This window comes from Carica papaya, chromosome 7 (genome assembly GCF_054855325.1).
Source record: "Carica papaya isolate Zhongbai chromosome 7, ASM5485532v1, whole genome shotgun sequence".
Lineage (NCBI taxonomy): Eukaryota > Viridiplantae > Streptophyta > Magnoliopsida > Brassicales > Caricaceae > Carica > Carica papaya.
In genome coordinates, this window is record NC_142315.1 from 22313487 (window position 1) to 22440177 (window position 126691).

General features: G+C 35.8%; 5 protein-coding genes and 1 long non-coding RNA gene across 19 annotated transcripts; all 6 read left to right on the top strand.

Moving 5' to 3' along the window:
- Positions 1-10908: 10908 nt before the first annotated feature.
- LOC110818514 (uncharacterized) lies at positions 10909-17275 on the top strand. 9 transcript variants are annotated; one of them, XR_015813464.1, is made up of 6 exons: positions 10909-11854; positions 13019-13219; positions 13597-13656; positions 13740-14509; positions 14739-15719; positions 16984-17275. XR_015813464.1 is itself a non-coding variant. In XM_088208039.1 (6 exons), exons 4-5 carry the CDS (start codon positions 14218-14220, stop codon positions 14777-14779), a joined length of 333 nt encoding a protein of 110 aa, XP_088064165.1. In that variant the 5' UTR covers positions 10909-11854; positions 13019-13219; positions 13597-13656; positions 13740-14217; the 3' UTR covers positions 14780-14823; positions 14949-16631. The 9 variants fall into 9 exon arrangements, 3 of the variants coding, with proteins under 3 accessions (XP_088064165.1, XP_088064166.1, XP_088064163.1); XR_015813463.1 differs by lacking the exon at positions 16984-17275 and adding an exon at positions 16313-16631; XR_015813465.1 differs by lacking the exon at positions 16984-17275 and having other exon boundaries at positions 10909-11234; positions 11358-11854; positions 14739-16631.
- Positions 17276-31041: 13766 nt separating this feature from the next.
- Positions 31042-32840, top strand: LOC110818626 (Heavy metal transport/detoxification superfamily protein). The gene is made up of 3 exons (XM_022047561.2): positions 31042-31889; positions 32060-32135; positions 32316-32840. The coding sequence occupies exons 1-3, from the start codon at positions 31683-31685 to the stop codon at positions 32444-32446; spliced, it is 414 nt and encodes a 137-aa protein (XP_021903253.1). The 5' UTR covers positions 31042-31682; the 3' UTR covers positions 32447-32840.
- A 17103-nt stretch (positions 32841-49943) lies between these two features.
- Positions 49944-52797, top strand: LOC110818648 (DUF538 family protein (Protein of unknown function, DUF538)). The gene is made up of 2 exons (XM_088208086.1): positions 49944-50553; positions 52537-52797. Exon 1 carries the CDS (start codon positions 50078-50080, stop codon positions 50543-50545), a length of 468 nt encoding a protein of 155 aa, XP_088064212.1. The 5' UTR covers positions 49944-50077; the 3' UTR covers positions 50546-50553; positions 52537-52797.
- A 6199-nt stretch (positions 52798-58996) lies between these two features.
- On the top strand, positions 58997-80930 carry VRN5 (Fibronectin type III domain-containing protein). 5 transcript variants are annotated; one of them, XM_088208361.1, is made up of 6 exons: positions 58998-59266; positions 60094-60179; positions 67409-67471; positions 71937-72573; positions 78833-79143; positions 79292-80930. In XM_088208361.1, exons 2-6 carry the CDS (start codon positions 60164-60166, stop codon positions 80503-80505), a joined length of 2241 nt encoding a protein of 746 aa, XP_088064487.1. In that variant the 5' UTR covers positions 58998-59266; positions 60094-60163; the 3' UTR covers positions 80506-80930. The 5 variants fall into 5 exon arrangements, with proteins under 5 accessions (XP_088064489.1, XP_088064487.1, XP_088064490.1 ...); XM_088208364.1 differs by lacking the exon at positions 58998-59266 and adding an exon at positions 68469-68539 and having other exon boundaries at positions 59273-60179; XM_088208363.1 differs by lacking the exon at positions 60094-60179 and having other exon boundaries at positions 58997-59266.
- A 1335-nt stretch (positions 80931-82265) lies between these two features.
- HCF101 (ATP binding protein) lies at positions 82266-94845 on the top strand. Of its 2 annotated transcripts, none has more exons than XM_088207171.1 (15): positions 82266-82450; positions 82552-82692; positions 84137-84279; positions 84361-84411; positions 84702-84857; positions 85359-85502; positions 85581-85723; positions 85874-85943; positions 86115-86210; positions 86382-86471; positions 86623-86676; positions 87009-87132; positions 87457-87581; positions 93615-93737; positions 94557-94845. In XM_088207171.1, the coding sequence occupies exons 1-15, from the start codon at positions 82381-82383 to the stop codon at positions 94629-94631; spliced, it is 1605 nt and encodes a 534-aa protein (XP_088063297.1). In that variant the 5' UTR covers positions 82266-82380; the 3' UTR covers positions 94632-94845. The 2 variants fall into 2 exon arrangements, with proteins under 2 accessions (XP_088063297.1, XP_088063298.1); XM_088207172.1 differs by having other exon boundaries at positions 84152-84279.
- A 598-nt stretch (positions 94846-95443) lies between these two features.
- LOC148253062 (uncharacterized) lies at positions 95444-103793 on the top strand. Its single transcript, XR_015813529.1, has 2 exons — positions 95444-95684; positions 103624-103793. It is a non-coding gene; the product is annotated as an uncharacterized LOC148253062 (long non-coding RNA).
- The last annotated feature ends 22898 nt before the right edge of the window (positions 103794-126691 follow it).

Consider the following 126691-nt stretch of genomic DNA (forward strand, 5'->3'; position numbering starts at 1 on the left):
AGAACCTTAAAAATAGTTACAAGTTACTAGTGAAGCCGGAACCGTTTAGTTCACAATCATTTCGATTTCCTGTTTATTTTTCTGTATTGCTTATATTTGTTTACTATTATATTATGTGTAACTCAATTGATAGTCTTTAGGTCTTTTTGGTTATTGTGTTATTTATTTGTCCTGCATTACGTGCTGATATTCTGGTCATTGGTTATTTAGTTGTGTTAAATTATATTGTTATTAAGTGAATAGTGAGTATAAAATGAGATTTGGTTATTGCATAGTTGATTGTTATACTTATGGAAATCTGTATAGGAAAGACTTACTGGGTACCAAGAAAAGGGTAGACAGACCCGGTATATAGGGAACCCTACTATGAGCGTTATCTCAGTCGGGACGGGGCTGAAAAATCCCTTAACAATAAGGTTTGAAAGATATGGTTCACCTTCATACCGGACATGGTATTGAAGTGGTGGAATGTTTTACACCCATTACCGGAAGGGGTATGGGTGTAAAACATTCCAAGGGGTATGGGGACGGCCGGTTAATTGTTTAATTGAATACTAGGTTCACGAGTACAAGGACATACCTATGGACCCCAAGAGGTACCGGTAAGTAGGTAAAAATGTAAAATGATCGTTCTTGTTATCTCAGTCGGGACGGGACTGAAAAGTCCCTTAGCAGTAAGGTTTGAAAGATATGGTTCACATTTATACCGGACAATATATTGAAGTGGTGGAATGTTTTATGCCCATTACCGGAAGGGGTATAGGGACTACCAGTTAATTGTTTAATTGAATATTAGATTCACGAGTAGGAGGACATACCTATGGACCCCAAGGGGTACCGGTAAGCGGGTAAAAATATAAAATGATCGTTCTTGTTATCTTCTATGTAATAAATAATAGTGCATGAATACGAGTTTTCATAAGTTATTGTTGGGGAAGACTTATTACACAAAATGGAATAAATGATCTTCTTTATAGTAAATGAATTTACATTAAATTCATCGGTTGTTTTTCTGATTTTTCTCAATCTTTAGTTTTTCGTATCTGTGATTAGTTTGATATTCTTACTAAGTTAGTGTAATTCACCCATTCATTAACTATTTCAGATCAAGAGAACAAAGATCCATATCTCAATCAACAAGAAGGTTGTGAATAATTCATGTAATATCCTAAATTAGATTTTAATGTAATTTAATATTTATTTATAAATATAATTTCTTAAATTTTAAAATTTTAATTTTAATTTAGAGTAAAAAAGAAAGTAAAATTGATGGAGAATAAAATTGAAAGCAATTTAAGGAAAAAATGGCTAAAAATTTAAGTTTTTGGGGTATTTTTAAAAGAAAAATTAGAAATCAGGGATCAAAATGAAATTTTAAAAAAATTACCATGTAGGATGCCCGGTCAGCAGACCCGACGAACCAGGATGCGCCATGTGGCAATGGGCGATGATGCGGTGCCACGCGGGAAGCCATGCTGGCGATCCGTGCACCCGCGATGGAACGACCCAGGTCCGTTCCCGCGCGTAAGGATGGCCTGGATGCGCTCCCTCCCAAACGCGATCGAACAACCAGATTCAAATGCGATTGGACGGTCGAGATTAAAACGTGATGGACGGTCCAGATTCACTCCCTATTTAATCGCGATCGGACAGTTCAAATTAAACGCGATGGGCGGCCCATATCAAAAGCGGATGGATATAAGTAACTCCCATTCACACCAAACCCTAACTCTAGCCGCCAGAACCCCTCGCCGGAGAAGAAGACCTGGTCGCCGGGAAGGAGACCGCCGCCACCCGCTGCCGCACCAGAACCCTTTCCGACCGCCAAAAAATGTAAAAACTTCCCCTTTTACTCGAAATTAAATTTTAAGCTCACCAATGGCTAAATCGGAGCAAAAAGACCAGTTAATTATCCAAAAAATACCGACGAAGCTCGGTGATGCCGCCGTAGGGAATTTCACAAAATACCTCCGATGATACCCTTCCCGATTCCCGTTTTGTGTAATTTTTCTACCGTTGTGATCATCGTGACCTTCTCTATAGGTTGACTGGAGCAAAACACCCAACCACAACATGAGTCAGAGGAGCTACCGCACCGGAGAGCCCCGCCGCCGGTGAGTTTCAATTTTTTATATTTTTTCGGCAAATCAAGACCCTTTAACGTGTTTTCTCGTAGGGATTGATATAAAATTGATAGAAAACGATCGAAAATAGCCGACCCGAAGCGGACCGCTGCCGTGGGTGGCAGCATTGTCGCTAGAGCATGGCGAAGCCGTCGTGCCGAAATTTCAAAATTGGCCAAGTGGACCTCAAAACTGATTTTCGGTTTATTTGGGACATCTGTAGGTACTATTAATATGTTTTAATTCCCGAAAAAAAATTTAGAGAACCCGAGAATCGCCCGTAAGCTCAGTCGTACAACTTAACTTTTCAGACATCAAATCAAGTAAGGATCCCTCACCCCATTCCCCATCATAGAATTGAAGTTTAAATAAATAATAATATAGTATTTTATGTGAATTTAATAAATGTGCATAATTAATTACGGATTGTTAATGGAGCTAAAATCGAAAATTATTCCCTGTTGATTTCTGTTGATTTATTTTATAGTTTAAAGGAATGATAGTATCTGATTTATCAATTTTATGATTTGAATGCATGTATTATTGCCTTACGTGATCACCGTTTAGTTGGAAAAATGAGATATGATTGTATTCCCTAATATATGTTTGCTTGTTTGTGTGATTATGGTTGATTTAGAAAATGGAGACTAACAAAAAACGGAAAAGTTATGTTGGAAGATGAATAGATGAAAACGACAGCCTTACTGAATATCCTATGAGATAGTGAACGGACCGGGTACATAGGAAACCTTATTGTGAACGTCATCTCATACCGGATAGGGTATGGAGACATGATAATTTGGCGCTCATATCGAACGAGGTATAGGGACAGACTGAACATGAGATTGTTAAAGGAAAAGGTTCTCGTGTAGCGGGGACATCCCTTTGAACCCTCATTGATGCTAGTAGGTTGGTAAAAAAGTGAAAGTTATTGTTTGGTTTATTGACGATGTATATAAACTTGTGATATGTGCTATGTTGCTGATTTTACATGAAACTATGATCTGTATGATATTAATTGTCTGCATAGATTATTTTTATGAATCCCACTACAGTAAGTGAATGGTAAATAGTTTTATTTATGATAAACGAATTTATCTAAATTAAGTACTCCATTAGTGTGTTGATTTTATACCAACTTTTACTTTTATGTCGGTGATATAGTGTAATATCTTTACTGGGCTAGTGTAGCTCATCCCTTATTTAACCATTTCTGATCAAGAAAACCAGGTTCTAGAGCCCGATCCGCAGGAGGATTGCGAGTAGATGCTAGATTTCTTTATTTTCCGTTTATTTCCTTATTCTCATGTTTCTTTCAAAAGAGTGAATTCCGTAAAGCTATTTGGTAGTTAAGTTATTTGTGTAAGGAATGTAAACCCTGAACATTTATTGCGCTTCCACACTTTAATTATCTTTTATTTCTTTTGGATATTTTTGGGGTCGTTACAGTTGGTATTAGAGTCGTGTTCCTCAGACCTATTCCTTACACAAAATTCTTAGGGAACACTAAAAAAATGGATTATCACTCAACCGTTCCTTATGAAATGCAGGTACAGATAGATAAGGAGAGGAAGACCCCCACTAAATCGAGCAGCCCGGGATGACTCGATTAGAGAAGATGTTGACCAGATATTTGAGATGCTGGAGAGACTCATTGTTGTCCAGCAGGGCAGAGAGGAAAAGAATGAGCTACCTGACCCTCATCCGCTAACACAGGTTGAGCCACCCCTGTAACGAGAAGATCTTGAGCTATCCCTGTACGACCCTACTCCTCTATAGTACCACCCGACACCACCACAGTTTGATCCGGTACCCCAGCCATAGTACCACCTGGCACCATCACAGTACAATCTGGTACCCCCACCGTATCAGTAAGTACCACGCAGGGTCACCCAGTCTATCCTCAGTATGGCCCAGTCCCTCTTCTACGGGAACCAGCTCCTCCCATGATGGACATAAGCTACATAGAGATATATAAAAGATTAAATTCATTTACTTTTGTAGGAGAATTCTCTTTTAAAGATGTCGAGTACTAGTTAGCAGAGACAGAGAAGGCCCTCAAGACCTTAGGAGTGACTCCCGAATAGAAAATTACCCTTGCTACCTACATGCTAGTAGGAGAAGCAGACCGCTGGTGGGAACTCAAATAGACCACCTTGCCTATTCCAGTTACTTGGGAACAGTTCCTGACGGCTTTTCGTGCATAATACCTTCTAGAGCATATCCGACATTTGAAGGATATGAAGTTTGTACAATTGGTCCACGGAAACATAACAATGTCAGAATATGCTCGCAAGTTTCTAGAGTTGGACCGATATTTCCCTGAGACATTGTTAGATGAAGGTAGGAAGGCTAGAAGGTTCGAGTGGGGTCTCCGCCCAAAGATCATACAGTAGTTGTTTATGTTGGAGTTCAAGACTTATTTGGCTATTCTGGCCAAGGCACAGCTAGTGGAGAGGAGCTTTCGCACTTTCTCTCAAGCAGCAGGGAACCTTAGACCCTCAACTCCACCCCACAGACCAGCACCTACTGCGCTTTTTCAATAGAACAAGAGGCCCAGGTCAATGATCCAAGCTCCCCCTCGGACTCTAGTGGTAGGACTCGGTAAGATCTGTCAGCATTGTGGTAGGGATCATGGGTACCGACCTTGTTATCGTCTCAACAACACCTGTCGTATATGTGGTAGTGCCTAACATTATGCGAGGGAGTGCCTAAGGAACCAGAATCAAGGAAGACCTCCTATCTAAGGCAGAGCTTACAATCTCACCTAGCAGGATTCAGAAGCCAACCCGGATGTGGTATAGGGTATGTATACTATCTGTAACTATCTTACTCATGTTTTGATTGATACTGGTCATCACATTCATTTGTTTCACCTATTTTTGCATCAAAATTTAATGTATTACCTGATAAACTTGATTCTATGTTGTTTGCGTCTACTACTGAGAGTATGACACTATTGAAATAAGTTGTATACAGAGCCTGTGTCATAGATATAGCAGATTAGAAATTAAGTGTGGACCTAATAGAATTAGACACGATGAATTTTGATGTAATTTTAGGAATGAACTGGTTAGCAGCGTATCACGCCACCGTAGATTGTTTTAGCAAGAAGGTTGTATTTAATCATCCTAATGAGGAGCCGTTTACAAATTAATAAAATCGTTTAGTATTTTTTCCCTCACGGTTATTATCAAGTACTTTAACTCTGCTGTTTTCTCTAACTAGACAAACTTAAGAAAGAGAGTTGTATTCAATGGATTCTAATAGTCTGAGACTTTGTAGATGTGTTTTCGGATGAATTACTCAGACTGCCAGTGGACGAAGAACTCGAATTCACCATAGACCTTCAGCTAGTCACCCAGTCCATTTCGGTCGCTCCTTACCACATAAGCCGTGTTGAAATGGAGGAACTGAGGAAACAGATCACTGAATTACAGGATAGTAGGTTTATCCGACATAGTGTGTCCCCTTGCGGTGCCGGAGTCACCTTTTTCAGAAAGGGAGATGGAACGTTGAAGTTATGTATTGATTACAAAGGATTGAACAGAGTCACAATCAAGAACAAGTATCCCCTTCCCAAAATTGATGATCTCTTCGATCAGTTGTAGGGTGCGCAAGTCTTCTCCAAAATAGACCTATGTTCAGGTTACCATTAGGTAAGAATCAGGGCAGAAGACATCCTCAAGACAGCCTTTCGAACTAGGTACGGACACTATGAGTTCCTGATCATGTCTTTTGGACTAACCAACGCTCCAGCCATCTTTATAGACTTGATGAACAGGGTTTTCAGACAATTCATGGATTAGTTTGTTATTGTATTCATTGATAACATCTTGTTTTATTCAAAAAGCAAAGAGCAACACGCCCCCCATCTGACTCAAGTTTTGCAGGTTCTTAGAGAAAAGAAGTTGTATGCAAAGTTGAGTAAGTGCGGGTTCTGGCTTGAACAGACCATCTTCTAAGGACACATCATATCAAAGGATGGAGTGTCAGTGAACCCTGAAAAGGTTGAACCAGTGCTGGATTGAAAAAAATTGACATCAGTTAAGGAGATCTGTAGTTTCTGGGAATGACAGGTTATTACCGCAAGTTTGTGGAAGGCTTTTCTAGTCTAGCTGCTCCTTTGAATTGGCTCACGAAGAAGAATGTCAAGTTTGAGTGGAACGAGGACTGTGAAACAAGTTTTTCAAAACTAAAGAAACAACAGACTACTGCACCTGTGTTGGCCTTGCCAAGCGGATTGAATGGATATACAGTTTACAGTGATGCCTCCTACCTAGGTCTGGGTTGTGTGTTGATGCAGCATAAGAAAGTTATAGCCTATGGGTCCAGATAGTTGAAAAGTCATGAGAAAAACTATCTCACCCACGACTTAGAGCTTGCCACAATCATACATGTCTTGAAAACTTGGTGCCATTATTTGTATGGTAGAGGAGACTACATCCAAAATAATTAAGATCAGGAAGAACATTCAGATGGCTCAGAGCAGACAGAAGAGCTATGCGGACACTCGGATGAGGGATTTGGAATTTGAGAAAGACGATCGGGTGTTCCTCAAGGTCACTCATTTCAAAGAAATTAGTAGGTTCGGCAAGATAGGGAAACTCAATTTCCGATTTATTGGACCATTTGAAATATTAGACAGAATTAGTACCGCCGCCTATAGAGTCGCACTGCCTCCAGAACTTTCCAAGGTCCATAATGTGTTTCATGTGTCTATAATACGAAAGTGCAATTCGGACTCCTCTCACGTCTTGGCCCACGAGTCTCTTTCACTTCAGGAGGATCTGTCCTACGAAGAAGTATCGATCGGCATTGTGGACCGAAAGAGCATATTACTCCGCAATCAGAAAATTTCCTTTGTTAAGGTCTTATGGAAGAATCACATACTGAGAGAGACCACATGGGAGCTAGAATCAGACTTCAGACCCAAATATCCTCAGCTATTTGATTAAGAGTGAGAGAGACAAATTTGAGGGATCAAATTCTTTTAAGGGATGGAGAGTTGTAATACCCTAAATTAAATTTTAATGTAATTTAATATTTATTTATAAATATAATTTCATAATTTTTTAATTTTTAATTTTAATTTAGAGTAAAAAAGGAAGTAAAATTGATGAATGATGAAATTGAAAGCAATTTTGGGGGAAATAGGTAAAATTTTGGGTTTTGAGTGTATTTTTGAAAGAAAAATCAAAAAATAGGGATCAAAACGCAATTTTAAAAAAATTATCATGTAGGATGCTCGATCAGCAGCCCTGACGAACTAGGACGTGCCACGTGGCAACGGGCGCTGATGCGGTGCCACACTGGCGATCTACATGCCCGTGATCGAACGGTCCTGGTCCGTTCCCGCGTGCACGGACGGCCTAAATGCACTCCCTCCCAAATGCGATCAAACGACCAGATTCAAACGCGATTAGTCGATCCAGATTAGATCACGATGGACGACCTAGATCAAAAGCAATGAATGACCCAGATTCACTCCCTATTTAATCGTAATCAGACGGTCCAGATTAAACGCGATGGACGACCCAGATCAAAAGCAGACGGATATAAATAACTCTCATTCGCACCAAACTCTAACCCTAGCCACCAGAACCCCTCGTCAGAGAAGAAGACTTGGCCGCCGGGAAGGAGACATCCGCCACCCGCCGTTGTACCGAAACCCTTTCCAACTGCCAAAATAGGTAAAAGCTTTTTCTTTTGCTCGAAATTCAATTTTAAGCTCACCCATGACCAAATAGGAGTAAAAATATCGGCCAATTGACCGAAAAACACCGGCGAAGCCCGGTGGTACTGCCGTAGGGAATTTCACAAAATGCCTCCGATGAGGCCCTTCCCGATTCCCGTTTTGTGAAATTTTTTCACCTTTGTGATCATCATGTCCTTCTCTATAGGTTGACCAGAGCAAAACACCCAACCGCAACGTAAGCCGGAGGAGCCGCCGCACTAGAGAGCCCCGCTGCTGGTGAGTTTTAATTTTTTGTTTTTTTAGGCCAATTGAAGCTCTTTAACGTGTTTTTTTCGTAGGGATTGATACAAAATCGGCCAAATTCAGTCGAAAACAACCGATCCAAGGCGGATCGCCCCCACAGGCAGCGATGCTGTCGCCGGAGCACGGAGAAGCCGCCGTGCTGGAATTTCAAAATTGGCCAAGTGGGCGTCGAGACTGATTTTGGATTTTTTGGGGATATTTATAGGTACTATTAGCGAGTTCTAATTTTCGAAGAAAAATTTAGGGAACCCGGGAATCACCCGTAAGTGCAGTCGAATAGCTTAACTTTTCGGACATCAAATTGAGTAAGGATCCCTCACCCCATTCCTTATCATAGAATTGAAGTTTAAATAAATAATAATATAGTATTTTGTGTAAATTTAATAAATGTGCATAATTAATTACGGATTACTAATGGAGCCAAAATAAAAAATTGTTCTTTATTGATTTATTTTACAGTTTAAAGGCAATATAGTATCTGATTTATCAATTTTATGTTTTGAATGCATGTATTGCTGTCTTACGTGATCATCGTTTAATTGAAAAATTGAGATATGATTGTATTCCCTGATGCATGTTTGTTTATTTGTGTGATTATGGTTGATTTAGAAAATGGAGACTAACGGAAAACGAAAAAGTTGTGTGGGAAGATGAAGACGACAATCTTACTGGATATCCTGAGAGATGGTGGACGAACCGTGTACATAGGGAACCCTACCGTGAATATTGTCTCATACCGGACGGGGTATGGAGACATGATAATTTGGTGCTCATACCGGACAGAGTATGGGGACAACCCGCTTCACCCTCATACCGGATAGGGTATTGAGATTTAATAATTTGGTGCTCATACCGGACGGGGTATGGGGACAGCCCGGAATTGAGATTGTTAAAAGAAATGATTCGCGTGTAACGGGGACATGACTATGAATCTCCATGGATACTAGTAGGTTGGTGAAAAAATGATAGTTATTGTTTGGTTTATTAACGATGTATATAGATTTGTGATATGTGTTATGTTGTTGATTTTATATGAAACTATGATCTATATGATATTAATTGTCTGCATAGATTATTTTTATGAATCTCACTACAGTAAGTGAATAGTAAATGATTTTATTTATGATAAATGAATTTATCTAAATTAAGTGCTCCATTAGTGTATTGATGTTATACCAACCTTTACTTTTGTGTCGGTGATATAATATAATATCCTTACTGGGGTAGTATAGTTCATCCCTTATTTAACCATTCATATCAAGATGACCAGGTTTTAGAGCTCGATCTGCATGAGAATTACGAGTAGATGCTAGATTTCTTTATTTTCCGTTTATTTCCTTATTCTTATGTTTCTTTCAATAGAGTGAATTTCGTAATATTGTTTGGCACTTTAAGTTATTTGTGTAAGGAATGTAAACTCTGAACATTTATTACGCTTCCGTATTTCAATTATCTTTTATTTCCTTTAGATATTTTCGGAGTCGTTACAATTCACCACCTGGATTCCTTTCAAGAGCTAGTGAAAGTCATTTTAGGATTGTTTAGTTATTTACCTTTCGTTATTTTTTTTTGTTTTCGTTTATTTTTAAGAAGAGACATTCTCGTAACTCTAACTTTATTATTTCGCTTCCGTATTTAATTTATGACTTTATTTTCATTTAAGTTTCGGAATTTTACATTTAGTTTAATTATTAAAAGAATGAATTTGATAATTAAAAAATTTTATTGATAGAGAAAACACAAATTTTATAACACTCATAAAAAAATTTCACATGCTAAATCTGATATACAGTAGATTGTTGAAGATAACAAATCTCACTCAATTTTTTTTCACTTCACACTCCAATATATGTTTTTGCTCTTGTCAAACCTATATAAGAAGCAAAGTTACCTCCTTTTCTTTTCCCTCTTGATTGTTGATTAATTCCAGTTTAATTTTCTAATAATATAACTTAAATGTTATATATAACATATATTTCAAATGTCATTTTTAAAGATATTTTATTGAATTTGAGCTCTATTTTTCTATTACAGCTAATATCAATGTATATATAAATATATATTTGTACATCAAGAAACTAGATATAATTAATCATGAGTCTAATAGTTGGTGATTTTTTTGGAAAGAAAAAAAAAATTATTCACTCATTTGAGCCCTCTATTTAAGCCATATGTCTATATTGAATTCATTTTTCCTTTTTGATTTTATAAATTTTCTGTCACAATTTATCAAGATAGCTAACCAAAAAGGATTCATTGTCTCCCACAATGGCATCACAAGTAATTTTTTGAGAATCAATCTTACCATTCTCGTTATTTAATAATTAGTAAATCTAAAATAGAACGTATTAATCGTGAGAATGTATAAACATTAAATATAATTCAAATTTACTTATTTATTCTTAATATATAGTATAAACTTCTTTTATCGTTAAAATTACCCTCTAAAAAAGGTGTCACACACAATTTGTAGGATCACGACATATCAAAATCTTTATTTTTATTTTTTTCACTCAGAAGTGGCAGCACATGCATTGGTTGTTTTCATCATTGAGCTTGAATGGAATAAAAAAAACAAAGAATTGAATGTTATCTGAGATTACAATTTGACACATGCAAAGATCAAATTCAAATTTAGATTATAAAAAAAAAATTAATTGAAATTATTTCAAAATATTAATTTTACAAACTTTAAAATTTTGAAACTGAAATTGATCCAAAATTAGACTTCAAAAATAAATAGATAAAAATCCAATTACTCAGAACAAAAATTGTGCGCGTCATAAGTCTCGAGCACCAGTTCAGTCTTCCAAATTCTCTACTTAGAAATGGCTGCGTGAGACGTGGGTCCCACACACAAATCTGTAGTGAGACAGGGTTCTGCTGAGCTGGCAAGAACGTAACAGAGCGGACAAGCGTACGGATGATAAGGACTGTAGAGGAGAGGAAGACTCCGGTGGCTGAACTTCCTAGAGCGCCGAGTTCGGGAGGTGAGAAAAAGGACAAAAAACCAAATGAACATTTCGCGCTCTCTCTGTTCAAACGGATTAATTCAGTACCGGGTAAACACGGAAAAAGAGAAAAATCAAAACCCTTACCGCTTACATATGGTAACTTTTAGATGTATCTCTTCACTGTTTTTTTTTTCTCTCTGTAACTAGTCCTGAAACTGCTACTGAAAAATTCAAATTTAGTTTATTGGTGTTTTACCATATATTGATTTTCTTTTTGAGCTTTTGTGAGGAAACTGAGTATCAATTGTGAGTTTCGAAGTCGGGAAGGTGGAAAGAGCATAGAGCGAAAGTAAATCGACGGATTCTATGCCCCCACGGACAATGCGGATAAGAAGAGAAGCGCGCGACAAAGGAGAAAGCAGCGGCATACGGGATGAAAGGGGTAGGGGCGAAGGGATTAGTCCGAGGGTTGGGGTTGCTTGGGGAGATGAGTCGGATTGTTTAAGTGGAGCTCCAGATTTCCATGACGATGTCGGGGAGGGGGAGGTTGACATCATGGAGAATCTTGAAGCGGTTGAAGAAGTAGTTGGATGAGAAGGTGCGTTTTGAGGAGTACGAAGAAGAAGAACAAGAAGGGAGCAAGGAAGGTGATGGTGAAAAGAGACAGAGAAAGGAGAAGAGGAGAGAGACGCGCTTTCATTTCCCCACAGTCGGAGCCTTCTATATTCACGATGATTGGTTTGGTCCCATCGTTGGCGTCCTGGTCCTGCGGGCAGGTATTCACATACTATTGTCTTATATTTTTCCACTATTATATCCGAACATTATTGCATATTCATGTTTTTGTCTCGAATAATTCAAAATTTGAGTCGGGTACTTGCATGTGTTCATTCATTTATGAAGGGTCAAGGATGTATTTACGGTGTACCGATCGTCTTGGATTTGAGAGATTTGTGAAAGAGTAGCTGATAGTTGTAGAAGAGCGTCTTGTTGCTTTGGGTTTTGTAAATTAGTAATTTGTGATGTTTTTCTGATATTCATGTTCTACTTGTTTTGGCTACTACATGTTACCGGTTTTTGGTCGTGTTTCATGCTGAATACGACTCTGTGTATTTAGTACATGAGGCGCAATATCTAGAGTTGAAATAACTTTGAAAATGAATTTAAAATTATGCTTATGTTTAATGAAATAAGCACACTTTTTTTTCATGTGACGTAAGAATTGAGATTTTTGCCACCAAAGTTTTATAAGGATCCAAATATCAATAAGTAATTTTTTCCTTGTCATGAAACATGGAACTGTTTCAACATAATTTTCATGGATTACATCTGGTTGATCTTCAGTGCACTGGGTTATTTTTGTGTCTCCCTGCCTACCCTTGGTCACTTCTGAAAATTTTCAGAATTTGATTGCTAAATCTGAAAAATACGTATCGCTTCTTGTGTGAAACCTTTCATGTTTCTTCTGAAGATTTTCTAAAATTGATTGCCGAATCTTAAAAACACATATAGCTTCTTGTGTGAAACCTTTCATGTTTTTCTTTTACTAGTAATTATATGTATCCATGACTAGAAAATCAATCTTTATATCTTGAACTACTTTTCTGCTTCTTTATTTTCTTATATATACTACTATATTCTCGATTATCGTTAACTGTGCCAATTGAGAATGTAGTAGTATATAATTAAGAAAATAAAGAAGCAGATAAATAAAAGTGGAAGCATGACAAGTTCAAAGAGATGGCACTGAAGGAAAAACACAAGGAATCTAATGCCTAGTTGAAGTTCTGCCTGCATGCTAAATACTGTTTTTCTCTTTAAACAGATATAATATTTTACATGGTGGTGGGAAGATATACAGGATTGATCTATATCGTTTCTTTTAAGGTTAATGTCAATGGTGAATGCAACTTCTAACACGTTTATAACCATGTCATTAGGGAAGCAAGAGTCATAAAGATTATCATCAATGTTGCAGAAGGAATCAAGGCAGAGCTCATGGTCATCTGAAAGCAGAGCAATGCTAGGATATTTGTGACCCTCAAAATCCTTCATTGAATGTTGTAAAAGGAAGAGGGCCTGTAAAGTACGTAACCCAATCAAGAAGCAGCAGGTTGATCCATCAAGAGAAAACCAGTAAGGTTGTGTGGATATTGAAATTCTTTTAGATCTCTCTTTTGTTCTATATATTTTGGATTTCTATTTACTGCTCTGATATCTGGACCTGGAAAATCCCAAGAAAATGGCTTCTAATACTGGTAAGGAAGGAGATCGATTCCAATAAACGAGAAGTAAATTAACCCTATCTTTTTAGAAAAAAGAAAAAAACTCAATTCAAATATATATTTAGAGTTATTTATCTTTTGCTGGAAGACTTCAAAAATTGACCCAGCCGAAATGTTTTCAGGAAAGAAACAAAAGTTTGTTATCTTTCTCCAGACCAAATTTTTTTAAAAATCCATTCCTATTGAGCATTGGCATAAAAGTTATTTATTACTTTCTGGCCTTTCATATTTAGGAAGCCTCTAAGAACTTCAACTGCTGATTCAGCAAAATCATCGTCACCTAAAAGCAAGCAGTAAGTTTATTGCTACATGAGTTCCTTTTAATGTTCTCTTGCCATGGAGTATCATTTTGTGCTCGTATTTTCTTTCTTCTCAGATGCAGGGAGCCCCTAGAGATTTCTTCAAATATTTACTTATTGAGCCGAAGTACCTCGCAAACCTCAAATCAAATATTAAACCCCTGGAGATTTGATCCTACATTGATTCAGTGCAAATATATTCAGATAGGGAAAACGTGGTTTCAGATTCGTGTGCATCTAGAAAGTGTTTTTCAGCATCAAACTCTTTTTCTGGATTCAACATGCTCTATCATGCTCAGGAAATGACACCAGATAGAAATGTATGACCCACAAGAACAGATGGACATTTCCAACTTCTTTAACACTGAATGATAATTGTACACTTAAATTGAATCCATTTATACAAGGAATGACCAATGCTGGTCCTGTTGGACAGGAGATGCTTTACATTTTAAATAATCCACTTACTGGAACCATTTCAGCAAACTGCCTTTTCAGTGCTCAATGTCCTGACCAGCATACATTGCTCAATTTCCCCAGTTAATAGATCAAACAATGGGTTTATCTTTTCCTAGACGGCTTACTCATCAGCAGTTCCCATCGGCTAACCTAATCAGTCAAATTTCTCCACTGCCAGAGAACCTTGCTGTTCAACTAATGTCTCTAGAGAATTCTATTTATCCTTCACTGCAAGATCTTACTCAGCTCTTTAGTCTATGCTCTGCAAGTGGATCTCAAGCTTCACTAAGTTCACTTGGACCTGGATCGTTGGAATTTCCATGTGTATCAAGTGAATCAAAAGTAGTGTTGGTTGGTGGAAGCAACATTCTTGATGAAAGTACTAAAGGTTTCTTTCTGGCTCCTGGGACTAATGATGATCAGAAATTAACTTTGATTCCTGTGCCTTTGCATTGTGTGCTCCCTCTTTTTTCTTATGTCTTTTGCCAATTTAGAGTAGATGCAATAGAAATAATTTATATCGTGCATAGAGCTTCTACTCTTGAGTCTTAATTGTAACTTCCACAACGGCAATTACTTTTTTATATTGTTGCTGTTTGTGTATTCGTGTTGTCCAGGTTCTCCATTTGGACTTTCGAACATGGTTACCGGAACATGAATGCAAGGGGACATAGAGCATGCTATAGAGTGGATAACCGGAAGGTTGTTGAAACTTTCGATATTAGTATAGTTGCTATTGATCTTTGTTTAAACATTTCTCAATCTCAACCTGGTTTTGTCACTTCCAGAATGGCATCGTATGCTGACAACCTCTCTATTTCTTTCAGGTCTCTGACTTAATCTTGTTTTTCTCAGATTCAATGTCTAGCCAGCATTATGGATGGATCTCTGAGTTACAAAGGCCCATATAATTTTCAATTTATAATGTCTTTGACAAGGCATTCTGTTCTTGTTCCTGTTCCATCGTTATTTTACTGGTGTAGGAGGATAAGTATCAGTTTTACTTGTTAATTTGAATTCATAGCTTTCATCCAAAACCTGCATTGGCGGAAGAAGTGGAAAAAACATATTCGATTTAGTTAGGATGTGAATTTAGGTTGCTAAAACTTCAAGTGTATAGAGCTGACACAAATTAGTTTAATACTAAGGCCATTGAGTTGATCTGTTGAGATCATTTGACTTTGTGGTATGCAATCATCATATTCTTAGCATTTGGAGAAGTCCTGTATATCCATTTCTTCTCATACACCGGTACAATATATTGGTATTTTGGATGTTGCTTTAAACCAAACCAATATTGCAAACAATTTAAATTTTTTTGAATTCCTTTTTTTGTGATTGATATTAAATGATTTGTATGTATCCTACATGATTTAAAGTTGCCTAGTTGAAGAAATAAGTGATACTAAGCTTATATATAGTATATATATCCATATCTGTTATTGGATCCTGTAAGAGGAGTTGGTGCCTCCAGGTTACAAAGTTGTGCAATCTGATGCTGGAGCTGCAAATGCTGTGTATCATTCTCTAAATGCTAGTGCTGTTAGTGGTTTCTATGATCATTCAACAGGACAGGTTTCTTCTGCTGGTGTTCCCAGGTTAGAAATATCAAAGCATATTCCTTTTTCTTTGTTCTATCTTATTTCTTAAATTAGTAATACTCTGATAGGGTCTAGATGGTTAATTTTATACCATTTATAAACGGAAGGTTCAATTTTGTTTCGCTACTTATTTGGTTTGGCTTGTTCTTAGACATGGATAATGGGTTTTAGAGTAAAGTTGTCCTCATGGTTAATTAATGAATTAAAGCTTCATTTCATGCCTGGCAACTGACAAAACTCATGTTCTATTCCGACATTGCTTATTGTTGTTCTTTGAAAGTGGCTAAGGATTTATAAAGAATTAACTTAGTAAAACTGCCATGAGTGCACTGTTTTCTCTTTTTCTGTAAAACAGGGTTTATGGTATCAGAAACTAGAAACATAGTCCTCCATTGGTTGCAGATATCAAATCCAGAATCTTTGAACTCATCTTCTGACTGTGTTGACTTCTCTTTATACCAGCTGCTTCCTTTTCATTGGCGCTGGATGCTTTTATCTTTTTCTTTTCTTGTTTTTTGAATTCAAGTTAGGAGTGAGGTGTTATTTATATCCAGAGAATGTCTTAAGTTATTGAATTTTTCTGATGGCAGATTGTGTACTGCAAAACCTTCTGATGGTGTTGAGCATTCAGAGAGAACTGTTGAGTTCCATTATGTTGTTCCCTTTGCAGTTTATAGTTCATATTTGTGGTGCTTCAATTTCTTAGTATCTCATAATCAATAACACTGAAATTTAATTCCAGAGTTTGTAAATGATTTGCCCCAGAAACAGCTAACTAAACCTCAAAAGTGTTTCTCTTTTTCTCATTTGTTTGCATTAACTCGTGTGCCTGTTTCTAACGGAATCTGTTGTACGTATATTCAAGGATGAACATAAGGCAATGAACCAAGTAGAGAAATTTGTGTTTCACTTACTGCTAGCAGGTAGAATGATGATCCTCATAATTCAACTGGTGGATTATTTAACTGCTATTCCTTGACATTTTGACATGTTTGAAGAAATATCCTCCATTCTTCCCTTCCTTTTTTCTCAGTCATTCACTACTCTATTACTGCCATTTATTTACGGCGTGATGTGTCTAAAACATGCTTAGTTGAGAGTACTTTTCAAAGCTCTGTTAACTAATTCTTACACCATAAAATATCTCCACCGAACCAATAATTTTTTTAATTTGTAAAATTATTATTTTTAGAAATGCTGTAAAGAAGTTTTAACGACTTTTTGCTTTTGGCCCATGGTTTTTTTTGTTGAATTGCCTCAGAATTCGTTGGAACATGATGAATATGAGCGAGACAATTAGGCCTTGGTGAAGGTGCAGTTTCTGCCCCCCTCTTTTCTGGTGAAACAAAACACCTTGGCTTGAGGATTTTTTTTTTTTTTTTCCCCTCTGCAAGAAAAGATGGGAGGATAGCTATAGAAATACGTGGATTGTTGAGGAATAGAATCCCATGAAACCAAGTTTTGCTAAGAAGTTGAATCCAGTTTTCTATTGATACAAACTATTTAAACACATTTTCCCTCTTTCATTGAGCGTCATGCCGCTTTTTTTAAAAAAATTCTTGAAAACACATTGGAGACAGCAAAAATAATGGCCCTTGTAAATTTGAAGGTCTTGAAATTAAAGCATTTGTGACTGCCTTTGGCATTGAATTCCAATTCAAACTTTCATAGTTATTTTGAAAATATTAGATCCTTTTATAATGTGGCCAGTAGCGAAGCTTTTACTGGTTAGATAATTGCTTTTAGATGTGGCCCTTTGGGTGCATAAACTAACTACTCCATATTTATATGTACTCCGGTTCATGCAACCATAGAAGATTTCCTTGTTGTCTGTACAATCCTGAGCTGAGAAGTGTATACGTAGCTTTGGAAGTGGCAACTCTAGCCTGTGGTTGGAAGAAATTAGAAATTTTACAGAATTTGTTTGTAAACTGATGAAAACCTTCTTTAGTGAAGAATATAAAAATTGATGTTATACAAAATTTTTTGGGATATTAGAACAATGCATTTTAAAGTTCGTTAAAAATAATAAATTTTTTATATTTTATTTCAGTTTCATATAAAATTTTATAAAAGATCAGTTTTTATTGTAATCTAATAAAATTTTTACTTTATAAAAAAAATAAAATTTTATCCGCATCTAACTAAACTTTGCATGAGTTTGAAAATAAATTTAAGAAATTTTGGATTGGAAATTGCTGAGGGCAATGGTCTTTTCGTTTGGATTGAGAATTATGAAAAGTTGAGATATTCTGCATATCGTGGTGGAGGTGATCCCCAATTGATCATTTCTTCTCTGCTCTTCCACATTTTATAGAGTTTGAATTATTGAATAACAATGCTATAAGTATAAATCTTTCTTTTTTAATTTTTTTACAGTCTAAGTATTTGAAAGTTATAATCAAGTTATACATATCTTAATCAGGTCGCAAACTTTATCCTTAATATTATGTTGTTTTTGCAAATGTATTAACACTTTTCTTAGTACATATTTATATTAAAGTGCATGTATACATTAAATAACTACATGAATTTTAATGTGTATGTGGTTACATGAATTTTAATGTGTATGTAACTATATTTATGTGTGGTTTACTATATGCATGTATCTTCTTTTCGATATAAACATGTTTCGTATTTTCAATACAAAATAATAAGGAAAAGTTAAGTTCTTATATATACTTTCTCATTCCTAAATATATATATATATATATATATATATATCAAATGGTATTAAAATTCTCATTCTTGAAAGATATGTGAGAATACAATATGGAGTATTATAAGAAAAAGAAATTAAATATCTTGAGAGCAACAGAAGTATATCCAAAAATAATTTTTTAGGGATTGAACGTTCATTGTTAATTGAAGAAAACTATCAGGTATAAGTGATTAAAATAAAAGCCTACTTGAAGGCCTTGAATTTGTGGGAAGTTGTTGAAAGTGGTGGAGAACCAACTCCACTTGGAGATGATCCAACTATTGTGCAACTTAAAAATTATGAAGAGCAAAAGGCCAAGAAGTCAAGAGCTTTAATATGTCTGCGCTCAGCCTCGTCAGAAACTATTTTCTTGAGTGTAATGACTTGTAAAACTCCTAAAGAAATTTAGAAAAAGTTGGAGGAGTATGAAGGCAGTGATAGGATGAAAAATGTCAAACTTCTTGTACTGAAAAGGGAGTTTGAGAAACATAAAATGAAGGAAAGTGAGATTGTCAAAGAGCATGCTGGAAAGCGTTGAAGATTGTGAACAAAATAAAGTTATTTGGAGAATCATTTCCAGACAACAAACTAGTTGAAAAACTGTTGATAAGATTCCAACAATTGAGGAGTATTGGATCTAACAAAGCTCACTATTGCAGAACTTATCAGCAAGCTATATGTACGAGAGAAAGAACAAGTCTGAGAGATTAGGAGACTATTGAAGGTGCATTCCAGGCTAGACAAAAAATGAAGCATCATGGGAAGAGATACAAGAAGAATGAGTTAAAAAAGGGTAAAGCTGTAGACACCCCAAAAAATTTTGGAAGAAGAAATAGATTTCCTCCTTGTAACATATGAAAGAATGAATCACTTGGAAAAATATTGTAGGTTTAAAGATAAAACTAAGATAGAATATAAGAATAGCAAAAGTTGGGACACTGGGTCAAGAAAAATCAAACAAGGGGAAAAGAAGAGCAAACACAAATGCTAATTATACAGATAAAAGGGAGGAGCAGCAAACTAATTTGTTTATGACTTCTCATGTTTTTCACAACTTAAGCAAATATATCTAGTATGTTGACAATGGTTGTACTAGTCACATATGTGTATGATGAAGGCTTGTTCAGCAACCTAGACAAGTTTGTCAACACTAAAGTAGGCTTTGAAATGATCAAGTGGTAGAAACACAAGGAGAGGGCTCAGATATTGTTCACTCCAAGCAAGGTACCAAGTATATTCATAATGTGCTTTATATACCTTGTCTGACTCAAAACTTGCTTAGTGTACTCAAATGATTTCAAAGGACTATTCTTTAACATTTAAATATCAAAGATCAAAGCTGCAGCATAACTCAAACCAACATCTAGTTGCACATGTTTCTATGATTGATAAATCTTTCAATTTAAATTGGAATTCAGCAAATGATAGTGCTTTTTATGGCAAATATGAGAATTCATTATTGTGGCATAGAAGATATGATCACTTTAATCTTGTTTCTTTGAAGCAAATGCAGTCTCAAGGCTTGACAAGAGATCTGCAAATCTCAATAGAAGGAAATCTTGCATATGGCAACTGTGAATTGGGAAGGTCTCACAGGCAACCATTCCCATTAAAGTCAACTTGGAGACCAAAAGAAAAGTTGGAGCTGGTTCACACAGATGTATGTGGTGTCATGAGCAACAAATCTTTCAACAAAAACAAATACTTTGTCCTCTTTCAACGTCAAATCTTTTTATGGCAAATATGAGGATTCATAATTGTGATGTGGAAGATATGAAAACTTTAATCTTGTTTCTTTGAAGCAAATGCAGTCTTAAAGCTTGACAAGAGATCTGCAAATCTCAATGTAAGAAAATCCTGTATGTGGTAACTATGAATTGGGAAAGTCTCATAGGCAACCAGTCTCATCAAAGTCAACTTGGAGAGCAAAAGAAAAGTTGGAGCTACTTCGCACAGATGTATGTGGCCTCATGAACATCGAATCTTTCAACAAAAGCTAGTACTTTGTGCTCTTCATTGATAACTATACAAGAATGACCTGAGTTTATTTCTTGAGGAGCAAATCAGAAGTTCTTGATGTGTCTAAAAGATTCAAGAATATGGTTGAAATGCAAAGTGGATGTAGATTAAAGGCTATAAGGTCAGACAATGGCAAGGAATACACTTCTTGAGAATGTCAGAAGTTCTGTGCAGATCAAGACATTGTACACCAACTGATTATAAGCTATTCATCTCAACAAAGTGGTATTTCAGAGATAAAGAACATACCAGTGGTTGAGATGGGCAGGTGTTTAATGAGTGACAAAGGCTTGCCTAAAGAATTCTGGGCAGAAGCTGTGCATACTTCAGTATACTTGTTTAGCAGATTGCCAACTAAAGTAGTTGAGAGTAAAACTCCAATGTGTTATGTACATGTGTCTGTAACAAAGAGGACCAAACTTAATCAAAAGGCAAAACTAGGACTCTTTCTAGGCTATGCAACAACCTCAAAAAGTTATAGGATATATAACCTGAAATCAAATCAGGTTCAAGTCAGTAAAGATGTCAAAGTTGATGAATATACTCTTTGGAATTGAGAGCAGAAAAGATGAAGAAGGAGATTTAAAGCAGCTACAAAACTCGGTTGAACTTAACACTCCACCAGAAGAGAATATTAATGCACTTTCAGACACCTCAACTGAGTCACTTGTATTCAAGACAAAATCCTTGTTTGAAATCTATGAAAATTGCACTTTGTGAACCTTGAATTTCATCCTGTAAAGAGGCATCCAAATATAAGAAATGGAAAAGCAAGCTATGCAAGAGGAGATTTCTGTGATAAAAAAGAATGACACCTGGAGTTTGATAAACAAACCAGATTAAAAAAATATCATAGGTGTAAAGTTTATTTTCAGGATCAAATTAAATCTTGATGGAACCATTCACAAATATGAAGCAAGTCTGGTAATCAAAGGGTATTCTCAGCAACCTGGTGTGGATTTTGGAGATACATTTGTACTTGTGGTAAGGCATAAAACTATAAGACTATTATGGGCACTTGTAGCTTGAGAAGGATGATAAATATTTGTTCTTAATCTAAAGCCTACATTTCTGAATGGAGAATTATAGGAAGAATTTTTTGAATTTTAATTTAATGTAAAAATGAAGAAAAATAGAAGGAGGATAAAATTGAAAATAATTTTAGAAAAAATTGGTGAAATTTTGAGTTCTGGGAATATTTTTAAAAGAAAAATCAGAAACTGAGGGTTAAAACGTAATTTAAGAAAGTTGTGTCACGTAGGATACCCAGTCAGCAGCCCCAACGAATCAGAATGCGCTGCATGACAACGAACACTGATGCGGTACCACGCGGGCGATCCGCGTGCCTGTGATCGGACGACCCAGATTCATTCCTGCGTGCACGGACGACCCGGATGCGTTTCCTCCTCCAAACGCGATCGGACAGTCAGATTTAAACGCGATCAACAATTCAGATCTACTTCCTACTTAAATGCGATCGGATGGCCTATATCAGATTGCAATAAACCGCCCAGATTCAATCTCTATTTAATCGTGATCGGACGGTTTAGATCAAATACGATGTACAGTCCATATTAAAAAGAAATAGATATAAATAATTTTCTTCACACTAAACCCTAACCCTACCCGTCAAATACCCTTATCGGAGAAGAAGACCCAACTGCCGGGAAGGAGAGCCGCCGCCACCTGCCGCCACTTCCGACCGCCAAAAGAGGTAAAAATTTCTCCCTTTGCTCAGAATTTAATTTAAACACTACCATAGCAGAATAGGAGCAAAAAGACTGGCGTATTGACCAAAAATTACAGGTAAAGTCTGGCGGCGCCACCGTAAAAAATTTTAAAAAATGCCTCCGATGAGGCCCTTCCCGATTCCTATTCTGCGTTATTCTTTCACCATTATAACCATCGTTTTCTTCTCTATAGGCTGATCGAAGCAAAACACCCAACTGCAAAGGTAAACCGGCGGAGCCGCCGCACCGGAGAACCCCGCCGCTAGTGAGTTCTGATTTTTCATTTTTTTTTGTTAACTGAAGCCCCTTAACGTGTTTTCTCGCAGGAATTGATGCAAAATCAGCCGAATTTGGCCAAAAACGGTCGAAAACAGCTGACCCGAGACAAACTACAGCCACAAGCGACGGCACCGTTGTTGGAGCACGGCGGAGCCGCGGTGCCAGAATTTCGAAATTGGCCAAAAAGAGGTCCTGACACTGATTTTGGATTTTTGTGATATTTGTAGGTACTTATAACGCGTTTTAATCCCCGAAAAAAAATTTAGGGAACCCGAGTATCGCCAGTAGTTGTAGTCAACAAGTTTACCTTTTCGAACATCAATTTGAGTAAGAATCCCTCACCCTATTCTCTGTTATGGAATTGAAATCAAATTAACAATAATACGGTGTTTTATGCAATTTAAAAAATATTCATAATTAATTACAGGTTACTAATGAAGTTAGAAACGGAAATTATTCACTGTTGATTCTGTTGATTAATTTTACAATTTAAATACATGATAGTATCTGATTGATCGATTTTATAGTTTTAAATGGACGTATTGTTTATTTTATGTGATTATGGTTGAATTGGAAAACTGAAGATTAAAGGTAAACGGGGAACTATGTGATTAAATGAATGAATGAAACGACAGCCTTACTGGATATCTTGGGAGATGGTAGATGAACCGAGTGCATAGAAAATCCTACCGTGAGACCGCTGTCTCATAGCGGATGGGATATGGGGATGGCCTGTTTCACCCTCATACAGGACGAGGTATTGAGGTTTTCTAATTTGGTACTTATACCGGACGGGGTAAGGGGACGGTCTGTTAATTGAAAATATTAAAAAAAATGGTTCACGCATTATGGGGACATCCTTATGAACCCCTATGGATACTAGTAAGCTGATAAAAGAGAAAATTGTTGTTCCAACCAATTGCATATGAAATCTTGATATGTGTTATGTTATTATCTCTATAAGTTATTTTGTAAATCTTATTACAATAAGTAGACGGTAAATGATTTTGTTTATGATAAATGAATTTGCTTAATTAAAAGCTCCATTAGTTGTTTTGATTTTTCTACCGATATTTATTTCTATATCGGTGAGTAGCGTGATATTTTTACTGAGCTAGTATAGCTCATTCCTTTATTAACAATTTCAGATCAAAAGTATTAGGATCCAGAGCCCAATCCACAAGAGAGTTGCAAGTATGATGCCAGTTTTATTATTTTCCATTTATTTCCTTAATTTTTTTGTATTTCCTTCAAAAGGGTAATTTCTGTAGCACTATTTGGTACTTTAAGTTATTGTGTAAAGAATGTAAATCCTAACTAATTATTTCACTTCTGAACTTAATTTATGATTTATTTCCTTTAAAATTCTGGGATCGTCACAGTTGGTATCAAAGTTGCATTTCTCGGACCCATTCCTCACACAAAATCCTTAGAAAACACCAAAAATAATGAATTATCACTCAACCGTTCCTTGTGAAATGCAGGCACAGATAGATGAGGAGAGGAAGGTTCCCACTAAACCGAGTAGCCCGGGAGGGTTCACTACGAAATGATGTTGATCGGTTATTTGAGATACTGGAGAGACTCATTGCTACCCAGCAGGCTCGGGAGGAAAGGAGGGAGCTACCTGACCCTCCCCCACTGCCACATGTTGAGCCACCTCTGTAGTGAGAGGATCCCGAGCCACCCCAGTACGACCCTGCTCCTCCACAGTACCACCTGGCACCACCATAGTATGGCCCGGTGCCCCAACCGCATCACCCTACACCACCACAATATAATCTGGTGTCCCTACCGTATCATCTAGTACCACCGCAAAACTATCTAGTACATCCTCAACACAGTTCAGTCCCTCTTCCACAGGACCCAGCTCCTCTCATGATGGATCCAAACTACATCGAGAGGTATAAAAGACTAAATCCATATACTTTTACAGGGAGATCCTCCTTTGAAGAGGCCGAGTGCTAGTTAGCTGAGATAGAAAAGGCCTTCATGACGCTTGGGTTGATTCCTGAACAGAAAGTCATCCTTGCTACCTACATGCTGGTGGGAGAAGCAGGCCGCTGGTGACAACTCAAACAGGCCACCCTACCCGTTCCAGTCACTTGGGAACAGTTCCTAACGGCCTTTCATGCAGAGTACCTTCTAGAGTATCTCCGACATATGAAGAAGATGGAGTTTGCACACTTGGTACATGGAGACATGACTGTATCAGAATATGCTCACAAGTTCCTTAAGTTGGGCCGGTATTCCCCTGAAAGCATGACAGATAAAGGCAGGAAGGCTAGAAGGTTCGACTGGGGCCTCCGTTATAATATCAGACAACAGTTGTATGTGCTTAAGCTTAAAACCTATTCGGCTGTTCTTGCTAAGGCACAGTTAGTGGAGAGAAACCTTCGCACCTTCCCTCCAACAGTAAGGAACCTCAAGCCCTCGCCTCCACACCGCAAACCAGCACCTACTACACCTGTTTAATAGAACAAGAGACCCAGACCAATGACTCAGGCTACTCCTCAGGTTCTAGCAGCAGGGCGCGGTAAGACCTGTCAGCACTGTGATAAGGATCATAGGGACTGACCATGTTATCGCCTCAACAACACATGCCGTATATGTGGTAGATCCAACATTATGCAAGGGAGTGCCCGAAAAATTAGAACCAAGTAAGACGTTCTATTCATGGCAGAGCTTACAACCTCACTCAGCAGAATGCAGAAGCCAACTCGGACGTGGTACATGGTACGTACGCTATCTGTGACCATTATGCTCATGTTTTGATTGATATTGGGGCATTACATTCATTTATTTCACATATTTTTGCATCAAAATTAAATATATTACTTAAAAAACTTGATTATGTATTGTTTGTGTCTACTCTTGGGAATATGACACTATTGGAGGAAGTTGTATACAGAGCATGTGTCATAGATATAACAGATAGGAAATTGAATGTGGACCTAATAGAAATTAACACATGTGACTTTGATGTAATTTTAGGAATGAATTGGCGTGCGGCGTATCACATCACCATAGATTATTTTCACAAGAATGTTATATTCAACCCTCCTAATAAGGAGTCATTTACAAGTTAATAAAATTCTTTAATATTTGCTTCCCTTATGGCAAATTCTCTTATTATCAAGTATTTTAACCCGACTATTTTCTCTAACTAGGCAAACCCAAGAAAAAAATTTATATTCAAGAGATTCTGATTGTTCGAGACTTTTCATATGTGTTCCTGAATGAACTACCAGGACTGTTAGTGGACAGAGAAGTCGAATTCACCATATACTTTCAGCCAGACACCCAGCCTATTTTGATTGCTCTTTACCGCATGAGTCATGTTGAGATGGAGTAACTAAGAAAACAGATCACTGAATTGTAGGACAGTGGATTCATCTGACATAGTGTGTCCCCTTGGGGTGCCAGAGTCACATTTGCAAAAAAAAGAGATGAGACGTTGAGGTTATGTATTAACTACAGAGGCCTGAATAGGATCATGATCAAGAATATGTATCCCATCCGTAGAATCGATGACCTTTTTGATCAGTTGCAGGGTGCCTAGATCTTCTCCAAGATAGACCTGCGTTCATGTTACCATCAGATAAAGATCAGGACCGAAGACATTTTCAAATAGTTTTTCGAATCAGGTACGGACACTATGAGTTCCTGGTCATGCCATTTGGACTAACCAACACTCCAGCCATCTTCATGGACTTGATGAACAGGATTTTCAAACAATTCTTATATCAGTTCGTAATTTTATTCATCGATAATATCTTAATTTATTCAAAAAGCAGAGAGGAACACGTTCAACATCTAACTTAGATTTTGTAGGTTCTCAGAAAGAAGAAATTGTATGCAAAGTTGAGTCAGTATGGGTTCTGACTTGAGTAGACTACTTTCTTAGGGCACATCATATCAAAAGATGGAGTATCAGTGAACCCCAAAAAAGTTGAAGCAGTACTCGGGTGGAAAAAATTGACCTCGATTAAGGATATCCGAAGCTTTCTGAGGATGACAGGTTATTACCGCAGATTTGTGGAATGACTTTCTAGCCTAGCTACTCCTTTGACTCGGCTCACAAAGAAGAACGTCAAGTTTAAGTAGAATGAGAACTGTGAAAGAAGTTTTTCAAAACTAAAGAGACAGTTGACTACCGCACCTGTGTTAGCTTTGCCGAGCGAATCGGGTGGATATACAGTTTATAGTGATGGCTCCTACCTAGGGTTGGGTTGTGTTTTAATGCAGCATGAGAATGTCATAATCTAAGGGTCTAGGCAGTTGAAGAGTCATGAGAAAAACTATCTCACCCATGATTTAGAACTGGCCACAATTATCCACGCTTTGAATACTTGGCGCCATTACTTGTATGGGGAGACCTTTCAGATCTATACCGATAATAAGAGCTTGAAACACATATTCACTCAAAATGATCTCAACATGCGTCAGAGAATGTAGATAGAACTCCTTAAGTACTATGATTGCGACATCTTATATCACTCAAGTAAGGGCAACGTGGTAGCCGACGCACTCAGCAAAAAAAATGCAGGTATATTAGCTCATTTGATGGTTTTAGAATGCAGAGTAATATGGGTCGCACAACAGGTATGACTTCAAGACCTGAAGAAAGTCACATATTTGGTCCACCTGACCGTTCAACTTGAGTTAATCCAGAGAATAAAAGAAGTTCAGTCCGCCGATTCCACCTTAGTAGCCCTGAAGAAAGATGTAGAACATATAGTTAATTCAGAATTTCAAGTATCTGCCGACGGGTTGCTCAGATTTTAGGATATGGTGTGTGTTTCAGGTGACAGTGAGTTAAAATGGATATCATGACAAAGGCCCATAGCTCAAAGTTTTTCATGCATCCCAGAAGCACTAAGATGTATCAAAGCATGCGACTCCGATTTTGGTAGAACGGGATGAAAAGATATGTGGTTGATTTTATTTTGAAGTGTTTGGTATGTCAGCAAGTCAAGACAGAACATCAACGCTCAGGTGGGTTACTTCAGCCATTACTAATTCTAGAGTAGAAGTGGGAGCATATCACCATGGATTTCGTGACATGATTGCCTAGAACACACTCAGGACATGATACCATTTGGGTAATTGTTGACCGACTTACCAAGTCTTTTTATTTTTTAGCCATCAAGATGATCGATTCATTGGACAAGTTAACAAGAATGTATATCCGGGAGATAGTTAGATTATATGAAGTACCAGTGATAATAGTGTCCGACAAGGACCCCAGGTTTACTTCTCAGTTTTGGTCTAGCCTTCAGCAAGTCATGGGAACGAAATTGTCCCTTATTACTATATTCCACTCTCAGACCAATGAACAGTCAGAAAGGACGATCCGCACTTAATTTATGATTTATTTTCTTTGAAATTTCAGGATCATTACAAAGAAAACTCTTAAGGTACATAATTTTAAGGTGCATGTAGCTACATAAATTTTAAGGTGCATGTATTTTCTTTCTTATATAATTTTCTTTTTGTATCTTGAACACGATATAATAAGAAAAAATTAATATTCTATCTATACTTTCTCTTTTCTAATTATATCTATTAATTTTTTCAGTAGCATATTGAGTTCGATCTTAAGTCTAATTGTATGGTATGATGTCATCTCCCTAATGCGTTTACTCCTCTTCTCCCTCATCATGAGCTGTGATTATTTGCTACCCTTAGGGTGGTTCAGTATTTGATTGGTTTTTAGTTACTTTATGAGAATTTTTTCTTGAATTCCTTAATTTTGGCCTGAGTTACTTGTTTTTAAGTTTTTGGCAAAACTCAAGAAAATTAGTTTCGTTTAAGAATATCCCAAGCGCTTAAAAAATTCTCAGGCAAACTTTGACCTACATGTTACCTTTTGGTTTATAAGTAACCTTTTTTTTTTTTTTTTTTTTTTTTTTTTGTGCTGCTTGGTTCTTGTAATAGTTCTTAATAGTTATTATTCTTCCTGATAAAAGAATTCTGCAAGTATCTAGTAGCTTACAAAGATGTAGTAGTGGAAGCCAATTGGTGTTGGATCTTGCAACTATTTGAATAGTACTTCTAAAAGATGCTCAGTTTTTGTCATTTAAGAATGCCGTATGGATATAAGTATAGTATATTAATATTATATAGTTTAGATCATATATTACATTTGTAAAAAATTAATTAACTCAAATTTGAATCTTATCCTTCTTGAACTGTGATGGAAGCGTGGTCATTACAAATAATTAATTGATTAATTAAGGATGAAGTAATGTGGGCGGCAGTGATGTTGGAGATGGGTATTATAGTTATAAACCCTAAAAGATTATGTCAACCATGTGTGATGCTTCATCTTGCTTCTTGCTTCTTGTTAATGATGTTAGTTTTCTTCTTGCAGATTGTCGGTGGTCTTACCTAATTATGCCTTTGGGTTTCCAGCCATTTCGAATATTACAAACCACATCTGTTCTATATTTCTTTCAAATCATAAATTGTCTCGTAGGTCTATACACGTATATGTACATACGAATGCTCGCCTATCATGCCTTGTGGGTGCTTGCTAATTCCCTATGATACTACTGAAATCTTGTATTGATACAAGCATATTTTTATGGTTCATAGAATATTTAACTTGTTATATATATATATATATATATATATGTATATATAAATGTTATAAAGAATAGTTAATGTTTTGCCTCCTGTAAGAGGGTCAAACCTAAAAAATTGAAAATATAATAATAATATTATTATAGAAGAAGAAGAAGTTATTAATTGGAATTAGATTCAGATCAGTGCAGAGGGTTCACGAGGAGGCGGCTGGGAATAAAGCAAGCACTTGATTTGAACAACTGTAAATAGTAAGTACAGATGTGATTTAACATTAAAATAGGAGGAGGTCACATGGAAATTAGGTTAACTAACCCCTCCCAAAAACTTTCTTCAACTTCAATCTTTACTTTTTTTGTATTACCTACCAAAGAGTGGAATTATATATGTTTGGTACTTTTATCTATACGTGTATGTTAATCATTATGCATGTTTAAAATTATATCAATTAGTATTTTTACAGTTTTAATCATGTAAAGAAAAAGAGAGAGAGATAGATCCAAAACGTTTAATTTGATTGGTGGTTGTTATTTTATTTGCTAAATTAAATTCATTACTCCTCTGTCATTACCAATATAGTAATAAATTTATCGTTAGCTTTTTACTTAATATAATAATAAAATTAAGTTAATTTTTATTTTTTTATTATAAAAATTTAAATTTAAATTTAAATTAAACTGTACCTTCTTAATAGAAGATAATATATATTATATAATTAATAGAAATAATAATATAACGAGAGTTTTCAAATCCTAAAGTTTGAAGAGATGAAGCAAATGGGAGGTTGTAGTAATCCAATAAGCAAGTCTCTCTCTCATTGCCTTTGCCTCTCAATTATTATTTTGAGTGTCTCTACAGGGAAAAGAAGAACAATTTATCATTTTTAATTCATATATTATTTAAAATAATCTGAATTGGAATAAAATAAAACAAAACAATAACATAAAATTTGAAAACAATTATAAAAAATAAAAATAAATAAATAAATTCTGGAAAATGCCTCCACGGCTACAACTATATAATCCACATGAAGCGTTTGGTTAAAGCCAGCTTTGCCTGCTTTCAACACCCAAAGTCACGTGACCAACACGTGCCTTGCATGACATTTCTTCTTCTTTTTTTTTTTTTTTTTTTGGCTCAAAATTCCCACGAAATTAAAGAGAATAATTATCATCACATGGACCAACCTGTACATATAGAGGAAAACAGATCCATTAACGATCAATACATAATGCATAATGTATGCACACACATATATATATATATTATATATATGTTTGTATTACTTGTATACATATATATATATATATATATATACATACATGCACACACATTCAAAGATCCAATAATTAATTCACGCATACATTTCTGAGCTCACCCATCCAATAATTCAAGGCCGCTTATCCCATTACCTATAATAATACAATACTTCTGTCTATCTTTTATCAGAAGAAGCCAAGGGACACATATGGTTCAAAGCTATTAAAAGTTATATAAGCTTCTAAATCCTTATCAGAGTTGTAATTTCTGAAAAATAATTACTGGTTGTAAAAAAACATTTCGTAGGATTAAATAGGCTAATGGGGCAGATGAAATGAGAGGGCAGTCATGGAATTTTGTCTTGATATGACACAACATATATCATGAATTCTTCCCGTGCATCACTTCAGATTTTGAAATATTATGTAGTAGCAGTGAGTCAAATCTATCTTGCTCCTATCAAATAGTGAGAACTAATTGTATGAATCATCCTTTTATACAGTTTCAGCTATATATACATACTTACGTATAGAAAGAGAAAAGAGGGGATGTAAATATTAATACATTTGTTTGAAAAATACAAAGCAATACATATATATAAACATAATTTCATTCAAATACATAATTTTTTAATATTAATTAGTAGTGGGAGATGGTAGCTTATCCAAATGTAATCTAATAATAAACATAAATATTTCTTTCTTTAATTTTTTAGCTATAACTCACATGTTCTAACTCAATTCCCTTCCTTCCTCCTCACTTCCTCACTTATAACCCACTTCGTTACACCACTCACTTCTCATATATAAGTACTTCCTATCAACACTTGTATACATACGTATACATATACATATACACGTATGTATTTCCTGGTTATAATTGGATGAGTAGCAGGCTTTTAGTTTTTTGTCACTTAATTAAGCTACGGCATTTCTTTTCTGTGTCTTTATTAGTTTCTGCTTCTAATTTCTCAAATTTCTTGATCATGGCTGGCTAAAATGGGTCTTGGCCTTTGCTGATCATTTTTTTTGTTTAATTTCCTGGGTCTTTTTTTTTTCCTTCTCCCAATAAAATTTGACCCATTGCTACTACCCTCTGTCTGTCTCTTCTGCCATCCCATATTCTTCTTCTTTTTTTTAATTATTTTTCCTTTCTGATCTCTGGTACTGTAATATTATATATATATATATATATATTCATATAAAATATGCATACTAAAGTACAAAGAATTGTTCTGTTGCCCTTCTATATATATGTAAGGGATAGTCTTTTCCAGTTGAGGAAGGAGGACCAGATCTTTTAAGTTAGCTAGATTTGTACAGTGTAGGAAGATTATATATCTAGCCAGTTAGGGTGATAGATACATATATCTATATATATGGTATGGGGAAGCTGAGTTTTGGGAGGGTGTTGGATTGTTTTAGTGTTTCTACAGGATGCTCTTGTTTCTGCATGAATACTCTCGAAAGGGATGAATTTGATGAAAAGAAACCATTGATTAATGATTCTGATCACAAAAAATCCCAGCTGCTCAAATTGAAAGATGTTGTTGGAGGAAGCCAGACTCTGGCCTTTCAGTTGAAGCCCAAGGTATCTACTTGATTCAATCTCTCTCTCCCTCTGTGTGTGTGTGTATATATATGTATATATATATGCATATTTATATTGATGGGTTGTATAATATACACATATATATATATATATTTGATGGGTTATACAGTAAATTTTAATTTGTTGATTTGAATGATATGGTGGTGCAGATGGTTGTGCTACGGGTTTCTATGCACTGCCATGGCTGTGCAAGAAAAGTTGAGAAGCACGTCTCCAGATTAGAAGGTACCTACTTTTATTGTTTTTTGTTTTCATTTTCTAAAACTAATTTATTTATATTTTAGAGGAATTAATTTATTTATCTCATTGTGTCTTTAAAGAAATCCTTTTTTCTTAAAAAGAAAAATATATTAATCTACATTTTATGTTTTTAATTAATGTAATTAAATTGTGAAAAATTAACAGGAGTGACGTCATACACAGTAGACCTGGAAAGCAATAGGGTGGTAGTTATTGGAGACATACTCCCATTTGAAGTGCTGGAGAGTGTCTCCAAGGTCAAAAATGCTCGGTTATGGGCTTCTTCTCCTTGTTGACTGATCCTCATTACAAAATCTCAAACTAAGAAATTCATATCATATATATATTTTTTTTAATGATATATATATATATATATATAAAATCAATATACATTATATATGTGTGTACGATCAAATATACATATTCTATTCTTGATCGCTTCTCCTTTTTTTTTTTTTTTTTTGGGGGGGTGTAGAAATTTTAGGTGTTATACATGTAAGGTCTATATGTATGTGTCCAATGCTGCCCTCAGGTTTTGTTTTATTGCTACCAAAGCTGCAGCATTGTAATTAATTATATAAGTAATTGTAATTTCTTGTTTGGTAATTTATAATTTGCCAAAAATAAATGCACGAACAATATGATGTAGAAAAGTCAGCAGCCTTATATGAAATGTGATGTTGTCCCAAACTTGGTAGACCATGCCATGTGCTGTGATTTGAACCATCTTATTGTGCAATTTTGTAATTCTCTTATTTCTTCTCTCTTTCTTTGAGAATTACATATATATATATATATATATATATTTATGTACCAGTGTTTCATAGGGTATCATATCCCACACACACACGCACACAATGCGAAGATATTCTACTCCTGCATATTGATTTTATCTAATTATGTAAAGTTTATATGGGCAAATAGGTTGGTTTTTTTTTTTTTTTTTTTTATGAACTGAGAATGTGATATTATTGATTACATTTGAAGAATTTCATGTGAAAAAGATATGAAGTTAATCAAATAGGTAAATTGGTAAGTCTTGATATAACAAATGTCAATAGTATTAAGTTTAGGAACTCGAGTACTTCATTAATTAAAATATGCACAATTTATTTATAATTTTTAAAAATTCAAGTAGACATAAAAAATCATTTTTAAAAATTAACAAACACTCTCACAAAATATAAAATTTGAATATCGTTATACAACAGGTGATAGGCAATTCTAAAATCCCCTGCTAGAATAATTTATAATTAGATAAAACTAAAGCTTAAAAATTTATGAAGTATCGATAACAAAAATATGTTTCATATGTGTAATTTTTTTGAATATATCAATTTCAAATAAATAATAGATATTTAACAAAACATTGCTTATGAAAATATACTAGATAAGCGTATTTTTATTTAATTATTTACGAAATAAAAATAGTAACACTGTTGTAATTTTTTTAAGGAAAAATCTAATCTAACATTGACCAAAAAATTTATTTTTAAAACGATGTACAATCTTTTTTCAAATTAAATCAACACATATTAACCAAAACCAACCATTTAAAAAACAAATATATGTACATATACAGGCATTTTATAAAATTACAAATTCTGAAAAAGGAAAAAAAAAGGTGGACCACAAGTACGGAAAACCCCGTTCAATTAGTCCATTAGGCCATGTGTATTGTCAAATCGACCAAAAAATCTCCCAGCATAAATCGAAAGGCTCCAACACACGTCTCAGCCTTTCACAGATGGTGAAGTCTGTTATCTCATGATGAAGTTTGTTAAACCAATCACGAGCCTGCGATTTCTGCATATTACGGCCCGGAGACTTTCCAAGGCACTATTAAATCTAATTAAACTATTATCCAACCACACCAACTTGGTGTCTGCTCCGAGCTCATCCTCATGATGCATATATAAACAGTTGAAAAAGTATCACCTCTTTGCGATGCGGGACGTTAATGTGGTAAAACGCCAGATGGTACGCATCAAAATTGATATTCCATACAAGGAATGTGGCAGACATTCTCTTCTTTCGATGTGGGACAAGATATGTGGTTAAAAAAAAAGACTAAGATGCAGGGTGTAGTTCTTGAAAATATATTTACAATTATAGCTAATTGAAGTATATTTTCGATGGTGTAGAAGATGAACAACTCAAACCATTCTCCTACCACACCATCTTGAGGTTCGTTAAAACAACTGCCTGGAGGATGAAATATTGCATCTTCCTTCACTGTCCGACAAGGAATATGGTAAAAAGACTATCGTCATGTTTGGATAGTAGTAAATAGTAATAAATTAATGTATGGTACTTCACGGGCGTAATAAAATTCTATTTATTTTAACTTACAACCTGATGAGATGGTAATAAACAGTATTTAATTGGTATATTTTGAATGAATTTTAAAAATCACTAAATCGCTGGTATGTGACAAACAAATAATTGTATTTTTCATTATACCCTCATAAAATATACTTAATTTTCGTTATACTCTCGTATATAAATAATTATTTCAAACATATTTTAATTTTTTATTTCTTAAAATAATTTTAGGTTTAATATAATAATATATAATTACAATCATTTGTTTTTAATATATAAATAATTTTATTTTTATTAAAATTAAATTAATATGATAATATAAATAATAATTATTTATTTTATCAAATACAAAAATTTAATTTGATTATGTATAATAACTATTTATTTAAATATAAATTTAAGTATATTCTTATATAATTTTTTTTCTCATTACATACTTTTTATATATTATTTACTATTACATATAATAAGATAGAGGTAAGTTAGTAATTTGACTAAAATACAAACATATCATTCTATTATCCAAACAAAATAGTTATCATTAACATACATTAATACATAATTATCTAAATATAAAAAAATTTTGTCATTCACATCATGTGTCATTGTTATCCAATCATTCCTATTACCATACATTAATTACTTATTACTAAAATTTATCCAATCAGTCTAAGGGTATGTGGTGCCCGTAGGTCATGCTTTTTGATAGACTACTTCAAGTGGCTAATAGGAAATCAAAGATGTGATCAATTATGAGCGCATTCTTCGCTGTGTAAGGCCCAGTAACTTTCCAAGATGTGGTCCAGTTAAAATAAATAATTATATGAATTAACAAAAATGTTGCTTAGACGATAACAATGCTCTTTATACGATGTGGGATAGGGAATATGGTAAGATGGCTTGGTATAAGTTGTAGTTCCCTCTGTCTGCTCTTTGATAACTTCAAATATTTTTTTCCTTGTTGTGGACTTTCCAGAAGTGATCCAACTTGCTTAAACCATGGTCCAAAGGTACAGTCCTCAGTTAGAGTTGAAGATATTGCTCTTCTTTCTATATGGAACAACGAAGGTAGTAAAAGGTCAAGATATGCAATATGGTTCATCCCATAGTCTAAGAGTTTTTAGTTTTAGTTAATCTTCTTCTTCTTCATTGAAAAAGATGTAAATGACTGACTTTGCCTCTCCAAGACTAACAAATTTTTCTTCATCTCTCTCTATCAAATCCTCTTAGACATAGAACATAGCTTAAATTATTAAAATTAATTAAGATTAGTTAAAATTAATTGATTAATTAATTTACTCATTTACTAATATTATTACCTAAAAAATGCTAGTATAGACAATGATGCAACACCCATGTGTTGTGTAACAGCCCCGGAAATATTAAAAAGAAATTAGTATTTAAATATATCGAATGCGGAAGCGAGATCAAAATTTCAGTTAACATCCCTTACACGAAAAACCAAAAACGTACTTAAAATATAAAAGATTAAACTAACTAAGAAAGAAACTCGAAAATAAACTATGCGTATGACTACAGAGTCTCTAGGCATCCCCTTCGTCGTCCTCCTGCGGAACGGGCTCGGGAACCATGTCTTCCTGATCTGAAATGGTTAATTAAGGAGTGAGCTACACTAGCCCAGTAAGAACATCACGATATCTCACCGTCACGGAGATAAAGGTGGGTAGAAAAACACAAAAAGACCAATGGAGCATAATTTACAACAAACTCGTTTATTAACATGAAAACCTTTACCATCCACTTACCTTGGTGGAATTTATGAAAACAATATAAGAAAAACAATAACATTATCATAATCATTGAATAATCTAAGCTGTAAAACATAACACTTATCACGCCTCTTGTAATTCAATCATTGTACAACATATCTTTTTCTCATTTACCAGCCTACTAGTATCCGTGGGGGTCCATAGGGGTTCCGCTACCCGTTAACCTTTAACATTCATAATCAGTTTCCAGGGCCATTCCCATACCCCGTCCGGTATGGGCGCCAAAACCATGAACCTCAATACCCCGTCCGGTATGAGGGTGAAACGGGCCGTCCCCATACCCCGTCCGGTACGAGCGCCAAAACCATAAACCTCAATACCCCGTCCGGTATGAGGGTGAAACGGGCCGTCTCCATACCCCGTCCGGTATGGGCGCCAAAACCGTAAGATCTCCATACCCCGTCCGGCATGTGAGACCACAATCCCGGTAGGGTTCCCTACGGACCCGGTCCGTCCACCATCTCCCAGGATATCTAGTCAGGCTGACCCCCATAATACAATTATCAGTCTACACAATCTTTCATTTTCCTTTTCCTCAATCAGCATCATCAATTAACATACAAACAAGCAAACAGTAATTCATGCCAAACAGACAACATACAGTATCAGTTTTTCAGTCATTCAACCCATGATTAATAAAAACGTAGTATATGCACACAAATCTGTAAAATGAACACATCAAACCTCATTTTGCATTTAAAGCTGTAAACATGCCAAATAACAGTAAATCACCAATCACACTAGACTCGGGCTCCATTAGCTACCTTAAGCAATTTCACACTTTCGTTAATTCAAGAAATACCGTTTTATCATTTTGAACTTTAATACCGTGATAGAAAATAGGGTGAGGGGTCCTTACTTGTTTTCGAGATCCGAATACGATTCACAGTGCGCCTGCAGGCCGTCCCTAATTTTCCCTGAATTTTTCCCGGGAAACTGAAACACACTAAGAGTACCTGCACGTGTTCCAAAAAAAATCCAAATTAGGCCCAGGGCCTCTTTCGGCCCAAATCGCAACTCCGGCACGGCGGCTCCGCCGTGCTCCGGCGACAGCGCCGCCGCTGGCGGCGGCGAGTCGCCTCGGGTTGGCTGTTTTCGGCCGTTTTTGGCCGAATTCGGCCACACTCGCATTGGTCCTTGTCAGAAAACAACCCTAGGGCCCTCGGGGGGCCAAAAAATCACGGAAAAACGGAGCTTACCGGCGGCGGCGCTCTCGGGTGCGGCGGCTCTCCGGCGAGGTTCGTGTTTTGGTGATTCGGCTCCGGTCAACCTGTAGAGAAAAGAATGGTGATCACGGTGATATAAAAATTGCATCGAACGGAGGCCAGGAAGGGCCTCGTCGGAGGCAAAAATCGAGAGGGGGCGCGGGGGCGCGGCGGCGCCGCTGGACTTCGGCCGCGTATTCCGGCCGTTTGGCCGGGATTTCGGCCTCGATTTGGCCATAGGAGGAATCAGCGGGGAAAAACGAGTCGGGGGTATGAAATTTACCTCGATCGGCGGTCGGAAATTTCCCCGGTGCGGCAGCGAGTGGCGGCGGGTGGCGGCGGTCGGCCTCTGGTTCGTCTTCTCCGGCGAGCGGCTGGCGGCTAGGGTTTGTGGTCTGGTGTGGGGGTTCTATTTATAACCCCTTGCCTTTTGATCACAGCCGTTCATTTCGTTTTAATCTGGGCCGTTCGTTTTTGATTGAATCTGGGCCGTCCGTGCGTTTGAATCTGGGCCGTCCGATCGCGCGATTGATCTGGGCCGTCGGATCGCACCCACGCGGATCGCCAACGTGGCTCCTTTCGGAGTGACGCGATCTTGCCACGTGGCAGGCCCCGGTTGGCCGGGACTGCTGACCGGGCCTGCTGACGTGGCTGCTGACGTGGCCCCTTTTTTTTTTTTTTTTTTTCCTCCTTTCCGGGTGCTACATGTTGTCCATATTAGCAAATTTAAAACAAATATATATGTGACTTGATACGTTACATACTACATCAACATGCAAAAAAATGGCGATGAAAATTTAATATATATAAAAAAAAATTTATTTCTTTTTTGAAAGTACATGCAAAAGTTTGAACAAAAGAACGTGTATAAGAGAATTCTTTAATATTTTTGTCCGTAACAAGCAAAATTTTGATATTTAACCTCATTGGCTAAAATATCAAAACATTTCTTGTACCCATAACTTGACACATCACACGTTATGTCAACGTGCACAAATAACACGATTAAAAATTAATAAAGATTGATAATTTTATCTCCTTTTTTAAAGTATGTATGAAATTTTGAACATTTTTGTATTATATAGAAAGAAATTTACTCATTTTTTTCTATATTCATATTTCGTTCAGATATATACATACATATATACGAATATATACTTAGATAACACCTCTATATTTTAAAAAGTTTAATTTGACTCTTATAATATGTTTTAGTTGAAATATAATTTACGTACTTACTTTAATTTAGTTAAATTAGCTCGTACCCATTAACAGTGCTTTAGAATGGTTTAGTGATTGTCAACTTGTCTGTCCCGTGGGAAACACGCTGGTAATTTTTGGACAGTGTGGCTACTATGTGAGTAAAAACACCAACCACCTCTTTTTCCATTATTTAGGTTTATCCCTTTATAGAATAAAAATTATGCATATTACCTCACTAAAGAAAAAAAAAAAAAAAAAAAAATTATTGAAAAAAAAAAAGCCCTTATGAGCCTTATAATACACTGAAAAAATTAAGGGGTTCGTAAAAAACTCAAGTGTTTTTCATCATTGACCATTTTGGTTATCGAGTAATCAAGAGATTTACATGTTAATTAAATATTAAATTATTTTTACAAATAAAATGTTATGTGATATTTAACATAAAAATTTACTTAATATTAAATTCACTAATAATGTTAATAACATCTATCAAATGGAGACTAATATATTTATTTTTTAAAAGTAGAAGAACTAAAACAAAAAAAAAATATAGATAAATTCAAATATTTAAAAATAATATAAGTATTTAGGGCTATAATGTATACATAATATATATATATATATATATATATGTTTCAACAACAAATGTTGACTATTAAAGAAGCCAATACATGGCCACGCAATAATTTAAAAAATTTAGCAATATATGTGTGTGTCTGTGTGTGTATATACCAATAAGCCACTATAAGTTCAATTTAATTTCCATACTTCTGCATACAAAATTATTATATATATTATATACACAGAACCTAAATAATTCATGGTGGTCCAACATATTCGTGACACTTTAATTTAATATTTATGATTGTAAAGGCCCAATACTTTAAAAAAAATAAATTTATGATTTAAATACAGAAGCAAATAATAATGTTATGGTTTACATTTCTTACACAGTAAATTAGAATGCTTAATAGGATTACGGAAATGTCCCTACTACAATCACTCGTAAAAAGAAACAAATAAATGATTTAAAATAAATAGATAAATGTCCTAAGGATTAACCTTCACTACCTCTTGAAGAGCCTCGAGATCACAGCCTTCTTGCTGATCGGGATCTAGATCCTGCTCCTCTTAATTTAAAATGATTAATAGAATGGTAAGTTACACTAGTCTAATAAGAATATCATGTTAATTACTGACATAGAAAACAAAAGTTGGTAAAAATCATAAAACAACTAATGAAACCCTTAATTTAAGTAAATTTATTTATCATGAAGAAAATTGTTTATTCTATACTTTCATTACGAGTTTTCTAAAAATAAACTTATGAAAACTAATATTCATACAACTTTTCAATTTAATGCACAAGTGAACAAAAAATAACAATTTTCCTTTCTTACCTGCTTATTTGTATTCTTGGGCTGTCTCCATACTCTATCCAGTAATGGGCGTCAAATATTCTATCGCTTCGATACCCCGTCTGGTATGAGGGTGAACCATATCTCCCAAACTCTTCCGGTATAGGACTTCTCAGTCCCGTCCAACTAAGGTAACGTTCACGGTAGGGTTTTCTATGTATTGGATCCGTCTGCTCTTTCTCATGATACACAGTAAATCTTTCACATAAAGATCTCCATCAACAAAATAAACACCAAACACATACCAACCTCTCATGTCATATTCACGTATTAATTAAATGACATTTGTGCAAACAACACAACTTCATACTTTAATAACTGAGAAACATACTCAAAACCTTTATTTTCAACTCAATCAATCATATAAGAATTACAATAAGACAATCAATAACGAGAAAGTAATTAAATGTGATAATTTAAATCATACGGTGAAACAACAAATTATTTAGGCAGTACATGAAAATAAATAGACAACACAGATGAGATTAGGACGAACATACACTGAGCAATTTTTCAACTCCACTAATGACCTGTAATTATTATTAAGATTTTTTTAGTTTTTATAAAAATACACAATTATAAATTATTAAGCCTCCATTTATCGTAACAAGAAATAGGGTGAGGGATCTTTACCCAAATCAGTATTTTGAAATGCCGAACTATCTCCTACACCTCTCAATAAGTCTTGAGTTTCCTGAATTTTTCCTGCGAGAATCCAAGATACTCGTCACCTACTTAAAAATACCAAAAAAAATCCCTAAAATCAGCGTTGAAAATCTTTTTCGGCCAAATTTAGGGTTCCAACATGGCATCGCAGCCGTGCTCCGGCGGTGGTTCACCTCAGCCTAGCCGATTTTGGTCGATTCTAGCTGTTTTACATGTATTCCTACGAAAAAACATATTAAGGGGCATTGGTTGGTCAAAAATTACATAAAAATCGAACCTACCAGTGTAGAGGGGATTTTTCAAGTGCAGCGGCTCCGCCAGTTCTCATAGGCTTCTTCTTATGCTAACCTGTACAGAAAAGAACAGTGAACACAATGATTAGAAAATCATATGAAATGAAAAATGGAAAGGAGCTCATCGGAGGGGGTTTTGAGTTTCAACCACGGCGGCTACATTTGATTTTTCCCACAGTTTTATGTTCACCCGCTGTCCCTTTTGCTCCGATATGGCCACGGGGAGGCTCAAAATTGAATTCCGAGTGGGTAGGGAGAAATTTTACCTTTTTTGATGGTTGGTGATGGCTCCGGTGCAGCGGCGGTCGACCTTCTTCTCCGGTGGCCGGTCCTACTTCTCTAACGAGGGTAGGGCAGCTAGGGTTAGGATTGTCATAGGACACGATATTTTTATACTCATCCCGTGTTGATCTGGGCTGTCCATTTGCGTCAACATGGAGCGAGGAGAACTGTTTGATTAAGCCGATTACATGGGCGAATCTGGACCGTTCATCGTGATTGGTCTCATATGTCCGATCACTCTTAAGGAAAAAATGAATCTAAGCCATTCACGTGCCTGGGATCAAACCTGGACCGTCGGATCGCTGGGCACGTAGAATACCGCGTGGTCTCCCATGTAGCGCTGACGTTAGTGTGTTTTTCTAAGCGGTGTGCTCCGGTTTGTCAGAACTGTTGACTGAATCGTTTCACATGGACGAATTTTTTTTTATTATGGCCCATTATTTCTAATTTTTCTCTCAAAAATACCCTCTGAACTCAAAGTTTTACCCATTTTCTCCAAAATTGCTTTCAATCACGCTCATAACCTATTTTTCTCAAATAATTTAATAAAATTAAATTAAAAATAAATTTTTTATTATTTTTATAATTACCAAAATTGATCCCGAGCTAAATTTTGAGCCCGAGTATTACAACTCTCCCCCCTTAAGAAAAAAAATTTGGTCACTCAAATTTGTTACCCTCTCACTTAGTCAAATAGTTAGAGATACTGGGCTCTGAAGTCCGATTTTAGCTCTTATGTGATTTCTTTTTGTGTATGATTTTGTCATAGGACCTTGATGAAGAGAATTTTTCTATTGCAGAGTACTCTATTTTTTCAGTCTACAATGACCACTAGTGTCTCCTCATAAAATAGATCATCCTAAAGTGAAGGGGGCTCGTGGGATAAGAAGTGTAAAGGGTCCGAGTTGTACTTGTGTAGCATGAAAATATGAAACACATTATTAACCCTAGACAGCTCTAGAGGTAGTTGAAGTTTGTAGGTGGTCGTACCGATCCTGTCTAAGATCTCAAATGGCCTAATGAACCGGAAATTTAATTTTTTTCTTTTGCTAAACCTACTGATTCCCTTAAAAGGGGTCACCTTTCTCAAATTCTAAATCCCTCTTCCAAGTATCCTTATAATTCTTTTGTCTGCTCTGAGATATCTAAATGTTATTTCTGATCTTAACTATCTTGACTTTAGTCTCCTCTACAAGATTGGGTCGAATAATTTTCTATCACTCATCTCTTCATAACAGATCGGTAACCTGCAAGGGTGACCATACAATTCCTCGTACAAGGCCATGTCGATATTTTCTTGGTAGCTGTTATTGTAAGCAAACTCTATTAAATGTAGGTGATCATCCATATGACCTTGAAGTCTATAACACAAACTCGGAGTATATCCTCCAGTGTGCGGATCGTCCTCTTTGATTGTCCATCAATTTGAGGGTGGAATGCGATACTAAGGGATAACTTTGTTCCCATTACTTGCTAAAAACTAGACCGTAATTGAGAAGTGAATCTGGGATCTCTATCGGATACCACTGTCACTAGAATTTCATGTAACATAACTATCTCCCAGATATACATTCTTATTATCTTATCCAAAAAGTCGGTTATCTTGATAGCCAAGAAGTGAGAGGACTTGGTGAAGTGATTGACAATTATCCAGATAGCATCATGTCCTGAGCGTGCCTTAGGCAACCCTATCACGAAGTCCATTGTAATATATTCCTACTTTTATTTCGGGATCAATAATGACTGAAGTGACCCATCTAGGCATTGATGCTCTACGTTAACCTGTTGACATACCAGACACTTAGAGACAAAGTCAGATATCTCTCTTTTCATCCCGTTTCACCAAAACTGGGGTCACATACTTTGATATATTTTAGTACTTTTGGCATGTGTGGCGAACTTTGAGTTATGAGTATCTGTCATAATGTCCCTTTTCAGTTCACTGTCACCTGGAATATACACCTTATCCTGAAATATGAGCCATCCATTGGCAAAGACTCGAAATTCTAGGTTTACTTTGCATCATTCCTAAGAGTTACTATGGTAGAATCGGTGGATTGGGCTTCCTTTATTTTTTGGATCAATTCGGGTTAGACAGTTAGGTGGTCCAAGCATGCAACTCTCTTCAAGTCTTAAAGTCGTATCTGTTGTAAAACCCCTTTTGTTATGCATTCAGAAACTACTAAGTGAGCCAATATACCTGTACTTTTTCTGCTAAGCGCATCAGCTATAACATTACTCTTACCCGGGTGATACAAGATATTGTAATCGTAGTCCTTGAGGAGCTCTATCGAATGCCTCTGAAGCATGTTGAGATCCTTCTGAGTGAATATATAGTTTGAGTTCATATGATTAGCATAAATCTCAAAAGTCTCTCTATATAAGTAGTAACGTCAGGTCTTCAAGGCGTGGATAACTGTGGCAAGTTCTAAGTTGTGAGTGGGGTATTTCTTCTCATGACTCTTCAACTGTCTACACTCATAGGTTATGAAATTCCCATGCTGTATCAGAACACAACACAATCCTAAGTAGGAGACATCACTATACACTGTATATCTACATGTCCCACTCGGTAAAGCCAACACTAGTGTAGTAGTCAACCGCCTCTTGAGTTTCATAAAACTCTTTTCGCAATTCTTGTTCCATTTAAACTTAACGTTCTTCTTTGTAAGTCAAGTCAAATTAGCGGTTGGACTAGAAAATCCTTCTACAAACTTGTGGTAATAACCTATCATCCCCAGAAAGTTACGAATCTCCTTAACCAATGTAATTTCTCCCAACCAAGCACTACCTCATGTTTTTTTAGGTTCACTGATACTTCATCCCTTGATATGATATGCTCTAAGAAGGTAGCCTGCTCGAGACAGAACCCACACTTACTCATTTTTGTATACTACTTTTCCTCCCTAAAAACCTACAAAACTTGAGTCAGGTTATGAGCGTGTTCCTCTCTGCTCTTTGAATAGATCATGATATCATCGATAAATACAATGACGAATTGATTTAGGAATTATCTGAAAATTCTGTTCATCAAGTCCATAAAAATGGCTAATGTGTTGGTTAGTTCAAATGATATGATCAAGAATTCATAGTGCTTGTATCTAGTTCTTAAGGCTGTATTGAAAATGTTCTCTGCCCTAATCTTTACCTGATTGTAATCCGAACACAAGTCTATTTTGGAGAAGACTTGAGCACATTGCAGTATGTCAAAAAAGTCATCAATCCTAGGGATGGGGTACTTGTTCTTGATTGTGACCATGTTCAATCCTCTATAATCAATACATAATCTTAACATCTTATCTCATTTCCTTGTAAATATGACTCTAGCACCTCAAGGAGACACACTATGTGGGATGAACCAATTATCCTGCAATTCATTGATCTATTTCCTCAGCTCTTCCCTCTCAACATAACTCATACGATAAGGTGTAACCGAGATAGACTGTGTGTCAGGCTGAAGATCTATGGTGAACTCAACTTCTTTGTCCACTATCAGTTTAGGTAGTTCATCAAAAAATACATCCTGAAAGTCTCAAACTACCAGAATATCTTGAATGCAAATTTCTTTCTTAGGTTTGTCTAATGTAGATAAAATAACCTAGTTAAAATACTATGTATTAAAAAAATTATCATGAGAGAATAATGTTTAAAATTTTTATTAACTTATAAATAACTCTTTATTAGGAGGGTTGAATACAAGTTTCTTATAAAAACAATCTACGGTGGTGTGATATGCCACTTACCAGTTCATGTTTAGAATTACATCAAAGTCTCACATATCAATCTCTATTAGGTCAATACTCAATTTCCTAACTACTATGTCTATGATACAAGCTTTTTATATAACCTCCCTCAATAGTGTTCAACTCCTAGGATGAGACACAAACAACATAGAATCAAGTCTTTCAGGTAATACATTCAAGTTTGGTGTAAAAAAATGTGAGGCAAACGAATGTAAAACACCAGTATTAATCAAAATATGCACAAGATAATTACAGATAGTGTATGTACCATGTATCACGTTTGGGTTAGCTTCAGTATCCTACTGAGTGAGATTGTAAACTCTACCCTAGATGGGAGGTCTGACTTGGTCTTAATTTTGCGGGCACTCTCTCGCGTAGTGTTGGGCACTCTCACATATGTGGCATGTATTATTGAGATGATAGCAGGGTTGGTCCTTATGATCCTTGCCACAATGCTGATAAGTCCTATCGCGTCTTGTTATCGGATCCTAAGGAGGAGCCTGAGTCACTGGCCTAAGCCTCTTGCTCTGCTGAACCGGTGCAGTGGGTGCTGGTCTACAGTGTGAGATCGGGGGTCTAAGATTCTCCACTACTGGAGGAAAGAAGTAAAAGTTCTTCTCCACTAGTTGTGCCTCGACCAGAACGGCTGTGTAGGCTGAGCTCAAATATGCACAATTGTTGTCTGATATTAGGAAAGAGGCCCCACTCGAACTTTTTTATCTTCATGCCTTCATCCATCATACTCTCAGGGGAATACAAGCCCAACTCTAGGAACCTTCGGGCATACTCCGACACAGTCATATTACCCTGAACCAACTGTACAAACTCCATTTTCTTCAAATATCAGAGGTACTCTGCATTAAATAAATTGTTCCCAAGTGATTTGAACGGATAGGGTGACCGCTTGAGCTACCACCAGCAACCTGCCTTATCCACGAGCATATAACTGGAAAGTACGACCTTTTATTCAGAAACTACCTCAAGAGTCGCGAAGGCCTTCTTTGTCTCAGTTAACCAATACCTGGTCTCTTCAAAAGAGGATACTCCTGTAAAAGTAGATGAGTTTAGTCTTTTGTACCTTTCAATGTAGTCTAGGTCCATCATGGTTAGAATTGGGTCCCGTGAAAAAGGGACTGGATTGTGCTGTGGAGGGACTGGGTAACCTTATAGTTTGTTGGATAATACGATGGAGGCACCGAATTGTATTGTGGCAGTACCGGATGACACTGTGAAGGAGCAGGGTTGTACCGGGGTAACTCTCGATCTTTCTATTGTAAGGGTGGCTCAAATTGTGGCAGCAGAGAGGGTCAGGTAGCTCCTTCATTTCCTCTCAGGCCTACTAGACAAAGATGAGTCTTTTCAGCATCTTAAAGAGTCGATCAATATCTTCTCAAAGCGAACCATTCCTGGCTGCTCAGTTTAATGGGGGTCTTCCTCTCCTCATTTCCTTGTACCTACATTTTACAAGAGAAGGTTAAACGATAGTTTGTATTTGGTATTTTTTAAGTTTTTATGTATGAAATAGTTCCGAGAAATATGGCTCTGATACCAATTATAAAGGGCTGAGACCTTAAAAAAATGAATTTATGATTTAAATGCAGAAGCAAATAATAATGTTAAAGACTTACATTCTTTACACAGTAAATTATAAAGCCCAATAGAGTTATGAGAATGTCCCTACTACAGTGGCTCATAAAAAGAGGCAAATAAATAAATATCTTAGGGTTTAACCTCTACTAGCTCTTGGAGGGGTCCAGGAGGCAAACTACTCACAACCTTCTTATTGATCAAGATCTGGATCCTATTCTTCTTGATCTGAAATTGTTAATAGCAGGGTGAGTTATACTAACCTAATAAGAACATCACACTAATCACTTATACAAAAAATAAATGTTGGTAAAAATCACAAAATAACTAATGAAGCCCTTAATTTAAGTAAATTCATTTATCATGAAAAAAATTATTTATTCCATATTTACTGTTATGACTTTTCCAAAAATAAATCTATAAAGACCAATATCCATACAACTTTTCAATTTCATGCACAAGTGAACAAAAAATGACAATTTTTCTTTCTTATCTGCTTATTGGTACCTCTGGGGTCTATATGGATGTCCCCCTACGCATGAACCAAATATCCAAATTTATCAATTAATCGGTCGTCCGTATATCCCGTCTGGTAATAGGTGCTAAATATTTCATCGTCTCGATATCCCGTCTGATATGAGAGTGAATCATATCTCTCAGAATCTTTCGGTATGAGATTTTCCAGCTCCGTCCGACTAAGTTAATGTTCACGGTAGAGCTTCACATGTACCAGGTCGTCTGCTCTTTCCCAAGATACCTAGTAAGTTTTTCACATAAAGATCTCTATCAACAAAACAAACATCACGCGCATACCAACCTCTCATATCATATTCACATATTAATTAAACGGCATTTATACAAACAACACAACTTCATGCCTTAATAATCGAGAAACTTATTCAGGGCCTTTATTTTCAACTCAGACAATCAGATAAGAATTACAATAAAGCAATCAATAACGAAAAAGTAATTAAATGTAATAATTTAAATTATACAGCGGAACAACAAGTAATTTAGGCAGTACATAAAAATAAATAGGCAACACATATGAGCTTAGGGCAAACATACACTAATCAATTTTTCGCATTCACTAGTAACCTGTTATTATTGCTAGGGTTTTTCTAGTTTTTACAAAAATACACAATTATTAATTATTAAACCTTAATTTACTGTAACATGGAATAGGGTGAGAAATCCTTATCCGGATCAGTATTTTAAAATGCCAAACTATCCACTACACCTCCTAACAGGTCCCGAATTTCCTAAATTTTCCCTGCGGGAATCCAAAATAGTATCTTAAAATACCCAAAAAATCTAAAATTCCGTGTTGAAAATTCTTTCTAACCAATTTTAGGGTTCTGACACGGTGGCGGTTCGCCTCAACCTGACCAATTTTGGTCGGTTTTAGCTGGTTTTACAGGTACCCATGGGATAAAATATGTTAGGGGGCTTTGGTTGTTCAGAAATCATAGAAAAATCGAACCTACCGGTGGGGGAGGGGCGGGGTCCTACGGGTGCGACGGCTCCACCGATTCTCCTTCGGAGGTGGGTTTTCTTCTTCGACTAACCTGCACCGAAAAGGACAGTGAGCACAATAGTCAGAAAATCGCGTGAAACAGGAAATGGGAAGGGGCTCATCGGAAGAGATTTTGAGTTTTGGTTGTAACAGCTCTGCCGAACTTTGCCCTCAGTTTTTGACTCACCCGTTGTTCATTTTGCTTTGATATGGCCACAAAGAGGCTTGGAATTGAATTTCGAGCGAGTAGGGAGAAATTTTACCTTTTTAATGGTCGGTGGTGGCTCCGGTGCAACGACGGTCAGCGGTCGACCTTCTTCTCCGGCAACTGGTCCTTCTTCTCCGGCTAGGGTTAAGGTTCCCCTGCGACGTGATATTTTTATATTCTTCCTGTATCGATCTGGGCTGTCCATTCGCGTTGATATGGAGTGAGGAGAGTCGTTCGATCATTGCCTGTTTAGGCCAATTGCATAGACGAATCTAAACCGTTCATCATGATTGATCTCGTCTGTCCGATCACGCCTAAGGAGGGAACGAATCTGAGTCGTTCACGTGCGCAGTATCGAACTTGGGCTGTTGGATCACTGGGCACGCAGATCGCCTGTGTGGCCTCTCGCGTGGCACCGACGTCAGTGTGTTTTACCACGCAGCGTGCTCTGGTTCATCGGGGCTGCTGACTGGGTTGTCCCACGTTACTGAATTTTTTCTTTTTGTATTTTAGTCCCTTGTTTTCAATTTTTTTTTTCAAAAATACTATCCGAACTCAAATTTTCACTTATTTTTTTTTAAATTGTTTTCAATTACACCCTAATCTAATTTTCTCAAATAATTTAATAAAATTAAATAAAAAATAACTTTTTATTATTTTTATAATTACCAAAATTGATCCCGGGCCAAATTCCGGGTCCGGTATTACAATGATAGTTTTTCTGTGAGAGATACATTATAAATTTTTTAACTTTGAATCTCTAATTTTTTCAAAATAAACAAACAATGTCATCTTCTTTTACATTCAAATTTCTTTTTTTATATATTTTTATACATATATGTCTTTTTATATGAAACAGAAATTAAATACTAATCATCTACCTTATCTTCTTTTTTTTTTTTTCATAGCTCAATTGGAACAACATTACCGCAAGGCTAACAATAAAAATATATAATTAATTAGACAATAAAAAATATTTAATAAAAACGATAAATCAATCTATTTCATTCAGAAATAAGTTGAAAATCACTCAAAATCGTCAACGCATCATGGAGTCAATTTCTTCATGAAACCTCACAATTTTTTTAATGTACTCTTAAACTCAAGGTATTTTTTTTTTTTTTGGTGAAATTAATAATGAGAGAAAAGATAGATAACACATTTGCCACGTAGATATCATACTAATCAAAATTTAAAAAATTGCTAGCATGTCTAGATAGGGGTTAATTTGAATAAATTTAACAGAAAATGGTTGTATTTGAATAAAAAAAATATGATAAGAGCTAATATGAATTTTTCCAAAAAATAAAAAAATACAAGTGCTATTTTAAGTACAAAACTTGAAGCTTTAATATGCATAAATATATTAGATATTTAAATTTGTAATAATATGAAGATCAAAAACAGAAAATCTTGGTGCTTCATGGATGGGGTAGACATTGGAAAACCTGAAGTTAAAAGCCCAAATGAGCCCAAGGCATATCTTCCGAGCAAATAGCATATTCCCCAAAACCGGCGTCGTTTACGACGCTCACTTGGTCAATTGACTTCAACTCCCACCATCTTCGTCCTCCTTAAACCATCTTCTACCCGATAGACTTTTAACTAACTTTCTCCGGGGGCTCCCAAATTAATTGATCATTCTAAACAATTTCTTTACTATTTCAAAAAGAAAAATCTCAACCCTCAACATGGGAAAATCTCTCTTCCTCTTTTCTCTCCATTTTATCCTCCTTATATCTCTGTCCTCTCAGGACCCGAACCCGAACCCGAACCCGAAGCCACCGACAGAAGCCCACACGGAGCTCACAAACTACGGATTCCCAATCGGGCTACTGCCGTCCTCGGTGAGCGGGTACTCCCTGAACCAGACCTCAGGATCGTTCTCGGTGGACCTCGGCGGCGCGTGCAGGATCACGCTCCCTCCAGACAACTACTTGGCCACCTACTCGAAGAAGATTACCGGAAAGATCGTGAAGGGTCGGATCGTGGAGCTTGAAGGAATCCGGGTCCGAGCCTTCTTCAAGTGGTGGTCAATCACGGGAATCAAGTCCAGTGGGGATAATTTAGTGTTCGAGGTGGGCATGGTCTCTGCTAAGTACCCATCTAAGAATTTCGATACAAGCCCCGACTGTGAAGGGAAGCGCTCTGCTTCTTAATTTGAAAGGTAAAATTCAACTATTTTTTTTTCTTTTCTGTAAATTATGTCATTTGAGGATTTCTTGTTTGAGTTATGGATTTTGGGTTTCTTATCTATTGGAAAGCGATGTTAAAAAGGGCAAGAAAATGTTAATTTGAAGATTGATGCTTTTTTCTTCCAAATAAAATGAGGAAGTCAGACGATTGAATATCTGAAATATCAAATATTCTTTATTATTTGTTCTCTGGGTTTCAATTAAGAAGACAAATAAGGAGATTTAGCTTCAGATTTTATAATTATTAATGGGTTTTAAGATATTTACCATTAAGTTTCCAATTGATTTTTATTATTAATTTTCTAATTCTGGTTCTAATATGTTACTGTTGTTAGTAGGATAATGTATAATAAGTTATTAAACAATGCACAGCTTCTTGGATTTATGTGTTGATGCTGCAATTCTTCTGTTCCCCTTTAGTTACAGAACTTTTTAAAATTGCGTTTTTAGTTGGATCTTCTTACTATCTTAATTGTCAAGTCTCTGTCCCTTTGTGTTGATAAGAGTAGAGGTGTATAGTTTGAGGACTCTTCAAGTACTCTTATTCTGTTCTTACTTTGTTTATTTTGGAAATTTTTATTCTCGAATAAAATGGGTTGGATTGATATTAGTCTGGATACAGCAAAATAATTCTATTAGATATAATATACCTATTGGATCTAATAAAAATTAAGTACTTTTTGTTAGAATTGTGAAATTTTGTAGCTCAAATCTTTGATATTCTTTTATTTATTACTTGTACCTATTATTTAGACCGAGTACCATCATCCAAGAGGTATCCACCGAAGAAGATTTTTTTTCCTTCTATTTTTTCCTTTCCAGTCACTTTGATCTCTTCCGTTTCGTCGATTTTGTCTGGATCCTGCCTTTCCTCCAAAGTACATGTTCATTTCACTTGTTGTTACCTAGTTTATTCATATGCTCAAACTGTGATTTTTGGCTTCTTAAGCTTTCGCGGTTATGAATTTTGAAGATGATATTAAGTTATACATAGATATGCAGGCATGCCTTCTTATACATATTTTACCTATTTTAGCTTCTGAGTAGTGAACACGTACCATTTTCTTTAATGAAGAAATTATTGTAGTATAATGGATATACAATGACATGATATCTCCTTTTATTTTTGTTGGAAGAAAGACATTAGAGTGACTGGTAAGATTTTTGAAGTTAATTATAATTACCAACAATAATAAAAGTTGATGCTACATTTGTGGATTAACCTGATTTGATTAGTTTGGTTTATATATTAGTGGATTCTGTTATGTTAATCCCTTTGTAAATTTAATTATAGGAATTAAGTTTTTTATCAGAGGCAAGGTTTAGTTACTTAATGTTCAAGTTAGGATCTGATATTTTGGAAGCTGTTGTCAATGAGAATCCATTTGGTTAACGTAAAAAAAGAACTTGGGGGAACTGGGTTACATATACCCAATCTAGATGTACTTGGTTAACTCATAAGTGGATAACCAAATCAGATTTTGTCGACTGTATAGCCATCTGAATCGATCAGTCTGGATAGACTTTAATCGATAGAGGTTCAGTTTTCTGGGGTTGATAGATTTTCTACTTTGGTGCAATATAAATTATTGATTGACAAACTTAGCTGCTATTTTGAAAATGTCAGGAGGATCCTGAAAAATTGTTTGGTAGAGGCAAGGGGGTCTTTTCCAGTCGATGAACAAATTAATTCCCTTTGCTAAGAGGGATAGATTTGAGTTACTCCTCCCTGGTTCATTAACCAACTGCAGATTATGTAAGAGCTTAGTGTTAAATAATAAAATTGTGACTAATCATTCTAAAAATTTAAGCTGATGAGAAATGGTGTAGTATATTATTTGTAAATTAATATAATCTTCCTATGCTGAGGTGCGCTAGGAATCAAGTACAAATTCTCTTTATCTTGTGCTAAAAATAATTTAATATAAATTAGAGGTTTTTGTCAATCGTTGCAGGACTTGGCATGGCTGAACGTATTGCATTACGATGTGGTCCTCAATAAGGTATATGGTAGTAGCGTATAAGATAACTGTCAGTAATTAAATGTAAGGTGGAAGACATATTTATGCATTTATAAGCTAGCAGCTTTTTTGTCTTCACCTTCTCTAGCTTTGTATGGATGTAAATGGTTTGGGACCCTGTATTTCAACTAAGGTTTATGATCTTCTGCAATTATTTTTATTTTTTTTCTAAAATGAAAATATTAGGTTTGATTATTCATCTTTTTTTAATAAATTTTATATTTATTATTATTTTTTTAAATATGTAGATTTTATTTTGATTTATTCTCTTTTTCTACTTTTTTTTAAGTATTTTTAACATTAACAGTCTTAATTTTTGTTTTTTTTTTATAATTATTTTTATAAACACAGTCTAAAATCTGTCGAACGTTGTGAAAAAAAAAAGTCAAAACACAGTATTGCAGCATTAATTGAGTCAGTGAAGTGGAGGGATGACGCCAAATTACGTTTTACACATTGATGGTCATAATAATGCATGTGTAAAATGTACATTTATATTCTATACGCAGATGTGAGAGAATTATTTAAAAGAAAAGAGTTAAACAAAGTGGTTCTTAAATTTTATAATTAAATTGATTTTTTCATTATAATAATTAATATGTAACATTCCGGAATTTGAAACATTGAAATTTGGAATATTTAAAAATTTAAAAGTAGGAAATTAGAGATTTAATTTTTAAAAGAAAGGGTGTTAATTAAATAAAATATTACACATTAAATTTAAAAACAGTTTAAAAATAATTTTGAACCCAAAAGTTTATTTAATAGGAGTTTAGGGACTTAAAAGGAGAAAATTGGAAATTTTTGGGCATTAAAAATAGTGCCTAAGGGCTTAATTGAATTAAAATATGGAAATTAGGGACTTCATGCAATTTTAGAAAGTCTTGCTACGTCAGTGTGTGATGTGGTCACGCGGCCAACAACCTCATGTCGTGTGGCAAACATACAGACGTGCATATGCATGCGCGGCTATCTGTATAGCAATCTGCGTAATGCAAGATCGATCGTTATGCATTCACAGGGGGTTGATCGTGTGGTCGAGGTTCAATTCCACTTGGATCACGATCCGACTGTTGGGAAGGGTTCTCGCTTAGGCACGATCCACAACTAAAGATTCTTCTCGCCATGTTTTCGAACGAATGACCAAGATCACGTATGGGCGAATTGATCCAATGGTTTGCATGCATTCTTGCCTCACACGTGATGGGACGGCTCTGTAGGCTTTGTGCCAAAGCTAATCCAATGGTTGGGAGTCTATTTCAAGTGGATCATGATCCAACGATCTATATGTGTCAACCGTAATGATGCGCGATCAAATGGTTCACATGTGAGATGTCAATCGCACGGTCATGATCATTTCCTGCCTGATTTGATCAAACGATTCAAATTTTATCTCATTTAAATTTTGAATGGACGGTTAGATTTTCATCGTGCTTTCACCAATCGAACGATCCAAATCGCGAATTGGGTAAATGACCCAGATCGCGCATAGATATGATCTAACGATTGAGATTTGATGCAGGTAAATAACAAAAATACCATTAATGAAATCTTAAATCATGTAGCCACGATCTAAGGAATTTTGATCCAACAGTTGAAATTTAAATCTTGGTGGTAAATGGACGGTTTTGCCTCAAAGCCAACGACCCAATTCTCAAGATGGAGATCTAACAGCCAACAACCGACTTATTTAAAGGGAACCCAACTAGATCTTCCCTTCATTTGGCCAATTCACCCATCGAGAGAGAGAACGAGCTGGAGATCACGTAGTTGCGATCTTCGCCTAGGAAAAAAAAAAGAGATCAACTCACCGATGATCTCCGTTAAGGATGAAAGATCACCCAACAATGATCTCGATGGGAAGAAGAAGATAAAAAAAAAAGAAGAGGGAGGGAAAGGGGCCGAGAAAGGAGAAAAGAGGGAAAAACTCACGGTGGGCAACTGCAAGCGGGGAAAAAAGAAGGAATAAGAAGAGGGAAGAGGAGGAAAAGAAAAAAAGAAGAATATGAGAGGAAAGGAAGAGAGGGAGGCGCACTAATACCCATTGTAGCTTGTGTGGGAAGAGAGAGGTATATGTGCGAGTGGCGTGGGCTGCGAACACGAAAAGAAGAGGGAGTATGTGTGAGCAGTGCAGGCCACAAGCGTAGGAAAAGTATGCCCACGAGCAGAGGAAAAGGAAGGATTTGCATGCAGTTCTACTTGCACATGCGAGAAGAGTAGTGGTGATCCACGAGTGAGGGAGGCAAAGTGTGCGTGTAGCTGTAGTCATGTACGCGAGGGAAAGGCTTGTGCATGATGCCTGCACAGACGAGGGAGGGGGAGTGTTGTGCATGATACCTCAAGCGGGAGGGGCGAGCGTGCACAACTGCGCTCACAAGCTCCATGCTTGAACCCGCAAGATTTGTGGGATCTGGGTGTGGGGAAAGCCTTGTGTGCGGTTGTCATTATGAGTGAATAAGGGAGAAGAGGGGCATATGTGGTTGTGCCTACATGCGCGGTCGTGGTCGCAAGAATGAACAGGGAAGATGGAGAGAATGCAAGTGCCCGCGGTGGTACCCACAGGCACCCGGGGCCAAAATCGCGAGATCTGCAAGCTCTTGACAGGTGTGGCGTTCCATTGTCGCATGGGGGTGACTGTGTGGGTGGTTTAGGTGACCGGTCGCATTGGGGGTGCACGACTTGGCAGTGAGTTGGTGCACGATAGTGGGGAGGAAACCTAGAGGCTGCAACTCATGCCCCTTTTTATCGTCATTGAGGTAAGTTTTCATTTTTTTTCATTTTCAGTTTGATTGGTTTGACCAGCCCCTGACCGGTTTGGTTTATGTTTGTAGGTTTCATCTTATCCAACTACTTCGTACGACGAATCCGGAAGCATTTCTTTTGAAAATTCTGAACTGGTTCAAGATAAATCCGAAAACTCGAGACCTTTGTGTCAATTCAATTAAGTTAGATTTAGAATTAATTTTGGATAAAAAAAATTAAGTAATTAGACTTAGAAAATTAAATAGATAGTTTAGTAAATTTAGATTTAAGTTATGGTTTTAAAATTTATCTAATAATAGGGTATAGTTTCATGTAGGCAAAATGGATTGGAAATGACATAAATTAATGTAAAGTGAACCTTAGTCATCCGAAAAAGTGGTAAGTATATATAATAGCTAATCCGAAGCCACAAATGCTTTTAAAATCAAAAGTTTAAAGGAGTTTTGAATAAAATTGAGAAATCATGAAACGGTAATTAATAATTAAATTAAGATAAGTGAAAATTTGTAAAATGTGGACATGATGTGTGATGCGTGATGGAATTATGCATGTGCTGTATTGATTGATCGTGAAAATGATGATGAATGTGATGACGAAAGTAATGAGAGTGAATTATGTGATGATTTAAGTGACGAGAATGAGTTTAAATGATTTAGAGTGGTTTATAGGTTGCATACAAAATTTTTTATGTTTGAATAAATGCGTGATTAATAAGATAAGATCGGTAAAAAAAAGAAACATAAAATAATTAGGAAATGATTTGAATATAAATAAAGAAATAAAATTCTAAAACTAAACTAATTAAAACATTAACTAAAAAATTTAAAAAATAAAATTTGTGAATTGAAAGTATTGAATTGATCAAAATAAGTAGGAATCAATGAGTGAGAATTAACATTTTAAGGTGATAAGAATGAGATAAAATAGAAGGAATGAACAGGGGAATGATGAAGAAAATTATGTTACGATGTAAATAGGTTTAAGAGTTGGAAATAAAATATCAAAATATAATCACTAAATAAATGCAAATAACAAATGAAGTAAAATTACGTTCCAAATAAATAAGACTTAAAACCAACTTAAATAATCAAATAATAAAACAACAAACGATAAATTAAATAAAACAAATTTAAAATAAAAATTTTCAATTTATCAATCATAACATTGATGAGCCAATGAGGAAATCTATTTGGAAATAAAAATGAGGTAAAATGTTAGAATAAAGTACGAATTGGATAAGAGGTATAAAGAAGTATTACAAAATTTTTGAGAATATAAATGACCTAGTAATAATTGAAAAACGTAAATAAATATACAAAATAAATCATCTAACGACAAACTACTGTGACAAATTATTGCATGATTTGTTGTATGCTTACCCAATGAAGTAGTAGAAATACAGATCCCAAAATAGTATTTGTTATATTAGACATTGTGTTTGTGATTATGAACGACAATTGATAGCTAGATAAGAATAATATGGATTATAGAATTACAACAATTGTCAAATAAAACTCTCACAAAACTTACAACTAGAATGATAGATTACAGTTAGGAATTAAATTTATGATCTTCTTAAAAGAATAAGAAAAAATTTTACGTATGTGATTGATTGTATGTTGTATATTGTATGCCTAGAGTATAATCTATTAGATGTACTTACACATTATTTTGCTCACTTCGTTCAAATTCTTATATTTTCTATATAAAGTTATGGAGGATAGTTTTTTAATGCCTAAATCAAGATTTTCATATTTTATTTTATTTCAAGTAAATCAAATTTAGTTTTTTTTTTAACTCTGTAAATTTTTGTTGCTTAATGTATTGTAATTTAATATTACAATAATACAAGAGATAAATAATTATTTAATTTTATATTTTCATATATTGTGAATGACTAATTTTTTGAATTAAATGGTACCCAACGACCGTGGTTCTTTTTAAATATTAAAAAAAGGATTGCGGGTAGTCACATAATAATCATATATAAACATATATGTACTAAAAATATATTAATACTATATATTTTAATATTTTATATATTATGTTATATTAAATTTTAATTTATTTTTTGTTTTTCCGTTTAGGTTTAGAAACTTTTAGGTTCATTTGGATATATATATATATATTTTTTTTAAACTTTAAAATCCAACCTATCATATTGATCTAACATTTACCCATGTTGATATTCACGTATTATTGTAAGTAAATATTTTATCATGTTTTTGTTTTATATTCGCATGAAACATTTCTCAATTAACAACAAAACTTTGTAGAAAAAGAAGTGTGATATGTTGATGCAATGAAACTTCGAGGAAGAAGACATAATGTGGTGATATTTCAGTACATTTTAATTAATAATTTTTTTTAATTTATTTAATATTTTTATTAATCTATATAATTACATGACTGACGTATGAATTAAAATTAAAAAGATTAAATAAAAATTAAACAAAGCATATTTATATAGTGTACAAGTAGAAAAATATAAAAAATAACTAAATTTTTTTATATCTAAACATGTAAATAATATTCTATAACCCCATCATGACCAACGGCTAGTAGACGGTTAGGTATATTTACTTCGTGTAAAAGGCGCCCGATAAATCTTTTTTGTTTTTAATTACTGTTTGGGTTGAATGGAAATACCAAAGTACGCAAAGTTCATGTTTGACATGGCAACTTTGGTTGACTGCTTCCTTTTTATTTTGAAGATTCCGCTGACACGTTTATAGTGCATTATATTATATATATATATATATTTTAATGAATCTTAGGTCCTAAATTCTTTATTATTTCATTTTCAGATTGTATTGTATAATAAATTAATTAAATTATAAACCTAGTCAATGGTCATTTTTTAAAAATATATTCCAAGGACTTCAATTAGATAATTTAATTCATTAACAATATTTATTGTCACCACTGTTTGTTCAGGCTCGACATAATATTAAAAATTAAAATTTTATTCTATATAATTGTGCTTAAAATAATTATGGTTGTTATATCAAGTATAAAAAAAGGATAAATTTATAGAAATTATTAAAATAATTAATTTAAAAATATCATTTTATTTTTGATATCAAATATATTTTTATAGAAATATCTGTAGAGTTAAAAAGATGTAATTAACGTGCAGTCATCTTAATCTCACACTTTATAAATTAAAATTATTTTTATCGGACTCAAAAATGAAAATAATAAAAATTACTCTCGATTGAACTGGAAATTTTTTTGATTAAATTATAGTAAATTGGCAGCATACATACAAAAAAAAAAAAAAACTAATATAAAAATAAAATATCTTGGAGCAGTAAAAGAAATAAAATAAAAAGCTCAAATCGGACGGTTCAAAATCCATCATCTCCCCACTATGACCCGAAAAAGGTTCGTAAAACGTATACACCCCAACATACGCTATCTAATGCTCGATGACATGGATTTTAATTTAATTATGAATATTTTTATAAATCACTGACCAAAAATATATATGAAAAAAAGAAAGTACAAATAAATTAATCGGCGAGATACGACGAACTGTTCGCACGCGGCAAAACATGGTAGTTACTACCACGCGCCAATAGTAAGCTAGTTACAGCGAGGCCGGGCTCGGCGACCTTGTACTTTTTCCTGCTGCTCAGAACCAACTCATCTTTTTCTCGTCAACCCAAACGCGTCTCTAGAGTTCGTGAGCCTCCCTCCCCGAGGTCTCGTCATCGTTCAGCTGTAAAACGTGAACCAAAAACCAAAGACCAAGAAGCAACAAGTTACAGCAACGAACTTTCTCTTTCTTTTCTTCCCTTCTTCTCCTTCCCCCTTCCCTTGGGATTCTCGGTTCCTTTTCTGTTTCGGCCTATTTTCTCCCCGTTAAAACCCTAGATTCCTCCCTCATTATTTGCAGGTACTTTGCTTCTCTCTCGATTTTGCTTTCTGTCCCTCGTCCTTATTCTTTTCGGAAATAAGAAAATTCTCGTGAATTTTGTGTCCTCAGATCCGTTATTGCTTCTGTTTCCTTTGTTTTTTCGTTTTCCATCACTGCTTTCGATTTCTAACGTTGCGTCTAGTTTCTTTTTTCTGTTCAAACGCTTGCACGTTTGTCTGCTTTTCTACATTTTCGTTTTCATGTACTACTTGATTTTGTTTATTTTCCTTGTTTATGCTAATCTTAATGCAATGTGCGAACTTTCACCTGCTAATGCACTTTAAAAGACGTTATACACTTCTATCATGTTGGTCGGTGTCATGTTCCAGATAAGTTCGTCCCGCAATGTGTTCGTTTGCTTATCGTTTTCCGTTCTTTTTCTTACTGTAGAACGTGCTGTAAGATAATTATGATTATTCGCCAGCATTTTTTCTGCACGAGATTTAAATTGTTGATTAGATATCATAAGTCTTCTGTTGTTTTAGAAGTTGTCTTTTTATGTTATTTCTCACTTTAAAAACTGTCAATTAGTAATTGTCCATTACTGCATTCTGATTCGGTGCCTGTTCTTGCTCAAATTGGTTTCCTTGATTACCCATTAGGACATATTGCAGCCTGGTTAAAGAATGTAAGGAAGACCAGACATAGGTGATGCATGTATGTAGATTCTTAACTAAAATAAGAAAAGAAATATGAAATGGAATAATCCCATATCGGGAAGAAATTGGAAGATTGATGGTATGAACCTGTGTTGGAAGGGTAAATAGTGTTCATTCTCACTGCCCCCCATATCACATATGTTCTAGGTCTTGGCTGGCAACTTGTTCCAGAATCAAAAGATGATGATACCAATGCTCTCAAGGCAGAACAAAAGAAATGCAAAGAAGACGAGGTATTGTGCTGGCCTCTGTGTTCTCAGCGCATTGTTATATTGATTATATGATCTTTTTATGGTAATGAATTATTTGAGTATGAATATAACACAGCAAATATTGTTTGACAATTTTCTACCATGGATCAAGTTTATGATTTAAAAGTCGGGAATTTATGGTCATGAATTATTTTAGTACTGGCTACATGCGGATGAGGGTTATGTTTGGGGAGGGGGTTCAAGTTTGGAAGACACAACTAATTTGGTGATAGAGGCCTTGGACTAGCATTTTCCTTTGGTGTCCTCTTTGGCCAGAAGCAAGAAGGCACTGGTAAGTGATCTCTAGTTTGTTTCAATCAGTCATGTTGTATTGGAGGTGGACTCTGTTAGAAATCTGTTACGACCCTAAAAGAATTGGGTCAAAATGGTAAAAGGACTGTGAGGAAGGTGGCAAGGCACTCCAGGTTTATTATCGAAAAAAGAACAAAAATATCTGCTAGCTGAGTGGGCGTACCAGAATTTGAGTACTTAGAAATGGAATAATTTATGTTATTACAGCTGACACATTTAAAGCTGCTGGTTATACTATTAGGATTTCTTTTTTGTTATGGTTGGTTGGATTTTCTTGTGTTCCCATACTAAGGTAGAATTTAAGAGACTGCAGCCATGTAACAGGTATACAAGAAAATGTGCCTATTACTTTTCTGAATTAACAAGCAGTCTTAGAATCCTTTCTAAATTCTCTCCTCTCATCTTCTTCTCTCCCTTCTTTTCTCTCATCCTAAACTAGAATCCTACTCACTTCTAAAACTCCTTATTGCTCTCTCTCACTCACTAACAAGTTCTTAGTGGGTTTCATAATCTAAAGCTCATAACAATCTGGTATTAGAGCCCTCCGATTCTGATGACTCCTTGACATCTAAAGCTTTGATCATCAATGCATCTAAATATTGGCAAACTCGGTTTGGAGACTTTACCTAGTCAGCCTCACAAGGGTAGTTTACCTATTCCAAGGACAAAGGAGCAGGAAGGACCAACTAATGGTCCGGAGTCCCATCGGAATAATTTAAACAGTGCATTCCGAGGGTAGAAATACCCTTCTTTTGAGGGTTTAAACCGACGGTCATGGACTAGGAGGTGCCTGAAATACTTCCAGGTGCATGGGGTTCCTGAAGAGTAGAGTGTTGAGCTAGCCACTCTGGGAAAGGGCTGATGTCTTGTATCAAGGATGGCAAGGCAGAATCAATTTCAGTGTTGGGAATAGTTTGTTGAAGAGCTTTGCAGAAGGCTTGGGGAAATAGCCCATATTGATGTCATTGAAGAGCTTAATCAACTCACTTAAGAAGGGACTGTTTTAGAATACCAGGAGCACTTTACAGAGCTATGTCACTGATGTTGAGGGAGACACTCACCCTTAGCGAGAAATATTTCATTTTCAGCTTTATCAGTGGACTGGATGATGAATTCAAACTCGTTCAAACTCCTTAAACTCAGAAATTTAAACCAAGCTTTTGAACCGACCTTACTTCAAGCACAATCTGTGGAAATAAGGTCTCGACACCAGAAAAATTACCTAGAATTTTCCACCAACAACCCTTCAAAAACAACAACAACCCTCAACCCACTGCCCCTTATCTCAACCAAAACAAGCTCATCATAACCTACCCTGCAGCAGAAGCAACCACCAAAAAGCCAAACATACTACTGAATGCTACTATCACCAAAACGCCAATATAAATGACTACAAAAAAGCCTTTCAACTCTTGCTTCAGATGTAGAGAAAGATTCTTCCCAGGTTTGCTACTCAAAAAAGAAAGATTCTTCCCAGGTCACCAATGCATGTATAGGGCTATTTTAGCCTTGGAAGGATGTGAAGAGGAACCATAGGAAAAGGAAGAAGAAACGGAAGCAGAGGAGGCGGAAGATACAGGGACTGCAGAACTAAAGGCAGTATATAAGGTGGTCAATGCCTTATGTCGCAAGGATTGGGTAGAGCAGAAACTGGAAAAAAACAGACATCAGCCAAGAGACTGCAGAACTGAAGGCAGTAGCCACACAGGTTACTCCTGTTTGTTAACTGAAGTGACGACTAGTTTCAAGGGAGACAAAGGAGCCTCTCGGTTACCAGAGGAGTTGATGATAGCACCAGAATCCCATCTCCCTACCAACGTAAACAGAGAATTTTAAGATATAAATGAAGAATCTATGCTGGAGATCAAGCTGATCTTAGGCATAGAATACTTCAAGAATGCTAGAGCTCAGTAGTGGGTGGCCACGCTGTGGTTAGATGCACCTATGAGAGAGTTAAGTAACATTTTTACTGGCCTAATGTCAAACAAGGGGTAGCCAAGCTAATTAAAGAATGTGATGTGTTTCTGCAGCCTCTACCTGTGCTGCACTAATCCTGGACTCATGCTTCCATGGACTTCATAGAGCAGTTACCTAGATCAGAAAATAAAGATGTCATGTTGGCGATAATGATTCAAAAAGTATGGGCATTTCATTGCCCTTAAACATCCTTTCTCAGCTTGTATGGTAGCTAAAGCATTCATTGATAACATTGACAAGCTACATGGGACACCCAAAATTCTTGCCACTGACAGAGAAGATATTCACAAGCTTGATTTGACAGGAGTTTATGTGGATTGTGCACTACACTCTATTTGAATTTTGCTTATCATCTCCAATTAATTGCTTATCATCTCTGAATCAATGTCTAGAATTCCACCTATCATTCCAGTTTGGGAATAAACCCCTTTCAAGCTCTCTATAGTTTTCCACCTCCCTGTTTCATGGACACCATAAAAATTGACACTCCCTCATCCCAACTGAAAGAATTTTTGGTAAAAATACTAGAGATGACCTGCTCTTTAGTCAGCAGCTACTGGATGCCCAAGCAAGAATGAAGCAAATTGCAGATTAGGGAAGAACATGGAGAGAATTTGAAGAGTAGGAGATGGTTCTCCTCAAACTTCAAGCCTAACAACAATTGTCTTTGGCGAATCAGAAGAAGAAACTCACGGCAAAGTTTTTGGGGCCCTTTGAAATTATACAGAATATAGGACCAGCTCATACAAACGAAAATTACCTGATCTTGCTTGTAATACCCGAGTCCGAAAATCAAAGAATACATTCTGTGTTTCATGTTCCCCTTTGAAGAAATTTTTTCCTCGAAGCAATGTTCAATATGATGAAATTACCAGTGTTGGACATGGGGACTCCAAAAATTGAACCACCTAGAATTTTGCAGAAGAGAACAATCCAGAATGATGGACAGGCAATTGAGCAAGTTATGGTGCAATGGGCTAACTTGGAACCTGAGGAAACTACCTGGGAACATTTGAGTTTTCTGAAAAAGCGGTTTCCAGAATTTTTCCTTGGGGCAAGGAAATCTCTGAAGGGGAAAGAGTTATTAAGACCCTAAAAGACTCAGGTCAAAATGGTCAAAAGACTGCTGAGGAAGGTGGCAAGGCACTTTGGGTTTATTATCGAAAAGAGAAGAAAAATATTTGTTGAGCTGAGTGGGCATAGCAGAATTGTTATGTAGAAATGGAATAATTTCTGTTATTACAGCTGACACTTTCACCGCTGCTGGTAGCACTATTAGAATTTCCTCTGTTATAGTTTGTTGGATTTTCTGTGTTGCTGTACTAAGGTAGAATTTAAGGGAATGCAGCCATGTATTGGGCATACAAGAAAATTTGCCTTCGACTTTTCTGAATTAACAAATAGTCTTGGAATCCTTTCTAAATTCTCTCCTCTCATCTTCTTCTCTCCCTTCTTTTCTCTCATCCTAACCCTAAAATCTTTCTTTTCCTCCCGTTCCTACTCGCTTCTAAAACTCCTTATCTCTCTCTCTGTCTCTCTCTCTCGCTGTGACTTACAAGTTCTCAGCGGGGTTCATATCTGAAGCTCCTAACAAAATCTTAATGATTGGGAGGAAAGCTAATAGGTTAGACTTCTCCATCTAATGTCCCGCTGCAATGATTGGCCTAATGGAATCGATGTTCCCATGTGCACATTAGGTGTCAGTAGTTCGTTTTTAGTGAAATCTTTTTACATGCATGTTTCCCACCCCATCTATTCAAAATGCTTTTCCTTAGAAGCTAATGTGGAAGTTGAATGCGACCTCTAGAGGTTAGAGTTCCTTTCTTTGTTTGGGAGGCTGGGAAAGGGAGAATTGATTGTTGACAATTTTAGGTAGAGGAGAAATATTTTGGTTACTGGTTGCTCTTTTTGTAAGAGTTGTGGTGACCTTTTTCTTTTCATCTTTGGACTAGGACACTTGAGTTTCTTGGCTCGAGTTGGGTGGCTGATGGGTTGGTTGCTGATGAGATCTAGCCATGTAGGGATTTGGGTGATAACAGAAGAAAAAGCTTATCTCTCTCATCCCTTAGCTACTTTGTGATTATTTGGAAATAGGGGAAAAGAAAAGTTTTCAAAATATAGTTTTTTCCTTTGATAGGCTTAGGGAGCTTTGGTATTGGGCCCTTCGTTTTTAACTCATTGGTTTCTCATTAATTATGATTAAGGACTTTTTAACTTTTGACAAGCTATAAGTTCCTATTCTGTATCTAGGGTGCTCTTAGTTTCTTGTTTATATCATTTAATCTTTTCCTTAAGAGAGAAAACTCATTTCCAGTCGGAGGAATAATTCAAAAAATTAACTCTTGGTTGGTATGTTTATTGAAGGATTACTTACATTACAGAACCATTCACCTAAGAACAAAGAAACATCTGCAAATTGAAGAGTTTAGTTGAAGTTTGCAGGACACCATGATGATCAACTGCTAAAGTAGATTTCTAGAGTGTGGGAATTTCTCAAAAGGTTTGTATGGAGAGAAGATGAAAAAGGAAACTTCGAACACTAGAAATATGGATGAAAAGGATATAGCAGAAATTGTTGCTGTGGTATCTGATTTGCATGTGGAGTGATTTATGATTTAAACATTGCTGCTGCTATGCAATACAGATATAGTTTAGGAATATGAAAGTTCATTAATTTGCTTTAGAAGCATTGTATAATTGTGTTGCGAAATAAAGTTTCTTAACATTTCGATAAGGTATTAAATATATCTTTTCAAACTACAGACAACATTTGACTTCCTCATCAAACAATTATATAGAGAATCTACTTTTAGATCGATTCTCAGTGATTCTTAGAATATCACATACTTCCCCTTCTAAAACAATGTCAAAGGATTTTCTCCCCACCACTAAGAACCTCCTCACTAGGGAAAGAGGCATGATGGTATGGCCCTGAGGGGCGGGCCAGACACCTAAAGATGTTCACAGGCTCTTTCTTGGCCAAGTGTTTATAGAAAGACCCCCAACTGTGAATATCCCTGTTGAGCTAAGGGTCCATACCGGCTTATGATTTAGCATTTCACTGGAAGATGCTTAGTAGGAATACTTGTATGAACTTCTGCTGAGTTGTGGCTCATACTAGAGGGTTTACTCTTCACAATTAGATCCCAGTAAAGAATAGGGGATTCACTGAAGCCCCCTGTAATATGGTACAATATTTTGGGCTAAGGTGGTTTTTCGTTATATATAGGGGAATATTAGTTAAAAATTTTGCTGGTGGCTCCAAGAGTAGGCATACTTCTTTGTGTTCTTTTTCTCTCTATGGCTTTTACTTCAACCTGTGTGCATTGCATGGGTGAAACAGAAAACCTGCTGCAGAATGAAACACAAACCTGCTGCACACTGCAGAGGTATCCAAGCGTACTAACAGTTGAGGACAAGGTTACTCCAGTAGCAGGATTTGATATATGGAGAAATTAGGGAGATTGCCTAAGAATCTACCATAACAACCAGCTGGAATTATTGTAACAGATAACATAAAACCAGTCACGGGCCCTGCTGCATATTTCCCGCACAAAGCCATTTGGAAAGCTAATGCTTCCCCCAGGATTGCTTTCTTTGCTTGGGAAGCTGTTAAGGAGAAGATCGTGACATTGGATAATTTGATAAAAAAGGGAAAAATTTGGTCAACAGATGTTTTCTTTGAAAAATGATGCTAAGAGTTGCAATCATATTCTTCTTTGGTGCCCTTTTACTGCTAGTTTGTGGCACATGGTCTATAATCTGATTGGCATTAATTGGGTTATATTTAGCTCCGTTTATAATGTGGTTATGGCCTAGGAGGGTTTAGTTTCTAACAATTATGTTACTCGGCTAATTCCTTTAATTATCTTTTGGGTTATTTGGAAAAAAAGAAACAATAGGGTTTTTGAAGGCATTGAAAATACTTTTATGAATATAAAAAATAAACGGATACACTATTTTGGATCCATACTTTTGGGTCACAGTCCCTTATCTTTTGATGTCATGGGAGCTGTGGTCGAGATGCTCATTGATATGTAAATCTTTTATAAATAGGCAGTACCCCTTGATACCACTTTTTAATGTATTTTTTTACTTTTATCTAAAAAAAAAAAAAAAAAAAAAAAAAACCAGTTATATGCAGTTAAGTTGTTGCAATTAACTGTACAATTTTTTAAAAAAAAATAAAAAGTATGCAATCAACTATACAATAGGGAAGGGTGTAATTGAAAAATCACCTAAATCACTAAACTAAATAGACATGTTACTCGTCTTTACTTCTACTTGATCTTTTTTTTTTCCCCATTTCTCTCTTACCTCTTACTTTGCTTGTCTTCTAATGATACATATTGCAATTGTTGTGCGTGGGTACAACGCCTTTTATATTATATTCTTGCCTTATTATTTTCCCAATTTAACATGTTACATTGTTAATTGTTGTTATCTCTGTTTGAGTGCGGAAGAGTCTTGTAATCACTTACTTCTTTGGTGTCCCATGACATGCGGACTTTGGAATATGATTTATGGACTATATTGGGAATTAATTGAGTGATCTTCAGGACTGTTTGTGGGGAATTATGGGCTTGGGAAGGGATAGGTGTCAAAAGGAAAGTAGTAAATTTGATTCATTAGACCATTTTTTGGATTATTTGGAAAGAAAGGAATGCTAGTCTTTGAGGGCAAAACCTTATATTTGTATAAATTAAGAGATATGTGAATTTATTATTTTGAGACTAATATGTTAGGTAATGATATCATTATTGATGAGGATTTTGTGAATGTCATTATAACTCTAATCACATTGTAAATTTGTACATGGGCGGTACCCATTTTTTGGTACCTTGTTAATATAGATCTTACACTTTTTATTTTTTTAAAAAAAATATGTATTCTGGATATTTAATACTAATTCGTTGTCACAGGGAGGTCTATTAAAATTGCCAGCTTTTACAAAATGGATTTAGAAGATGAATTTCTCACAAAAGGTATGATTTCCTTCTATGCTATTTATTATATTTGAAGGGCAACATGTTTTGGTTTCTCCTTTTTCTTTTCTTTTGATTTATTTTTTGGATGCTTGTATTAATACAGCTGGAAAGGAAGAAAAAAGGAAAGCAGACCTTGAAAATAAATTAAATTTGCTGTCAATATCCAGTGATAGCTGCTTAGTATGCCATAATGCCATTTTTTCATAATCAATGTCAATTTATCTCATGCTCTTAAGGAATTCCTGTCTGAGACCAAGTGAAATGGGTGAGCTTGATCCCGTGTCCAAGTGGATGAAAAGTTATTTATTCAGATTATCTTGTTTTCTTCCTATTGAATGTCTCACATTCATACTTACTGTTCACTTTTATATGATCGATTTACATTGTGTAGATACAATTAAAAAAAAAAACGAAACTATTATGGAAGTCTTTAGTACTTTGGGAACCTTAAAACTTGTATTGCAAAATCAGTGACCGGAAAGTGCTCATGGTTGATTAGAAAATTGATTTTTCAGGCGCTTAAGTCACTGACTATATACATTGCCTAAAGATTGTATTTCTGCTGATATATTTCCACATGTTTTTATGAAGAAACAAGGTACAGTTCTGCATTACTTTGCTTATCTTTTATGGTGAAGTGATGAAGTGATTGATTCCTTGAAGGTTCTTAACCAATTTTTGATATCAAGTAAATTTTTCTTCCCTTCCATGGAAGGAGAAAAAATAATGAAAACATATTGTCTTAACTCTCTTTCTTTTTTTCTCTCTTTAAAAAAACAAATTAGTTTCATGCTATATTAACTAGTCAATACATTAATTGAGTATTTAAATGCCGAAGAAAGTCTCGATAATAGGATGCTATGGAATGTTGATTTTGTGAAATCTGTTATTTTTGTGTGATTTCTTACCATACAGGAATGCCGTTATAGGAAAAAATATATATATTTGCTCAGTTTGTTGCTGCAGTTATTTGAAGCTTGGACGTATAGTGCAGGTTATCGTCATAGTAGAATAAAAAGACCATTCACACTGGAATAAATGGAAGAATATTGTCATAGCTTTAAGGTGAAGATTCGACATGATTGGATTACCATGCAATCTGGTCAATGGTGGAGTTTTTTACTTAATGCACCTTACAAATTGCATAAAATGGTCCCTGGGTTCTGATTTTCATGTTGTACCACCAGTCAGATGTTTGATTCCTTTTAAAGTATAGATTAAATTAATTTACGATGGAATTTATTGGATCTGATTCGGTTCAATGTACACTACGTTTATTAGGATTTAAGGGTTCTTTCAGAACCCTAAGTCAGTCTGTAAAGTATAGATTAAATTAATTTAGCATGGAATTTATTGCATCCGATTCTGTTCAATGTACCCTAGGTTTATTAGGATTTAAGGGCTCTTTCAGAACTCTAAGTCAGTCTGTAACGCTTGTCACCTTCACTAAGAATACCAGTCATTCTCTATACCCTTACAATGTTAGATTTTCTCAGTTTTCTTTTTCGTTTTTCTCATTTGCCTTAGTCCAGGAATATTTTTTTTTTCATCAGGTATGTCTTATAGCTCGTTGACCTTTCTTTGGAGGAGGGATACTCTGCTTTTTCTTTCTGTTGGTCTATTTAGCTGAAGGATGTAATTCTGATCTTTCTTTATTTAAAGTCATGTTAAATCCACCACATAAGCACTAAAGCAGGTTTTTTACCACCATAGTCACACAAAAGACAATTTCAATTTAAAACTGAATGCACTTTAAAATATAATGACATTCCGATGGTGTTTTTTGGTCAGGATCTGGTTCTGCTGCTAGCGCATTTTCCAAATAAAATTGTTTTTTTTTCTGAGAAAAAAACATCTTTTTATTCCTTAATTTTATTGGTAGCAATTGGATATGTCTATTCTTTGCTGGGCAATGTCTATCCTCAGAAAAAAAAAAGTCTACTCTTTGCTGGGTAATGTGTGGCTGCACGAGAAATGATCTTTGGGCTTGTTTTGGTGTCACAATGGTTAAGTTGAAAAGGAAGCTTGTCTCCCTTCTCGTCCTCTCCATTTTTTGAGTTATTTAGAAGTAGAAACGCAGGAGATTTTTTGAGAATTATGCCTGGTTTTTGCTTCAATAGAGATACTTGGTTTAGAACCTTCTGTATTTTGTTTAAGGGCATCCCACTCAAGATGGGACTAGTCTTTCTGTTTTCATTGACTCAATGTCCTTGGGTCATGTATATTTGTGCAGTTGTACTTGCACAGCACCATATGTTGCTTTTCAATGACTCATCCTTTTTTTTTTCCTCAAAAAGAAAAAAAAGAGGAAGTTGGAACCTCTGCTTCAGTGTGGAGAGTTTTTATGACAAATACATATGGTCAAGATGGGATCTGTATCTTGCTAGAGGCTTGATTTTTTTTTTCTTTGAAAGTAGAGGCTGATTATTTTTCACTGGCATGCCGTTTCAGTCAGCAGGTTTGAGGATCCAAAGTGGAAATTTAAACTTAATCTATGTATTAATTGACACATGATTTTTTGCTTTTCTATAGAAAAGGGTGGCTATTTCTTTTTTTTTTTTGAATTTTTTAAAGCCTTAGAATTTCTTTTTTCCTCTTTATCTAGTTATTTTCCTTGATAATCCATCATAAGTAGAAGTTCTGTAATTTTAATCATAAGCATCTTGTTTGGAGAATGATTTTTGTAATGACTTGGCTAGATGTCAATTAGTTGGTCTAGTACCATGACTTAATCTTGCATTAGCCATTGGTCACCATAGCAAGTTTCCTAGGATTCAAATATATGATTGTACATTCTTTGTTTTTTTTGAAAGAAAAAGTACAATATTTTGTATTAGCAAGGTACCAAAGAAGAGTGAGTACTGCCCCTTTACAATATTTGTATGATTGTACATTCTTTTTCATTCCTGTTCTTAATCTTTTGGAGATAGGAGATGGTCAAGAAGATGCTAGCACCGATAATGCACTAGTCTTTTTTCTAGGAAGCACTATGTGATAGAATTCTCACTCTGGAGAAATTAAAGAATACAGGGAAGGGTCATTGTCAAACAATGCCCGATGTGTCTTTGTGATTGTGAATCCTCCAACCATCTTCTTTGGTTTCTGGAGGTTCAAAGGTTGTGCTATTCTGCTTTAGGTGTGCTCACTTAGCAATTGGTGGCTTCATGTTCAGTCGCAGATGAAATTTAGGCTTGGTGGGGTACTGGAGCATATAAATCTAGGAAAAACTCCGTTCTCTTTTTGTCTATCTATTTAGTTATTTGGAGGTCAAGGAACAAGAGAGTTTTTGAGTGCATTTCCTTTCTTTTAGACAGAATTAGAGACCACTGGCTCTATATTTGAGTTTCTTTTTTCCTTCTCTTTTTGAAATAATCTATACCTGAGTATTTTGTTTTCAGGATATCCTCTATTGATTGATGAGAACTTAGGGAGCCTTTACACTTTCTGGTATTTTGTAATACTCTGAATATAGGTGCACCCCTATAGTGCGTGTTGATTTACGTTCTTTCTCTCCCCAAAAGTAAATGTTGAAGCAGTTTTAACTGATTAGCAGTTTCAGTTATTTAGAGACTCTTTTACGCTCTAATTCTAAGCTTGCATATCCTTCTTTAAATATTGAAATCATCTGTATTGGCATGTATATCTATATGCATATTGGATTTGGAAGGGATGCTTCTTGCTAATCTACTAGATCTTGAATGTCCATTTTGAATCTCATGGTTGATGGCATAAGAACTCACGATGATTTAAGCAAAATAAAATTTAAGATTATGACTACTAAATCTTGCACAATAATCTAGACTTTAAGTTGCATAAAGTTTCCCAGAACCACATAATTGCTAATATTGTTATTATCTTGTGGCACCTGAACAGCTTCAATTTCTCACGAAGAAAACCTTATTTGAAAACTGTTTTGAAATTATCTTGAAATCCATACAAGCTCATGTTCATGGATGCATGAGGGTCCAGTATGACTGGGACCTTATATTGCTCAAATCATATTTATATATAAACATGTAGAGTATAGACTTCTTTTTCCCTTTTTGTTATTGTTCAAACTTTAGCTTTCAAAGATGTGAGGAAAATTTACAAGGTAAAATGGGAGAATAAAGTGGCTGAAGTAAGGTGAGGTTGAGAAATTAGTTATGAAGATATATCAGATTGACAAATATGTGGCTGTCTGTGCAATGGGTTGGCTTAGATGAAAGCATATGAAGGGTGGATGGAGTTGGGGAGAAGATAGGTGCCTTGTTGGCACAAAACAGTCAACTGACACTTTTGTTTTTATAGTTCATATTTTATCATTTAATGAACTATCAGATCTTATATATATTTCTGTGACATTACCCTTGTACGAAATATTCCCTCTAAGAATTTGAAAATTTGTCAGGTTTAGTTCATATTCCTTGGAATTCCTATCCCCATGTACAACTTTCTCATGTAACCTTCTTTTCCTTTGCAGTTTCTGGTGTCCAAAGCCTGTCTTCCAGTGTACAAAGCACTCCAGTGAAAAATGGGCATTTCGATGATGCTGCAAGAAGTCCAGAACTCCTTCAAGAGTTTCTGAAATCTGGTCCAAAGAAGGAACTTCTTCGAGCTTGCTTTGATAAGGAAAAGAAAAATTCAGCTTCATCCAAAAGCAAAATGGCAGAAATTTCAAAGATGAATAATAAAAATAGGAAGCAGGACACTAGAAAAGCTTCTTCCAGTTCCAACTGTCAGCCTTCCACCAGAAAGCAAAGCAGAAAGGGTGATCATCCCACCCGAGTCCCACCTGCTCCTGAGCAGTCTTCAGATTTTGGATGTGCAAATTCATGGATCTGTAAAAATTCTGCTTGTAGAGCCAGTATATCCATCGATGATACCTTTTGCAGAAGGTGTTCTTGCAATATATGTCATCATTTTGATGATAATAAGGACCCTAGTCTTTGGCTGGTGTGTGCATCTGAATCTGGTGAGGGAGACTACTGTGGTTCATCTTGCCATATTGAATGTGCTCTTCAACATGAGAAGGTGGGGGTTGTTGATCTTGGGCAGTTGATGCAGCTAGATGGCAGTTATTGTTGTGCCTCTTGTGGTAAAGTTTCGGGAATTCTTGGGTAAGAAACTGAGACTCAACTCTTAACAGTTAAAATTGTGTTACTTGTTTAAATGCATTTAGAAAAAATGTTTCTTGTCTAGCAATTTGAAATATGGCCTCACAAACCTTTTCAATGACACTTCCCAGAATTGCTGCTAGGAAATTATTCAGTTTCTTTACAGTTGCTACTTATCAATAATTTAGAGTTTAGCTGCATCCCATAAATTTATGCTACTTTGGGGTCCATTTAATAGGCTTCAATACACACGTGCACACACACACACACACACACACTCTTGACGTGGCATGAGAACAAATAGTTTACTGGAGAGAGAAAGTTCTTTGTTGGCGTCAATGGTGTTTGACCGTACAGTCACTAGGTTTCTTTCCTTTCTTATGCCAGTCTTTCAACTGCAAAGATTTTTGGTCATAGAGAGGAAACTGTTTGACCTCATTAGTAGCAAGTGCTCTTGATTGCACCAAGGTGTAACAAAATGGAAGAGGTTCTAGATTATCTACCTTTCTTCTTGGCATTGAATTGGATTGGTTGATTGGATCTCTTACCTACCTTCTTTTGAAAAACAGGCCCTAGTTCATGGGTCTTGAGCTTTTTGGATGTATATAAGACCTTGTGGGTTGCATGGGTTTGGAATTTGACAAATACAGAATAGTAAATCCTCTGAATATGAACACAACTCAACAATTGCGTCCTTGGTGCCTGTTAATATATTATTATAGTTTTCAATTTTTTTTTTAAAATAACAATAGCATCCTTTATTGATATATTGAGGGTTTCAAGGCAAAAAGGAATCTGAGATGGATTCGGATTTAGTTGATTTGAAAAATAAAGTCTCCCTTGAGTTCTTTGAATGAATTGGGCTTCAGTTGGGCAGGCCTAAATTCATCGAACTTAAGGGCTTTGGCTAAAGAGAAAGGAAAGTGGGTCGTGGTCAAAAGTAGGCTAATCTAGGCTCTCTGTAAAGGGCCCAAATTAGATATTTTATTTAAAGGCCTAGCCAAGGTAAGGGTAATACCTCTTACTATTATGTAGGTGATTTGGAAACAAAGAGACAATAGAGCTTTTAAAGGTATTGAAAATGAGATTTGCAAGATCAAGGGTAGGTGGTTTTATTTTTTTGAGCCCTTGATGTTGGGGCATGATATCTATAAGATGGAGGATTTTGGGAATATTATAGATAAACTAACTAAAGTATTTATTTATAGGCGGTACCCTCTTGATACCTTTGTGAATAATACATTTCATATTTTTTATTTAAAAAAAAGGCCTAGCCAAGGTAAATCGAAGACTTTCTTATTTCTTTTGACAGATGCATTGTTAAATGATGCAGTTATTTACTTTCCTTTACACATCCCTTTTTCTTGGCTCCTTGGACATCCCTTTTCAGACAGATTCATCAAAGCTGGCTGACTAGCATATCGTTAGTGCTCAATGTCCTCTGTTTTGAAATTTAGAACTTTAGGTGAGTTTGCATGTTCTCAGGTGGTGTATGGCTGGTAGGAAGGTATGTTGAGGGAGTTCTTCTAGGATGAGCTTTAGTAGGGGGTGAGACTTTCCATGGGTAGTTGGGTGAACTTTGATATGGCCTTCTACAACCATAAAATTGGGGGAATCTCGTTTAGGGGTTTGTTTGAAGGAACTTATTAAATTTTTGGGTAGACTTAATAATAGGTGGTGATGGGCATAGTCAAATTCAAGATAGAGGCTTAGTTTTTCAATAATTGAATGTTTTCTTGTATCCTAATAGGTTCTGGCTTGGTGCAGAAGATGCTACTTCAATTAACCTCAAACCACTTCCCTTTTTGTTTGGTGACAAGTGGTTTTCTTTGTGGGTATTGCCAATTTAGGATCCTAGATGTTGGGTGAAGATTCAAAGTTGTGGTAGGAGAGAATATTAGGTCGATGGCTACACTAATCTTAGGTTAAGATAGAAGGGATATCATGTCATATCTAGAATCAAGTAATGCAAAAAGTGACTTTGTGGAATTGGAAGCAAAAGGGATTGTTTGATGAGGTTTTCGCCTGGTTGGATAACCTAGAAAGAGGACTTCATCTTCAGCAGGGAACAAGACATAGCTGAAGTGGGGCTTGCAAACCTCCTTTTAGTGGAGGAAATTGCATGGAGAGTAAGACCTAGAGATAATTCCATCTAAGAATGGGACAAAATAGAGGGTTTTTTCTTAGTATTGCTAGTCATCACAAAATTTACAACTTTATGCGAAAAAATGAGAGGAACGACTAGTCCTTTGAGTGTAACAGTGGCATGAGACATGCGGTAAATTGCTTTTTTGGGAATCTCTTTAGAAATTTGTCAATTAGCTTCTTGGATAGCTCAAATTTATGCTCCTCGGTTGATTGGGAGATAGTGGGTTTTTTTTTAAAATAAAAATAATATCTATTCACAAGTGCCAAGGTGGTATAAAACTGAATAAACAATATTTATGTGTCCGTAAGTCTACCAAAATTAACTTTTACACCATCAAAGTTCTCCTATTTCTTTATTTCCAAACAACCCATAACATATAGCCAAAGGAATAAGGCTTGTGGAGTTCTTAGCTCTATGGATCCTTTTTCATGCCCAGTCTTATCCCTCACAGTTCCAACCATCACTCAATTAATATTAGAGTCCACAGTCTGTAAGCAAAGAGATACCATAAAAGGATATGGTTGCACAATTTGGTGTCCCTCTTGGACAAGAAATGAACATTAGCCAGAATTCTACCCTCTTGATCAACTTGTCCAAAGTTAGAATCCACTGTCTGGCTACCTCCCAGGCAAAAAAGGCCATTTTAGGCAAAACTTTAACCTTCCAAATCTGTTTTGAAAGGAAATCAGTGCACATGTCCTCTCTCTCAGACAAGTGGTAACAGAAGAATTTCATTGAGAACATTCCCCTCTCCCTTTTAGGAAAATTTCTGTGCAATGTTCTCAAAAATAATTGAGACCTAGACCTTTGTTTCGAGCATCAATCTGAAATTTTTTGGTTCTCATTCTGAAGATTAAGGGTGCCTCCAACAATAAGGATTTAGTTCCATTAGCATTGCGAATCATGTCTATTGAGTTCTCGCCAATGCGCATGCTAGAAGGCTCGAACTGATTTCAGGTTATGGTGGGGATGTTTTTTTTTTACTAGAAAAGTAAAATAATATATTTAAGATCACAAAGGAGGTGCAAACCTGCATACAAAAATATTTGTAAATTAATCTGGATGTCAACTAGATCCCTAGTAAAAGTGGGTGATCCTTCAACAAAAAACTCAGTATGGAACAGTAAATCTTTAAATATGTCCATTAGATTTTGTCCCTTCAAAATCTTTTCTATTTCTCTCTTTCCAAATAACTCAAAAGTTAGTCAAAGAAATAAATCTTAATTTCTTATCACCTTTGGTGCCACTTCAAGCCCGTAACTCCTCCCTAACTGAACCAGCTATCACTCAGTCCACTCCCAAAAAACCATAGGCCAAAGACCAAATTCGATGAGCACACGAGTAACAAAAAAGAATCTGGTTTGCTAGATTCTGCACTACTCTTGTATAGAAAACAACTCATTCACTAAAATCTTTCCCATCTTAATTAATTTGTCCAAAGTAAGAATGTTTTCCCTCATAGCTTTCCAAGTGAAGTTAGGGATGGCAACAACTTTTTTGGGAGTTGTATGGGGTGGTAGGTGGGTAATGGAGAGGATATTCAATTCTGGCAGGATGAATGGGTGGTGGATTTTAAACTTAAAGATACGTTCCCTAGAATTTATGCTGTAGCCAGAAATAAGGAGAGGGTGAAGAAGGCTTATGAGGCTGTCGGTGGTGGATGGGCTTGGAATGTTCTGATTAAAAGAAACTTACAGGATTGGGAACTGGAAGAGTATGTGAACTTGTTGCTGTGTTTATCAAGTTTTAAATTGGTTGAGCATAAAGATAAAAGGGTGTGGAAGATTGACAAAAAGAGGGGCTTCTCTGTAAAATCTTTTTATGATTTCCTTACCATGAGAGAGAACAATGACAGTGTGACAGCTCCTTTACAGCAAATTTGGAAATCTAAAGCTCTACCTAGAATTGTGTTTTTTGCATGGGAAGCGGCTAAAGAACATATCTTGACAATTGACAAGTTAAGGAGGAAAGGAAATGTGCTGATCAACAGGTGTTATTTCTGCAAATCTGATGAAGAGACCTGTTTCCATCTACTGCTGGGATGCCCTGTCACTTACGGCATTTGGTCTTCTGTGTTAAGGCTCATGGGGGTGGATTGAGTTATGGCAGGTTGTGTAAGTAAAGAACTTTGAGCTTGGGCAGAACTGTGTAAAAAAAGGAGCATTTATTTCTTATTTCACTTACTATTTTTTGGATGATTTAGAAGGAAAGAAACGTAAAGGGTTTTGAGGGTGTAGAAACTAACTTTATTAACATTAGAGAGAGATGAATTCACACTTTTGCCTCTATTTTGTTAGGTTATGACATTAAAGAGTGGGAAGATATGGATGATGTCATTGACCATTTGATCGATATGTAACTATTTTATATACGGGTAGTACTCTCTTGGTACCTTGTGCATAATAATACTTCACTTTTATTTCGAAAAAAAATAAGCTTTCCAAGTGAAGAATGCCACTCTTGAAGATGTTCTAACCTTCCAAATATGCTTGGTCGGGAAGTCATCATGATTTCTCATCCCCTTATTCAAATATCAATTAAGAAGACTTCATCAAGAAGATACATGATGCATTCAACTTTTGTATTAGTTGTCTCTATAATCTTGGGACACTTATTTCTATGGGGTACCTCAACAACCTCAAATACTCATAGATCTCCCAGATATTTAGATTTCTGACTAGCACAATCGATCACTCCATGCTCCTCCCAGAGTCTGCTAAAGATGCTTTGGTAGTTGCTTGCTTGAAACAAGCAAAGGCGAAAATATCAGGAAATTGATGGATCAAAGCCCCTCTCTCCATTCACTCATCTCTCCAAAAGCTCACTCTGTAACTCGCCTCTTTCTCCGAAAAAAATTTCTCCTAGAAACCAACACTATGAGAACCTCTAGGGGTGTGATGGGGGAGTTTCCAGGTGCATCTATAGATGGATGGCAAATTCTTGATGTGACTTTGATTGCTAACAAGGTTGTTTACTTCATTATCAAGAGAGGTATGGGGCACCTAATTTGCAAGTTTTATATAGAACAAGGTTTATGATCTGTTTCATGAGAGTGCTTGTTGCATATGATGAGAAGACTCGAGTTTGGGAAGAGATGCTCCTTTTACAATTGCATTTACCTATTGTTTCTTCTCTTGCAAGAAAAAGGGAACTCCTGATTTGTGAATATTTTCCTTGAATATTAATTAGATGGTATTGAATGTCACCTCGTGAGGAGTCTGAATGAGGGGGAAGAAGAATAATAAGTTAACCTCCTCCCCCATCTCTTCTTATGCATTGTGTATCCTTTGGATATAACCAGCCAGTCTGTAAATGGGATAATAGTTTCAGTAACAATTACTTTTTTTGCGCCTTTCCCACAACCCACCTTGCCAGTGTTATTTTTCATGAACATAAATTTGGGAGATTAGTGTATCACTTAGATTTTTTTTCTTCTTGTTTCCACTTGGCAAGTTGTCTGGGGGCATATTCTCACCATTGGCAATCTTTGGAAGAGTTGGAAGATTTTAGTGAATTGGGTGTAATTTTTTAAGGAGGCAACATAGACCCTAGATTATTTGTTCTTGTGGTGCTCTCGTACTGCCTTTCGTGCACCACACCACTTTCTCAATTTGCACTGCAGATGCTGTTGGGTCTGTTCAGAATGAGTTATGGGCTTGGAAAGGTTTCCGAGGTGAGAAATCGAGGAGGGAATTTCTCTTTTCGTCTTGGCTACCATGTGGGTTTCCTCAAGGAGAGGAATCTTAGGATGTTTACAGAGTTGAATATTCTTGGTTCCAGACTCTGTTTTTGTATTGAAGGATCATTCTCAAGTTACTAGTGAGAATATGAGAGACCTTATGGAAATTTTCACTGAATTATAAATTCCTTTTTTTGTATATGGGTGGCATCTACTAGTAGTCTAGTTTATAATAGTTCATATTTTCCTTATAAATAATATCTGAGTGTATTTGTTGCTCCAATTTTTTGAGGTTAAAAAGAATAAACATTCAAATCATCATTTTTCTTGGTAAAAGGTTTCTGTGAGATGTACTTGACCAGTGAACAAATTATTGGTTTATGAAGACAATTCTTTCTGTTTGGTGCTTTCTATGATTTGGTTATTTCTGACAGATTTTGGAAGAAGCAGCTAAATATAGCAAAGGATGCCCGTCGTCTTGATGCACTATGCTATAGGATATACTTGAGTTTCCGCATCCTTGAAGGAACTAGCCGGTTCAGAGAACTTCATGAGATTGTGGAAGGTGCAAAGGCAAAACTGGAAGCTGAAGTTGGCCCTGTCAATGGAACTTCTGCCAAGATGGCACGGGGCATTGTTAGCAGACTCCCTGTTGCAGGTGATGTGCAGAAACTCTGCTCCCTGGCAATTGAGAGAGCAGATGAATGGCTTGCCAATACCTCTGCCTTAAATCCAAATTGTAGAGGTTAGAATCCATCCCTAGCTGCTTTATATTTTCCCTGTAAACACTCTATGCATTCTCCAAATTGTAGAGGTTAGAATCTATTGTTTCTTTCTCTCTAACGACCAACAACAAGCTAACTTAAAACAAATTCTATGTATTCTCCCTTCAGATTCTCTTCCTGCTGCTTGTAAGTTTCTATTTGAAGAAGTGACATCCTCCTCTGTAGTAATAATTCTGATTGAGCTGGCTACTGCAGCATCAAATGATATTAAGGGCTACAAACTTTGGTATTATAAAAGCAGAGAAGAGACACCCATGAAAGAACCGGTATGTGATTTCCCCAGAACTCAAAGAAGGATTTTGATGTCCAATCTGCAGCCGTGTACAGAGTATACCTTTCGTATTATCTCTTATACTGAGACTGGTGACTTGGGTCATTCTGAGGCCAAGTGTTTCACCAAGAGTGTGGAGATAATTCGCAAGAATCCTAAAACAAATGCTGCCATGGATCGCAAGAAAGAGAACAATGCAACCGAAGGAAGTTCTTTGGATGCCAAGAAGCAAACAGAAACTACTACTGCCGGTGGTTCTTCTGGATTTAAGGTCCGAGACCTTGGAAAGATCTTGCAACTGGCATGGGCTCAAGAACTAGGGCAGATGGCTTGGGGTCAACAAGGCTGTTCTGAAGGGTTCTGCAGTGCTGAAGTAAAAAAATATTGTGGAGGAAGCAAAGTGAGTGAGGCAGAAAACCTGGAAAAAGATCAATTGCCATCTGCTTCCCATGGGCTTGACTTAAATGTTGCATCCATGCCTGATTTGAATGAGGAGTTAACCCCTCCATTTGATTCCTCTAGGGATGAAGATAATGAGTGTAATTTGGAGCTGGTTGAGGCAGATGATGGTGCTGCCTCTAATGGCGCAGAGAAGAATGGCTTAGTGAGATCACATGTTAGTGGTGACTCCCTGACTTGTACCCAGGGGCCAACTAAAGAAGTGCCTGATGTTGATTCCAAGGGTGAGTTGTGCAGGAAAAGGACAGCAAACTCAAACGAAGAGTTACATGACTGTGATAGCACCTTAATAAATGGGTCGCCACTCCGAATCTCTGAGGGTTCAGGTTGCTTGGATGAAAATTTTGAATATTGTGTAAAGGTAATTAGATGGCTTGAAATTGGGGGTCATATCAAACCGGAATTTAGGTTGAAATTACTAACATGGTTTAGCTTGAGATCAACAGAGCAGGAACGAAGGGTGGTCAACACATTTATTCAGACTTTTATTGATGATCCAAGTAGCTTGGCTGGACAGTTGGTTCACGCATTTTCCTGTATCGAATCTAACAAGAGGCAACGGAATGGATTCTGCAGTAAGCTGTGGCATTAGAGTAGGAGGGAGCATTTTAGACACAGGATTGCAATTTGCTGAATTTCTATTCTTTCCTTGCGATAAGATGATCCCTGATCTACCTACAATGTATAGGCATTTTTTTCTGAATCACTTCCAAAAGGTGATACATTCGTACTGTGGACAAGTATTATCCGGGCAAGCTGTTTGCATTGGCTGATTGCTGATTGCTGATGCAGTTCTTCAATTTTTCTGGTAAGGGGGCCTTCTTAACGCAGGGTTTTATATTGAAGTAGGCATTTTGCCGTTTTCTGATTTGATATTCTTATTGCATTGGAAGCAAAAAGACTTGATCATTGGGGGAAATATATTTATATGAACACAGTTGTTATTGCTTTCTCATTCAGAGAAGGATACATGAATTGATTGCGGATATTTATTTAGTTTTAGTTTAAAAGTTGTCATATCTTGCCCCTTTTAATCTCCTGTTTTCCATCTTATCTCCATTTTATTTGGGCATTTGAATGTATAAGCTTTGTTAAAAACCGCAGGAAATTTCTCAGACAAAAAAAGAAAGGAAAAAGAACAGCAGAGAAATAATTTTCCTTTCAACTTGATTAACAGAAAAAAGAAATGATTAACAGTGTGCTAGTGCAATTATCTTCAATTTATAACTACTGGAAAATTTACAATGTTTTGGTTTTATAAGAAGTAGCAGTGATCTCTAATTTTGATTCTATTTTACTTTAAAGTTTATTAAATATGTTTTTGACATGTGAAAGTATGTACCATTTATGGGTGCCCAATTCTGTATCTGAATTAGAAAATTGTCGAGAAATTCTGGGTTGATCTTGCTTAATCCAGTAATCTCGAAAAGAAATTTTATATTATATTATATATATATATTTTTTTTATAATTTTAAAAATTATACAAACATGTTTTAGTTATCCTATTTTTAAATTGATTTTATGGTAATTTCAAATTAAAATTAGGCTGGATCACATTTGTATGGTTCCGTTTGAATCTATTTTTAATTCAATGTACACTTTATATTATAATTTTATTTTCAAAAAATCAAATTTCAAACTCTAAAATTTTTCTTTTCGCCACTCCTTAAGATTGTATTTCATCTAATTCTAGTTGCTTATTCTTCTATTTAATTCTTTATATTGATTTTAACAATGGAATTATAATCTAATTTGGATGATAATCATAGTTTTATTCTTTTTAAAAAATTTTAAGAGTTAAAATTTAATTCCTGTAAATTAAAGATATGATTTAAGCTCATATCTTAAAAAAATTTGAAATGGGGATTAACGGAGAAATTAAAAATAAATATGTTTTACATTTATAAATTAGAAATGATATAAAATTTAAAAGTAACCTAAAAACAGTAGTGATATTTTAGGATTGAAAAATATTTTTCTTACTACACAATAACACAATTTAATTATATAAAATAACATTTATATCATGACAACAATCGAAAACACTTATTTAAAAATAAATATTCTAAATTATATAAACGTTAAAAGTAAATTAAACACAGTATAGAAAAGAATCATTGGCATGTTACGTTCACAATTAATTTGAATAGAGATTTACATAAAATAACATTTAATATGACAGAGACCCAACTTAATATACGACAACATTATGTTTAAAAAATAAATAAATAAATAAATTGCTCGCGCACTCATTTTCTCCTTCCTGGCCTTTGCCCATTGATGTATTTGCAAAACACTGTCGTTTTGATTCGGTCGCGTCGCCTTTGAAAATGAATATTATAACATCACTTTTTATCACTGGATGAACGTGAGGTTCACAGAGAACGCTCGGACAACTCCCAGCTCGTCTGTGTTACTGAAATCTCTCTCTCTCTCTCTCTCTCTCTCTCTCTGTGCCTGCCTAAAATGCAAGTTCTTCATGCTCCATCATGGCCGTATCTTTCATATGAAGGAACAAAATCACAATCAAAGAGAGGTAATTCAATAAAGTTTCCCCATTCTTTCTTTGTTTTTTTTTTCCCCTAGACTTACCTATTTCAGTTGAAATTAAAAAGGAAATTTGTTCTATCTTTTCAGGATCACTCAACTCAGAGAAGTCTCTCCTGCTACCAGCTGTAAGATTCTCTCTACAGGCTCAGAAGCTTCAGAATTCTACGTGGCTATCGCGTAAACTGTCCGCTCTGACCTGCCTTAGAGCTAAAGCTGCTTCTATCGAAGGTAGAGGATTATCTTAAGCACATTGTTATCATGCTGTGTGGGTGTGCGCGCGTGTGTTTTCGAGACTTTAAAATATATTATTTTTTGTTTAAGGTTCTTTGTTATATGAATGTATCTATTTTCTAAGTATCTATTTTCTAAAAGTTAAGTGTATGAGCCAAAATTTTGATGATCTTCAATAAATATTAATTGTTATTATAAATTTATAAAGATAAGCATTTATATTTTATACTTATAATATGCACACTTTTACATGTTTACATATATATATATATATATATACTCTAATATTATGTTTTATTGAATTTAAATTCGAAGTTACTCAAGTTTGAATCAAGCTTGGTAGGGCTAAATTTTTCAGGGGAGTTTGGATTTAACTTCGAGGTGATTTTAAGGTTTGAATTATTCAACTAACCCGAACTTGAATATCCAAATTTCTTGCTCGGTTGGGAACCATGAAAATTTGTGTTCAGTGTTTGGTTTTTTCATTCACAAATAAAATAACTGAGCATAAACAAGACATGATAAATTCATAAATTCACAAACTGAGGCACATACCACAAATTTTTGTCTTCCTGACCTTCTAAATCACAAATTATCATCTTTAAGTTTATATTTTTCTAAGAGAAATTAACCACCAGTAAAATGTCTTGGTTCTTTTAATAATGTAATGGTATTTGTTTATTGCTAATGTCTCCATCACTTGTGAATTGTGGCTGCCTGTTGGTGGGATTTGATCTTGAATATTCAGGAGATGTGAAACAGAATATTCTCTCTCTTTTGGGCATAGTTAATCATGGTTATGTATATTATGAACTAAAATGTGAGAATTCACTTTATAATAATATGCCTTTATAGAACAATATACTTGTAAGAGTAACCCATAGATCCAAATTTGCACAGGTAAATCCCTCCTAAAACTATTAATTCCATGCAGTGAGCCTAAGAGTGATGAATGAAGATCTTGGGATATTTATTTGCAAGTGAAGTTTGTTGATTGTTGAATTTCTTTTTTCTTATTTCTTTGCGATAAACGATAATATCCGCTAGATATGTGGTCATGAGAGTAGAACCTGAGAGTCGTTCAGAGAGACTGGGTAACCTTAGGCCAAAAAGCACTCAGTTTTATTTGTAGAGCTTTTCACAGTTACTGAAGTTATGGACATCAATAACATAGATACCTTTAATCATTAAATTCACATGTACTATCCTGGCCTCTGTTTTCTTGGGATGGAGGGGCAGGTTGCAGGGGAAATTCTTAGCTGTCAAAACATTCTAAAGTAATCATGTTACCCAGATTATAACACTGTCATTCCCATTCTGCTTCCCTTTGTAGCTATGCTATCATGGTTGTATCTCATTCTTTTTTGCTTTCCTTTCTTCTATTTGATATGTCAACAAGTATTTGCCAAATAATTTTTTGTTCCTTTAAAATTTATTGTAGTTGATGTTTCTGCAGAAACAACTGATGCTGCTGAGAATGATGTATTGAGAGCATTGTCCCAAATAATTGATCCAGACTTTGGAACAGATATTGTCTCGTGTGGCTTTGTGAAAGATTTGTTTGTCAATGAGGCTTTGGGAGAGGTCATTTAGAGCTGTATTCTGAAGGTTCTTGTTAAGTTTCTTAGTGTAGTGCTTGTGCTAAAATATTTTGTCGTATTACAGGTTTCCTTTCGTTTAGAGCTCACAACACCAGCATGTCCAATCAAGGACATGGTAAATGACACAATCACCATTGCTTGATCAAGAACTAGCATATGTTTGAAATGGTAGACTTTTGTTTCATGAACTCATATAAAATTGATTTTTAATAGAAATGCATGGACACAATTCCTTGAAAGTTGGGGAAAAAAAAAACTCTCCAGTGTTTGCTCCTCATTTCTTCTCTTTCCTTTTGTCTACTCTATGCGAAAGATTTCCGCAAAAGGTTAAACATTTTTGCAGTACCAGTTTGCTCAAGCTCATACACAACATTGAAAGAATAAAAACTTTTTCTTTCTTGACAGTTCGAGCAGCAGGCAAATGAGGTGGTGCTGATGCTTCCTTGGGTTAAAAAAGTCAACGTGACAATGTCAGCTCAACCAGCCAGACCTATTTTTGCCGAGCAACTTCCGGCAGGATTACAGACAATTTCAAACATTGTGGCAGTTTCGAGTTGTAAGGTAAATTTCCTGTGAATTCTTGGTTCTTCATGGGATTCAATATGTCACGCTACGTCCTGATGCTATCTCATGTCACTGTCCGCTGATTTCTGTTCATTTTTCTTTTTTAAGAAGTAACTACTTTTGTATATGTTTTTGGTTAATACTGGATAACCCTAATTTGGTATTAAGCTAAAGGGAAAAAAAGTTCTGAAGGTTGTTCTATTCACTTAAGTTTTATTAACTTTTCTTGATCACAGTGGAATTGAATTATTATCTTTCCAGGAACCTGCTTCCTTCTCATATATATTTTTTCAGAGAAAATTTTCTATATGTACCAAGTTAAATGGTTTTTAAGATATCGAGCAGAGAATGTGGTGCACATAGAAATCAGTTCTTGCAATAAGGAAGCGAAGGATAAAAACAAAAAGGGAAGTGTCTTTTGCTGGTATCAAAACCTGATTGATATATGCTATCCTTTTGTCCTTCGCTCATAACACCTATTTGTTAAAAATTTTGCAGGGAGGTGTTGGAAAATCAACTGTAGCTGTAAATCTTGCATACACTCTCGCTGATATGGGTGCGAGAGTTGGTCTCTTTGATGCTGATGTCTATGGTCCTAGTTTGCCAACTATGGTCTCCCCAGAAAACCGACTACTGGAAATGGTAGTAAATAGTAATTAATTGAACTCTAGTTTAGTTATTTAAAGCACTGCTCTTATGACCTTATAAAACTTCCTATAGAACCCAGAGAAGAGGACAATTTTTCCAACTGAATACTTGGGAGTCAAGTTGGTATCTTTTGGATTTGCTGGGCAAGGTCGTGCAATAATGCGAGGTCCCATGGTTTCTGGGGTCATCAACCAACTCCTTACGACTACAGAATGGTATGGTGTTTCTTGTTATCGATAAAGTTTGTTTTGGTAGAAAAAAGAATTACTCGATTACATCGTTTGATGCGGTTGGTAGTAAATATTCCAGGTTGATTTCCAGAGAGTAATACATTATTGAGAACCTGATTAGTTCTACCATTGCAGGGGAGAGCTGGACTACCTGGTCATCGACATGCCACCAGGAACTGGCGATATTCAGCTCACATTATGCCAGGTTGTCTTCTAATTTCCTCCACCTCTACTAAAATCAACAATTTATTTGATCTATTTCTATATATTTTTCTCCTTTTAGATACATATATTTGCAAATTGCAAATAAGCTCTCTGCTCAAAATTCTACTCTCTATATATTCATGTTTAATATTAAGTAAAATGAGATATGCAGGTGGTGCCATTAACTGCTGCTGTTATTGTTACCACCCCTCAAAAGCTGGCATTCATTGATGTTGCAAAAGGAGTACGCATGTTTTCAACGCTTAAGGTGCTTCTCTCTTCTTAAATATTCCTTGTTAAATTAACATGTTAATATCATAAAACAGATTAAGCTTTATAGACATTTTAGAATATGGATGGAACTTGTCATTTTATATTCAATGGACTAATTATTATGGGGTTCCCTTGTCATTACATATTTTGCTTGTTCATGGTATAGGTTCCGTCCGTTGCTGTAGTTGAGAATATGTGCCACTTTGATGCTGATGGAAAACGTTATTATCCTTTTGGCAGAGGTTCAGGTTCTCAGGTATGCAGGTTGTCCATTTATTAATTTCTTTCATTTGTCCATAGAGTAAATTCTTTTAATGAAGCCAAGCAGTGATGATAGCTAGAAAATTGTTTACATTCAAGTATCAAAACAATTGTTTCCCTGATAATTTAGATAATATCTTTTGCAGGTTGTCCAGCAATTTGGTATACCTCATCTGTTTGATCTTCCCATTAGACCAACTGTACGTGTTTTATAAGCATATTCTTATTGGTGATTACCCTGTGAATTCTGCTATGAATGCACAGACTTCTAGTTGTAAATGTGATCGCATCTTTGACATCATAATTGGTCTATATGTCTCTGTTTGATGGCAATTCCAGATTCCCCTTTCCCAAGTTCATCTTCCTTGAGCATGCTTTTTTGTATTTATAAATGCAAATTGATTATTAAGTTCATGTTATAAGAGACACTTGATCAAATAAGATTTGTGCTTTAGAAGTATATTGTTGGAAAATATAATGTGCCCGCCAACCATAAGCAAAGTGAAAATTTGTCACATTTTTATCTCCATAGCTATCTGCTTCTGGAGATAGTGGGATGCCTGAGGTTGTGGCTGATCCTCAAGGTGAAGTTGCCAAAATATTTCAGAACCTTGGCGTGTGTGTTGTACAACAGTGTGCCAAGATTCGCCAACAAGGTACCTCCCTAATTCTATCTAGTCTTGGTAACTTGTTTAATGGGATGATTATGGTTTTGTAATGCTGCATACATTTTTGAATTTGCCTGATTTGAAGTTTTAAGTTTTGTATTTAGCTTTGTATCCCTACAAATCAAAACAAGAGCCTAAGATTTTAAGAAAGCTTTCCCTCTGAACTTGTTTTTTTGTCTAGGAAAAAATCAAACTTCAACATTTTGGAGTTGTGAACCAATTTGGAGATTTTTGAGTATGATAGTTTTTCTTTTAAATTCCAGTTGTTTACAAACTGATTAAAATTAACCTTGTAATTATCCAATACTCCAGTATCAACTGCTGTAACCTATGATAAATCACTCAAGGCAATCAGGGTGAAGGTACCAGATTCAGATGAAGAATTCCTTCTGCATCCTGCTACTGTGAGAAGGAATGATCGCTCTGCACAAAGTGTGGTATATAAGATTTTTTTTCTTCTTTCCTTTCCTAATTACTTCGTAATTTGTGAATTCTCTTGTTGAAACATTCATTATTGTAATAAAATTTCAATGCATATTGATTTTAGGTCCTCATCAAAACCTTCTACTATGTGAACTGAGTAATCTGACACATTTAGTGTGCAAATCTCATTCAGCAACCAAACCTTTGAAGCTGAGTTCTTAGTTGTCAGGTTTCTGTCTGCTAATGGGACAAGGGATGTCAGGGAATCTTATTTTTATTTTCAGCATGTGAAAGGTTGATTTTGTGAAATCAGATAAGATTTTAGAGGAACAGGATAAATGGAGAAAAGAGAATAAAGTAAATGAAAATATATCAGCAAAAGGAATTTATTTGAAACAGTAACACAAACATCTGAGCCAGTATGTTAAATAATCAAAGTTGATTCACTTTTGTAGGATATTGATTTTTCAACCAGGTATTCTCATCATTTAACATAGAAGGATTTTGTCAATAATATGGGAGTCTAGGACAAAACCAGAAGCCTATAAATGTGAATTGCCTATCAAGTAAATGGATTGAGCTAGAGGTAGAACCATGGAAGTTAACATGTATTTTGAGACTTGTACAGGAATATTAATAATGTACCAAATGATGAAAGCAACTGAAACCCGGGCAACTATTAGGTGCTCCAGAAATAGAGATAGCTGGTAGACGCTATAACTATGATTGGTTTATTTCAAATCACTGTACACCAATTATGGAAAAAGATTGAAATGTATAAATTGAAGAGTTTTGTGAATGGAGATTTTGTGAAGAAATTCTCACTTTTTTCTCTTATTAATTTTAGGCACCAAAGGGTGCTATTTATAGAAGAAAAAATCAGACATCTTTTCAGAAATGTGAGGAAGGGTGATAATAGATTTCTGTTATTATCATGCCACCTCATCTTTTAGAAGAATGACATCTTACCTACTAGGAATATTCCACTCTATATAACATAATGGAGAAGAAGAAGTACTTAATTTATTACAATATTTTCTACACTTCCCCTCAATCTAGTTTACATATATATTGAGTAAACTTAGATTGGATACAATATTATCAAATATCTGTTTTGGTAGTGTCTTTGTTAGGATGTTAGCAACTTGTTGATTTAAAGGGTTGTGCATAAGAGCTATGGTTCTATCTTCAATCTCTACTTTGATGAAATGTTGATCTACTTCTACATGCTTAGTCCTGTATGCTGATTGTTGATTGATTGTTATACCACACTTTCATAAAAGTATCAATAGATGTCTTTAATTCTAGTAGTATTCTTCTCATCCATATCCCTTCACAAATTCCATGTGCAAGTGCTCGAAATTCGGATTCTGCTCTGTTAGGGGATACTACAGATTGCTTATTGCTGCGCCATGTGACCAGATTTCCCCACAGAAATGTGCAGTAGCCAGAAGTGGATCTCCTGTCGATTATCGATCCTGTCCAATCAGCATCAATAAAGACTTCAATATCCCTGTTTATTTTCTTTTAGAAAATTAATCATTGACCCAGTGTCTTTTTTAGGTACCTCAAAATTTTGTACACGGCCTTCATATGTATTTTTAACGATTGATTCATGAATTGACTTACTGTATTGACTGCAAAGTTGATGTTTGGTTTTGTGTGTGCCAGGTATATTAGTTTCCCGACCAGTTTCTGATACCTCTCTTTGTCAATAGTCTTCTCACATTCTGTAGATCTCAGTTTCATTGTTGGATCCATAGGCGTATCTGCAGGTTTACAACCAAGTATATCTGTTTCCTTCAAGAGATTCAGGACATTTCCGTTGTGATACTAAAATTCCTTTTTTAAACCGGACAATTTCCATATCTAGGAAGTACTTGAGCATTCTAAGATCTTTAATTTCGAATTCCTTGCCCAGAAACTCTTTAAGTCTTCGAATTTCCTCAATATGATCTCCTGTGAGGATAATATCATCTACATACACAATTAGAATTGATATTTTACCTGAGATACAGTGTTTGACAAATAAAGTGTGATCTGATTGACATTATTCATACCCAATATGTTTTACAGCCCTAGTAAATCTGTCAAACTAAGCTCTTGGGGATTGCTTGAGTCCATTTAGTGATTTTTTGAGTCTGCAAACCTTGTGAGACTGATCTTCTACTTCCAAATCTGGTGGGATTTTCATGTCTTTTTCTAAATCACCATTCAGAAATTCATTTTTTACATTCAGTTGATAAAGGGGCTAGTCATGATTTGATGCAAGAGAGATTAGTACCTGTATTGTGTTGTGCTTGGCGACTGAAGCAAAGGTCTCCTGATAGTCTATACCATAGAACTAAGTAAAACCCTTGGCCACAAGGCGTGTTTTGAGTCGATTTACACTCCCATCTGGGTTGTACTTGGTCATGAATATCCATTTATATCCAACTAGTCGTTTCCCTGGAGGTAGCTCAGACAATTCCCATGTCCCATTTTTTTCAAGAGCACTAATCTCTTGTTGAATTGTTGTACTCCACTCTAGTATTTGAAGAGCTTCATGCACTATCTTTGGTTCTGAAGAACTGCTGTCAAGTTTGCTCACAAATGCATGATGTTTCAGAGATAGATTGCCGAATGATACATAATCTTGTGTGGGATATTTTGCGCATAATCTGGTACCTTTTCTTACAGCAATAGGTAAGTCAATACCAGTAGCAGAGTCAGTAACAAGTACCTCATTACCTGTTTATTCTTTAACCATTGGGTGGGTACAGATTCATGGCAAGTCCTGGTTGGTTTCAGTACTTGTTTCCCACGAACTTTGTTCCTTCTAGTATAGACACGTAGCTCATTTACTGCAGGTAGTGTACACTTAGTTTCTGCTGTAGATTCAGGTTTAGGATCAGACTCTAGAGGAGGTGAAGTTTGTGGGTAAATGGAAGGGATGCTGACATCCCACACTTGATATTTCTGAGTAGAATGCTCCCCCTGAATATCAATAGTGGGATAAAAAGGTTGGTTCTCAAAAAAAGTTACATTCATTGTATTATATAATCGTTGTGTATCCGGAAAAAAACATTTGTATTCTTTTTTATTTGACGAGGATCCAACAAAGGTACACTTAAGGGCTCTTGGGTCAAGTTTCCCCCGAAGATGTGAGTGGATATGAACAAAAGCAGAACATCCGAAAACTTTAAGTGGTAGTGAGTGTAAGATATGTGAATCAGGAAAGTTCTGAGAGAGAAGATCATAGGGTATTTGAAAATGCAAAATACGGGAAGACATTCGGTTTATCAAATAAGTCGTAGTGAGTATTGCCTCTCCCCAAAGAAACTTAAGAACATAGATAGTGAGCATAATGGATTTGGTGACTTCAAGAATATGTTTGGTTTTTTGTTCGTTTATGCCATTTTGCTGAGAAGTGTATACACAAGAACTATGGTGAATAATGCCATGTTTCTCAAAGTATTTCTCAAGAGTGGTTTCAAAATATTCACAGACATTATCAGTTTTAAGTACTTGTATAATGGTGTGAAACTGGGTTTGGATCATAGTATTGAATTTTTTGAAAATAGCTCATATTTCGGATTTTTCTTTCATTAGGAGGACTCAAGTGATTCTAGTATAATCATTAATAAATGATATAAACCACTTATTTTCGGATATGTTAGTAACTCTGGAAGGTCCCCAAACATCACTGTGAATTAATGTAAATGGTTTGAAAGACTTGTATGGCAAACTTGCAAACGAGTTTCGATTATGTTTAGAGATTTGACATACTTTACATTGAAACAAAAGTGGATTTTTATTTTTGAACAACAAGAGAAACATTTTTTATGGATACAAAAAGTTTGGATGACATAAGCGATAATGCTATAATATGATATCATGATCATTATTTGATTGACTTTTAGAAACAGAGTTTGTACATACTGCCGTTTGAGCTTGTCTTCCAAAAGGGTTTGTTTGAAGGAGATACGAGCCTGAGTGCATCCTAGCATTGTCAATCGTCCTCCCCAATTACAAGTCCTGAAATTCACACATTTTTAAACCAAATTTAGCAACACAGTTTTGATAAACAGAAAGTTTGTTAATTGATAGTAAATTGCAGTCCAATTTTGGTACATAAAGTATGAATGAAGGGTCAACTGTGGTATTAAAACAATGGAACCAGTTCTAGCCACTCCGGAGATTGACTTGTCTGTAATTTTAATTGTGAAATCCTAATATGGTGTTTTATAATTCTGAAATAGGGATACATTATCCGTCATATGGTCTGATACTCCAAAATCAACCACCCATGTATCCTGTTTTGAAGAACATGCTGTCAAACCAATTGTTGCTTTACCTTTTTGTGCCACCAAAGCACGCACGGGCTGAGTAGGTAAACAATTCTGCTTGAATAATTGTCGAAGGATCTCCATTTGTGCAGCATTGAACGGACTGCTTTCTGTAATATTTTCTTCAACAGTGGAAGCAACAATATTTCCTTGACGGTTTCCATTGCTCTCTGTTCTTTTGGCCTTATTCTCGCTGGGTGTCTTGTGCAACTTCCAGCATTTCTCGCGGATGTGGCCGAGTCTCCTGCAGTGATCACAGTATGGTCTTCCCTTCTTTCCATGGGAATCAGACCGCATGGTGAGTGCAGAGGTACTTTCGGCAGAGTAGATAGGCTGAGCTTCTTCCATCATCACCCCCCTCCTGCTCTCCTCTTCGGATTTCCGCAAATACTTCTTGGATGCTGGGTAGTGGTTTCATTTCCAACACCCGTCCACGAACCTCATCCAGATTTTTGTTGAGCCCCATCAAGAATTTGAAGATTCTTTTCTGCTCAACAAAGAGTCTGAATGTCTGAGCATCATTTGGACAACTCCACTGATGCTCCTCGAAGGTATCCAGTTGCTGCCAGTTTCGGGTTAGTAAATTAAAGTACTGGGTAACAGAAAGCTCACCCTGACGTAGCTCATGGAGAGTCGACTCCACCTCGAAGATGGCAGAGATATTATCTTTGCTGGAGTACGATTCGCGAGCTGCTTTCCAGATTTCCTTCGCTGTTTCATATAATATGAAGTTTTCACCAATGTCGGGCACTATTGAGTTAATAAGTCACGACATTACCATGCTATTCTCTATTTTTCAGACGCGAAAACTTGGGTCGCTGGTTGCGGGAGGAATAGTTTCACCTGTGAGGTAATCGTCGCAGCCCTTGCCGCGAATAAGCAGTAAGACAGAGGTTGACCATTGAAAGTAGTTCTGTCCGTTCAGTTTGTGCCTTGTGATGAACGATGATGCCTGCTCAACTAGGTTGTGGTTCGGAGTTGCAGGGAGGTAGGAACCCGAAGAGACTTCGGGAGGAGAGGAATTGAGCTTGTTTGTGGCCATTTGAATTCTGGTTCAGCTAGAAGAAGCTCTCGGATCAGGGTTTTGATACTATGAAGAGTTTTGTGAATGGAGATTTTGTGAAGGAATTCTCTTTTTTTTCTCTTATTAATTTCAGGCACCAAAGGGGACCATTTATAGAAAAAATCAGGCATCTTTTCAGAAATATAAAGAAGGGGTGATAACAGATTTCTAAGATTTCTGTTGTTACCATGCCACCTCACCTTCTAGAAGAATGACTCCTCACCTACTAAGAATATTCCACTCTGTATAACAGAATGGAGAATAAGAAGTACCTAATTTATTACAACATTTTCTACATAAATCATATTTATAAAGCTCCCAACTGATCTGTTCTATCGGAGTACCTAATAAATTTTCTTCAAATTCCATCCTAGACCTTCAACCTGTTGGTTGCTTTCAGAAGATGGTCTTGTCTGGAAAAAATCCAAATGTTTATTAAATTCTGCATTTGGTAACAGTCATATCCCAAGTCTTTTCACCAGTGATCAGAAGCAAACAAAATGTTACTTTCTTGGAAATAAAGGCCTTGCCTTGACAAATTCTTGTTGGCGGTTGAATTTCTCTGTTGTCAACACAGGCTCAGTTTTCCATGCATGTGTTTCAACTTCTCCTGTGCTTCTTATTTTTATTATATCCTTTTATCTTTTGTTAAACAGGATGAATGGACCGGTGAGCAAAAACTTCAATATGCTGACATTCCAGAAGATATTGAACCTGAAGAAATCCGGCCTATGGGAAATTATGCTGTGTCAATAACATGGCCAGATGGATTTAACCAGGTGATTGACACATCTCCTTTGATAGTAATTTATATATATATATATCTGGATCTGGGAGAAAGTTGACCACAACTGGAATATAGTTGCTCTAAAATCTGACTTAGACAGCTGATATTCTCATTTTAAGTAGAGGTTCTATATTGTGTAACAAGAAAATATATCCCTGCACTGGAAATGCATAACATGATATCATATTATGATGCTCTTCTGTAAATGAGGATCAACCCGTCTGAAAGCTATATTTACCTATAAGGATTGCTAACCTGGAAGCTGCACTTCATTCCATTCTTAAAGTTCTTAACCATCAAAATTAGCAATGACTGATATTGGTATCAGTAATATCATGAGTTCTCATAGCTGCAATTATTATAACCTTGAAACTCAAGATTTCTAATCTTTTTCTTACGGATTTCACACGATAGCTATGCTAATCTTATTTATGTTTAGCAAAAACATGCCTGCATCGCAGTACTTCTTGCCACCCACGTAAATAACTGTGGCATAGAGCAAGGTTTCATATGTCCAATTCAGGTCTTCATCCACTGAATTGAGCAGGGAAACTAAATGGTAGCACCTCGGTATTTTAATTTTTTCAAATTTGTGTAGTGAATGTTAATACATAAATAATAAATTTGTGTTTTTATGAGCTTTAAATTTTTTGGAAAATAACTCTTATCGTTCAGCATATTCTCATAGCCACAGATCTAATGTTATAAACAATAGATTTTAGATCAATTCCTATCAATACAAATTTTTTGTTCAACTCTATTATCTTGTAGTGATGATTAATTATTTGATTTCTTTGTGATATTGTTCCAGATCGCTCCTTATGATCAGCTGCAAATGATCGAGCGGTTGGTTGATGTTCTTCAACCAGTGGTTGTGGAAGCATGATATTACATTCAATTCTTACACTCGTAAACTACTTCAGCATCACCAGCTTCACAAATACAGTTTTGAAGTTCTCATTAGATTCTCCAGCAAGGAAAAATGGTACTGAGATGAAGATTGATGTAGTGTAGAGTGTTAAAGATATTTTTTTAAGTCTGGTTGTAGCTGTAAACAAACAGATCTATGGTAGTTATAAAGCTTCTTTGCTTTGCCTTTATATTTTCTTAATTTTTCGTTCTCATGCTTCTATATTTTTGAATGAATATTGGGGCATAAAAAAAAAATCGGATATATACTCAAAACACCTTTATACTATTCAAAATTATTCAAATTGACTATATTTTAGATTTTGTTTGAGTCATAATCATCCACAAAGCTGATCTAACCTGATTCTGTTGTTGCCATCACGTATCAGTTTACTTGATTCTATCATTTACTTTCACACGTCAGACTCTGAATCTACTAGAAGATTGACGTCTTTACGTTTTTGTAAACGACGTGGCGTGGATAAGGATAAGTTAGCTCATTGAGGATCTAGCGAGTAAGATTTGAGAGATAGTTCTTATGGTAAATTTAAAATTGTTAAAAGGGCTTCATGTTCTAAAGTCTACTGCCCAAGCTTGATAGGAAAAGGACACGAGCTGCCACACCAAAGAAGAGGGAGTACGTGTAAAGTGTACGTGTGTGTATATATATATATATATTAGGTTAAATAAAAAATTATATTATGCTGATAAGGTGTATGTATATAGGAATTTGAGGGGAAATATAAATAGTTCGCATTTACCCTCGAAGTCTTTAGAACATCATTTTTACTCTTTCAAAACTCTAGGTTTTCTCTATCATTCCTCTCGAATACTTTGTTTTGTTTCCTTGATTTCCTTTGTGTTTCTGCCTTTTATTTATAGAGTCTTGTAAGTTTGGCTCGTGAGAAAAGGTTGGAGGATCTCAAATCATTGGAAAGAAGCTAGGTAACTTCTTATATGGTATCAAAGCGAGGAATGGAGAGTGGACACATGAGCTAGACCATTATTCAACCAAACTCGTCGTCTACAGGTATGATCATTCTAGATCCATCAAATCTTTGTAGTCTATATTATATTGGAGCGAATAAAAGCTCTGGTGCAATTTTAATTACTAATCCACTTGAAACAAATAACTATCATACATTAGTAAGGGTACTGAAAAAGGCACTAAGAATTTAAAAACAAGTAAGAGTTCTTCGATGGAACTCTAACTAAACCAACAGATCCATAAGATCTATTAATACCACATTAGTAACAATGCAATGATATGGTAATCACGTAGATTCAAAACATATTATCCTCAAATATAAAGCGTAACGCGTTTTATGTTGAAACAGTGCATTAGCCATGACTTGAACTCGAACAAAGGCATGTGACATAATACACCACGAAGGTGAAGCAAGTGATTGCAAATCTTATGTAAAACCAAGATCCGATGAGTGTTTATTTTTCCAAGTTGAAGGATTTATTTGATGAGCTATTGAATTATAAAGAATTATTGAATTATACATGTGGGAGGAGTTAAAAAGATAGTAGAATATAAGTAGAGAGACTTTGTGATGAAGTTTTTAATTGGATTAAACAAGTCTTATAAAGCTATTAAGGCTAAAGTCCTGTTAATTAAACCCTTCCTCAGATTGAAAGAAGTATATTCTCTTATACAATAAGAAGAATAACAGACAAAAGTCTTAGTAGATAATTTATCGAATAGAGCCCTAGCATTTAGTGTGAAAGATGCAAATAAAAACCCTAAAAGCCCAAATCCTAATCGGAAAATGTATTGTTATTCATATTATAAAATGAATGGACATTCCCTCGGAAGATGCTTTAAGGCAAATTCAAATAAAGTTGTATGGTCGAATTGTAATATGCCTAAGCACAATGTTAAAGCTTATTATAAGCTTCAAGGTTATTCGAAAGGATGGAAAGATCAAGGTAAGGTCAAACACTCTAATGTCAATCAGGTGTTAGTTACTGAACAATCACAACCAAGTTAGACAAGCAACTCATTCTCTTACAAGAGTAATATAATCAAATTGTAGAGTTGCTTTAAGGAAGTCAACCCTTAGCTCATATGGTTCGGTCATCCTCAAGATTTTCACAAGAGCCTACATTTGTTGGTCTCTCTTATATGTCTTTATATAACAATATAAATGCAGTAGATTCAGAAGAATAACATAACATCCCATGGATCATTGATACCGATGTATTTAATTACATAATCACATCACCACATTTGTACTTAAATATCACTTATAACACTTTACCTTAAGTGGTCTTACTAAATGGAAATAAAATCAATGTATCTCATATGGGAACAATTAAAATAAATGATAATTTGATCCTACATAATGTATTTTGGGTACAGTTATTTAAATTTAATTTAATATATATAAAAAAATAGCATGAAGCACTAAATGCTCCTTAATATTTACACTAGAATTATGTGTGATACAAGACCTTATAACGTGGAGAATTCTTGGAGTAGGTGATGTAAAGAATGGGTTTTACCAATTTAGGTCAGGACGAAGGATCAAGGAATTATCTCAACAAACGTGATGTTTGTCCTTTAGCAAATATGCACATACTTCATTTTCCTATTAGTGAAAGTAACACAAAACATTGTCTTGACTTAATTCATTATGACATTTGGGGACCCTGTAATAAAGTTTTGGATGATGGTTAGAATTTTTTTTCAATTATTGATGATTATAGTAAATACACTCAAGTGTATTTGTTAAAAACAAAGGTTAAGACTAGCCCTAATTTATAAAACTTTTGTACTTTAAGTGAGACCTAGTTTAGTAAGAAAATTAAGATGATCCAAAGTGACAATGACAAAGATTCAAGACAAAAGAGTTTTATGCAGATAAAGGTGTAACTAATAAAAGTTGTGCAGGAAAACAATATCAGAATGGGAGAATTGAAAGAAAGCATCAGCAAATAGTCAATGTAGCTAAGGCTTTAAAGCTTCAAAGCAGGCTTGACTTAAAGTACAAGAGTGAAATGGTTTGGGTGCAGTTTACTTGATGAACAAGATTCCATCATAAGAAATTGGCAATAAGACTCTATATGAGGTATTATTCAAAACTAAACCTGACATAAATATCTTAAAGTAGTTGGTTGTTTAGCATATGCATCAATCTTAAATGCAGGAAGACACAAGTTGGATCCTAGAGCCAAGAGATACGTATTCTTTGTGATGCAAAAGGGATGGGGAGGGATAGTTTTGACTCTCAGAACCTCACACAATGTAACAAGCAAAAAGTTTAACCACCTAATTTACCCTCCCTACTTGAACCACAATTAATTAAATTGTTTGCAAACCAAGGTAACTTGAAAAGGAATTAAGGAATAGAAAAGACGTCATGACTTATCTAATAAGTCGATTCTGAATCCTTAGCTCAAAAAAAGCGGCCTAAAACTCCCTAACTTGAAAATGCTTAAAGACCATTCATAATTAGCAAAGTAATTGAAAAACCAAAGCTTTAATTTTATTAAATTCTCAAAATTAAAAGTTGTGATTACTAAGTTATGGGTGCTAAGTAGGATTACATATTCCTACTTGAACAGTTAAACATACTTAGACTAGAAAGCGTAAATCAAAATATTGAAATATTCTAATTCTAATCCAAACTTAATAAAATAATTAAAATAGTTACTAATTTACTTGAAGAAGAATTCCTCTCCTCTTAGCCAAATCTCTGTGTATTTATCTTTCTTAAACTTCAAATTTCAGTAGAATTCCTTCTAAATATCAACATATTAATCACATGTGAAAATTAGAAAATTTGTAGAAGTTCTTTTGCTTGGAATCATGTGGGGATAGGGAAAAGAAGAAAAGAAGTCCTCTTCGGACTCAAAACAATTTATTCGCATGAGGTAGGCGCGTGAGGAAGCTTCCACACATGCGCGGCTTGATTGCGTTTGGGGTAGGGACAACCCACACAAATGCAATCCTGCACGCGGTCTGCTCATGTGTATGTTCCTGCGTGCTTGCGGTATCCCTTATCTGCATAAGTGCGCTCCAAGTGCACGGTACCCATGCGCGTACAGCTCGCAGACATGTAGGGCTTTGTATGCGCATTGTGGCCATATGTATGGCCTACTTGCCTTGCTCATGTGCTCATCCCAACGTGCGGTAAGATCCGTCGGCATCTGTAGGCCTCCTTCTCTCATGCTCAAGTTTTAGCCAATCATGGGGGCTGTTCTTGGGAGTGGATGGTCTTTCTCGCACGGGCACACAAGTGGGTGTGCACACTACATTTGTTCAAAGGTGCAGCTTCCTCGGGCCAAGCCTTTCTTTGGCTGTGAGGCCTTGCTAGGCCCTTGGTTTGGCCAATGATTGGTCCACTTTCTTCTATGCGCATCTCCAGGCCGATGAGTTTCTTTTGGGACCTTTAGCCCATCTCTTGGATTTGTTTTGGGCTTTTTTTGTGATTAATACTGTTGAAGATTAATGTAAAACTGATAAATTATTTTATTTATTAGTTTGAATTCAAATAGGATTTATCTTTAATTAGATTAAAATATATTTATTTTTAAAAAATTATGTTATTAGTAGGAGTTTATCTTTTAAAAGATTTGATTTATATGTATCTCTTAGATAGTGGTATATTATTTTTAGTAAATTTGAATTTGATGTAAATCTATTTAAAGGTACTTTAAATTGTTAAATGTGAGAGAGTGAAGTCAATGAAAATTTAAGTTTGTTTCATCCTGAAAAAAAAATTCCAACAAGTGGTATTAGAGCTTTGTTGATTAGGAATATGTGAGGAAAAAAAATAGAAAGAGAAGATAAGAAAGTTTCATACATCAAATATGACTTCAAACACCTTTCCTTTAGCCTCACCTCCCATTTTTATAGGAGAAAATTATCAATTATAAGCTGTGAAAATACAAATATATTTACCGTCTTTTGATTTGTGGAATGTGGTTGAAAATGATGGTGAACTCCCACCATTTCCATTTCATCCAACTGCAACTCAACTAAAGAATCATAATGAAGAAAATTTCAAAAAGTACAAAGCGAAAACTTGCTTGTACTCTTCAGCTTCTGAAGTGATTTTTACTAGCATCATGACTTGTGAAACTCCAAAAGAGATATGAGATTTGCTTAAATCTGAGTATTTAGGCAATGACCAAACCAAGTTGATGCAAGTTTTGAATCTTAAGAGAAAATTTGAGATTTAAAAGATGAAAGATTCAAAAGGAATCAAGGAGTATGTTAACAATCTCATGACAATTGTTAATAAAATTAGATTATTTGGTGAAGAGTTTTCTGACAGTATAATTGTTGAAAAAATTCTTGTGAGCTTATTAGAAAAATCTGAGTCAAAAATTTCATCACTTGAAGATTATAAAGATCTCTATAAAATTACAGTTACAGAATTAATTAATGCTTTGCAGATTATGGAACAAAGAAGAGTACTGAGAGATGAAAAAACAACTGAGGGAGTTTTCATTGCTGTAATGTCAAACAAGTCTTTATCAACATTAAAGAGAAGAAAATTTTCACCATGCAGATTATACAAGAAAAATAATCATGATAAAAAAGATTGTTGGCATAAAGGTAAATCACAATGTTTTTATTGTAAAAGATTTGGACATATACAAAAAAATTACATGTTGAAGAATAAGCAAGTAAATATGGTTGAAGAAGAAGAATAAGAAACCTTTCTTTAAAATTTGGAGAAAAGTGCTCCAAAGAGTTTTGATGAGAAGTGCATCAATAATTGGAGGTTGGTGAGAAGTGCATCAAGAATTGAAGAGAAGTGCTTCAAAATATGAAGATCAAATAAGAAATATTGGAGAAAAGTACTCCAACAAAATAAATTTAGTGATTATAATTTCTATATTAAAGGAGAATATTGAAGATTAATGCATAAATTATAAATTATTTCATTTATTAATTTGAATTCAAATATGATTTATCTTTATTTAGATTTAGAACATGTTTATTTTTTTAAAATTATATTATTAATGAGAGTTTATCTTTTAGGAGATTTGATTTATATTTATCTTTTAAATAGTGGTAGATTATTTTTACAAAATTTGAATTTGATGTAAGTCTATTTAAAGGTACTTTAAATTGTTAAATGTGAGAGAGTGAAATCAATGAAAATTTAAGTTTTTTTCATCTTAAAAAAAAATCCGAACAAATACCATTTAGGAAAATGTTTATAGATGACCTTACTATCCTCGGGATTTTCTCGTTTAGGAAATAATGCATGTCCAGAATTGTTTTCCTTTTTGATCGGACAAGCAATCTCCCTTCACAGACACTTCCCAGTACGCTTTTGAGGCATGCCATTGCGTGATCACTTATGTCCTCTTGCAACCACATATCCATGAATATTTGAATTACAAAAATATTCCCCTATATGAGTCTCCCATTTGTCATGGGGTTTGTTCTTATTTTTTATCACAACACCTTGGTTTAAAAAGGTACAATTTACTTAACATAGAGACAGGAAATGAGATCATCTCAAGAATGTTATCTTTTATGAAGAGATATTTCCATTCAAAATCCACAAGGGGAATAAAAGCACAAATGAATCGTTTATTGGAGTTAATGAGGAGGTAAGACACATGGAACTTCCAATTCATACAAAGACAATAAAATGGCAAGAGATAGAGTGTAATAGAAATATAGTTGTATAGAATCAAGAAAAAAAAAAGAGATAGATGAAGAAGAGGAGATGGATGAAGAGAATTGCATTCAAATCCATCCACCTAAATAAACCGTACCTAGAAGGAGATCAACCAAGATTAAAAAGGTCCTTCAACATCTAAATGATTATGTGTGTGAGTCAATTAAGTAATTGAAATCTGAACTAAAAGGATCAGATGAAAAACCTCAACAACTAGGAGGAGTAATTCCTATCTCATCCACTATAATGTACAATAAGATCCATCATAATCATAGAGATATCTATTGGCTGTGAGTTCACAATCAGAACCTAACACATACAAAAAAGCTTGTGAGAGCTTTCATTAAGTAGAAGTAATGAAGAGTGAAATAAAGGCCCTAGAGGAAAACAAAACTTAGAAGTTAAAAAACTTTTCTTAGGAAAAAACTAATTAGATGCAAGTGAGTGTATAATACAAGTATAAAGTTGATCAAACACTTGAGAGATGTAAGACAAAACTTGTTGCTAAAGGTTATAGTCATAAGGAGGGACTGGACTATCACGAGATATTCTCTCTAATGGAAAAGATTATGCGAGTTAGGTTGCTTCTATCACTAACAATAGTAAGAGGATGGTATCTCAGACAATTTGATGTAAGTAATGTTTTTCTTCATGATGATCTTGATAAATAAGTCTACATAGAGTTACCTTCGGGATATCCTGGTGAGACAAAGAAAAAGGTATGCAGATATTAAAAAGTTTATATGAATTAAAGCAGACTTCAAGAGAATGGTTGCTAAATTTTTAGAGTTTATTATTGAACAAGGTTTTACACAATGTAAATAGATTATAGCTTATTTGTAAGAAAGGATAATAATAATTTCATTGCAGCACTAGTGTATGTGGATGAAATAATTATTTCAGAGAATAACAATAAAAAAATTAATAAGTTGAAGGAGGTTATGAACAAGGAATTCAAAAGTAAAAATCTAAGAAATCTCAAGTATTTTTTGGGATCAAAATGGCTAAGTCAAAAGAGGGATCCATATTTATCAAAGAAAATATGCACTTGATTTATTGAAGGAGACATGTATATTAGGAGGAAAGCCTTCATAAGTCCCTATGGAGTAAAATATAAAGTTATTATAGGAATATGAGGATTTTATTGCTAACCCAAGTATATATAGAAGACTCGTCGAGAGACTAATGTATATAATCATAACAAGATCTGACTTAGCCTTTTTAAGGCACCTCTTAAGCCAATTCATGGAGAAGCCAATAAATAAACACTTAAATATAGCATATAAAGTATGAAAAAAGAGCACCAAGACAAGGCTTGTTTTATTCAAACCAATCAGACTTGAAGCTCAATGCATATAGTAACAGTGATTAGGTGGATGTATGGACACGAGAAGGCTAGTGAAAGGTTATTATATTTTACTTGGGAGCTCGCTGATATATTAGAAGTCTAAGAAACAACAAACAGTTTATACATCATCAGATGAGGTAGAGTACGAAACCATAACAAACATATGTTTTGAGGTAACTTAGATAGGATATTTATTGGATGCTTTAGGTATTAACAATCTGTGAGCTATAATATTACATTATGACAACAAGGCAACAATACGTATAATTAAGAATCCAGAGTTCCATGAGTGGATAAAATATATCAAGCTTGATTGTCACTTGGTGTAGGAAAGGATTCAAGAAGGAAGTATTACAAAGCATGTGGGAAGTTAACATCAGCTTTTAAATATATTCACAAAGGCATTATCTAGTAGAGTTCTTGATCAACACATGAGCAAGATGAGAGTAGAAATTCTCCATCTTGAGGGAGGATGTTAAAGGGCTTTGTGTTCCACAGCCCACGGCCCAAGTCCCATGGGAGAAAGATGTGGGTCATACATAAAAGAGAAGGGATGTGTAAAATGTGTGTATTAGGTTAAATAAGGAATTGATATTATGTTTCTAAGGTATATGTACATAAAAATATGAAGGAAGTTATAAGTACTTATAATTTACCCTTAAAGTCTTTGAAATGTCATTTTTATTCTTTTTAAAGCCTTGAATTTTCTCTCTATCATTCTTATCGAATGTTTGCTTTATGTTCATCGCATTGCCTTTGTGTTTTTGGCTTTTATTCACATATTCTTATTGGTTTGGTTCACGAAAAAACTTTTGAGGATCTCAAATGGTTGTAGGGAAGCTATGTAACTTCTTACAAAAACTATTCTCTTTCTACTACTCATATAAATACACACACACACACATATATCCATACATATACAAAAATATATATAATATGTTATAATACAACATTCTTTTCTTTTCTAGATACCAAAAGATGAGCCATGCATTACACTAAAAATGTTGGGTGAAATCACATACTCGTCAACTGTTGATTTTTGGACCAAGATGTGATATTCCTTAGCTAACCCACCAATCAACAATGATGTAAAAAATTGTTTACAATTTTTCTTAATATATGATCTTCTTCATTTCTTTTTTTCTTCCATAATTATTGTTGTTCTAAAACTTCTTCAAGGAATCCCTATCCATGAACTTCAACAGATTTCTTCACTATGATTGTACATACTGTGGCTAGTTGAAGACACAGAGTTAGTGGGGGGGGGGGGAGGAGGGGAGAAGAGTGGGAGACACTGCGAGTGATGGGTCATGTTCAAGCAATAACATATTCAAATTAAATCAGTGTTGTGGGTCATGTTCAACCAGCGGCATAGTCAAATCAAGTAGGTGTTTTGGACGACTATGATCGGAGGTAACAACAGTATCAAGAGATCAATGGAGGGCATCGTAACTTTTTTGCCCTATATATATATATATATTCTCTACTATAGTTATTTATATTTAACTTATAACTTAATATTATAAGATATAAATAAATAAAAATTTGTAAAAATTAAAATAAAAAATCTCACAAGATATAATTTTGAGTTCAATTTTGATATTTTTAAGAATAGGCATACAATAAGAATTGTGTTAATTTTTCTCAAATTTTAATTATAATTAATTATTTTAACAGTGTAGGAAAGAAAATTAGCATTGCTATTGGGATGGATTATCTTATATAACTAGTGCGTATTGATATTATATTACATTTGCATTAACAATACAATGTAAATTACATTTATAGATGATGTTGGTCCTAGCAACTTTTTAATATGTTATTAATAAAACTGAGCTAAAACAATAGTTAGGTCTTTATATTTTTATAATTTATTTAAATTAATCTCTTTTAAGTTTTTGGTTAAATAAATCTTTATACTTCAAAAAAAAAAAAAATTAATTTAGTCTTTTTTGTTACCAGCCGATACTACCATTAACTTAGGTGTTAGGTGTCAAATTTATATAACTAGTGCGTATTTAAAATTGTCATATGTGATTTTCATAGTAATTAAATTTTTATTTTTAAAATAATAATTTAGATCTAGTCTAAATTAAATATTCTATTTTTGATTATTTATTTACTGACATTCATATTTTTAGTTTTTTTCTCTCTCTCATAACTCATTGTCATTTTTTACTATCTAAACTAAAACTGCAACAGCCCAGAATTTTAAAGGGGATAAATTATAAATTGAATATGGAAGTGAAATAATAAAGTTAAAGTTTACATTTCTTACACAATAATTTAGAATACCCAATAAGGTTACGGGAATGATCATTCTAAAATAACAACGAAAAATTAAAGAAATAAATAGAAAGTAAACAATTGGACATCTTATTCGCAACACTCTTGTGGATCGGGATCTGGATCTTGGTCCTCTTGATCTGAAATGGTTAATGAAAGAGTTAGCTATACTAGCGTAGTAAGAATATCATACTACTCACCGATACAGAAATGAATGTTGGTAAAAATAATAAAAATAACTAATGGAGCTCTTAGTTTAAGTAAATTCATTTATCATAAATAAAATCATTTATTATATACTTACCGTAGCGAGATTTCTAAAATTGACCTATAGAGGTAATAACACAAACAATATCATAATATTATATTCAATTAACAAAACAACAACTTTACATTTTTATCTACCTACTGGTATCTATGGGGGTCCATAGGGATGTCCCCACTACACGTGAACTCTTATTCAACATTATTAACTAACCGATCGTCCCCATACCCCGTCCAGTATGAGAGTCAAAAATATCATCCCTTAATACACCGTCCGATATGGGGGTGAAAACGGACCGTCTCCATACCCCGGCCAGTATGAGCGCTAAAATACCAATCATCAATACCCCATCTGGTATGAGACAACGTTCACGATTGGATTTCTTATGTACGCGGTCTATCCACCATCTCTCAGAATATCCAGTAAGGCTATCATTCATTCATTCATTCACTTAATCAAATAATTCTTCATTTACATTTAATTTTTAGTATCACAATTTAACGGTAAACCACGCAAAACAAGTAATACATGCATCAAGAAAACACAACTGAATCATTTTACCAACTCCAACGTATTATCATGCATTTAAAACTGTAAAATCAATCAATCAGTTAAAACATGATAAACAGTAATATATAACTGATTTCGGCTCTATTACTAACCTGCAATTAATTATTGAGATTTTTTAAATTATGTTGTAACACCCCAACCCTTTCTATTGTTCTTAATTTTATTTTTATTTATTTATTTATTTTGTAATTATTATATGAATATAATGATTAATTATGTAATAATGTATTGAATTTAAATTAGTTTAATTTATTTTAATAAAAATAATAATAATAATGATAATAATAATAATAATAATAATAATAATAATAATAATAAGGGGTACAAATTATTTAGGGATTTAATTGAAAATAATTTTGGGAAAAATGGGTAAAAATTTAGGTTATGAGGGTATTTTTGAAAGAAAAAAAATGAAAACCGGGGATCAAAATACAATTTAGAAAAATTACGCCATGTCAGCTGCTCGGTCAGCAGCCCCGGCCAACCAGGACGCGCCACGTGGCAGAGACACTGACGCGGGAGGCCACACGGAAGGGAGACACGTGGGTGATCCGCGTTCGCGCGATCGAACGGCTGAGATCCATTCCCGTGCGCACGGACGGCCCAGATCAAAAACGTGCACGAACGGCCCAGATTGCGCACGCATGGATGGTCCAGATTGAATCGTGCACGGACGGTTCAGATTGCATCGCAATGAACGGTCAAGATTCATTTCTTATTTAATCGCGATCGGACGGTCCAGATTGAAACGCGATAGACGGCTCTGATTAAAAGCGAATGGTTATAAATAATTTCATCTGCACCCAAACCCTAACCCTAGCCCCGAGAGCCCCTCATCAGAGAAGACAGCCCAACCGCTGGGGAGCCGACCGCTGCCGCACCGAAGTAATTTCAGGCCACCAAACGAGGTAAAAATTCTCTCATTGGCTCAGAATTCAATTCTAAACCCATCTATGGCCAAATCGGAGCAAAAACACCAGCCAATTGGCAAAAAAATACCGCCAAAGTCCAGCGGCACCACCGTAGGTTGTTTCAGTTTTTGCCTCCGATGAGGCCATTCCCGATTCCCATTCGATGTAATTTTTCCATCATTGTTACCATTGTTCCCTCCTCTACAGGTTGGCCGAAGTAAAACACCAAACCGCGACACGAGCCGGAGGAGCTACCGCACCAGAGAGCCCTACCGACGGTAAGTTTCAGTTTTCTGTGTTTTTTTGGCCCACCGATGGCTCTCTGGGTGTTTTCTCATAGGAACCAATGCAAGTTTAGTTGAATTCGGCCAAAAAAGGCCAGAAACAGCTAACTCGAGGCGGATTGCCACTGCGAGCGGCGACGCCGTCGTCGGAGCACGGCGGAGCTGCCGTGCCGGAATTTCGAAATTGGCCAAGTAGGCCCTGGGTCTGATTTTTGGGTTATTTGGGACATGTGTAGGACCGTAAGCTCGTTTCAGTTCCCGAAAAAAAATTCAGGGAACTTAGGGACCGCCCGTGGGCGCAGTGAAAATCTAGTTTTCGGTATCATATCAGGTAAGGACCCCTCATCCTATTTCCTATCATGGGATTGAAGTATGAATAAATAATAAATCTGTATTTTGTACAAATTGAGTAGATATGCATAATTAATTACGGTTGCTAATGGAGCCCGAATCGGACATATTTCTCCGTCAGTTCCTGTTTGATTTATTTTACAGCTGAAATACATTATGGTATCTGGTTTATTTATTCTATGATTTTGAATGCATGAATCACTGTTTACTTCACTACTGCTTGATTTTGTGAATCTAAGATATGTTTGCCTTGTTGGATACACGTTGCTTGTTTAAGTATTCATATTTGAATGGGTAACGAAGACTAAGGAAAAAATGGAAAAGGGGTGTGAATTGATAATTGGATAAGATGACAGCCTCACTAGATATCATAGGAGATGGTGGACGGAGCGGGTCCATAGGAAACCCTACCAGGAATGTTGTCTCATACCGGACGGGTGTCGGGACGGCCCGCTTTACCTTCATACCGAACGAGGTATTGAGGTTTATTGTTTGGCGCCCATACCGGACAGGGTATGGGGACGGACCTAGAAATTAAGTTTGTTAAGGGAATGGTTCACGTGTAGCGGGGACCCCTATGGATCCCCATGGATACTAGTAGGCTGATGAAAAGGGGGCAACTGTTGTTTGATGATTGAAATATAAAAGTATGACATGTGCTATGTTACAGATTATGTATGAATTCATGATATCTATGATGTTATTGTTTTTATGGGTTATTTTTTATAAATCTCACTGAAGTAAGTGGACAGTAAATAGTTTGATTATTGATAAATGAATTTGTTTAAAAAATTGTGCTCAATTGGTAGTTTTTAGTTTTCTACCAACTTTTACTTCTGTGACAGTGATATAATGTGACGTCCTTACTGGGCTAGTGTAGCTCACTCCTTACTTAACCATTTCAGATTAAGAGAACTTGGTTCCCGAGTTCGATTCACAAGAAGATGGCGAGTAGATGCCTAGATGCCTTATAGTTTTCTTTATAGTCTTTCATTTCTAATATTTCCTTTAGAAGACTTATTTTTTGATATTGTTTAGTATTTTTAAGTTATTATATAAGAGATATTAACCTAAATCTTTTATTTCACTTTCGCACTCAGATTATTATATATATTTCTTTTTGAATTTCCTGGGTCGTTATAGTTGGTATCAGAGCCGCGTTCCTCGGACTCGTCCCTTACACAATGATACTTAGAGAAACACCAAACCAATGAATCATTACTCAACCTTCCTTGTGAAATGCAGGTATAGAGAGATGAGAAGAGTTAGGCCCCCACTAAACTGAGCAGCCCGAGATGGTTCGCTTCAGAAAGACGTTGACAGGATATTTGAGATGCTGGAGAGACTCATTGCTGCCCAACAGGGTCAAGAGGAGAGAAGTGAGCTACCTGACCCTCCCCCGCTACCACAGGTTGAGCCACCATTACAGCAAGAGGATCTTGAACCACCCCGGTACGAGCCTGCTCCTCCACAGTACCACCCGGTGCCACCGCTGCAGTATAATTCGGTGCTCCAGCCACAGTACTGCCCGACACCGCCACAGTATAATCCAATACCCCCACTATATCAGCTAGTGCACCACAGGGTCCCCCAGTCTATCCTCAGCCTAGCCCAGTCCCTTTTCCGCGGGACCCAGCTCCTTCCATGATTGACCCAAGCTACGTAGAGAGGTAGAGGAGACTAAACCCATCTACTTTTGTAGGAGAATCCTCTTTTGAAGATGCCCAGTACTGGTTGGCAGAGACAGAGAAGGCCTTCAAGACCTTAGGAGTGACGTCCGAGCAGAGGGTCACCCTTGCTACCTACATGCTGGTGGGAGAAGCAGACCACCCTGCCTGTTCTAGTTACTTGGGAACAATTCTTAGCAGTTTTTCATGCAGAGTACCTCCTAGAGCACATCCGATATCTGAAGGAGATGGAGTTTGTCCAGTTGGTCCAGGGGAACATGACGGTGTCAGAATATGCTCGTAAGTTCCTGGAGTTGGGCCGATACTCCTCTAAGACGTTGATGGATGAGGGTAAGAAGGTTAGGAGGTTCCAGTGGGGCCTCCGCTCAGAGATCAAGTAGCATTTGTTTGTACTGGAACTCAGGACATACTCGGCCATTCTGGCAAAGGCACAGTTAGTGGAGAGGAGCCTCTGCACCCTCCCTCAGTCAGCAGGTAACCACAGATCTTCGGCTCTACTCCGTAGACCAACACCTACTGCACCTGTCCAACAAAACAAGAGACCCAGACTGGTGATCCAGGCTCCCCTTCAAGGTTCAGTGGCAGAACGTGGTAAGATATGTCAATATTGCGGCAGGGATCACAGAGACCGACCATGTTACTGCCTCAACAACACCTGTGGCATATGTGGTAGTGCTCAACACTATGCGAGAGAGTGCCCAAGGAACCAGAATCAGGGAAGACCTCCTATCCAGGGCCGGGCTTACAACCTTACCCAGCAGGATGCCAATGCCGATCCGGATGTGGTACAGGGTATGTACACTATCTGTAACCATCTTACTCATGTTTTGTTTGACACTGGTGCAACACATTCATTTGTTTCACCTGTTTTTGCATCCAAATTTAATGTATTACCTGATAAACTTAATTCAATGTTATTTGTGTCTACTGCTGGGAGTGTAATACTATTGGGAGAAGTGGTCTACAGGGCTTGTGCCGTAGAGATAGCAAATAGAAAACTGAGTGTAGACCTAATAGAATTAGGCACGGGGATTTTGATGTAATATAAGGATGGATTGACTAGCGGCGTATCACGCCACCGTAGATTGCTTTAGTAAGAAAGTTGTATTTAATCCTCTTAATGAGGAGCTATTTACAAATTAATAAAATCATTTAATATTTATTCCTTGATAGCAAGTTTTCTTATTTGTCGAGTACCTTAACCTTGCTATTTTTTCTAATTAGGAAAACCCAAGAAAGAGAATTGTATTCAAGAGATTCCGATAGTCTGAGACTTCCTAGATGTATTTTTAGATGAGCTACCTGGACTGCCAGTGGACAGGGAAGTCGAGTTCACCATAGATCTACAACCAGGTACCCAACCTATTTCAGTTGCTCCTTACCGCATGAGCCGTGTTGAGATGGAGGAGCTGAGGAAACAAATCATTGAATTGCAAGACAGTGGTTTTATCAGACATAATGTGTCCCCTTGGGGTGCTAGAATCACTTTTGCTAGGAAGGAAGATGGAACATTGAGACTATGTATTGATTACAGAGGATTGAATAGGGTCACAATCAAGAATAAGTATCCCCTTCCCAGGATTGATGACCTCTTCGACCAGTTGCAGGGTGCGCAGGTCTTCTCCAAAATAGACTTGCGATCAGGCTACCATCAGGTGAAAATAAGGACAGAAGACATCCCCAAGACGGCATTTCAAACCAGGTATGCACATTATGAGTTCCTGGTCATACCATTTGGGTTAACCAATGCCCTAGCCATCTTCATGGATCTGATGAATAGGGTCTTCAGACAATTCTTAGATCAATTTGTTATCATGCTCATCGATGACATCCTGGTCTACTCAAAGAGCAGAGAAGAACATGCTCACCATCTAGCCCAGGTTTTGTAGGTTCTCAGAACAAAGAAGTTATATACAAAGTTGAGTAAATGTGGATTCTGGCTTGAGCAGACCGTCTTTCTGGGGCACATCATATCAAAGGATGGAGTATCAGTGAATTCTGAAAAATTTGAAGCGGTGCTCGGCTAGGAGAAATTGACATCAGTTAAAGAAATCCGTAGCTTCCTAGGAATAGCGGGCTATTACCGCAGGTTCGTTGAAAGATTTTCTAGTCTAGCGGCTCTTTTAACCCGACTCACAAAATAGAATGCCAAGTTTGAGTGGAATGGTAACTGTGAAAGAAGTTTTTCAGAACTAAAGAAGTGGCTGACTACTGCACCTGTGCAAGCCTTACCGAGTAGATCGGGGGGATATACAGTTTACAGTGATGCCTCCTATTTAGGCCTGCGTTGTGTTATAATGCAGCATGAGAATATCCTAGCCTATGAGTTCAAACAGCTAAAGAGTCATGAAAAAAATTATCCCACCCATGACTTAGAGCTTGCTGCAATCATACACGCCTTGAAGACTCTGCGCCATTATTTATATAGAGAGATCTTTCAGATCTATACCGATCACAATAGTTTGAAACACATATTCACTTAAAAAGATCTCAACATGCGTCAGAGAAAGTGGATAGAACTTCTTAAGGACTATGATTGTGATATCTTGTACCATCCGGGTAAGGGCAACATGGTATCCGATGCACTCAGTAAAACATGTATCTTAGCCCATTTCATGGTCTCAGAATGCAGATAAATTGGGGCTACACAACAGGTTCGACTTCAGGACTTGAGGAGAGCCACATGTTTGGACCATTTGACCATCCAGCCTGAGTTAATCCAGAGAATAAGGAAAACTCAGTCAGCTGATCCCGCCCTAGTAGCTCTCAAAAACAATGCAGAACAGGGAGTTAGTTCAGAATTCCAAGTCTCTGCCGATGGGTTATTCCGATTTCAGAACAGGGTGTGTGTTCCAAATGACAGTGAGTTGAAAAGAGACATTATGATAGAGGCCCATAACTCAAAGTTTGTCATGCATCCCGGAAGCACCAAAATGTACCAAAGCAAGGGACCTCGGTTTTGGTGGAATGGGATGAAAAGGGATATAGCTGACTTTGTGTCTAAATGCTTGGTATTTCAGCAGGTCAAGGTAGAGCATCAGCGCCCAGGCGGGCTATTTCAGCCTTTACCGATTCCAGAATGGAAGTGGAAACATATCACCATGGACTTCGTGACAGGGTTACCTAAGGCACGCTCAGGACATGACACCATCTGGATAATTGTTGACTGGCTCACCAAGTCTCCCCACTTCTTAGCCATCAGGATGATTGATCCCTTGGACAAGTTAGAAAGAATGTATATCCAGAAAATAGTCAGATTGCATGGAGTCCTAGTAACAATGGTGTTCGACAGGGACCCTAGGTTCACTTCTTGATTTTAGAGTAGCTTTCAGTAAGCCATGGGAACGAATTTGTCCCTCAGTACTGTCTTCCACCCTCAGACTGATGGGAAATTAGAAAGGACAATCCGTACACTTGAGGATATGTTTCGAGCTTGTGTCCTTGACTCTGGGGGCCATTAGGACGACCATCTGCCCCTAATAGAATTTGCCTACAATAACAGCTACCAAGCGAGCATTGGCATGGCTCCGTATGAGGCGTTATATGGGCGTCCATGCAGATCGCCGATTTGTTGGGAAGAAATGGGTGATAGAAAATTGTTCGGCCCAGAGTTGGTAGAGGAGACCACATCCAAGATAGTTAAGATCAGGAAGTACATTCAGACGGTTCAGAGCAGGTAGAAAAGTTACACGGATACCCGGAGGAGAGATTTAGCGTTTGAGAAAGGCGACCGAGTGTTCCTTAAGGTCACTTCTTTCAAGAGAATTAGCAGGTTTGGCAGGAAGGAAAAATTAAACTCCCGATTTATTGAACCATTTGAAGTCTTAGATAGGATTGGTACCACTGCCTACAGACTAGCACTACCTCCAGAGCTTTTTAAGGTTCACAATGTGTTCCATGTGTCCATACTACGTAAGTACAACCCGAACCCCTCTCATATCTTAGCCCACGAACCTCTCCCACTCCATGAAGACTTATCTTACGAGGAAGTATCAGCCAGCATTACGGATAGAAAGAGTAGATTACTCCACAACCGGAAAATATCCTTTGTAAAGGTCGTATGGCAGAACCACAAAACAAGGGAGGCTACATGGGAGTTAGAATCAGACTTTAGAGCCCAGTACCCCCATTTGTTCAATCAAGAGTAAAAAGAAAATTTGAGGGACCAAATTTCTTTAAGGGGGGGAGAGTTGTAATATCCCAACCCTTTCTTTTTTCCTTAATTTAATTTTATTTATTTATTTATTTTGTAATTATTATATGAATATAATGATTAATTATGTAATAATATATTGAATTTAAATTAGTTTAATTTATTTTATTGGAAATAATAATAATAATAATAAAAAGGGGTAAAAATTATTTAGGAATTTAATTGAAAATAATTTTGGAAAAAAAGAGTGAAAATTTGGGTTTTGGGGGGTATTTTTGAAAGAAAAAATTGAAAAGTGGGGGGTTAAAACGTAATTTAAAAAAATTACGCCACGTCAGCTGCCCGGTCAGCAGTCCCAGCCAACCAAGACGCGCTGCGTGGCAGAGACACTGACGTGAGAGGCCACGCGGAAGAGAGACACGTGGGCGATCCGCGTGCGCGCTATCGAAATGCTGATATCCGTTCCCGTGCGCACAGACGGTTCAGATTAAAAACGTGCACGGACAGCCCAGATTGTAGCGCACGGACAACCCAGATTGAATCGCGCACGGACGGGCCAGATTGTATTGTGATGAACAGTCCATATTCATTTCCTATTTAATCGCGATTGAATGGCCAAGATTGAATGGACGGCTCAGATTAAAAGCGGATAGTTATAAATAATCTTAGCCGCACCCAAACCCCAACCCTAACCGCCAGAGCCCCTCGCCGAAGAAGACAGCCCAACCGCCGAGGAGCCAACCGCCGCCACACCAGAGCAATTTTCGGCGCCAAACGAGATAAAAATTCTCCCATTGGCTCAAAATTCGATTCTAAACCCACCTATGGCCAAATCGGAGCAAAAACAGCGGTCAATTAGCTGAAAAATGCCGTCGAAGCCCAGCGGTGCCGCCGCAAGTTGTCTCGATTTTTGCCTCCGATGAGTCCCTTTTCGATTCCCATTCGATATAATTTTTCCACCATTGTGACCACCGTTCCCTCCTCTACAGGTTGGCCGAAGCAAAACACCAAACCGTGACGCGAGCCGAAGGAGCCATCGCACCGGAGAGCCCCACCGCCGGTAAGTTTTGATTTTTTGTATTTTTTCGGCCAACCAACGGCCCGAAGGAGCCGTCGCCGAAGCACGGCAAAGCCACCGTGCTGGAATTCCAAAATTGGCCGAGTAAGCCCTGGGTTTGATTTTTAGGTTATTTGGTACATGTGTAGGTACCGTAAACACGTTTCAGTTCCCGAAATAAATTCAGGGAACTTAGGGACCGCCCGTGGGCGCAGTGAAAATCTAGTTTTCAGCGTCAGATCAAGTAAGGTCCTCTCACCCTATTTCCTATCATAGGATTGAAGTCTGAATAAATGATAAAACTGTATTTTGTACAAATTGAGTAGATATGCATAATTAATTACGGTTGCTAATGGAGCCAGAATCGGACATATTTCTCTATGAGTTCTTGTTTGATTTATTTTACAGCTTAAATGCATTATGGTATCTAGTTTATTTATTCTATAGTTTTGAATGCATGAATCACTGTTTACTTCACTACTGCTTGATTTTGTGAATCTAAGATATGTTTGCCTTGTTGGATACACGTTGCTTGTTTAAGTATTCATATTTGAATGGGTAACGAAGACTAAGGAAAAAATGGGAAAGGGGTGTGAATTGATAATTGGATAAGATGACACCCTCACTAGATATCATAGGAGATGGTGGACGGACCAGGTCTATAGGGAATGTTATCTCATACCGGACGGGTTATGGAGACTTTAAATATTTTGGTACTTATACCGGACGGGGTATGACGGCCCACTTCACCCTCATACCAGACGGGGTATTGAGGTTTATTATTTGGTGCCCATACCGGATGGGGTATGGGGACGACCCTGGAAATTGAGTTTGTTAAGGGAATAGTTTACGTGTAGCGGGGACTCCTATGGATCCCCATGGATACTAGTAGACTGATGAAAAGGGGGCAACTGTTGTTTGATGATTAAAATATAAAAGTATGATATGTGCTATGTTATAGATTATGTATGAATTCATGATATCTTTGATGTTATTGTTTCCAATTTTTTATAAATCTCACTGAGGTAAGTGGACGGTAAATAGTTTGATTATTGATAAATGAATTTGTTTAAAACATTATGCTCCATTGGTTGTTTTTAGTTTTCTACCAACTTTTACTTCTGTGATAGTGATATAGTGTGATGTCCTTACTGGGGTAGTGTAGCTCACTCTTTAACCATTTCAGATCAGAAGTTCTTGGTTTCCGAGTTCGATCCACAAGAAGATGGTGAGTAGATGCCTAGATGCCTTATAGTTTTCTTTATAGTCTTTCATTTCTAGTATTTCTTTTAGAGGACTTATTCTTTGATATTGTTTAGTATTTTTAGGCTATTGTGTAAGGGATATTAACCTAAATCTTTTATTTCGCTTCCCCACTCATATTATTATATATATTTCATTTTGAATTTCTGGGGTCGTTATATATGCAAAATACCGTATGATTTATAATTAGACTTCAATTTTATAACAAAGAATATAGTGATGGATTCTTATCTGAATCGATGTTCGAAATACTAAAATTTTAGCTGCACCTACTAGCGATCCTCGAGTTTCCTAAATTTTTCTTCGGAGATTAAAACATGTTTCAAATATTTATAAATACCCCAAAAATCCAAAAATCAGTGTTAAAAATTTCGGCACGGTGGCACCGCTGTGCTCCAGCGACAGTTTTATATTTATCCCTGCGAGAAAATACGTTAAGAGGTCTCGGTTGACCGAAAAAAATAAAAAAACATAAGCTTACCGATGATGGAGTTTTCCGATGCGGCGGCTCCGTCGACTCACCTTTTCGGGTGTGCATTTTTCTTCGGTCAACCTGTGGAAAACAAAATGGTGAATATAATTGTGAAATAATCGTACGAAACGGGAATTGGGAAGGACCACATTGGAGGCAATTTTTGATTTTTTTCGCGTCAGTGCTGCCCGGCTTTGCCAGCATTTTTCGACTCATCCACCGGTCATTCTGCTCCAATTTGACTATGGGGGTATTCAAAATCAAATTTCGAATGAATAAATTTTTTTTTTTTACCTTTTTTGACGGTCGGATGTGGCTCCGGCACGACGGCGAGCGGTGGTCAGCTCCCTTCTCCAGCGACTGGTTCTTCTTCTCTAGCGGGGGACTAGCGGTTAGGGTTAGGGTTCGATGTGAAGTGAGATATTTATACTCATCTTCTTTTAATCTGGCTCGTCCATCGCGTTTGATCTCGACCATCCGATCGCGTTTAAAGAAAAAATAAATATGGACCGTTCATCGCGATTTGATCTGAACCGTACGATCGCATTTAAAAAGAGAATAAATCTGAACCATTTATCGCATTTAATCGCGACCGTCCGATTGCGCCTGAGGAGGGAACGGATCCGAACCGTCCACGTGCGCGAGAACAAATTCGGACCGTCTGATCGCGGGCACGCGGATTGCAAGCATAGCCTGCACCAAGTCAGTGTGCCTTGTCACGCGACGCGCTCCGGTTCGTCGGAACTGCTGACTGTGCAGTCTTACGTGACATATTTTTTTAAAATTACGTTTTGACCTCAAATTTTTTATTTTTCTTTCAAAAATACTCCTGAACCTAAATTTTCACTCATTTTTTTTAAAATTATTTTTAATTTCATCATCTACCTATTTTTTTCTAATTTTACGTTAAATAAAAATTTATAAAATTAAAATTTATATTTATATATTAATTTTAATTTTTAAAATTAATTTCAGGTATTACAAAATCTTCTCTTTTTTATATATTTTCTCAGACTTAATAGTTTGCTATATTGTATTCACCACCTCAATTAGTCAAATGATTCACTAATAACGTATTTAATTTTAATTTATAATTTATTACGAAATTGGCTGGAAACTAATATTTATTACGCATAGATTAAAATTATTATTATTTCAAGAAATAATAATTTAGTTTACTTCCAGTTATACCCAGAGATAAAATAACCTAAACATATACTTATCAGAAAAGAAATATATATATATATATATATATCTTAATCCATTTTATTCTTTTTTGAAAGGATTAAAAAGCCAAAAAAAGAAGTTCGCGTATTGTGATTGGGTTATTTATTCCACTTTCCAACTGCCACTATACAATGTCGTATTTGTTTATTTATTATAAAGATTTTGTTATACATTTCCTTCGCACCATTACAGCAGCCGGAGTTGACCATTATTCAGACATTAATTCGAATTGCTAATCCCTCTAGAGTTAAAGGTCCATAATGTGTGTGTGTGTGTGTGTATATATATATAATATAATATAATATGATTTATATACAAAAATATGAATGTGATATAAAAATATTATTTTATTATTGTATTGAGGAAAAGCATTCCGAAGCTAATATGGATGCGAATTGTAGTAATATTTTACAATAATCAATTACCGTACCCACAATATTTCTATACACCTTCTTTAAAATAAGTAGGTAAGAAAATCATATAACTAGGGTATAAAAGAGTTGGCACACTTCTATTTCGCATATAAACCAGGAAGCTTTTTAATCTATAGTTTGTTGGCGTATAAAAATTTCTAAATCTGTATTGGTCCTTGTAGCAATTTATTCATCAATAATTAATTTATAAATTAATGGTTAATTAAATTAGGTCTTACCTACCAATTCATTATATTTGAACTGAAAGTAAAAGCAACCGGATGATTGTTTTTTCAGTTTTTTTTTTTTTTTAAAAAAAAAGAAAAGTCAACAGCAACAATAAAGAGGATTAGTAAAGGAAAATTTAGAGTCAACATCAGCTGCCATGGAGAAAAAACAAAGCAAGGAAACAGAAACTCTTAAAGAAGAAGAAATCTGCTGGTCTTTATGGGCATTAACAACATTAGGAACCGGCCTTTTAATGAGGATGCACCTGCCTAGAAAGATAAATATTTATTGTACATGTATATGTATATACATACACACACACACACACACACACACACGCACGCAATTCATCTTCTCTGTGTCATTTGAAATAGTCTTTTTGTTTGATGCCTCAAAAGACTGTCATCTTCATTACTTCATATGTATAGTTAATGCATGCCAATAGCACCTAACTTCTTTATTTTCAGCTTTTCGCTTTAATTACTTGAAATCAACTTCTCTGTGCTTGGCTTCGGACAGTACACCATTGGCACCAGCCTCTTCAATTCTTTACCCAAATGATCTTTTCCTTAAATTTTATCATTTCAAAAGGCTACTTTTCTCAATTAATGAAGAAATAAGGGTAAAAAAAATATTGGCAGAAATCCGTTTGAGTAGAAAAAGCATTGTGGGATGACGGAAATTGTTTTCTCATCAAGGTGTCTCTAGTACAAATAAATTAAATATCAATCCAATACTTTAATTTAAGTGATTAATCTAACCCGAGTTAACAAAAATTACGATGAGATTTTAGATATTAGTTATCAAAACTATTCATGTTACTGAAATTCATGTATCTACAATGTTAACACTAATCAACAATATATAATATTTATCTCACAAGTGTTTGTATAATATTTCTCTCACAAATGTCTAGGGACTTGACTGAAGTTTGAAACTTGATTGAGTTATGAATTGGCACCATACTTGATTAATGTGTGAACATCTAACACGTTCCTTACACTAATATTTTAATATTTAAAAAATTGATAGTTAATTAGACTTGTGAATTAGAACTTTAAGTCGTTCTACGTGTTTCTTGATTTACATTGTTAGAACATCGAAAGTTAAATTATTATGTGATTACCTCATCAACCTCCACTAAATTAATGAAAAAGTTTTTTCTACTGAATTAATGTAAAAATTTTACACTTGCTTGGGATAAAAAAGACAACATAATTTCGATATTTATTTATTAAAAATAATTTAAAATTTGTATAAGATTCACAAGGAGATCATTGTATCAAAACTCCAACCCAAATTCACTGGCTTCTTTTGTGCAATTATAATGGTTATTTATGAACCACTCCATCACATCCCATAAGCAAAGAAAAATCTAGCATAGCTATTGTAGGATTGAACGTAAGGGATATAAATATGTGGAAGACTAACTTAGTCACTTTTTGAGTGAATCATTTGATTTTAAAAAGCTCATTCTAAATGTGTTAAGTAATGGCTTTCATAAACCAAAAGAAATTCTGATTGGTTACACTTATTAAAATAAATGTCAGAAAGTTATTGTCCAAAAGTATTTTGAAGGATCATAAAAATACACGATAAAGAGCGAGAAAATCAAAGGAGAAGAAACATAAGAGTTTGAGCCATCGAATATGAACTAGCCACTAAATACTAAATTAAGCAAAATATATCAGCAAAAATTTATAAAAAAAAAATGATGAGTTACCTTAATTTTCTATTTAGAAATAAACTATTTCAAGAATAAATATTACAGACAAGATAATTTTTTTTACATTCAAGTTATAGAGTTGTTATAGACGGTGTCTCCCCAAGGCAACAACATCCTCTATAGAAATCGTATTTGCAGCTTCAAGTTGAAAACTATTTAGATGCCAATAAAACAAAGATATTGATATGGTTGTACCACAACATTTATCATGTATCGAGAAATTAATGTCAACATGTTATAAATATCATCTAATTTTTCATCCAACTAAGGGTTTAATATTTGAACTAAATCCAATATTTGTGTCCTTAATTAAATGCAAATATTGTGAAAAAGATTTATTTAAACAATTCCAAGTAATACATGAATAGATTTAGGCTTTTGACTTTAAATGATATATATTTTCTCTATGATATCGGTCAATTTTTGACTATACAATTTCATATTATATTTTATCTTGGACATCTTAATATTTTCTAATTTAAAAGTTTTTATTGTTAAAAGTATTATGTAAATAAATAATTTATCTTAAGCTCAAAACATATCTTTTAAAAGAAATAAATATCAAGATTTGCCATAAAAATAAATAAATATGAGATTTGATTATTCAAACATTAAAATATAAGTATAAACGTAAATTTTCAAAAAACTAAATTCAGGCAACTACTAATAAGCTCTCTTTTATTTCAGAAAAAAAAAAAAAAGAAAAAAAGAAAAAATTGAAGGAAGAATGGAGAAGAGATGAAAAAAAAAAAAAGGCTTCACTTGTTTTTAAAGATATTTTTAATTCATTTGATTATTTATAAATTATTGCTTATTGGTTTCAATTTAAAGCCAAATGTTATTTCTTACCAAACAAAAATATATATTCTCTCAATCCGATATTAAATGCATGGTTTAGGTCCAATGTTTGGCACCTCTCATTGTTGTGCCGACAAATTATAAATGAATCCCTACACAATATTTTTGCATTTACTACCCAAAATTGCTTTTGAAGAAATAGACAATTCACGTGAGAACCCAAAATTTAAGAAAATAGAAATATCAAATTGTATCAACTATAAGCAAAACTAATTTAAAATTTATGGTTTACATTTTTTATAGATTAAATCAAAATATCCAATAAGATTACGATAATGTTTCTTTATAAAAGTTACAAAAATAAAAAAAATAAAAACAAAACGAAATAAAAGTTCTATAGGGTTGACCTCAGCTGAGCAACTTTGATAGGGTCCGGAAGATAACTTTTATTCACAACTCTCCTGCTGTTCAAGATTTGAATTTTGGTTTTCTTGATCTGAAATGGTTAAATAGAAGAATAAACTACACTAACCCAGTAAAAATATCACACTTAACACCGATACAGAAAATCAAATGTTGATAAAAAATCATAAAACAACCAATAGAGCCATTTGTTTTCTTAAATAAATCTATTTAATATAAAAATGTAGGTTTCATACTTACCTTTACGAGTTTTCAAAATCGACCTATGAAGTCAATAATTCGAATCGTATTTTGATTACATATTCAAATGAACAATAACAATAAACTTACTTACCTACCAGTACCTCTGGAGGTCCATAGGGATATCTCCCTACGCGTGAATCCAATATCTAATTTCTTGATTGACTGGTCGTCTCCATACCCCGTCTTATAATGGGCGTCAAACATACTACTGCCTCAATAACTCGTCCGATATGAAGGTGAACTATACTTCCCAACCCCTTTCGACTAGAGTAAAGTCTACGGTAGAGTTTTTTCTATATACTGGATCTGTATACCTTTTTCCAAGGTACCCGATAAGCCTTTCATTCACAGATCCATATCATCAACTAATCACACATCACATACCCACATATCATTTTTACTAATCAACCGTAAATCATGCAAATAGACAATATATAAATTAAGAAAACAAGATTAGAACATTTATTTTAGATCAATCAACATATAGGGATAAAACGGTTATGTGAATAAATAATTAAAAAGGCAATTAAAATCAATAAATTAAAATACCCTATATAACTGTAAGTAATTAAGACAATATGGAAATAAAGGTACAACACAGATAAACTATACCCTAACTAGTTACGGCTCTACTAGTGACCTGTAAATAATTTTAATTTTTTTTTTATTTTCACAAAACATAATGTTATTGATTATTAAGCTTCAATTTACCATAACAGGAAAAATGGTAAGAGATTCTTACCCCAGATCGGTATCTGAAATACTGTACTTTTTACTGCACCTACTAGTGATTCTTAGTTTCTTAGATTTTTTTTGCAAAAATTAAAAATACACGTCACATATCTAAAAATATCCCAAAGAGCCCAAATAGGTCTTTTAAAACTTTTTCAGCCAATTTAGGATTCCAGCACAGCGGCGCCACCGTGCTCTAGCACTAGCTCCGTCGCCCACGACGGCAGTTCCTCTCGACCTGGCCGTTTTCGGCCGATTTAGGTTAGTTTTGGCCTGTTTACATGAAAACCTGTGAAAAACAAAGTTAGGGGATCTCTATTGGCCAGAAAAGGAGAAACCTAAGAACTACCGGTAGAACAGTCTCCAGGTGCGACGGCTATACCGTTCTTCCATTGCGGTCAGGGTGTTTCTTTGGCTAACCTGTATCAAGACAAAATGAGGGTTACGATGATTAGAAAATCGAAGGGAATGAGAAATGGGAAAGGTGTTATCGAAGAGTTTTTGGGTTGCAGCTGCAGCGATTCGGCCGAGCTCCATTCGTATTTTTCGGCTCACTCGCTGTCTTTTTTTCTCCATTATGGGTGGGGAGGTTTGGAATTCAATTCCGAGTTGAAGGAAAAAAAAAATTTACCTTCTTCAGCATCGGTGATGGCTTAAGTGCAGCGGCGATGGTGTCCCTCTGGCAACTAATCTTCTTTTCGGCCGCCCTATAATGCCCGAGCCCGAAAATCAACCAGGGATGAATTTTGTGTTCATAAAATAATTATATAAATAATTAAGTTAATTTATTTTAATTTTATTTTATTAAATTTTTGAGAAAAAATAAATTAGGGACAAAATTTAAAATAATTTTGAAAAAAAAAAGAGTGAAAATTTGAATGCAAATGGTGTTTTTGAAAGAAAATTTAAAAGCAGGGGGTTAAATCACAAAAAAAAAAAGTTTGGCCACGTGGGACGGCCAGGTTAGCAGTCCCGACGAACCAAAGCACACTGCGTGGTAACGCTACTAACATCGGCACCACATGAGAGGCCATGCGAGCGATCCGCATGTCCGACGATCCAACGGTTCAAATCTCATCCTGCGTGCATGAATGGCCTAGATGCATTCTCTCTTTAGACACAATTGAACAATTAGATTCAATTCAATCGTGCATTAAAGATTCATTCTTCGAATGAGATAGATCCAACGGACGAGAGAGGGCCACGTATTCCCGAACGGATAGCCCAAATAGATACGGGATAGTTATTTAAGCATCGCATTCCAGGGAACCCTAATCCTATCTGTAAAGCCTTCGTCGAAGAAGAAGAACCAGGTGCTAGAGAAGGAAGTCGACCACCAGTTGCCGCCACACCAGAGCCATCACTAACCTCCAAAAGGTAAAATTTTCCCCTTTCTACTCAGAATTCAATTTCAAGTTTTTTTGTGGTTATATTAGAGCAAAAGGGATGGTGGATGTACTAGAAACTGCGGGCAAAGTTCAGCAGAGCTGCCGCAGCCAAAACCCAAAACCCTCTCCAATGACCCCTTTTCTATTTTTTGTTTCACGTGATTCTTTGTCCATCGTTTTCATCGTCTCTTTCTGGTATAGGTAAGCCGAACAAGAACCCTAGCCGCGAAAGAGGACTGGTGGAGCCGCCGCACCTGGAGATCCCCCTATTGATAGGTTTCAGCTTTTTTATTTTTTTTAGCCAATTGAGGCTTCCTAACGTGCTTTTTCGCAGAGATACATGGAAACCTTTCCAAAACCATGCTAAACTGGCAAAAACCGGCCAGGCTTAGGCGAATTGCTACCGTGGGCGGTAGAGCTGGCACTGAAGTACAGCGTAGCCACTGTGCTGGAATCTTAAGATTTGTCAGAAAGATTTTTCAATACCGATTTTGATTTTTTTAGAATATTTTTGGATATGTGACGAGTATTTTACTTTTTGCAGGGAAAATTCAGAAAATTCGTGGACCATCAGGAGGTGTAGTAGATAGCACAACTTTTTGAAATACTGATCCGGGTAAGAATCTTTCACCCTATTCTCTGTTACGATAAATTAAAGCTTAATAATCGAATGTCTTTTATTTTGTGAAAAAATTAGAAAAACTCTAAAAATAATTACAGGTCACTAATGGAAACGGAACCGATCAGTTCATATTACCCTAATTTATCTGTATTGCCTATTTATTTTTCTATACTGCCTAAATTGCTTATTGTTCCACTGTGTGTTTTAAATTATTGCTTTTAATTATTTTCTTATTTATTGATCGCCTAATTGTTATTTTCTTGATTTGATTGATTGATTAGAAATAAAGGCCCTAATTGCGTTTCTTGATTGTTAATGTATGAAATTGTATTGTTTGCTTAGATATCATTTAATTAATCTGTAAATATGAAATAAGATGTTGGTATGCAATTGATAGCTATTTTGTTGATGGGGATCTATATATGAAAGGCTTATTAAGTACCTTGGGAAATGGTGGACAGACTCAGTACATAGGGAACCTTACTACGGATATTACCTCAGTCTGACGAAACTGAGAAGTCCCAATGCTGGAAAGATTTAGAAGATATGATTCACTCTCATACCGAATGGGGTATCGAGGCGATGGTGTATTTGGCATTATTATCAGACGAGGTATGGGGATGACCGGGATAATTGATAAATCTAGAGATTGGGTTCACGAGTAAGGGGATATCCTTATGGACCATCAGAGGTTTCAGTAAGTAGGTTAAAAAGAAGAATTACTGATATTATTCACTTGTGCATGAAATTGAAATGTTATATGAATATTGGTCTTCATAGGTTGATTTTTGGAAAACTCATAACGGTAAGTATGGAGTAAATGTTTTAAGTGCTTCATTATTTGTTTTGTAATTTTTACCAACCTTTAATTTTCCGTATCAATTATTAGTATGATATTCTTATTGGGTTAATGTAGCTCACTTTTCTATTAACCATTTTATATTAAGAAGACTAAGATCCAGATCTCTATTAACCATTTTACCTCCCAGATGCCTTTCTAGAGCTAGTGGAGATTAACCCCCTAACACATTGATTTATTTATTTTTAATTATTGTTGCTTCTTTTTATAAACTACTGTAGAAGAGATATTCTCGTAGCTTTATTAAGTATTCTAATTTATTGTGTAAGGAATAAAAACTCTAAGTTTATTATTACTTCCGCATTTAAAATATAAATTTGTTTTTTTTAAGTTCTGTGCCTTTACAATTGGTATTAGAGCTGCGTTCCTCGAAATCATTCTTTACACAAAGAATTAAAAACACCAAAATACAAACTCTCGCTCAACTATTTCTTATGAAATGCAAGTACAAGGATATGAGGAGAGAAAGACCCCCACTAAACTAAACAGCGAGGAAATGGGTCGTTTTGGAAGGATGCCAGTCGACTCTTTAAGATGCTAGAGAGGCTCATCTCTGCCCAGTAAGCCCAAAAAGAAAAGAGGGAGCTGTCTGACTCTCCACTGCTGCCACAGTTCAAGCCATGCTTGTAGCAAGAACATGTGTCATCCCCGTACAACCCTGCTCCTCCACCATATCATCCAGCACTGCTGCAGTACAATCTGGTGCGCCTACCATACAACCAGGTGCTGCCACAGGGCCACCAGACCCCTCTCCAGCATAATCTAGCCCATTTTCAACAGGACCCAGTTCCACCAATGATGGACTCAGCCTACATTGAAAGGTATAAAAGACTAAACCTATATACATTTATAAGTGCATTCTCTTTTGAAGAGGTTGAGTATTGGTTAACTGAGAAAGAGAAGGCATTCGCGACTCTTGGGGTGGTTCTTAAACAGAAGGGGGTGCTTGTCACCTACATACTTGTGGGAGAGACAGGTTCTAATGGCAACTCAAGTAGCCCACCTGCCCATTCCAGTCACTTGGGAACAGTTCATGATGGTCTTCAATACGGAATACCTCCTAGAGTATCTTCAGTATTTGAAAAAAATAGAGTTTGCACACCTAGTACAGGGTGACATGACAGTATCAAAGTATGCCCAGAAGTTCTTAAATTTGGATCGGTATTTCCCTGAGAGTGTGATGGATGAAGGCAAAAAGGTAAAGAAGTTTGAGTGGGACCTCTGTCCTGAAATCAGACAGTAGTTATACGTATTTGAGCTCAACACCTACTCAATTGTCTTGGCCAAGACATAGCTAGTGGAGAGGAACCTTCGTATTTTACCTCCAGCAGTGGGAACTCCCAGAGCCCCGGTTCCACACTGCAAGTCAGCACCTATTGTACCAGTTCAGCAGAACAAGAGGCTTAGGCCAGTAACTCAGGCTCCTCCTTAAGCTCTAGCAACATGACGCGGTAGGATTTATCAGCATTGTGGCAAGAATCATGGGGACCGACCCTGCTATCGTCTCAAAAATACTTACAGCATATGTGCTAGTGCTCAACACTACGTGAGAGAGTGCCCGCAAAATTAGAATCAGGCCAGATCTGCTATCCAGGGTAGATCGTACAAATCACCCAGCAAGATGATGAAGTCAATCCAAATGTGATACATGATACGTACATTATCTGTAATTACCTTGCACATGTTTTGATCGATACTAGTGCTTCACATTCATTTGTCTCACATATGTTTACAAAAAAATTTTAATGTATTACCTGAAAAACTTGTTTATGTATTTTTTGTGTCTACTCCTAGAAGTAGAACACTACTAGGGGAGGTTATATACAAAGCTTGTATCGTAGACATAACAGATAGAAAACTGAGTGTAAACCTGATAGAGATAGACACGAGAGACTTTGATGTAATTCTGAGAATGAACTGATTAGCGGCATATCACGCCACCATAGACTGTTTCCATAAGAAATTTGTATTCAACCCTCCTAATGAAGAGTAATTTACAAATTAATAAAAATTTTAAATATTATTTCCTCATGACAATCGCCTTGTTTGTGTCACGATTTAACTCGATTGTCTTTTT

Coding starts and splice junctions, on each gene's coding strand:
- HCF101 (XM_088207171.1), top strand. CDS start 82,381: ATGCAAGTTCTTCATGCTCCATCATGGCCGTATCTTTCATATGAAGGA. Junction 82,693..84,136: donor TAAAGCTGCTTCTATCGAAG/GTAGAGGATTAT, acceptor AATTTATTGTAG/TTGATGTTTCTGCAGAAACA. Junction 84,412..84,701: donor CATGTCCAATCAAGGACATG/GTAAATGACACA, acceptor CTTTCTTGACAG/TTCGAGCAGCAGGCAAATGA.
- LOC110818626 (XM_022047561.2), top strand. CDS start 31,683: ATGGGGAAGCTGAGTTTTGGGAGGGTGTTGGATTGTTTTAGTGTTTCT. Junction 31,890..32,059: donor CCTTTCAGTTGAAGCCCAAG/GTATCTACTTGA, acceptor ATGGTGGTGCAG/ATGGTTGTGCTACGGGTTTC. Junction 32,136..32,315: donor GCACGTCTCCAGATTAGAAG/GTACCTACTTTT, acceptor AAAAATTAACAG/GAGTGACGTCATACACAGTA.
- VRN5 (XM_088208361.1), top strand. Junction 72,574..78,832: donor AAAGTTTCGGGAATTCTTGG/GTAAGAAACTGA, acceptor TATTTCTGACAG/ATTTTGGAAGAAGCAGCTAA. Junction 79,144..79,291: donor CTTAAATCCAAATTGTAGAG/GTTAGAATCCAT, acceptor TTCTCCCTTCAG/ATTCTCTTCCTGCTGCTTGT.
- LOC110818648 (XM_088208086.1), top strand. CDS start 50,078: ATGGGAAAATCTCTCTTCCTCTTTTCTCTCCATTTTATCCTCCTTATA.
- LOC110818514 (XM_088208037.1), top strand. CDS start 14,218: ATGGGTTTATCTTTTCCTAGACGGCTTACTCATCAGCAGTTCCCATCG. Junction 14,510..14,738: donor TCTTGATGAAAGTACTAAAG/GTTTCTTTCTGG, acceptor CGTGTTGTCCAG/GTTCTCCATTTGGACTTTCG.